General features: G+C 47.8%; 1 protein-coding gene across 1 annotated transcript; it reads right to left on the reverse strand.

Annotated features, from left to right (window-relative positions):
* Positions 1 to 15,182: 15,182 nt before the first annotated feature.
* On the reverse strand, positions 15,183 to 80,365 carry CHRD (chordin). Its single transcript, XM_063131432.1, has 22 exons — positions 80,270 to 80,365; positions 74,659 to 74,785; positions 63,706 to 63,852; positions 62,340 to 62,457; positions 53,583 to 53,679; positions 52,471 to 52,612; positions 50,190 to 50,330; positions 48,093 to 48,175; positions 47,834 to 47,981; positions 46,761 to 46,867; positions 45,719 to 45,835; positions 44,834 to 44,990; positions 42,980 to 43,224; positions 41,090 to 41,203; positions 33,096 to 33,302; positions 29,459 to 29,552; positions 28,130 to 28,180; positions 25,929 to 26,032; positions 24,707 to 24,809; positions 19,244 to 19,398; positions 15,976 to 16,072; positions 15,183 to 15,291 (listed from the first exon to the last, which is right to left on the reverse strand). The coding sequence occupies exons 1-22, from the start codon at positions 80,297 to 80,299 to the stop codon at positions 15,227 to 15,229; spliced, it is 2,649 nt and encodes an 882-aa protein (XP_062987502.1). The 5' UTR covers positions 80,300 to 80,365; the 3' UTR covers positions 15,183 to 15,226.
* Positions 80,366 to 123,657: the final 43,292 nt, after the last annotated feature.

Raw genomic sequence — 123,657 nt, forward strand, 5'->3', positions numbered from 1 at the left:
TCAGTTTTTTTCCATTGATATACAAACATTTGAATTTCATGTGCAAAGTTGCAAAACATGAAAAATTCAAAAAGTGCCCACAATTTTGGCCGCCACTGTATACTAGAGTGACCAGATACAAAAGAGGGCAGGGCTCCTCCAGTTGAACTGTTGGGATGAAGAGGGAATTTCACCAGGTGCTGCATGCCTACAAGTGACACCTGCTGAAATTCCCTTTTCTATACAACTGTTAAAGACACAGGAGCCCTGTCCTCCTTTCCATCTGGTCACCCTATTTAGAGGCTCAGGAGCAGGGCAAGTAAAAAAAGAAGTTGGCAACTTCGCCTTTCACCTCTTTGTTCACTTGTCCAATCAGCCACCCTTGTTCCCGATTTGCTGTGCCAAGCCGGTCTTCACCTTTGCCCATAGCAGGCAGGGACGGCTGTGGACACCTGCACCTGCCTTGAAGCTTTTCAGTCAGGGATGGACTGCCACGGTTCATGGGCCACAGAGCAGTGGAGGCTGGTGGCTCCCATGTCAGTGCGGAGATGAATCTGCTCTGGGTTTCAGTCACCAGGCTTCCCACTTTTGGGAGCTCCTTTAGAGTTCTGACTGGTTCTGATTGAAACCCGGAGCGGATTTACGACCCCACCAACCTCGGAGCCACCAGCCTCCACTGTCACAAAGGCTACCTTTGGGGCCCACCATGGGTGCACTGCTTTCCCGGAGGTGTCCTGGCACCCCAATTCCTCCCCTACACATGCTGTCACTCCGCTATGCAGGTTGCATGAAGAGGAGAGTCTTCTCTACGTTAGGGTGACCATATGAAAAGGAGGACAGGGCTCCTGTATCTTTAATAGTTGTATAGGAAAGAGAATTTAGTTAAAGCTGCAGGAGCCCTGCCCTGAGGGACCAGACACAAAAGAGGGCAGGGCTCCTGCAGCTTTAATTGTTGCGATGGAGGGAATTTCACCAGGTCCTGCATGCATATACCTGCTGAAATTCCCTTTTCTGTGCAACTGTTAAAGATACAGGAGCCCTGTCTACCCTTCTGTATGGTCACCCTACTTTGCGTAGCCCCAAAACTGGTCTCCTGCCAGCCTGCCAATCAACTCTTTGGTGGGCTGGCAGGGCCCTGATCCTGTTAGGAAAGGGGTACACAAGGAGGGCTCTCCTCCCACACCTGTTTCCCAGCAGAATCACCCCACCACCACCTGCCAAAGAGCTGCTTGTGGGGCTGATTCAGCTAGGAAACAGGTGTGCAAGGAGAGTCATCTAAGTGATAGGTGGTCTGGCACCACTAGCAGGCAGGAAGCCAGTTAGCCAAGCTGGGATCCTTCTTTCCTGCCTCCCACCAGCTTGCTCTCAAATCCTGCCTCCTTAGCTAGTTCCGTGAAGCACTGTTCTGTGCCCCCAAGGTCTCTCCACAACCTCTACTTGTCCGCCGGCTCGATCCAGCCCTGGGAGGCTCAGTGTTTGGACTTCGCAGTGTAAATTTACCCTGCTATAAAAAGGAGTCATTAATGATCGCGATAAGGATTATTACTTGGCCTGTCAACCACCCAGTTGGGCTCCCCTGCAGAGAAACAGAAGGGCCGGAGTAGGTCAGAGGAGGCGTCCCCTGGCAGAACGTAACCAGCCATTGCTCCGGATAAGTTAGGGTGACCAGATGGAAAGGAGGACACGGCTCCTGTATCTTGCTATCCACATTGGAACGGGTGTTATATCGGAGTAATGCGAGTGGATAAATACATTTTATTTTTATTTATTTATTTATTGCATTTATATCCCGCCTTTTTTCCTCCAAGGAACCCAAGGTGGCGTACATAAACCTCCTCCTCTCCATTTTATCCTCACAACAACAACCCTGTGAGGTGGGTTGGGCTGACAGTCTGTGACTGGCCCAAAGTCACCCAGTGGGTTTCCATGGCTGAGTGGGGACTAGAACCCAGATCTCCCAACTCCCAGTCCAACACTTTAGCCGCTACACCACACTGGCTCTTTGTGGTGGATATATCGTCTGCTTTCCTTGAAACCTATGCATAACTCCCCCCCCCTTTTTTTAAATGAACAGTAAATGATATTCCTATATATGGATTTTTTTCCACATTTTTTGTTCTATTTTGTTAATATTCACAATAAAGAGAGGGGGGCTTCTGTATCTTTAACAGTTGTATAGAAAAGGGAATTTCAGCCGGTGTCATTTGTAGGCATGCATAAGGTGACCATATAAAAAGGAGGACAGGTCCTGTATTTTTAACAGCTAGGCAGTCTTTTAGCATTCAAGAACTGAGAGTCAAGACTGATCTCTTCCGGCAGACCTATCCAGTAGAATTTTAGGATGCTTTTAGGATGTTTTTAACATGCTATGTTTTTAATCAATATTTTATGTATTTTATACTTGCTGTTGTTCCCCATCTTAGTCCAATCAGAGAGGCAGATAAGAAATAAATTATTATTATTATTATTATTATTATTATTATTATTATTATTATTATTAATTATTATTATTATTATGGAATTTCAGCAGGTGTCATTTGTATGCAGGCAGCACTTGGTGAATCCCCTCTTCATCACAACAGTTCAAGCTGCAGGAGCTATACTAGAGTGACTAGATACAAAAGAGGGCAAGGCTCCTGCGGCTTGAACTGTTGTGATGAAGAGGGGATTTCTCCAGGTACTGCATTCCTACATGTGACACCTTCCAAAATTCCCATTTCTGTCCAACTGCTAAGGATACAGGAGCTCCGTCCTCCTTTCCGTAGGGCCATCCATAAGGGGCACTATCAATACAGACCTTCAAAGTCCAACCTGTCTTGCGTGGCACATTAAGGATTAATGGATTTATTGTGGCAGAAGCATTCATAGACTAGAGCCCACTTCATCAGAGGCATGGAGTGTTATTCCTCAGTTGGCAGGTATACATGGGCAGAAAGTGAAGGGAAAAAATTAAATGGGACAGGGGGCAAAAGGCCCTGAAGTGCAACAGGTACTGTGGGTCCATGGCATTTCTATACACATTTCTAATGTACACAAGATAAGCAGGGTGACTATTCAGAGCGGTAGTGACTGGTGATAACGCAATCTTCCCACCTTTGAAATATTAACACATGTAGTGGAAGACAAATCCCCGATCTCCATTAAGACCAATATAGAATCAATTTTGCTGACAAATTCTAGTTGGGCAATTTCACACCGGCGTCTCTCCTTTCAGGGTTTTGTTGCTGCAGCGGAAGAATGGTGGCTTTTCAGATCAGGAGCTGTCCGAGAAAAGTGTCCTGGCCTGAGACGACAGATCCGAGGAAATCTGCACTGTAGCTGAACAACAACCTTCCTTCCCCTGCTCTTTTTAAGCTTTAAAAACAAAAAGGGAGAGGGCCTTTTCAGTGGTGGCCCCCCAATTATGGAATGATCTCCCCGATGAGACTCGCCTGGTGCCAACATTGTTATCTTTTCGGCGCCACGTCAAGACTTCTCTCCCAGGCATTTAACAGCATTTAACAACACTAAGTTTTTTTTTTTTTAACGGACTCCAGAACTGTTGGTTTTAAATGGATACGATTGTTTTTATACTGTTTTTTTTTTTAATGTTTTTGATGGTTTAAAATTTTGTATGCTTTTTTTAACGTTCACTGTTTTTAACTTTTGTAAACCGCCCAGAGATTTTCGGCTATGGGACGGTATATAAATTTAATAAATAAATAAATAAATAAATATTTTTTAAAAAAGACATCAGGAGACATCTCCCATGCATAGCTGGGCTCTCAGACTGCTGTTAAGGGCATAGGAGCAGGGCCAGCTTTTAAAGGTGGTAACCCTATCAGAGGAATAGCAGGAAGATACTCCTCGTCTGGTAGAAGAAGAAACAGTCTTTTCCAGCATCTACTGGGTGTTCCTTCCTCTAGTGCTGGGAAAGAAGCAACTCATGAAGTCATTGCAAAGACTACCAAAGGTACCCCCCCCCACACACACACAACCTGCTTCTTATTACACCTTTCCCGATGAAGAGACCTGCAGTTCTTGAAAGCTTGCACAACCTTTGCCCACTTCTGGTTCCCAGCAATCTTAAGGGCAGTTGCAGGTCCAACCAGTAACCATCACATGACCTGCAGAACCTAAATTGTATGTCTGCAGACACCCCCACTTCATTTTGGGACTCTGAATGTGCAGATATTGTGATTTCACCATCAAGTCTGAGCCTCCCACACTCATCCCAAACCTGCTTTCTGTAACACCTTGCCTGAAGAAGAGATCTGTAGATTTTGAAAGCTTGCACATTTTTTGCGACCTTTTCGTTGACCTAAGAAAGGTAGCATACTGATGAAGTAGCTGGGTGGGGTGGGCGGGATTGTGGAGCAGTCAAAAGGGCCTTCTAGATTGGCCCAGGACCTGAAAGAAGAGGAAGCCCTGTTTGGATGATTTTACCAATGCTTCATCTAAACTCTTTGCATGCCTAATTTCCTGCTTTGTGTTGGGCAACCCAGATAATGTTCCCCATTCATCGGAAGCTTCCTCTTCCAGTCCAGACAGACTCACGGGGTGGTAGATTTGCCAAAGCATGCAGCTGTAGTCTTAGCGTCGGACTGTGCCAGTGACAGAGACGGCCACAGAGATGAGGCTGGAGCTATGGAATTTTTCAGCTGTGAGTTTTATGCATCCTCTGGGCACGAATTGGTTACCTGTTTGGTACAGCACCTAACAGGGTTAGCACGGTTAATGGTTAATAGAGTTGACAACCTCTGTGTGTGTGTGTGTGTGTGTGTACGTGTGTGTGCGCGCACGTGTGTTTTCTAGGCACGGCCTCCAGTGTCTTTAACCCTTGTGTATCTGGAAGACATTGAGCAGACACACTTTTCAAATCAACCCGGGGGTGGGGAAGGCCCGAAGAGGGAGCAAATACTCTTCAAGTACTTGAAAGGTTGTCACACAGAGGAGGGCCAGGACCTGCAAAATGCAGGACACAGAATAATGGGCTCAAGTGACAGGAAGCCAGATTCTGGCAGAACATCAGGAAATATTCCTAACAGTTAGAGCAGTACAACAATGGAACCAATTGCCTAGGGAGGTTGTGGGCTCTCCCACACTAGAAGCCTTCAAGAGGCAGCTGGACAAGCATCTGTCAGGGATGCTTTAGGGTGGATTCCTGCAATGAGCAGGGGGTTGGACTCGATGGCCTTGTAGGCCCCTTCCAACTCTACTATTCTATGATTCCAACTCCACTATTGTATGTTTCTATGAAATGTCTTTGATTGGCTCGCTGCTCTGACCATGTTACTCCGCTTCTGAAATCTCTTCATTGGCTTCCAATTCACTTCAGAATCCAATATAAACTTCTCCTGTTAACCTTCAAAGCTTTTCACGGTCTAGCTCCTTCCTATCTCTCCTCTCTCATCTCACACTATTGCCCCGCTCGTGCTCTTCGCTCCTCTGATGCCATGTTTCTCGCCTGCCCAAGGGCCTCTACTTCCCTTGCTCAGCTCCATCCATTTTCTTCTGCTGCCCCTTATGCCTGGAACGCTCTTCCAGAACATTTGAGAACTACAAGTTCAATCGCAGCTTTTAAAGCTCAACTAAAAACTTTTCTTTTTCCTAAAGCTTTTAAAACTTGATGTTGTGCAGACTTTATACTGTTAGTTTTACCCTACCCTGTGCCTGCTTACCCTACCCTGTGCCTGTTTGCATTCTCTTCCCCTCCTTATTGTTTTACTATGATTTTATTAGATTGTAAGCCTATGCAGCAGAGTCTTGCTATTTACTGTTTTACTCTGTACAGCACCATGTACATTGATGGTGCTATATAAATAAATAATAATAATAATAATAATAATAATAATAATAATAATAATAATTGTGCAAGGTTGAATTATGCCCAGGAAAATGCTGGTGGTGGTAAGGGTTGCTGAACATATGAAGAGCACTGCTCAGTCATACTAAGGTCCACCTAGCCCAGCTTTCTGTTTCCAACAGAGGACACCCAGGTGAGGAGTTGCCTTACACAAAGCCAGACCATTGTTCTATTTTTCTCCACCAACTTTTCCCAACTTGGCCTCCTGCAGAAGTGTTGGACTCCAGTTCCCAGCATCCCCAGGGTCTTTAGGTTCAAAAGGATGAAGAAGCGTAACTTCGGGAGTTACATGGGGTCTACCATGAAAACATTCCTGACAGTAATCAGCAACCATGTTCCAAAATTCCTGCACTGTTGAACATTCCCACCAAAGATGGGAATGTTCAATCTGACCACATCTCTTCTAACAATATTGACTGTAATGTTGATGTATTGGGTTGAGGATTAAAAATGTCTTACACCTAGAAAACGAGATACCTGAGAGAAAAGTTAGGGGCTGAGAAAACTTCTTTTGACCAGGTCAGACTCTTTGTCTATTTAGCGCAGTAACAGTCTGTTCTAACTAGCATCATTTCTCTAGGGTTTCCTTTTAAACAGCGGTGCCAGGTTTTGAACCTGGGACCTTCTGCATGTGAAACAGGCGCTCTCCCATTGAGCTGAAGTCTCCTACAGAACTTCAGAGGAACCCTTTCTCTAACATGCCAGTTTTCTCTGGCAAGGCTTGTGATGTCTTAAAATCGTAGAATCATAGAAGGGGCATTTAAGGCCATCAAGTCCAACCCCCTGCTCAATGTAGGAATTCACCTTAAAGCATCCCTGACAGATGGCTGTCCAGCTGCCTCTTGAAGGCCTCTAGTGCGGGAGAGCCCACCACCTCCGTAGGTCATTAGTTCCATTGTAATACTGCTCAAACCGTCAGGTATTTTTTCCTGATGTCCAGCCGGAATCTGGCTTCCTGTAATCTGAGCCCATTTTTCCGTGTCCTGCACTCTGGGATGAGCGAGAAGAGATCCTGGCTCTCCTCAGTATGACAACCTTTTAAGTATTTGAAGAGTGCTATCATGTCTCCCCTCAGTCTTCTCTTCTCCAGGCTAAACATGCCCAGTTCTTTCAGCCTCTCCTCATAGGGCTTTGTTTCCAGACTTCCCACAACTTGGCATTCGCCCATGCTATGTCCCTCACCCACGCAAGCAAAAGCAGCACAGTCCACAGGAACGAGCCGTTCGTCCAAAGAGGATCTCAGTTATTCAGAAAACATCTGGAAGTGTTCGGACGCAGCGGCTTTTATACTTTTCAACTAGCAAGCGGACCTGGATTCACACAGATCGGAACAGCCCTCAGTCTGTCTTAGTGACACCTTCAAGCAAACTTATGCAGCTGTCAAAGTCGGAATGAAGGCACGTCCGGTGCACTCCTGCAGCCCCTTATGGGAGAAGCTGTCCACTCCCTTCCCCTGAAGAGGGAAGCCCCACAGCAGTGGGGAGGGATCAGGCATACATACCCCCATGTCGCCAAACTGGACTGGAACACTATGTGCTGGTTAGGGAAGTCTGCCTCCCAGTGGCTGAAGAAGTTATCACAAGCTTCAACCACACGGGTAAGTTTAAATACATTAAAATGTATGCATGCCTTTTAAAAGCAAAAGCACTCAAGGTGCAGACCCCTATGGTCCCCACAGTGTGCATGCCAAATTTCAGGTGTCTACGTTTCACGGTCTTGCACTATGGGGTTGACGGACGAAGACACCCACGTCCTCGGTTATTACTTTAGAAAAAAAAGGTCTGTACGGCCGCAGCCATTTTTCCGAAATGAATTGGATTATCTATTTTTGTGTCTCCAAACCGGGGGACTTGTCACATGGTTGCTCTGGAAATGAAGGCTCTTGCTGGATAAAAGATCATGATCTCCTTGACTGATGCTGCGCCTTTTATACTAACACGGCAACAATCTTCCGGCCTGCTACGGTAGATGACATGTACGGCTGGACATCAGGAAAAACTTCCTGACTGTTAGAGCAGTGCGACGGTGGAATCAGCTACCTAGGGAGGTTGTGGGCTCTCCCACACTAGAGGCATTCAAGAGGCAGCTGGACAACCATCTGTCAGGGATGCTTTAGGGTGGATTCCTGCATTGAGCAGGGGGTTGGACTCGATGGCCTTGTAGGCCCCTTCCAACTCTGCTATTCTATGATTCTATGATTCTATGATGATTTTTGCCATTGATGCAGGAAGTTCGCAGCAAGAGGAGAAAATGCAAACACAATGGGAATCACATCTAACCTGTATGGATGCTATCCTGCAGCCAGACATTGGGGTGGGGGAATTGATGCAAAACAGGCAGAATTTAAACAAATACGTTTCATGCTATTTAGCGGCATCAAACATCCATAAAGTTTATTTTTTATAAATCTAAAAAAAAGTGCCTAGTGCAGCCTCCCATAAGAACATAAAGAGAGCCCTGCTTGACATCAAGAAAAACTTCCTGACTGTTACAGCAGGATGGCAATGAAACCAATTCCTTAGGGAGGTTGTGGGCTCTCCCACACTAGAGGCATTCAAGAGGCAGCTGGGCAGCCATCTATCAGGGATGTATCAATGTGGATTCCTGCACTGAGTAGGGGGTTGGACTCGATGGCCTTATAGGCCCCTTCCAACTCTACTGTTCTATGATTCTATGGATCAGACCACAGGTCCATCTAGTCCAGCACTCTGTTCACACAGGGGCCAACCAGCTGTCCCTGGGAAGCCCACAAGGAGGACATGAGTGCAACAACACCTTCCCACCCATGTTCCCCAGCAACTGGTGTACATAGGCCTACAGCCTCTGATACTGGAGATAAAACTGAGCCACCAGGACTAGTAATCCTTGTTAGCTTTCTCCTCCAGGAATATGTCTAACCTCCTTTTAAAGCCAAATTGGTGGCCATCACTATGACGTGTGGTAGCGAATTCCGTAAGAACATAAGACGTGCCCTGCTGGATCAGACCAAGGGTCCATCTAGTCCAGCACTCTGCTCACACAGTGGCCAACCAGCCATCTGAACTATGCTCTGTGTGAAGAAGTCCTTCTTTTTATCTGTCTTGAATTTCCCAGCAATTCAGCTGGGAATCTCCCAGCAATCAGCTTCATGGGATGACCCCACTGGGTTCTAGCATTAAGAAAGCGGAAGAAAAATGTCTTCTCCAACCTTGTGCTTTCCAGTTGGGCTCAACTACCACTCTCAGTAAAACCCCAGCCCAGTCAGTAGGTAGGAGGCAGGCCTAGTTCTTGCCAGTTACCCAAGCCAAAAGCTGATGATTGAGCAGAAGACTGGAAGGACGGAGCAGATCTGTTGAGAAACTGCCTTGCATGCTTTTTCTTTCCCCAAGTAAAGGGCCTACACACACCCAGGCCCCGTTCAGAAGACACTTTAAACCATGGCTTTAATTCACGGTGAATGAGGCCTTATTCACCATGGTTAAAGCCGTGGTTTAAGGTGTCTTCTGAACAGGCACACACACACATTTTGTTTTGTTGTTTATTCGTTCAGTCGCTTCCAACTCTTCATGACTTCATGGACCAGCCCACACCAGAGCTTTCTGTCGGCCGTTGCCACCCCAACTCCCCCAAGGTTGAGTCCGTCACCTCCAGAATATCATCCATCCATCCATCTTGCCCTTGGTCGGCCCCTCTTCCTTTTGCCTTCCACTTTCCCTAGCATCAGCCTCTTCTCCAGGGTATCCTGTCTTCTCATTATGTGGCCAAAGTACTTCAGTTTTGCCTTTAATACCATTCCCTCAAGTGAGCGGTCTGGCTTTATTTCCTGGAGTATGGACTGGTTTGATCTTCTTGCAGTCCACAGCACTCTCAGGATTTTCCTCCAACACCACAGTTCAAAAGCATCTATCTTCCTTCGCTCAGCTTTCCTTATGGTCCAGCTCTCGCAGCCATAGGTTACTACGGGGAATACCATTGCTTTAACTATGCGTTGAATGAAACCTGGGATGTCCCTATGGCTGTGACCCTGCCTGTACACTTGCAGGAGAGAAAGCATTTGTCCACAATAATAAAAGAAGGTGCGCTAAAACTAGTTCAGAAGTGGTATCTTGACACCCGTGAAGTTGGCAAAAAATGAATAAGGATCTATTGAGAGGATGTGAAACTAATGGAACCCAAATTCATATGTGGTGGGAATGTAGGAAGTTTTGGGATAAGATTTTTCAAGAAACAGGAAAAATTAATGATCAAAGATTAGCAAAACACCAGAGTTAGCTTTATTGAATATGTTTGTTAAAGTAAATAGAGTGTTAAAAGAAAAGATATTAGTTGGATTTTTGTTGACAGCCACGAGGCAATTAACAACAAGTAACTGGAAGACAGCCTGGATGTTGACAGAATGTGGAAAAAGAAAATCTGGGACATAGCAATAAACCAAAAACTCACGCAGAAGTTAAGCGTACATAGAGGAATAAAGAAAAGAGATACTTTTAAGAAGGACTGGCAAAAATACATAGACTACGTGAAAAAAAGAATCGAACAGAATAACTTTGGCAGAAGCTTATAGAAATTTGCGGGACTCATGAAAAGAAGATTATATATAAATAAATGAAATAGAAAATATTAATAATATACCACCCTCGAATAGAAAAAGAAAATGAAAGATGGAAGATTTTTATGTGTGAAATTGACCAAGTTTGGTGAGGAAATGGGGAGGGATTCTGAATTAGTATTAATGTGTTTTGTTTTTGCTTTCATTGTATTTTTTTTTAAACTCAATGAAACATTATTAAAGAAGAATCAAGCTAGCATTGGTCTCTTCAGACACAAGCACCGAAGATAACATGACAGTAGTTGTGAATGTGAATTATTCTGTGCAAGAAGATCCTGAAACAAAATATTGCATTGTGGGGTGCTTCTGTTCAAGGTCCCAGTCCGCCCGCCAGCCACACCCTGTTTAGGTTCACTCCCTTCTGTGCTCCCTTCCCCCCCGTTTTCATGCCTCCAACAGCCCATTGGGCTGTAAAGATGTTTTGTGCTTCCACAAACTTTGCAGTTCCTGCCGACACCTCCCTCGTGTGGATGGGTGTTGCTGTTTCGGCTTCTCTTCTCGATCCAGGATCTCTTCTCGATCCTCCCAGAGTGCAGGACACGGAATAATGGGCTCAAGTTAAAGGAAGCCAGATTCCAGCTGGACATCAGGAAAAACTTCCTGACTGTTAGAGCAGTGCGACAGTGGAATTAGTTACCTAGGGTGGTTGTGGGCTCTCCCACACTAGAGGCATTCAAGAGGCAGCTGGACAACCATCTGTCAGGGATGCTTTAGGGTGGATTCCTGCATTGAGCAGGGGGTTGGACTCGATGGCCTTGTAGGCCCCTTCCAACTCTGCTATTTTATGATTCTATGATTCTACCCTCTGAGAGCAGGGCTCACTACAGAGCTCACTCCTTATCTACTGTGTTTTGCAAGTTAATCTCCAGTTTGGCTCTTATAAAAAGGGGTCGTTGCCTCCCGCTGTGAGCTGCCTGCCTCTTAGGTCGGCCACCCCCAACCTGGTGCCTGCAGACGTCTTTGGACTGCAACTCCCATCATCCACAGAGTTGTAGTCTTAAGTGCACTAGAGTGCACCAGGTTGGGCAAGGGTGCTCTAGGGTTTGTCTCCAATCCCAATGGAATGGCAGCCTGCAATTACAAGGTAGTTCATTGCCATTGCAGAACTGCTGGGACATGCAATGGGTGTGAGGACATTGGGGGCGGGGGGAGCGCCAATCAACCGTGTCTGAATTTCATACATCAAAAATATCTTGGCAGGCCATGTCTCCAGACTCTGTGCAGGCAGCTCATTCGTTAGGCTTGCTTTCTTATCATTCTTGTTCATGGAATGCTGAACAAATGCACCGTTGCCCCTCCAGCCCTAAAATGTTGCAGGGGAGAAGTAGAGAAACTGGAGTAGATAAATCTGAAGTTTCTGCTTGCCACCAGGGGGTGCATCGATTCCATTGTTATCGGAGTCACAGAAAACCTGCAAAAGCAAGTAATGGTGCTGCCAGCCACAGATGTTGGGGTACAAGCGCAGGGCCCCACTCACCAGAATGAGCAGGAGGGTCCCCAAACACAGCAGGGTTGCCTTGCCACACTCAGAAGCATGTGTCATAATGCACATGACCTTCTAAAGGAGTCCCCCTTTATAGGGTGGTCATATAGAAAGGAGGATGGGTCTCCTGTATCTTTAACAGTTGTATAGAAAAGAGAATTTTAGTAGGTGTTGTTTGTATGCATGCACCACCTGGGGAACGTCCTGCTTTGTTACCACAGTTCAAGCTGCAGGAGCCCTGCCCTCTTTTGTATCTGGTCACTCCAGATACAAAAGAGGTCGTTTGGGGGAGTAAAGGAGCTTGAGGTAGGGTGACCATATGGAAAGGAGGACAGGGCTCCTGTATCTTTAACAGTTGCATAGAAAAGGGAATTTCAGCAGGTGTCATTGGTATGCATGCAGCCCTGTCCTCCTTTATATCTGGACACTCAAGTCTAGCTCCTGCAGCTTGAACTGTTGTGATGAAGAGGGAATTTCACCAGGTGATGCAGGCATACAAATGACACCTGCTGAAATTCCCTTTTCTACACAACTGTTAAATATGCAGGAGCCCTGTCCTCCTTTCCATATAGTCATCCTAAGTGAGTGGGAAATCATAGCAGAATAGAAGTACCAAGTACCTTTGTAGCCGCCAATGTGGTGTAGTTGTTAGAAGGTTGGACTGGAACCAGGGAGTCTGAAACTCTACTCGAGCTGTAAAGCTCAAAGGATGATTTTGACCTACCCTATTTCTTTGATTCTAAGACACACTTTTTTCCCCATATAAACATCTCTAAAAATGAGGTGCATCTTAGAATCGCGGGTGTGTCTTAGGTTTCCCCCCCCCTGTTGGTGGTACTGAAATTAGTGTGCGTCTTACAATTGATGGCGTCTTACAATCGAAGAAATACGGTAATTGCTTTCTCTCTGCCTAAGCTAGGGTGACCATATGGAAAGGAGGACAGGGCTCCAGTATCTTTAACAGTTGTATAGAAAAGGGGATTTCAGCAGGTGTCATTTGTATGCATGCAGCACCTGATGAAATTCCCTCTTCATCACAGGGGCTATGCTAGAGTGACCAGATACAAGAGAGGGCAGGGCTCCTGCAGCTTTAACTGTTGTGTTGAAGTGGGAATTTCACCAGGTGCTGCCTGCATACAAATGACACCTGCTGAAGTTCCCTTTTCTATACAACTGTTAAGGACACAGGAGCCCTGTCCTCCTTTCCATAGGGTCACCCTCAGTTATATCACTGTACCTAATGGTAGAACTAGCCCTGTCATTCAACCAACAGAACACAGCAGGATTCAAGTTGGCACCAGCTACCTGAAAGGGCGTCTCCCCCAATATAGATCCAATAGATCACTACGATCTTCAGGGGAAGCGTTGGAACATTCTGCAGAGCCCCAGCTAGCATCAACACAGCAAAGTGCCTTCTCTGTGTTGGCCCCCTCCCTCTGGAATGACCTCCTCCCCGAGACACGTCGGGCACTGGCGACCACGTGCTTCCAACAATGATTAAAATGTTCACACTGGCTTTTCCCAGCCATTGTTTTCTCTAAACACGGTTATGCTTTTATGACATACTGTTTTACCATATGCTGTAAACCGCTTCGGGATTTTCAAAGCAGGAAGGGGTATATAAATATTCTAAAATAAGTAAATAAATAAAATCATGCAACAAAAAGTTAAAGTGTGACACAAAGCTTGGATTTCTGGTACTGAACTGCAAGCTAACCACTGGACAGGTTGCTCTATGGCTGCAGATCAGTAGCACTTTATCCCTTTCTGCCCCCAAAGTGGTGCGGGGGGGGGGGGAGGGCTCTCAATGACTTGGGGCCAGGTTATCTGAAGGAACACCTCCTCCCATATGTACCTGCACAGACCCTAAGATCATCCTCAGGGGTCCTTCTCCGTGAGCCCCTGCCAAAGGAAGTGAGGCAGGTGGCTACCAGGAGGAGGGCCTTTTCTGCTGTGGCACCCTGGCTGTGGAATGAGCTCCCTAGAGAGGGCCACCTGTCACCGGCCACCTACCTTGTACTCCTTTTGGCGACCTTTTTATGTTCCCAGTATTTTGGCATTTTAGCATCCTAGTCTTTTAGCTCTGCTGTTTTAAATCTGTATTTTAAATCTCTGCAGTGCCGCTTGGTTTTATTCTGGGGCACTTCTACACGTCGTACTGAGGCTGCTTCCATGCGGCCCCAGTGCACCTCGTCTCTTTTGCAGGCGAGTTACACGATCGTTTTCGGGGTGCACTGGGGCCGCATGGAAGCAGCCTCAGTACGACGTGTGGAAGTGCCCCTGGTTGTACTTTTATATTGTTTTTTTTTAAGCTTCCATATTTTATATCTTAAGCTGCACCTTATGGTTTTAATTTCTGTGAACCACCCAGCGAGCTTCAGCTATTGAGCTATACAGAAATGAAATAAATAATACGTATTGGGCTGTTTGGGCAAACTGAACAGCATGTTCAAGAGCAAACGCCCCACTGGGATGGAGCTCTTGGGAGGAGGCGGGAGGAATGGCAGGAACCACAAAACATTGGCCAAAGTCTGCAAGCCTTTTCTCCATCGATTTTCTTTTTAATAAATACATAATCTCCAACATCAGTCCTTCAACGTTGAGAGGAGCAGGGAAGAGGTCCGTGCCCACGGCAACCATAAATTACACAACCACAAAGAACAACCCCTGTCCTCCGAACTAAAAAAAACCCCAAACAGACCAAGAGATGCAGTGAAGGAAGACCATTTTACACTATATACAAGCTAGTCTGGTGGCGAAGGCACTTCCCAGTTTTGGGGTGTGTGTGAGTGTGCGGGTGTGCGCATATGCGCCGTGTAGGTCTCCCTTGAAGAGGTGAAGCTGTCTGAGCCCCGGCTGCATCGCAGGTTGAGTTCCTCGTACCGTGCAAGCTTTCCTACGAGGTAGGCAGGCAGTGCCAGGATTCTGCCCCTTGAAGGACTTCATTGCTCTGGCTGGCACCCTCCACGGCGCCACGCAGACCTCACAGGCGATGACAGCTTTGCTTGGCATCCAGTCGCCGTTCCTCATCCCTCATCCCCCCCCCACCCCGCTTGGAGTCCTGGGCCTCCGAATCCTTCCACGCTGGCAGCACAGAAGGCATCAGACAGCCAGGTTGCTGCAACTGAGCAGAGGGCCAAGAGAGCATCAGGCGTGCAACGGAGGGGCAAGATCAGAACCCCACCCCGCTTATTTGAAAAAAAGCCAACAAAACGTGAAGGTTCAGGGAGGCCTCGCAAAGCACCAGTTGCAAATTGCCCTGCCTTCGGCTCCACCGGCCGTTCGGCAACACCCGTCGTGGCATCCGGGCTTCCTGGCTCCAGCTGGCCGGCTAGTGTGCCCAGGAATGCTTGGTGTCCTCTTGGAGCGTCTTTTGAGCTTCTTCCGGAAGGAGATCTGGGGCTGCAGGACAACAGAGAGGAAGCGGAAGCGGTAAAGGAGAGAGCAGGGGGTTGGACTCGATGGCCTTATAGGCCCCTTCCAACTCTACTATTCTAGGATTCTATGAGCAGGAGCCGAGGGAAGGCGGCTTGACCCTAAAGATGCCCGCGCTACGTTTTCTACTTTTTGCAATGGACTCTGCTTCTCGCGTAGGGTTAGCCTTGATGAAAAGGCAGGCTAATCAGACCCGGGGTGGGGTGGGGGAACTGGGCACATCATTTCGGAGATATCCACATTGTTTAACTGGAGCTGGAGTTCACTATGGGCATCTCTACATTAAGGAAAAAACCCACAGCCTTATCAGTCTTTTTTTTTCTTGGGTTTTTTTCTGCATTCACTACAGGCTCCTTTAGATAGTGACCAGGTGATTTGTAATTGAAAACTTCCCATCTGGGTAATGCTCCATAAAGTACGATGAAACATCACCATCTAGTGGCAAAATTAATCCCACAAATCACTCACGAAGAGACGCTTTGGTGTTTTCAATACCAGATTCAGACAATAATGCATGAAAATCACGAAACTGTTGATCTGGAAGGGGAAGACCTTCCAAATTCATCTCTGGCTTTCAGTGGCTACTAGTCATAATGGCTCATATACCCCTTGCACAGTCCTGCACCCAGAAACACGCTCACTCACCTTCGCATTGGGAGCAGCAGCCGTCCTCCTTCTCCTTCTCCTCTTTGGAGCAAGAGGCAGTAGAGCATTCTTGGCGCCGGCAGTGGGTCTCCCCAGACTGAAAAGGGGGGCGGGGAGAGGCAGTTACACAAGAGCCAAAACTTTGTGCTGATGAGACTCTACAGAAAGGTTTTGGCAACCAGTGGTGGTTCCAATGTTAGTGGGACGGTGATCCAAGGTTGTGACTGGTTCTGGCAGAAGCACCTTGGAGAGCTCCTTTAGAATTCTGACTGGTTCTGACGGAAACCCGCAGTGAATTTATCGCCCCTCTGGTATTAGAGCTACCAGCCTCCACTGGTGGCAAATATCTCTGCAGGGCTAAAATCCCATGCCTGACCCAATAAGTCCTTCTATATAGCGAGAGGGCCTTTTCAGTGGTGGCTCCCCAATTATGGAACCATTTCCCCGATGAGGCTTGTCTGGTGAAAAAAATATTATCTTTTTGGCGGCAGGTCAAGACTTTTTTCTTCTCCCAGGCTTTTAACTGCATATGTTGAGTTTTTAATTGACCCCGATAGATCTTGTATGCAATCTGTTTTTATGCTTTTAAATTTTGAATATTTGTTTTTAATGTTCCCTATTTTAGTCTTTGTAAACCATCCAGAGAGCTTCGGCTATGGGGTGGTATATAAATGGTATTATTAATTATTATTATTATTAATTATTATTATTATTATTATTACATAGGTCTGGTGTGGGGAATGTGAACATTCTGTTACTGTTACTTTCTACTGTTAGTTTTTCCCTACCTTGTGCCTGCTTACCCTACCCTGTACCTGTTTGCATTCTCTTCCCCTCCTTATTGTTTTACTATGATTTTATTAGATTGTAAGCCTATGCGGCAGGGTCTTGCTATTTACTGTTTTACTCTGTACAGCACCATGTACATTGATGGTGCTATATAAATTAATAATAATAATAATAATAATAATAATAATAATAATAATAACAACAAGGAGACATTTTTCTTCCTCTCCCATAATACAAGAACCTGGGGTCACACCATGAAGCTGGTTGATGGGAGATTCAGGACAGATCAAAGGAAGGACTTCTTCACACAGCGCATAGTTATACTATGGAATTCTCCACCACAAGATGCGGTGATGTTCGCCAATTTGGATGGCTTTAAAGGGGGGTTGGATGAATTCCTGGAAGAGAAGGTTATCCGTGGCTTCTAGCGCTGGTGGCTCTGTGCTACCTCCAGTATCAGAGGCGGTAAGCCTATATACACCAGTTGCTGGGGAACATGGGCAGGAGGGTGATGTCGCGCTCATGTCCTGCTTGTGGATTCCCATCAACAGCTGGTCAGCCACTGTGGGAACAGAATGCTGGACGAGACGGACCCTTGGTCTGATCCAGCAGGGCTCTTCCCCTGTTCTTCTGTGTGGCTGCCTTTGAAGATGTTACAGCAGCTTCAGTGAGTGTAAAATATGGCTGCTAGAATGTGGGTCATATTATGCCAGCACTGTTCCATCTTCACTGGCTTCCAGTTCATTTTCTGGCCTGATTCAAGCTGCTGACGTTAACCTAAAAAGGCCCACACAGTTTGGGTAAATAGTACCTGAAAAAGCACCTCTCCCCCACATATTTCTACTAGAGCCCAGCGATCGTCATGAGACACACTGCTCTACGTGCCTTCACCTACTGAGATAAGGCTTGTGTGTGGCGTGGGGGTAGGATGGAGGCCTTTTCAATAGTAGCCCGATAGTTATGGAACGCCCTCTCCAGAGAAGCCTTCCTGGTGTCCACCTTGTTATCCTTTGGGGCATCACGTGAACGCCATTTTAATCCTCTACATAAGCTGTGTTTTGAATGGGGTTCTTCTATTGTTCATTTTATCCTCTGCTGTTTTTAACTGATGGTTCATTTTAATTGGAGGCCTTTTTATGCTGATAAGTTGGCCAGGCTTGTCTGTTGTCAGGCTTGTTATAACCTGGCCCAAAGCTAAACCCCAAGACCTGATGTGTGCATGGTGTTCTCCTCAGTAAAAAAAAAAAAAAAAACCATCCAGGCCTCCAAAACGTCATCATCATCTTGTGTAGACTTCATCTTCATCCTTCTCCAGCTTCATTGGCTGCCAGTCCAGGTCCGGGCCCGATCCAAAGTGTTGGTATTAACATTTAAAGCCCTAAACGGCTTGGGGCCAGGCTATCTGAAGAAACGCCTCCTCCCATATGTACCTGCCCGGACCCTAAGGTCATCTTCAGGGGTCCTTCTCCGTGAGCCCCTGCCAAAGGAAGTGAGGCAGGTGGCTACCAGGAGGAGGGCCTTCTCTGCTGTGGCACCCCGGCTGTGGAATGAGCTCCCTAAGGAGGTTTGCTTGGCACCTACATTATATGCTTTTAGATGTCAGGTGAAGACCTTTTTATTCTCCCAGTATTTTAACAGTCTATAAATAAATTTTAACTTGGTGTTTTAAATTTGTAATTTTGCATTGCTGCTGTTTTGATCTGGTTGAGCTTTTATATTGTATTTTGTACTATGGTTTTATACTGTTGTTTTATACTTCGAATGTTTTTAATTTTTGTGAACCGCCCAGAGAGCTCTGGCTATTGGGCAGTATAGAAATGTAATAAAATAAATAAATAAATAAATAAATAAATAAATAAATAAATAAATAAATCTAGAGTCCTCGTCTCACACATTCCCCTCTCCTGGAGCTCTACTCAGGGCCAACCCAATTAGGGTGACCATATGGAAAGGAGGACCGGGCTCCTGTGTATCTTTAAGACTTGCACAGAAAAGGGAACTTCAGCAGGTCTAATTTGTAGGCATGTAGCACCTGGTGAAATCCCCTCTTCATCACAACAGTGAAAGCTGCAGGAGCCCTGCCCTCTTTTGTATCTGGTCACTCTAGTATAGCTCCTGCAGCTTGAACTGTTGTGATGAAGAGGGAATTTCATCGGGTGCTGCATGTGTACGAATGACACCTGCTGAAATTCCCTTTTCAATGCAACTGTAAAAGACACAGGTGCCCTGTCCTCCTTTCCATATGGTCACCCTAAACCCAATCATACAAGCATCCCCAACCTACTGCAGAATGATCCAGTTCTAGGGTAGAGGAGAGGCACAGCCGATATGATTCCCTTGGTCCAATGGGCTACATGTGGCTCAGGACCCAGAGAACCTGGCCCAACTCAAAATTTCAGCCAGACCCCCAAGGTTTGTCTTGATCTCAGGTTCTCACCCTCCCACTGCCTCCTCCCCACAGGGACACTTGCCCACTCACCAGACACCAGCACGTGATGCACTTCATCTCCCCGAAGGGAGGTACCGTAGGGTGCCAGCTCTCATTGTGCATGTACCACTGTCGCCCAAATTTGCAGGCCCTCGGACCATCTGCCTGCATCATGTCTGAAAGCGCAGAGGAGTTCATATCAGAGGCTGCAAAAAGAAGTGGGAATATGGGTGTGTGTGAACGGGCAGGAGCAATCAGGCCCACCTTTGCCAACCGTCCCAAATGCCTGCACCATGAAGTCACGGAGAACGACACACAAAATCCAAAGGAGCTTTTCCAAAGGCGTGTACAGAGGTGTGTTTGGAAACCAGGTCCTATAAGGAACAGTTGGAAGAGGTGGGGATATTTCGCCTGGAGCCATAGGCGTGTGCAGCATATTTCATGCAGGTGTGTGCATCCAGGGATGTTTTCTTTTAAGGTGAACATTTATTGAATCCTCAATCGTAAACGATATCATTTTTATTCATTTATCTTTTAAACGCTGTATACTTTGATGCCCTACTCTGCGTTTGGCTTGCCTGACCGCAGGCAAACCCTTGCAGGTGAGTGGGGGCGGGGGGGGAATGAGGAGACACTCCTCAAGTCCCAGCAATTATTTTATTTGTATTTATTTATTATTGCATTTGTATCTCGCCTTTTTTCCTCCAAGGAACCCAAGGTGCCGTACATCCTCCTCCTCCGCATTGTATCCTCACAACAACAACCCTGTGAGGTAGGCTGGGCTGAGAGTCCGTGACTGGCCCAAAGTCACCCAGTGGGTTTCCATGGCCGAGTGGGGACTAGAACCCGGATCTCCCGATTCCCAGTCCAACATCTTAGCAACTACTTAGCACTGGCTCTCAGTGGGTGGGGCTTTCTGGTGATACTGGCTGGAGGAGGGGCTTACGAGGTGATATTAGCCTTCTGGGCCCTCCTCCTGTCCTCTTTGAAGTGTGGCTCCTAGCAGGGAAACTGAGCCTCATGTAGTGCAGAGCGGTAAAGCAGCAGTTTCTGCAGCTGAAACTCTCCCCACGGCCTGAGTTCGATCCCAGCAGAAGCTGGTTTCAGGCAGCCGGCTTGGGTTGACTCAGCCTTCCATCCTCCCGAGGTCAGTAAAATGAGTACCCAGGTAGCTGGGGGAAAGATAATAATGGCCAGGGAAGGCAACGGCAAACCACCCCGCTATAAGGCCTGCCAAGAAAACGTCAGCGAAAGCTGCCGTCCCTCCAAGAGTCAGTAATGACTCAGTGCTTGCACGAGAGGTTCCTTTCCTTTCCTTCCTAGCAGAGAGGCTCCCACCAGAATGATTCCTTTTCGTTCCTGCTGCAGGGAGCAACGGCACACTGTTGGGGGCAATGGCAGTGGAACAGCTGGATGGCAGCTGAAGGACCATTCCCACTGCATCTGGATTCTCCTCTGGATTCCTACTCAATGGCCCCCTCAATTCAGCGCTGATTGTTGAGACATTAGGGTGTGCCTGGACACTTAGCACACCCCTTGCGCATGCCTATGCCTGGAGTAGAGAAGATGAAGGGTGACATAACAGAGGTCTTCAAAGATCTGAAGAATCAGGTCATGCAGAAGGTGGAGCAAACCTGTTGCTCACTCCAGAGGGCAGGACTAGAACTAGGGGGCAGAACTTACAGGGAAGTGGAATTCAGCTCAACGTTAGAAGAAATGTCCTAATAGTAGGAGCTGTTTGACAGAGGAACAGGCTTGCCTGTGGAAATGGCGGACTCTCCTTTGCTGGAGGGATTTAAGTGGAGGCTCAACAGCCATCTTGCAGGGATGCTGGAGTTCCATCCTGCATTATAGATTCTACACTAAGATGGGGATGGACTAGATGGCCTCCAAGGCTCCTCCCAGCTCTATAATTCAATATTCCTATGACAACTCACTGTGCATAACAAACACTCTCTTCCAACAACCTAAAAGACGGCTTTATACATGGACTTCACCAGATGGCCGACACCGAAATCAGATTGACTACATCCTTTGCAGCCAAAGGTGGCGGACATCTATACAGACAGTAAAAACAAGACCTGGAGCTGACTGTAGTTCAGATCACGAACTTCTTATTGCACAATTTAGAATCAAACTAAAGAGAATAGGGAAGACCCACAGATCAGTTAGATATGAGCTCACTAATATTCCTAATGAATATGCAGTGGAAGTGAAGAACAGATTTAAGGGTCTAGATTTAGTAGATAGGGTCCCGGAAGAACTATGGACAGAAGTTCGCAACATTGTCCAAGAGGTGGCAACAAAAAAAGTCCCAAAGAAAAAGAAAACCAAGAAGGCAAGATGGCTGTCTGCTGAGACACTGGAAGTAGCCCAAGAAAGAAGGAAAGCAAAAGGCAACAGTGATAGGGGGTGATGCATGCCATATGCCAGCAAATTTGGAAAACACAAGAATGGCCATCAGACTGGAAAAAATCAACTTATATCCCCATACCAAAAAAGGGAAACACTAAAGAATGTTCCAACTATCGGACAGTGGCACTTATTTCACATGCCAGCAAGGTAATGCTCAAGATCCTGCAAGGTAGACTCCAGCAATTCATGGAGCGAGAATTGCCAGATGTACAAGCTGGGTTTAGAAAAGGCAGAGGAACTAGGGACCAAATTGCCAATATCCGATGGATAATGGAGAAAGCCAGGGAGTTCCAGAAAAACATCTATTTCTGTTTTATTGACTATTCTAAAGCCTTTGACTGTGTGGATCATAACAAACTGTGGCAAGTTCTTGGTGGTATGGGGATACCAAGTCATCTTGTCTGCCTCCTGAGGAATCTGTATAACGAACAAGTAGCAACGGTAAGAACAGACCACGGAACAACGGACTGGTTTAAGATTGGGAAAGGAGTACGGCAGGGTTGCATACTCTCACCTTACCTATTCAACTTGTATGCAGAACACATCATGCGACGTGCTGGGCTTGACGAATCCAAGGCTGGAGTTAAAATCGCAGGAAGAAACATTAACAATCTCAGATATGCAGATGACACCACTTTGATGGCTGAAAGCGAGGAGGAGCTGAGGAGCCTCATGACAAAGGTGAAAGAAGAAAGTGCAAAAGCTGGGTTGCAGTTAAACCTCAAAAAAACCAAGATTATGGCAACCAGCTGGATTGATAACTGGCAAATAGAGGGAGAAAACGTGGAGGCAGTGACAGACTTTGTATTTCTGGACGCAAAGATTACTGCAGACGCTGACTGCAGCCAGGAAATCAGAAGACGTTTACTTCTTGGGAGGAGAGCAATGACAAATCTCGATAAAATAGTTAAGAGCAGAGACACCACACTGACAACGAAGGTCCGCATAGTTAAAGCAATGGTATTCCCCGTAGTAACCTATGGCTGCGAGAGCTGGACCATAAGGAAAGCTGAGCGAAGGAAGATAGATGCTTTTGAACTGTGGTGTTGGAGGAAAATTCTGAGAGTGCCTTGGACTGCAAGAAGATCAAAGCAGTCCATACTCCAGGAAATAAAGCCAGACTGCTCACTTGAGGGAATGGTATTAAAGGCAAAACTGAAGTACTTTGGCCACATAATGAGAAGACAGGATACCCTGGAGAAGAGGCTGATGCTAGGGAAAGTGGAAGGCAAAAGGAAGAGGGACCGACCAAGGGCAAGATGGATGGACGATATTCTGGAGGTGACAGACTTGACCTTGGGGGAGCTGGGGGTGGCGACAGCCGACAGAAAGCTCTGACGTGGGCTGGTCCATGAAGTCACGAAGAGTCGGAAATGACTGAACGAATAAACAACAACAACAAATGATTCTAGGGGCACCTCTATATGGCAGGGTCCTAGTGCTATGGATCAAAGGGTCTTGTGCCACTATTTAATCTTTTCTTTCTTAACAGGTTTTCCTCAAAAAGAAAAAAAGATGGGGGAAGAAATGGGAAAACAAGGGAGGGTTACCAGTGGAAGACAGCAACATCCGGACCTCTTGTAAAACTCTGGGAATGTGGGCATTTCTACATGAAGCTTTCATCCCACACTTTTTGCTGAGGCTTCTGCTTCCAGATTCTTTGGGAAGTAAGATTGGCAACCTTACACATGATTTTCCTCTTTCTTTCTTTTCTTTCTTTCCTTCCTTCCTTCCTTCCTTCCTTCCTTCCTTCCTTCCTTCCTTCTTTCTTTCTTTCTTTCTTTCTTTCTTTCTTTCTTTCTTTCTTTCTTTCTTGCCTTCCTATGTTTCATTATACAACCACTAGATGGCACTGTCAAATTGCCCAATTACACGAGACTCTCATTCTGCCATTTCTAAATAATACCAGATTTCCCTCATTAGGAAAAAACAAACAAATATGATAACACTTGCAAAGCATGGGAGAGGCCCTAGAGAGTGATATCATTTTAAAGGACCCTCAAACTACGGTGAGCGAGCAATCTTGAAAGCCACCAACATTTCATTGGAGATCCTGCTTTGGAAGTATTCTCACCATGCATTCAACCTTGTCACCTAGATTGGGCTTGAGTGGAACCTGTTTTCTTTTTTGGAGGGACAGAAGTGCTGCTTGGCTGGTCCTTGTGTTAATCTCAACATTAGCACGGCCACCCCTTTCAGAGCACAGTAGTGCACAGTACTGAGTGGCTGACCCTCGTGTCAGTCACAAAGCTACCTCCTCCATTGCAGAGCAGGGCCGTGCAGAGCATTGATTGGCTGACCCTCATGTCAGTCACAAAGTTACCTCCTCCATTGCAGAGCAGGGCTGTGCAGAGCATTGATTGGCTGACCCTCGTGTCAGTCACAAAGCTACCTCCTCCATTCCAGAGCAGGGCTGTGCAGAGCATTGATTGGCTGACCCTCGTGTCAGTCACAAAGCTACCTCCTCCACTGCAGAGCAGGGCCGTGCAGAGCATTGATTGGCTGACCCTCGTGTCAGTCACAAAGCTACCTCCTCCATTCCAGAGCAGGGCTGTGCAGAGCATTGATTGGCTGACCCTCGTGTCAGTCACAAAGCTACCTCCTCCATTCCAGAGCAGGGCTGTGCAGAGCATTGATTGGCTGACCCTCGTGTCAGTCACAAAGCTACCTCCTCCATTCCAGAGCAGGGCTGTGCAGAGCATTGATTGGCTGACCCTCGTGTCAGTCACAAAAGCGGACTGTCTGCGCTCCCCAAATGATTTGAAAGTGCTTAAGAACAGTGCAAAAGGCATGTTTTTAAAATGCGATTGGATGAATACACCAGGCATTTTAAGGGCGGGGGATCAAAGTAGACAGTTCACCCACACACCTGTTGTGTGCATGTGTGTGTTTGGAATGTGCTTTTAAATGACATAAAGCCTTTCAACAGAGAGGTTACTCAGAAGGCAGTCCAATATTTTTTTGCCACAACTTCCCTGCTGGGGGAATCACAAGAGCGATCCACAATCACACCTCACTCCAGGCACATGCCAGACTTGTGGCAGTGCAAGGCCTTGCAGGCGCATCCTGCCTGGTGCTGGCCTGGCGCCCTGAGCTCACCTGGGCATTGCTTGCAGCAGTCTGACGGGTTGACGCGGACGGGGTTGCTGCAGGTCAGGTGTGGGCACTGCACCTTCTCACAGTGAACTTCCCCCGTGGCGCCCTGTGTGGAGGGCAAGAACAGAGGGTGAACATGAGCACCGAAAGGGCCAGAGCACCAGACACAGCAGCTAAGGTGCAAGCACACACACACGTGTATGTGTGCTTCTGCATGCACCGATGGGTTTCATGGCAGTTCCAAACAGCTCACACACAGTACAGCAGGGTGAGAGAGCCAGAATGGGCCTTGGGGCCCCCAGATTTCTCCCCCAGGGGTCGAGTGATGACAGGGGGCAGGGCCCTGCCAGGGCTGGAGCCCTTCCAATTGGCACTTTGACCACGGCATCAGCTACGTTCATCTTTCCTCCTCCTCACAAGCAAACACACCGCCCCACTGACATGGGAGCCACCATCCTCTACTGCCCCTTGTTATTTCCAATCACAGTTCAGAGATAACAAGGGGATTCCTCTCCTCAACTCCTACCCAATCCCCTGGTAGCCTCCAGGCCAGCTGTAGCAGCTCCATCCCCACGCACCGCCGCTCAGGACTCCAAAGAGACGTGAGAGATTTTCACTTCATCTTTATTTGGGCATCTGAAAGGCTAATCCCAATTTCTGGGCAGGGCCACTGCAATGCTAGTCAGAGGACTTCCCACACAGTGCAGAGGTGAACATGTAGCAAATCTCATTGCAGTGGCTCCAAACAGACATTTAATTCTGGTCAAGGAGAGAGTGAAAGGAGCACTTGGTTGCCTAGCAACAAACCAAGAGGCAAACTCTGCAGTTTAGGCCTAATCTCACTGTGGCGTTTAAACTTGTGTTTGGGTTGAAGCACGTCAGCACTGGGGGCTCACCTCAATGAATGACCCGCCATACATTCCCTGCAACAGAAAACTAACAGGTCAGGGAGAAGGTTCAGTTAGTAGCCTTCTCCTTGAAAAGCTAGATTTCTATGTGAAGGGATTTACTTATTTTTTTGTATTGAGGTGCAGCCAATGACAGAAACTTCCACATGGGAGTCTCAGGCAGTGCAGCTAAGTCCTCAGTTTACTGCCCCAGTGACGAAAAATCCACTGAGGAGCAATAAAGCACAGGCAGAGAGAGAGAGGGTGGTGGTGGGATGTTGGTCACGGTCCTTTCCTGGGCCCAACATGTCTCTCCGTGGCCTGGTGGATGACCTCACCTTGCAGGTGCAAATGGCGCATTTAATGAGGCCGAAGGGAGGGACCACGGGGTGCCAACGGGTGCCAGCTCCTCGCCACGTCTTGTCGCCATCGAAGTAACAACCTAATACAGACGAAGGAAAGACGGAAGCCTCACCTGAGTCTCGAATGTAGCTTGGAGCCGAGGTGCACATCCCTAAATGGCTTGGGGCCCAAATACCTGAAGGAGTGCCTGTGCATGAAGATATTCTCCAAACATCGCCAGTGGGAGAAATACATTAGGCCAGAGGTAGTGAGCCCTAGCCCCTGGGCCAAATCAGGGACACCTGGAGATCCCATCTGGCCTTCCAGAGTGCTCCAGCTGGTTGTGCCCCCTGCCCTGGAACATGCCCCCCTTCTCCCAAATGCCTATCATTTGGTGATTTTCCAGCTTTTCCCTTTTCCTCCCATTTCTAAAAGCTTGAAATGCCCCCTCTAAGGCTTAGTTCCTGGCTGTAAGACCTTTACGTTAAAATATGCTGGTATCTTAGGTATTTTGGGTAGTCTGGCCTCTGCGCCTTTTGCCTTTGGTTCAATACCCCTGCATTTGTGGTTAACAAAAGACAGGGACTGGGTTCAGACAACACAATTACCAATGGTGGTTTAAATAGTCAACGGTTGGTTATTTAACCCACCGTGGGTTATCGTGTTGTGTGGAGGGAGTTTTTTAATCAACTGTTGGTTATTTAACCCACCGTGGGTTATCGTGTTGTGTGGAGGCAGTTTTTTAATCAACGGTTGGTTATTTGGCCGAAATAACCAACGCAAATAATCAACGGTGTGCAAAGTTGGCGATTTCAACCACCATTGGTTATCGTGTTGTGTGGAGGGCACCGTTGGTGATTTCCTCAGCTGCCGTTGGTTATCGCGTCAGCCACAGAGTTGCAAGGCAAGAGCGGTCAAAGCAGCGGCTGCCACTCTAGTCCAACTGGCAGGATAGATTTTCTGCAGCAATGGCTGATGGGATACTAGCAGGAGGACTGAAAGTGGGGAGGACGAGGGATGAGTGAGTCAACTCAGCGTGGACTAATAGTCAACTCAACGCTGATCCTAATTCACACCATGGTTGATTATTATCATGTTTTGTGGGGAGCACCCCCTAGATAAACAATTGTCGAGTTGATTATTACCCCACCATTGACTATGGTGTTGTCTGAACACAGACAGGGCCGTCTCTCTAGTGGCACTCTGACATTGGAATGCTCTCCCAAAGGTGATATGATTGGTATTGATTTTGGGTGGTTGGGCTTTTTGGGGTACCAAATCAAAATGTTATTTTTTTGCCCTTACGGTTTAAATTTTAAATTTTTTTTTAATTGACTGATTCATTTGTTTGTTTGCTGGCTGAATAGATCTCACACCTCTCATTTTGTAATTTTATTGTTATTCTATCGCAATTGTCTTTTTATAGTGTTATGTACTATAACACTATAAAGGGCACTTTATCAAATTTTATAGGGTACCTTATCAAATTAAAGCTAAATGAATAAATACATCATGTTTAGAAGAGATAGCCTAAGAGGGTAGTTGTTTGAGAAAGCCAATACTTTTAACTATAAATGCAGACTTTTAAAATTATTTTTACCCTGCCGTTCAGTCCAAAGGCCCTCAAAAGGCATCCCACAATATAAGCTAAAACAATCTATGATGTGCGTCCAATGATAAAAGAAATAAAATGAGAAAAGAGGCAAAACTCACAAAATACAGCAGAGAGAAAAATGGTGGAGAAGAATGTAAGCGAAGGTGCAATGGAACAAAAAGGATTTTAAAGGTCTGTGTAAATATGCCGATAATCAGGAGATGAATCAGATGAGGAGTTCTGCAACCTGGGTGCCACTACGGAGAAGGCCTTGCTGAGTCCCCAGCCAGCCGGAGCTCTGATGGAAATGTGACACAAAGCGTGGTCTCCCGCAATGAATGCAGTGGGTATGCCAGTCCATTTCGGGGGAGGCTTCTCCAACCTAACATGGTGCTCTCCAGACGTGTTGGACTACAGCTCCCATCACGCTGACTGGGAATGATGGGAGTTGTAGTCCAAGGCACCTGGAAGGCGCCGGGTTAGGGACAGATGGCACGTGCAAATGTGTCCTTTGAATCCTTGATTCTCAGTGAAAATTCTGGAGCTTGAAGAGAATTTGCAAGCATACTCAGCCAGAGAGTCAGAGATACCCGATCCCCTTACCTTCGCTGCTGTCCCGGGCCTTCTCAGCTCTCTGTCCTTCTTCTTTTTTCTCTGTGAAAGATGAGATGATGAGGGGACACATATCGATCACAGAGGGGAAACTGCAAGGCCTTCTGGGAGTCCTACGTCCCTCTACAAGTACCTCTACCCCTTCCCTTCACTTCCTAGGGTGGCCGACCCCAACTGGGGGCATTCCAGATGCATTGGGATCTTGAGGCATGGCCATGCATCCTAGAGATGATGGGAATTGCACTCCAATACATCTGCAGTGTGCCAGGCTAGGGAAGGCTGAGCACACCTTTGGGACCTTAGTCTCCATTGCTGCTTCACTACCTCATTCACATCTCAGGTCCAGAACCACCTCCCGCCCTACACAATCCAAACTGGGTGTGCTAATCTGCATAGACAGGATTAATGTGTGAAACATCCTGCCTTTCAAAGTAGATAGTGGGGATGTTGGCTCCTTTGCTTCTTCCCAGGTTATAATTACATAAATCCCCCCCCTTCCCGTTCCAAAATCCAGGTTTTTCTGATCTTCCTCTCCATCACCCTCCCAAGTTCTGAATCCCTCTCTGAGATCTGGTTTGTGTGTCACAACAACCCAGAGTAAGGGTTAAATATGGGTTGTTGAATCGTGGGTTGTCGTTATGTCTGAACCCTGCAGGAACCACCCTGAATTGCCAACCGAACAACAAACCAGGGATTCTCATTCTGGATTGTTCATGGCTAACAACCTATAGTTAAACCATAGTGCAGGGTTTGTACAGAACAACAAGCCACGATTCAACAAGAGAGACTGAAAGAACTGGGCATGTTTAGCCTGGAGAAGAGAAGATTGAGGGGAGAGATGACAGCACTCTTCAAATACTTGAAAGGTTGCTACACAGAGGAGGGCCAGGATCTCTTCTCGATCCTCCCAGAGTACAGGACACGGAATAACAGGCTGAAGTTACAGGAAGCCAGATTCCAGCTGGACATCAGGAAAAACTTCCTGACTGTTAGAGCAGTACGACAATGGAACCAGTTACCTAGGGAGGTTGTGGGCTCTCCCACACTAGAGGCCTTCAAGAGGCGGCTGGACAACCATCTGTCAGGGATGCTTTAGGGTGGATTCCTGCATTGAGCAGGGGGTTGGACTCGATGGCCTTATAGGCCCCTTCCAACTCTACTATTCTATGATTCTATGATTCCAAGAACCTATACTCTGGGTTGTCATTACGTGCGAACCAAGCCTGAATGTGCTAAGGTTATCAAATGGAGAATCCCACCCATCTCTCTCTCTCTCTCTTTCTGCAACTCTAAACCCATCCTGCTCTGCACCCCCGTTACCTTCACACACAGGACAGCACTGATCCCTCGGGTGCACCAGTTGGGAGCAGTTGAGGGGCTGGCACAGGACAGGGTCGCAGATCACAGTGCGCTTCTGTGGAGTGGGAAAAGGAGACAAGAGAAGAATAACTCCTTAGGAGCTTGGCTTGAAGGCAGAGAGCACTCGAAAAGAGGTGCAAAAACTCACTCATCCAACACTTCTGCTCCTGGTGAGCTAGTTTGCTTCCAATCCAGGTTCTGACCCAGCATGGCCATTCTTACAAGCTTATAAATTCATGCCCAACAACCTTGCAAGGTGGGCTGCCTGCCCTGATTCTTCTTTCTTAAGCAACTGCCACCACCCTTCTTGGGCACATCTTGCATACATAACTCTTGCTTATGTGTGTCTCACAATGAGCACAAACTGTGATTTTGCACATCCTGGGAAACTATCCTAACACTGTACCCATCCCTGCTGACTCAGAAGAAATCCCTCGGTGTTCAATGGGCAGAATCCTGGGTTCCAAAGCTGCAGACTGCGTTCATGATGGCTGTTTTGAGGCCTGGCTGAAAACTGGCAATCTTCATGTTGCCATGAGCAGGGGCGGGGGGGAGGTATTATAAAATATCCCTGTTCATAAGGCAGTAGGGGGCAGTCTCCTAACCCCAGACACATCCTGATGCAGTGAAAGATAATTGCAACACTTGCAGGCAATACCAAATCTCAGGGTCTGGTGAATCTCTACAGCAGCCTTCCCCAGACTGGTGCCTTCCAGATGTGTTGGACCACAACTCCCAGAATTCTGAGATTTGTAGTCCAACACATCCAGAGAGTTCCAAGTAAAAGAAAGCTGCTCCAGAGGAAGAGTTTCACAGGCACAGGGTAGGCGTCCACACTAGTTTCCGTGTGGCCCAAATCTGGCAAAACAAATAAAAATAAATCCCAAGGGGACATCCTCAGTCACTGTTAGAGACTGCAACAGGACACCGGGTGAAGAAGGTCCCTTGGGGCTCTTTCAAACATGATGCAGCAGCAAAATTAAGTGTGAGACTGAGGCCGTGTCTACACCAGCCAGATAGCCTGGGCTGGTCACGGCTGAGTCCCTGTGCGTCCATATGATGCACAGGGACTCCCGTGTTCAGGGGGACGGGGGACAGGCACGGGTTTTCCCAGGGATAAAGAAACCCTGGGAAAACCTGATTCTTCTAGCGGTCTCAGGACTGTCCCAAGACCGTGGGAGGTGTGGGTGCCCGACCTGCCTGGTGCCGCGCTTACTCATCAGTAAGCACAGCACCAGAAATGGGCACGGAGCCATACTGCACGGCTCCGTGCCCATCAGGGGAGGGGGTGGCAGCAATTTTGCCACCCCTGGGATGGCAGGGAGGGGGGTTGGGGGCGGTTTTGTGTTTGTTTGTTTTAAAAACTACTCACATTTTTGATGGAGCAGGGCCTCGCTCCTGTGTGACCGGACCCACTGCTTAAAAGAAAATATGGTGCCCGCGCCGTCCCTGAACGTGGCGAACATGTGTGGACCCAGAGGGAGGATCTTGGAACCAGGAAATCCTGAGATCCTCCCCCTCCCTCCTGGAAGGCCGGGAGGTGTAGAAAGGGCCTGAGTGAACCCTGGACAAGGAAGCTGTGGCCAATTATTATTATTATTATTATTATTATTATTATTATTATTATTATTATTATTAATTATTTATTTATATAGCACCATCAATGTACATGGTGCTGTACAGAGTAAAACAGTAAATAGCAAGACCCTGCCGCATAGGCTTACAATCTAATAAAATCATAGTAGAACAATAAGGAGGGGAAGAGAATGCAAACAGGCACAGGGTAGGGTAAAACTAACAGTATCACAGTTGACTGTCAGTGGACCTGTACAAACCCTGTGTTTCTAAAGATTTCGTTGCCCTTACTGTTGGGATTTGCTGGGGGTGGGTGGGTAGGGAACATACCTAAAGCAGGTGCCAAGTAATGTTCAAAGCAGTCCTGAATATGCTAGGGCCAAACAAGATGGTTCTTGCCTGGATTGGCTAGAAAATTTGGGGGTCATTGGGGTCAAGTTTGGCTGGAGGGGTTTCCACCTGCCTGCTGTCACCCCATCATGACTTCACTGATTCTTTTGGTTTTTGCACTTCACTTCTCAAGCCGTGCGCCTCTCTTTTCTAATGTTCCGTCTCCGTAACAGCGGGCATCTTTAAATACACGTGCATTTCACACGGATCTACTTTTGCATTTCACACGGATCTACTTTTGCAAAGTGATTTGGGGAAGGGTGTCATAAGTTACTATGAGGTTCAGTCCCTGGCATCACCAGTTAGAGGATCTCAGCCAGGAGGGATGGGAAAGGGGCGTCCGTCTGAGTCCAAGCGGTTCCCCATCAGACAATACAAGCAGATTGGGGCAATTGGGGGCAGAGGCCCATGGCCCATGGCCCATGGAGTCCCCCCAAAGTAGCAGGGCTGGCGTGTCACACTTTGAAGTCCGGGATCTAAAATTCCCTATCTGCACCATTGAATATTGGGCTGGATGGAGTTGGTATAAAGCACCTACATATACCTAACAATTCCTTTGCAAATGCTCAAATGTTTCTGTATTCCTTCATGGACATTTTTTTTATTGGTAAACTGGCTTGCAGATGTTGTTAATAACAAGGGCAGCCTCTCCCTGCCTCTCTTCCCAAAGGAGCAGGCCCAGTTTGCATGGAATTGCACAAAACCAACTCAGCCCGCTGGTGCCTCTTCCACACGGCTCTGGAAATCCAGATATCCTGCTGTGGGATCTAGGGCAGCACAGATGCTTTGATGGATCTATGCCACACCTGCATCCTAGCTAGGCCCTTGTTCATACAAGGTCGCAGTGGCACCTCGTTATCCAAATTCCCGCAATTGCGCCCCTCCAGGGTAATACCCATGGATTACCCAGCGCAAGTATGGGTGTTGGAGGTTGACGGGCTGCTCCTGCCCCCAGTGCCCTGTTCCTGCACACACACCCCAATATTGTTTCCCTTCTCCTTCTCCCAGCATCTGAAAACAAAGGAGTCCTGGAGGGAGAAGTCACCTCCTCGCCCTGTTTTTCTTTTTACCCCTTTCTTTTTAATTTTTTTTTTAGTTCTCTAATTGTGCAATTGCACACTTCTAGAGAGGCGTGGAGATGAACCACCACCTCTGCACTGTCCCAGTGAGCCCGTGGCCCTTATTATTAGTATTTTTTAAAATGTACAGCTGTTTATTATTATTTTTAAAAATAATGCAATTCAATTCATTACTAAGCTCCATGGAGGCGATCCAGAGGCCATTCGGCCCGCTGGCCCGCCCCATGTCCCCGTCCAACCAATGCAACCAATCAGGGGTCGGCATCAACTGGGGCAGTCCCCCTGATGCAGCTATGACTCAAAGGGACAGACGGCAGATGCCAGCGTCACCTCGCCCCAAGCCGGAAAAGTCACGGTAATTCTATGACTTTTTTTAAAGTGGAGCTTCAGGGGTTTGCCCCTAGATGGCTTCGGGAAGACAGATGCGTCACTCGCCCGAAATGTGCATTTAATGTGGGGCAAACAAGCTGTCTAGAGGTACCCTAGGTGTCTGGGAAGCTTCTAGTCCTCCAAGATGCAAAGAGGGCCTATTGCCTCGCCTTCTTCCCACTTACCCGGCAGCTACATATGGAACATTTCTTGTCATAGTCCGGGGCCCAGCGGGAGCCATGAGGTCGGTGCTGTCCTTCAAAAAAGCAGGAGTTGGGGTCCTTCTTCAGTTCTTCAGGGTCTTGGGGGTCTGGATCCCTCAGAAGCTTGTCCGTTGGATCCTCAGGGGCGAGTTGGATGCCACCTGCCTCGCAGTGGTTGGGAATGTGCACCTAAAAGAACAGCGGCTGTTAGGCAAGTGGAATGGGATGGGACCACTCATCCATCAGAAGCTGCCTTATTCTGAGTCAGACCACGGGTCCATCTAGCTCAGTGTTGTTGACACTGACTGGCAGCAGCGGCTCTCTAGGGTTTTAAAATCATTACCCTGGCTGCCAATTAGTTTCCGGGCGAAGTATAAAATGTTGGTCGTTACCTTTAAAGCCCTGCATGGTTTGGGTCCTGGTTACCTGCGGGATCGCCTGCTCCCATACAATCCACCCCGCACACTCAGGTCATCTGGGTAGAATTTACTTTAGTCAGTGAAAATTAGGCTGACGACCGTTACCCAGAACACCTTCTCTTCTGTCGCTCCCAGACTGTGGAACGGCCTGCTGGGAAAGATTCGCCAGCTTGATAGTCTTTCTGAATTTAAAAAGGTTATAAAGACGGATCTCTTCCGGCAGGCCTACCCAGTCGAATTTTAAGATGTCTGGCTGCTACTGCTGCTGCTGCTGCTGTTGTTGTTATTATTATTATGACATCAGACTTTCCTCACCCTACCTGGAGAAGCCAGGAATCGAACTTGGGACTCCTGCGTGCAAAGTAGGTGCTCTACCACTGAGCTATGGCCCCTCCCTTGGTGGCAATGGAAACTTTGGTTGCATGGCCTAAACCGCACACACAAATGGGGCCCGTCAGAATGCAAGTGGGGTATCAAAGTATGGAACGAAAGCTTTCGCCAACAGGGAGCCATCCCAAAGCACAGACCCAAGTGAGAGGGAGAGGAGGAGCATCCTGTCTTATCCCAGGGCCAGCGGGGAATTCTTTTCTGCCCCACGGTCCTGGGAATTGATCAACGTGGTCTGCAAGTCAGGGAGCCGCCACATGCGTGACTGCAATACTGCTGGAGTGGCCTGGCTGTCCCTCCCCCAGGACTCCATCTCACCATGATGCAAGTAAAGTCGGAATGGAATCCATGACCTAGGGTGGGCTCTCCCACATGAGAGGCCATCAAGAGGCAGCTGGAAAGCCGTCTGTCGGTGGATTCGATGGCCTTAGAGGCCCCTTCCAGCTCAACTATTCTATGATTCTGTGAGCTGGAAGAACCACACTGATACTGAGCCACGTTCCCCACCCACACCTCTGATGCCATACCAATGGAGCATCTCTCCCACACGAGAGGCCTTCAAGAGGCAGCTGGACAGCCGTCTGTCGGTGGATTCGATGGCCTTAGAGGCCCCTTCCAGCTCAACTATTCTACGATTCTGTGAGCTGGAAGAACCACACTGATACCGAGCCACGTTCCCCACCCACACCTCCGATGCCATGCCAATGGAGCATCTCTCCAAGGCAACTTCTGTGTGGCCTCTGCAAATGCCATGTTGCTGCCCTTGAAGCAAGGCCAACCCACCTGTCCGGCACCCACTCGTGCCGAACGCCCCGCAAACTTTCCCGGGACAGGTGGCATTCCGTGACTTCCCTGCCCCAAGGACAAGCCCCAACGTGGGTCAGGAGCAGCTGGAGGGAGGCCCACGTGCCGAGCTTCCAGCCAAGGCAGCTGGCGGTCTCCCAGCCGGACGCAGCTTCTGAGAAGCCGTCGGCAATGTTGGCCTCGGGCCCGGATGAGGCACGAGGCGGACGAGAGTCAGCCTTTTGCAAATATCCCTGCAATGACTTTTTCTCGTTGCCGGCGTCAAGGGAGTTAGCAGTGAGAATTGCCTGGCAAAGGGGATGGCAGCCTGGTTTGGCCAAGGCCTGCCTTATATCCTGAGGAAAGAGAAGGGCAAACTCTTCCTGGGAACAGAGCTGACCTTATGGCAAGGCTCTTGGCAAATACAAACCGGGCTGAGACCTGTTTTCATCCATGACACGGGGATTCATTTCCTTTTCCAGGGAGGCCTGGGAACAGTGGCTTTGTGAAGGACAGGGAAGTGGGAGGGAAGTGGGGATCCTTAAGCGTGGAATTCTCAGCTCCCTCACTCGGAAGTACAGTTCCCTCGATTCCCTGAGGGGTTCTCTGAGAGCCAGTGTGGTGTAGTGGCTAGAGTGTTAGACTTGGAGTCTGGAGATCCAGGTTCTAGTCCCCACTCGGCCATGGAAGCTCACTGGGTGACTTTGGGCCAGTCTATGGCCTGGTTCAGACAACACGCTAAACCATGCTGCTTAACCACAAAATGGTTAATTGAATGCATTAAGGACGACGTATTCCGTTAACCATTTTGTGGTTAAGCAGCATGGTTTAGCGTGTTGTCTGAACGGGGCCATAAACTCTCAGCCCAGCCTACCTCACAGGGTCGTTGTTGTGAGGATAAAATGGAGAGGAGGATTATGTACCCTAGAGTGATAAAATCTCCGCGACAAAGGATTGTTGATTTGGGAAAGCACAGAGAGTCTGGAATGGTGCAACTCAAGAGCCAGATGTACCACCCCAGGGAGAACTAGGCCTCTGTTTCTTGGAAGGAATATGACACAATTAAACTGGTCTAAACCAAACATAGGCACAACCTCTATGATGACAGATGGTTGACTAGGAAGGCAAGTTAGGGTTGGAAGCCTCTTTGCTCCAGCAGATGCAGAAACTTCCCTTATCCTGCTCAGTCGCAGTCCCCGCCCCAGTTTTCTCCCCCAGAAGGAAGTTTCTGTTCCTTTCAAACAGGAGCAGACAATTTTAGGAGGTCTGGGGAGGCATTTTTACCCTCCCGACCTTGCTACGTGGGCTGTACTCTGGAGAGTGCCCCCCAAAGCAAAATCATCATCATCATTGAAAATTTAGTGTCTTCACAGGCGCGCTTGGTGGGAACATGGGAGAGGGCCTTCTCAGTGGCTGCTCCAGTGCTCTGGAACTCTCTTCCCGGGGAAGCTAGGCTGGCTCCCTCCTTGATGGGCTTTCAGAAGCAGGCTAAAACTTTTTTGTTCCAGCAGGCCTTTGGAGAATAATCTGGCCCTCCATCTATGTTAATGTCTTATAATTTTGTTGTGTATTTTAAACGTTTATGGTTTTGTCCCCCCACCTCATGTATGTTTTAAACTTTGTAAGGCCGCCTTGAGGCCCAGCATTGGGCAAAAAGCGAGATACTACTACTACTACTACTACTACTACTACTAGTAATAATCAGGGAGCAGCAGTGTGTGTGTGTTACCTGCCCCTGTGTGTTACCAAGAAAGCAGGACATGGTGCAGCAGCACCCTCAGACCCATGTTCCCCAGCAACTGATGCAAACAGGCTTACTGCCTCGGATACTGGAGGTTTCCCCATCATTTTGCCTCCACACCAAGAAAAGCTTCACCCACTGAATTTCTGCCTGCTGTGTCACGGTTAAAAGCAGTGGGCCTCTCTTGGGGAAGAAAGGAGAGCAACCCTGTTCCTAGCAGTTGTTAAGAACGCAAAACCCTTACATTGTGCAGCATTCAAGTTCTTGGCAAGCTGCAGTGGTATCTGGCAGCTAGCCATGGTGCTAAATTCCCCCACTTGCTAAGGAGGACAGAATAATTTTGGAAGCGCTCTCCCTCGGTGACCTCAGTCACTGTCAATTTAGAAGGCCTTTTACAGCTTCAGATTTTCAAACAGTGGCCAAAACGGCCTTGGGATGGAGATATTCCAGAATCTATCTGGGCCGGGACTATCCAAAAATCTCAGCTCCGCCTCAGCGGGCCAGCTCAAGTACAAGATCTTCTATTTCATTTATTGCATTCCAGTTTCAACGTTTAGATAAGAAAGGAACCGACGGCGCCATTTTTTGACAGCCTCAGTCAACCCCACCCCAGCCCGCCTTTACAAAATGCAAGCTCGAGAAAGCAGGGAACACTCAATTGCTTCTGCTCAACCTCGACGGTTAGAGACACAGCCGGCTGCTCAATTTGGCCCAAAGTGAAACCGGGGAGCCAATTTGTCCAGACAAAAACAACCGAGGCCTGTGAATTTTACCTCAGGCAAAAAAATGTGAGGAGAATTTAGAAGTCCCTGCTGGGGGCAAAACCCCTGAAGGGTTTTTGTGGAAGGCTAAAAGAGTAGCAAAATGTCTTGAAAGTTGTGGAGCAGTTTTGCACTTCCCTAAGCAATGGCATTTGAGAGCAGTGTAACAGGGCAACGTTCAACTCTTCACATAACTGACTTAGAATCATAGAATCATAGAATAGCAAAGTTGGAAGGGGCCTACAAGGCCATCGAGTCCAACCCCCTGCTCAATGCAGGAATCCACCCTAAAGCATCCCTGACAAGATGGTTGTCCAGCTGCTTCTTGAAGGCCTCTAGTGTGGGAGAGCCCACAACCTCACCAGGCAACTGATTCTATTGTTGTACTGCTCTAACAGTCAGGAAGTTTTTCCTAATGTCCAGCTGGAATCTGGCTTCCTTTAACTTGAGCCCATTGTTCCGTGTCCTGCACTCTGGGAGGATCGAGAAGAGATCCTGGCCCTCCTCTGTGTGACAACCTTTCAAGTATTTGAAGAGTGCTATCATGTCTCCCCTCAATCTTCTCTTCTCCAGGCTAAACATGCCCAGTTCTTTCAGTCTCTCTTCATAGGGCTTTGTTTCCCGACCGCCAGACTTATTTACATACTAGCAGAGGTAGTCAGGCTCTGGCATTTACAGCAAACGTGGAAGGAGTCTGAACTCTCTTCTCTCTCCGCTGTTTTACCTCCCTAGGCTCATTGCTTCATTGCATTTTCCTCCCAGCTCTGGTCTTCAGGTTTTCTCTGACTCTGGCAGGGAGCCAGGCTGAAGCGGAAAAGCGCCTGAAGCAACATACTGCAAAGAGGGAAAGTGGGGGACGGAAGGGTTCCTCGTCCATGCGCAGCTTTCGTCAAAACCTGACCTCCACCACCGTTTTATACACAAATGAAGTAGAATAAACAAACATGGCTGCACATGTTTGCCCTGTGCTTATGCAAAGATGGCTCAGATTTGCTAATACTGGGCAGACGCCCCATTGGTATAGATTTTAAATATTCTTTATGTAATTGAATGTTTGTTATGTCATAGGGATTGGAATAAGAAAAGAGAATGCGTTCTCAAAGGTGACAATGAAAAATGTCTTATTACGTATGTTATTGAATCCAACGGGTTTCAGAACAGGGAGCTCCATCATCAGGGGCAATCCTACAATCCAAGGATCTAGGCCAGGGATGGGTGACTTGTGGTCCTCCAGATGTTTTGGCCTACAACTCCCAGCTGCCTCACCTTTCCCTATCTGACTAGGGCTCATGGGACCTGTAGGCCAAAGCATCCAGAGGGCCACAACTCACCCAGCCCTGTTCTAGGCAAAGGCTAAATCAGCATCCAAAGATTCTCTCTCTCTCTCTCTCTCTCTCTTACACCAGCTTCCAAAGCTGGTGGCTCTCTCTCTTGGTGTAAGAGAAGCTGCCACCTTCTTTAGAAGCTAGTTTACCCTGTTCCTACAATTTGGAATTGTAATATTGTCCCTGACGAAGGAATTCTTCTTTCTGAAATGCGTTGGATGCCCTATTGTTATTTTTCATTGGCACCTTTGAGAACATTTTCATCCTATTTTGGTCCTTCCCTTCTAGTTTCTGCGTAGTCATGGATCTCACATTTTGAATGAGTTTTGTAGGCAGCCTTCTCTTGTAACTAATGCGGCACATTTTTCGTAATCACTGTTCCACAGAGCCAAGTATGTCCCTCTTGAGGTTGTTACTTGGCCAAGGGGCATCACAGAGAACAAAAAATAGATACAACGTGTGTGTGCATATGTGGAGTCAGCCTTCACATTGGCCATGCTGACTGAGGAAGATGGGAGTTGTATTCAAACACATCCAGAGGGCACCAGGTTGAGGAAAGTTGTGCGATAACCCTGATGCTCCTTCCCAGTAGTGCAAGACACCGTGAAAGAGGCATTCTTTGCCTCCCTGGATTGCAGGTTTTAAAAAATTGTTACTCCTGCAGTAGAGTAAACTGGAAGGTTTCTTTGCTAGAGGCGCTAGAATTAAATGTCTGGTCTCCACTAAGGACCGTATTTATGGGCTTTATGGTATTTATGTCCAACGTTTGATGAGCCAGTGTGGTGTAGTGGCTAAAGTGATGGACTGGGAGTCGGGAGATCCGGGTTCTAGTCCCCACTCGGTCACGGAAACCGACTGTGTGACTTCGGGCCAGTCACAGACTCTCAGCCCAACCTACCTCACAGGGTTGTTGTTTTGAGGATAAAATGGAGAGGAGGAGGATTATGTACCTTGGGTTTCTCAGAGGAAAAAAGGCGCGATATAAATGCAACAAATAAATAAATAAATAAATAAATGAATCCTGACAATCCCAGAAGAATTTTATGGCTGTTCGGAATTACAAATACATCCCCACAACTTGTCACACATAACAAATGTGAACACTGGTCATCTCTAGGTGATGGGCAGCATTCACCGGTGTGCCGCTGACTTCAGATATTTACGAAACTTTCCAGTGCCACCATGGTTAGCAACTCCTCCCCACTGAAACTGTATGAACTGTTTTGTCCCTGAAATGGTGCCTTGCTTTTGAGGGGCAAATACGTTAGCACATGGAGAAAGACCAGCACACTATGTTCTCCCAGCATTTGTACTGTGCGTTTTAAGCATTCAAATCCTCATCACAGCCCTGTACGGCAGGTCAGTGATATGGACCCTGTCCAGACGACATGCTAAACCATGGTGGTTAAGCATTTTGAGCAAAACATTATGGCTCTGCATGTCGTCTGCACCATTCCTAACCATAGTGGCAACACAATCATGCTTTAAATACATTTGCTAGGGGTGTGCACGGACCCCCTGCTCCGCCCCGTGGGCCGATCCGAAAATTTCGGATCGGCCCGCTCTGCACCGCTCCGCCCATACTCCGCTCCTCTTCGCCGCGGAGCTCCGGCTCTGAATCGGAGCTCCGCAGTGGAGGGGAGTGGTGCCAGGTAAGGCTGGGAGAGGAGGGCGGGGGGGGGGGGTTTACCGGGCCCTGCTGGGCGGCGACGGCAGCAGAGCCCGGTAAGGGACCAAGGGGGAGGGGGGCCTTACCTGCCTCCGTCCGCAGTCCGTCGGCTTCTTCAATTGAGCCCGCGGTTCAGCCAGGAAGTCTGGGCCGCGGCCTAGACTTCCTGGTTGAACCGCGGGCTCAATTGAAGAAGCCGAGGGACCGCGGACGGAGGCAGGTAAGGGAAAGGAGGGGGGGTTTACCGGGCTCTGCCGCTGTCGCTGCATGGGCGACAGCGACAGCGGCAGGGCCCGGTAAACCCCACTTACCTTTCCGGCGGAGCTCCGGATCAAGGCGAAGGATCCGCCTTCACCTCGATCCTCTTCGCCACGCTCCGCCGGCGCCCCAATCCTCTTCGCCTCCGCCTTAAGGGGAGGCGAAGCACCCCGCTCCGCTTCTAATTCGCCGGTCCGATTAGAAGCGGAGCACATCCCTAACATTTGCTAACATTTTGCTGCACAAGGGTTTGCGGCCAAACCTGGGCTTAGCAGGTCGTCTGAACAGGGCCATTATCTCCATATGGCTGAACGGTGACACGACAGACTTCCTCATGAGCTCATATACTTTTATCTACTTGCGGTGGTTAATTCCTAACTGGTGCTGGGGTTCCCTTGAAGGGATGTCATTTGATCTGAACACCTTCTTCCCCAATGCTAAATGTTCTGAAGGGCTGCTTGTGGTTGCAGCCCCGTAGAGAAGAAAAAGCTCTCTTCACATGCTCAAAGGCCTGCAAGAACCTAAAAAGAGAAGAACCTATACACTCTGGGCACCTTCAAGGTCAAATCAGAAGTCCCCTTGCTGTTCCAAGGATAAATAAAGGGATGGGAGAGAGAAGGAACCACCACATACCTTGCCCCGCATCTCTCCTTGAGAGTTCGCTTTGGTACTGACTTGCAGGAAGGCGGTGCCCTGGGACAGATGGCGAAGCAGCTCTCCGTCAAGGTCTTTCACTACCCCTTGGGCCTGCACGGGGAGGAAAAGTGTCTGTGAAGCACATGACAATACCAGTGGAGGCTCCAGTGTCAGCAGGGCGACAAATCCGCTCTGGGTTTCCATCAGAACTCTAAAGGAACAACCTGCACTTTGGATAGGTCCTTTAGAGTTCTGATTGGTTTCTAATGAAACCCGGAGCGGATTCACTGCCCCACTGACATCGGAGCCAGCAGGCTCCACTGGACATGACACACAACAACCCATGGCTAGTGAGTTGCTTTCAGCATAGTGGGTCACGAGTTGTGTGGGCCTCTCTCAGAAGTCCTTCCTGGGTATTAGCCCAAGGGCAGAATGTCTGCTGTGAAGAGGGAATCTGACCGCTTCAAGAGGTACTAGAATGCTTGGAAACATGGCCAGCTCTCTCTCTCTCTCCTATCTGAGGCTTAATGAGCATCGGCTATTGGGCGGTATAAAAATGCAATAAATAAATAAATAAATAAATTCACAGTGGGGTTTGCTCTTGGGTTATGGATGCAGGGAAACAGAAGGTCAGCGTCTGCCTTCCCTCTAAAGTCCCATTACTGAACATCCATCCCAGTCTTTTCACCGCCCTGAGCAGTAAAAGCCCATTCTAGCGGGCAATGGCAGCCTATAAAGTCAGTGAAGCTGAAGAACCCAGAGAAACTCAGGAGTCAGCCCAACGAAGACTTCAAAAGAATGAACTGGCTGGTTAGGACTAACTTCCAGCGTTCTGATCCTGACAGCGGCTAGCCAGATACGCCTAGAGCAGCCTTCCTCAACCTGGGGCGCTCCAGATGTGTTGGACTACAACTCCCAGAATGCCCCAGCCAGCTCAACAAACGGGGTTTGTTGAGAGATACACTGCCTCTGGAACTGGAGGTTCTTTTTGCTTATCGTGGGAAATATTGGATTCAATAGCCCTATTCCCCCATGATTTATCCAATCCCTTTTAAAAAAAACAACCCTTCTAGGGCAGAGGTATGGAACTTCTGGCCTGGGATCTTAATCCGGTCCTCCACGGTTTCCCACGTGCCCATGCCTCCTTCACCTGGCTCCAGCCCATTTCCCCCCAAACACAGATTGCTGGCCGGTTTTGCTGTTTTGATGCCACCTGCCCTGCCTCCACAACGGTGGAGGCTAGTAGCTTTGATGTCAGTGGAGGCAGTGAATCCGCTCCAGGTTTCAGTCAGAACCAGTCATCTGACAGGGACGTGGAATCAGTATCCTGCACGTAGGACCTGCGCTGAGCAGCGGGGATAGACTAGGTGACCTCCAAGCTCCCTTCCAGTCCTGTGGGTCTAGTTGGTGCCTCATCTCAGCCACAAACTCACTCGTTGTCTTTAGTTCGCAGAGGAGGCTGGTGGCTCCGATGTCGGTGGGGCTGTGAATCCACTCTGGGTTTCAGTCAGAAGTCTGGAAGCACCTTAGAGCGCTCCTTTAGAATTCTGACTAGTTCTGACTGAAACCCAGAGCGGATTCACCACCCTGCTGACATTGGAGCCACCAGCCTCCACTGCCCCCCCACAGCAAGAAGAGCTTCAACCTAAAATAGCATTTTTTGTTTTGCATTTTTGGCCCCACCCCTTTTCACCTTCAGCCACACCCCTTGGCCTTTGGCCCCGCCCACTCATGGGATGCGGCTCTCGAGCGCTTCTCCGAAACCAGATTTGGCCCTCAGGCTGAAAGAGGTCCTCTCACCCCATTTGTGGCAGCGCATCCCTTAATCTGAGCTGGGGGGGGGGGAGAAGGGGTTCGGGGCACCGCGCCCTCCGCAAAACACCTCACCTCTGTGCCATAGAAGCCCCTCAGCAGCCGCTTGTGCTCCCGGTGGCTGCTCTCCCGGAGCTCTCCCAGCTCAGCAAAGCCGTGCAGGTGAGCGCTGACCGTGCCGTCGTCTGCCCTGCCTAGGCCTCCTACCACGATCTCGTAGTGCAGGTGGCAGTGGTCGTCCAGGGACACCCAGGCGTGCCCAGCGGAGCCGGTGCGCACAGGGGGGGACACGAACTGGCCGGCCAGGGGGACAGGAAGCTCTGCGGCACAAAGGTCAGAAGTCACATACCCAGGGGCCAGGCTACTGCCTTTGGCCTGTGTTCAGCGGAGCCCGGCTACGACTGCAGGACAAAGCTCTACTGTGTTAGCTAGGGTGACCATATGGAAAGGAGGACAGGGCTCCTGTATCTTTAACAGTTGCATGGGAAAGGGAATTTCAGCAGGCGTCATTTTTATGCAGGCAGCCCCTGGTGAAATTCCCTCTTCATCACAACAGTGAAAGCTGCAGGAGCCCTGCCCTCTTGATCAGATACAGAAGAGGGCAGGGCTCCTGCAGCTTTCACTGTTGTAACGAAGAGGGAACTTCACCAGGGGCTGCCTGCATAAAAATGACGCCTGCTGAAATTCCCTTTCTCGTGCAACTGTTAAACATACAGGAGCCCTGTCCTCCTTTTCATATGGTCACCCTGCATTAGCCAAGCCCACTACCTGGGCCTCAAGGGGCAAGCTAGGCCAGAGCCAAAAACCACTAGGTCAGGGAAATGCAATTCACGGCATTTGCAATTCATTTAATTAATCTCGTATCCCTATTACATTCTCTTTCCCTGTAATCACTCCTATAACCGCCATGCTACTTTTAAATTTTTTTTTTTTGTAATTTTCCTCAATAAAACATTACATGAATTTCAACGTCCAGGTTCGCCTGTGTTGATGTTTGCTGTTTGGACCTAGCTTGGTTACTCCACGGGGTGTTTAGAACCCCTTTGTTGTAGGTTCTGAAGGTAAACAGTCGGCATTAACAGGCAGAAGACAGAACCAGATCTCCTGGTGGATCTCTGGGGGAACGGCAGTAGATCGGGCGAAGATTTCTGAGTCCCAGTTATTTAATAATAGCAGCAACAAAACCTGCCCTTCCACCCAATGTTGTATTCCACTGGCCTCCTGTTTGATTCCGAGACCAATTCAAGGCCTTACTCAGCTCGGGACCAAAATACCTGATGGAGTGTCTCTCCTGGAGTGAACCTACCTATACACTATGGTCAACATCTTACGCCCTCCTCCTTCAGGAGATGTCAGCAAGGGCCTTCTTGGTGGTGGCTCCCCGAGAGTGGAACCACAGGGGCATAAACTCTTGATCCTGACAGTCCTGCTTTACCTTTCTACAACTGGCTGGAAGGGGAATTCTTCCAACTGTGGCTATCCTGGCAACTCGGAAGGAGGCAATAAGGCCAAGAAATAGGGGTGTTGGAGAAGGAAGAAGAGCTGTAGTCACATACTGATTTAAACTTAACACCAATTTTTTTGGGCGGGCAGCTTCAGGACAACCTTTTCTTCCCCTCTAAAGTGAATTTTCAGAATCTGAAAATGTAGGCATTTTTTTCTAATCCCAAATTTCAGAAGTAGGCTGAATTTCAATTCTGTGTGGAATTTTAAATTCTGCAGGGGCCAGATTTCCCCTGCCTTTCTCTGCTTGTCCCGCCCTTGCAGTCCCTGGCACGCACGATCCCTTGCCTGCACTTGGCCTGACCGCAGCTGTCTGTCTGACCCCACAACTACATGTACTAGGCCGAGGCCCTCTCATTCGGGCTCAGCCACCTGGTGGACTCCTGCTTGGTGGCTCAGCTTTTTGTCTGCTCTCTGTAATGGTACCTTGGTATCGTGCCAGGAGTCCGCTGTACAGCAGGGAGTTGATCTGCCCACGCAGCTCCCCCTCTTCAAAATCCTCAGTAGCCACATTTAGGAAGAGTTCGTTCTGCAGCAACATGTGGGCATCGCGCCCATTCACTTGTCCCCAGATCCCGCTGGCCTGGAAAAATGGGGATAGTCTGAGAGGGAATACACACACACACACACACACACACACACACAGCTCGCTTATCTGTAAACTGAAACCAAGCTCATCCAGAGAACTCTGACATTTGCATGTCCCCCCACCAATTCAAAAAGAATGAAATGCCTCTCCTAAATCTTACAGCGTCTCTACATTAAGGGGAAATCGCATTGCTTACCTGAGGTTTTTGTGCTTCCTGCTTTTTGGCATGATTGTTATGGGCTGCATTACACGGGCAGAGAGGAATGACCACGTGGTTTGAATTGAATTGAATACTTCCCCTCCATTCACTTCGCTGAGAGAGTGTCATCTAGTGGTGGAAGTTCCTGCTTTCCCCACCCCACCCCAGGATGTTACCACTTTAAAAGAGGTTCCTTTCACGGCGGAATTTCTAGGGGATACCACGGGAGACGTCCTGATCATTGCTGACGTCATTTAAAAGACCCGCAAACTTTCATGAGTGGCCAATCACAACCATGAAATAGATTGCTCGTTTAAAGGAACCCTTAGTTGCTGGGTGTAAGAGCTTTAAGTTAAAGTATGCTGGTCTTTTGGTCCTACCCTTTTGCCTTTGGTTCCGCTTGCCGCTGGAGTGCCACCCCTGAGAGCTTCTGTGAAACTGAATTCAGTCCGTGGGCTGAAAGAAGTTGGACACCCCGATCCAGGGCCTCCTGCCCCTCTCCCATATTCACTGCAACGCTCACCATGCCATCCCTGTAGCTGTGCGTCATGTCGTATAAAGTGTTGCGCTTATTTCGTCTGCGGGGTTTGGTCTCCAACGTGACGCCAATCACCTCGCTTCCTGCTCCTGCCACCTGGACCTGTGGGAAGAGAGCAGAGCCCCCAAAGGAGTGAGTACCTGAGCCACAAAAGGAAGAAATCTTTATGGGAGCCTTGGGATGACACAGCCCGAGAGGATCCCATAACCGCCTGGTAGTGACAGAGGCACAGAGGTTAAAGACTTCACAGAGACTTGTATTTCTAGGCTTGGAAGACTGAGGCCTTAGCTAGACCTAAGGTTTATCCCGGGATCATCCTGGGGTCATCCCTGCCTGCTCCTAGGATATCCTGTGTGTCATTTACATGAACAGGGATGACCCCGGGATGATTCCGGGATAAACCTTAGGTCTAGCTAAGGCCTGAGTCTGAAGGGGCTTACAATGCTTGCTTCAAAGATGGGGCAAGCGTTACGGTCCTCAGATTCTTCTATGGCTTGGATTTCCCCTCCGACTCCTTTTCTATCAAGGCAGCCTGAAACCCATTCCTTCCCCTCATCCTCCACTCTATTCCTAACTCCTTCCCTTCTCCCTTCCTACACCACTCACCCATCAGGTGGTTTGTGGGAAGTGGCAGCAAACCACAGCAAGCAGGGAGAGAGTTTTCTCTTCCTCCTCCCTTCTCCTGGGCAATAATGAGCCGTTAGGAAATGTGATTTTCCCAAGAGCGGTTCAGGGTCGGTGCAAAATTGACTTATATGTGCATTATCACCACTGCCAATGTACAGTTCATTTTCCCCCCTTTATAAAGCTCTGGAATAAGCTACAGCAGTGTTCCCCAACTTGGTGACCACCAGATGGGCTGGACTACAACCCCCCAGCATCCCTAGTCAGCAAGACTGGGGATAATGGGAGATGTAGTCCAACAAATCTGATCTAGAGGACTCTGCAAGCTCAGAGAGCGTTTATTACCCTGACAATCCCAGGCCCCGCATCAAATAAAAACCAAGATGGCGGCATGGCTTCCTACCTGATACTCTAAAGTCCCGTTCTCATGCAGCATGAACTTGGCAGAACCCACAGCCCCTGTCTGGGTGGGCGTCAGGGCATCTCCTCCGCACAGCACGCTCTGTATGGCTAGGAGCAAGAGAGACGAGGCTGTGTTTATGGCAATCAGGTTGGCAGAACAGATGCGACCCAAATCGATACAGGGAAGTCATCAACCATCTGTCAGGGATGCTTTAGGGTGGATTCCTGCATTGAGCAGGGGGTTGGACTCGATGGCCTTGTAGGCCCCTTCCAACTCTGCTATTCTATGATTCTATGATTCTATGAACTACTCAGGAGGCGGCCTATTCAACCTGCATGGGCTGCAGGAGTTCAACAGGTAAAGTTTCCATGTGTTTTTAAGATTGTTGGTTGTTTTTTATGCTTTTCATGATTTTAATTTTTGTGAACCGCCCACAGAGCTTCGGCTATTGGGCGGTATAAAAATGTAATAATTAAATAAAAATAAATAAATAGCTTTGCTGAATCAGGCCTGCGGTCCATCTAATCCATGACTATATTTCTCTGAGGAGCCCTACAGATGCCCATGGAAAGTTCACAAGCAGGGCATATTGGCAGCGGACTTCCCTGGTTGCTTTTCCCCAGCACCTGCTAGACTGCCTCTGAACATGGAGGTTTCATTTGGGTATCATGGCTAATAGCCGATGAGAGAGACCCATCTAAGCCCAATCATGACACATCTTGTGGTCGATAAATCCCGTAAACTAATTGCATGTTGAATGGAGGAGAGCTTCCTTTTGTTCATCCTGGAACCTAATGTCAACTTTCTTGGATGACCCTCAACTCACTGGGGTGGGTGGGTTGGACCTCAGACCTGGGGTTACCAATCCAGCCATACTGGGGTTCCCAGATGGTCCTGGGCTCTTCCCCTGGCCAACCCTTTTCCCCAACCACAAATACTAGAGTCTAGTATAATGAGAGATGGAGGAAAATGTGTTCTCTCTCTAGACAAAGGAGATCCCTGGCAGAAAAACGAACAGGGGAAACCATTCCTCCATGTCTCGGGATACCAGACCTTGGGGAGATTCCACTCACTGTCACAGCTTCTCCTGGTCGTGATGCGGCCAGCAATCTGTCGCCGGGATCCAGCCTCCACCTCTGCAGTCATCCTCAGCTGTCCCTGTGCCAGCCACAGCATCTCCTGGCTCCCCAGACCCGTCAGCACCTCGGCAAAGTCCGGGGCCTGAGGTGGCAAAAGGAGCGAAAGAGCCACAGAAGTATTCAGTCGGCCGAAGAGGAGCAAGGAGAGAAAGCTGCAAGCAGCTTGGAGCACGGTTAAAAGACGGCAGCTTACCTGTAAGGTGACATTGGCCAGCACTTCCCTCAGGACCCTGTCCTCGTGCAGGATTTGCACCCTCAGGGGCAGCCAGGAGGATTCTGGGAAGGATGGAAAAAAATAACACGACGCATGAAGTGCCGACTCCTTGAGCTCCTGCAGCGAAATCGGCAGGCGCCCAATGAAACCAATCCATTCCGCAACCAGCTCATTGCCACGGATGTCCGATGGGTTGCGTACCAGTGGAACCCGCCCACCTTGTTTCCTTCCCCACTAGGTCAGTTTTCCCCAACCAGGTGCCCTCCAGGAGGGAATCTACACGTCGTACTGAAGGCGCCTGTGTGCGCCTCCAGTGCGCCCTCAAAACGATGGTGTAGACGGAGAAAGAAGAGACGGAGGAAGAGGCAGAGGAGGCGGCGGCTGAGGAACCGTCTGCGTCCTTGCCGCTGCCGCCTCCCCGCTGGCCTCCTGCTGCCGTGGTAAGAGCCACCCGGGTCAGAGAGCTCGGCTTCTGCTTCAGCTGAGCTCTCCGATCTGGGTGGCTCTTACCCCGGTAGCAGGAGGCCGGCGGGGAGGCACACAGGCGCCTTCAGTACGACGTGTAGATTCCCTTTGGACCGTAACTCCCAGCACTCCTGACCACTGGCCATGCTAGGGCTGATGAAAGTTGAAGACCAAAAGATCTGGAGGGTACCCGATTGGGGAAGGCTGCACTAGGTTAAGTAATAATGCTTTTAAGTGAGCAATGTGCTTGACAATGAGGGGATAAGATATATAATTAGAGGAGTTGCTTTATCCCGAATAATAATAATAATAATAATAATAATAATAATAATATATTTATTTATTACCCACCTCTCCCTTTGGTCCACCTAGCTCAATCTTGGGGACGGGTGGGTATCTTGATGGAGTTGCACTGCCACTCCTTCCTTCAAAACCCCGCAGCATCGCAGCTGCGAGGCGGGAGTGGTAAACTCCCACGACAGGAGGGAGCACGGGCTTCCCGGGCAGCACCGGTGGCCATTCAGCGCATCGAGCCTGCCCTCCGCCCAGCCTTCCTGCGCATCCCTCCGACCTTGATGCGAAGTGAGGTCACCATCAACAGATGACGGTGGCCTCGATGTAAATGAAGAAGTCGATGTAAGTCAGCAACTTTTTAAGTGTGCAATTTGGGGGCAAAGCCGACCTCCAGTTGCATCTGTTGTAAACCACCCTATCCAGATCTTGTAACTTCATGTCCATGTCTTCCTTTATGGAGTCAATTTATCTCCTGTCCGGTCTTCCTGTTTTCCTTCTACCTTCTGCTTTTCCTTACATTATGTTTTTCCTAATGAATCATTTCTTCTTATTATATGTCCAAAGTAGGCTAATCGCAGTTTCAGCATTTTCGCTTCTATTGAGAGTTCTGGCTTAATTTGTTCTAAGAACTTTAGAAGGGCCCTGCTGGATCAGAACAAGGGTCCATCTGGTTCAGCACTCTGTTCACACAGTGGTCAACCAGCCATCAGGCAGGGATGAACAAGCAGGACATGGTGCAACAGCACCCTCCTGCCCATGTTCCCCAGCAACTGGTGCACACAGGCTTACTGCCTCGAATACTGGAGATGGCACACAACCATCAGGGCTAGTAGCCATGGATAGCCTTCGCCTCCAGGAATTTATCAAACCCACCCACCCCGGAATCCACTTGTCTTTTTTCGCAGCCTTGGGGACCCTCAAAACTTGGAACCGGCCCTGATCCTCACAGCAAGCTCCACAAGACGGAGGCCTTGGGTTTGTGATACCCGAAAGGGGAGATAATCCGAGTGACTCGAATGCAGCCTTTCTCAACCTGATCCCTCGAGATGTGTTGGACTGCAATGCCCATAATTCCCAGCAAGTTGGCTGGGAATTATGGGAGTTGCAATCCAACACCTCTGGAGGGAACTAGGTTGTGGAAGGCTGCTAATGAATCCTTGGCTGGCGTGGGAGTTGGACTCCGGTTCCCCTGGTTCACACCCAACATTTATCTGGCAGGCCCAAGCGGCTGTGAATCTTAATCCTGGCTTGCTCAAGGACGTGCTTAGCTGCCTGGCTGCATGCTCGCCACGATCTTCCCCTCGGCAGCCTGCTCACTTTTTTCCGCAGACTCCAGCAGCCCCTTGGTCAGCAGGACAAAATGCAGGTTGTTCTCTGTGTCACTCAGGGTGAGCATAGCGATGCCTCCCATGCCGAGGTGGGTCGGGTCCACGGACGTCAGGATGGCACTGAAAGTTTCTAAAATAGAGAGGAGAGCAAGAGCACACTGTGATGGCGCTGGTGGCAGGCTTGTACAATCTAGGGCGACCATATGGAAAGGAGGACAGGCCTCCTGTATCTTTAACAGTTGTATTGAAAAAAGAATTTCAGCAGGAAGCATTTCTATGCATGCAGCACCTGGTGAAATTCCCTCTTCATCCCAACAGTTAAAGCTGAAGGATCCCTGCCCTCTTGACCAGATACAAAAGGGGGAGGGCTCCTGCAGCTTTAATTGTTGTGAGGAAGAGGGAAACCCACCAGCTTCTGCATGCATACAAATGACACCTGCTGAAATCCCCTTTTTGATACAACTATTAATGATACATGAGCCCTGTCCTCCTTTCCATATGGTCACCCTAGCTTAGCCTGAGAGAAAGCAATTAGGTCAAAATCATCCTGTGAGCTTCACAGCTCGAGTAGAGTTTCAAACTCCCTAGTTCCAGTCCAACCTTCTAACAAGTGATCTTGATAGGCTGGAGTGCTGGGCTGAAAACAACAGAATGAAATTTAATAGGGATAAATGCCAAGTTCTACATCTAGGAAATAGAAACCAAATACACAGTTACAAGATGGGGGATACTTGGCTCAGCAATACTACAAACGAGAAGGATCTTGGAATGGTTGTAGATCACAAGCTGAATATGAGCCAACAGTGCGATATGGCTGCAAAAAAAGCAAATGCTATATTGGGCTGCATTAATAGATGTATAGCTTCCAAATCACATTCCTCTCTAGCCAGCCCTGGTTAGGCCCCATCTAGAGTATTGCATCCAGTTCTGGGCAGCACACTTCAAGAAGGACGTAGACAAACTGGAGCATGTTCAGAGGAGGGCAACCAGGATGATCAGGGGTCTGGAAACAAAGCCCTATGAGGAGAGACTGAAACAACTGGGCATGTTTAGCCTAGAGAAGAGAAGATGGAGGGGAGACCTGATAGCACTCTTCAAATACTTAAAAGGTTGTCACACAGAGGAGGGCCAGGATCTCTTCTCAATCATCCCAGAATGTAGGACACAGAATAATGGGCTGAAGTTACAGGAAGCCAGATTCCGGCTGGACATCAGGAAAAACTTCCTGACTGTTAGAGCAGTACAACAATGGAACCAGTTCCCTAGGGAGGTCATGGTCTCTCCCACACTAGAGGCCTTCAAGAGGCAGCTGGACAAGCATCTGTCAGGGATGCTTTAGGGTGGATTCCTGCACAGAGCAGGGGGTTGGACTCGATGGCCTTGTAGGCCCCTTCCAACTCTACTATTCTATGATTCTATGATTCTAACTACACCACATTGGTGGCTACAAATGTGCTTGGTACTTCTGTTCTGCTATGATTTCCCATTCACTTAGGATGCCTCATTACGAAATGCCTGGCTCTGCGCCTGAGGGCTACTTGGTGGGAAGCTCTCGAAGGCAAGGCATGAGCCCAGACAGATCATGTCCAAGACAATCCCCTTTTAGGTTTGACCCAACGGATGGTCTCAACTCTTCCAGTATTCTAGATCTAGAATGCAGTAACTTACATCATGAGAAACATCATTTGGCCTTTGCTAGAAGAGGAGTTATCCTGGGCTGATACCCAAGATCGCCCCTGTGCGTCCAGATGATGCACAGGGGATCCCGGGCTTAGGCAGGGATCAACCCTCCCTGGCCCCGGGATAAAGCCTACTCCTTTGGGACCGCTTTTTCTCGCAGTCTAGGGCTGAGCCCGAGACCGGAAGCGTGTGGCCCGTTTTCACGGCTTTTCCCGGCTCCGTGCAATTACTCGTGAGGAGCTGGGAGCTGCGCCCATCGGGGACAGGGGGGGCAGGGGGGAAAGCCATTTTTTTAAAAAAAAACCCCTTACCTTAGCGCACAAGCATTTGTGCGCTTTGTTCCTTAAAAAAAAAGGTGGACGTGACGGCTCTCTACTTGAGTTGCTTCGCATTACGTGTAGACAAGGGCGGGGTCTCGTGTTACTGACAACAAGCTCACCCCTCCTCCATCCTGGGATATCCGTTAGGTCTAGCAAAGGCCTTAGAATCAGGGCTCTGGGTATATTAGTGAGATTGGCAATGATAAGAAAGGATCCACTGTTGAGAAAGGATTCAGGGGGTAGTTCCTGGCTCCTCAGGTTACGGATTACCTGCAAAGAGGGCCCGGTGTTTGATGATCTTGCCTCGGATCTCGCCGGCAGGGTGAGACCTAGTGACTAGGGCGATGCGCAGCTGATCCAACTTCAACAGCCGGATGGAGGGCTTTTGCAGGTTCCGCCACATGCCACAGATCTACAGAAACGGCAGTCGGAGAGAGGGGCACGAAAGAACAGGGCTGTTTATCCAGACGTGTGTACAACCGTGCAAATCCACAGAACTGGTTGCGTAGTCAGAGTCCAACGGATTTGCCCGTGCACTTTAAGCAGGGTTGGACGCCAAGCAAGATTCCATGCGACAGGATGTTCTGCCATGCAGCCACCTCCCACAACACCACCAAGAATACAGATGGGGCATTTATTTCATTGATTCAAAGATTAAAACAGCATTAAAATTATACTTTTTAAAAAACAGAATGCCAATAAAAACTACGGTTGTCAGTCAAGGAATGCTTCCTGGAATAGAGTTGTTTTCAGGAAGTGCAGGAAGCAGCAGTGTTGGTGCCTGCCTGACCTCCAGGGGCAGGGAGTTCCAAAGAAAGGGGGCCACCACACTGAAGGCTCTTCTCCTGGTGGACTCCAGTTGGGCCATAGGTCTATGTGGAACCACCAGGAGCATGACCTCTAATGGCCTCAGCGACTGGGCAGGTTGGTAAGGGAGAAGACGCTCTGTCAGGTAACCTGGTCTCAAGTTGTTTAGGGCTTTGTACACTAGTACCAAAATCTTAAACCTGGCCCAGTAGTGAATAGGCAGCCAGTGCAGTTCCCTCAGCAAAGGAGTTGCATGCAGTGTTCTGTACTAGCTCCAGCTTCTGGAGGGCAGCCCCACCTGGATCACATTGCAGTAATCCAGCCTTGAGGCTACTAATGTTATCCCTGTCCAAAAGAGGCCATATTTGATGAGCCAACTGAAGATGGTAAAAGGCACTCCGAACCACCATGGCCACTTGGGCCACCGGCAAAAGTAGGATCTAGGAGTATCCCCAAACTACGGACCACCATGATGTTTCTCCCATGGCTTCCTGCCATGCTGCTCCAGTAGCGTAGGAATTCCAAAATCACATTGGAGGGATACGAAGGTGACAACTTCCTCGGTGTCCACTCACCATGTTGTCTTGGGGAGAGGTGCCCTTTTGCACGGGGTGTTCAAAAAGGATGGTCCCATCAGGCTCCGTGAAACGGACACGGCTCGGCTGGCTCAGTCTACTTGAAAAGAAGCAGAGGGTGTGAGTTGGGTCTAGCAAGCAGCGGGTGGAGACGTGGGTTCTTACCTGGAACTCTGGGTAGCATCAAGAACATGCTTTGAATTCCCAAAAGTGCAGGGAACACTTACCAGGAAAAGATTAGGCAGACACCACCAAGTAATCTTAGCTTCTGAATGCCCCACCAGCTTCCTGGGCTAGGCTTTGAGGAGCCAATAGGCTCTGGAGTCCGACAATAGGTTCTGGAGTTTCATCAACAGCTCAGTTCAGACAACACGTTTCTCAGCAGTTGTTATAGAACTCCACGGTGGAGTTTTTACACCACCGTTGAGAAATGTGTTGTCTGGACACCTGGACAACCATCTGTCAGGGATGCTTTAGGGTGGATTCTTGCATTGAGCAGGGGGTTGGACTTGATGGCCTTGTAGGCCCCTTCCAACTCTGCTATTCTACGATTCTATGGTGGGAAAACTCCACCCCACGATGGAGGTGGGGGGGGGGGTTTGGAAAACACTCCACGCTGAATATCCATGCTGTGCAGAGGAAAGCTCCTGCACAAACGTTGTGTTGTGTAGGGTGACCATATGAAAAGGAGGACAGGGCTCCTGTATCTTTAACAGTTGCATAGAAAAGGGAATTTCAGCAGGTGTCGTTTGTATATATGGAGAACCTGGTGAAATTCCCTTTTCATCACAACAGTTAAAGCTGCAGGAGCTATACCAGAGTGACTAGATTTAAAAGAGAGCAGGGCACCTGCAGCTTTAACTGTTGCGATGAAGAGGGAATTTCACCAGGTTCCCCATATCTACAAACGACACCTGCTGGAATTCCCTTTTCTATGCAAGTGTTAAAGATTCAGGAGTCCTGTCCTCCTTTTCATAGGGTCACCCTAGTGTTGTGTGCTGCATGGAGGGCTCTGTAGAGTTTTTCGTTGCGTTGACTTTTCCCACTGGCTATAGAGTTCCCTGGCAAGAGTGGAGAAAGGAGCAAGTGCCGTTCTAAGAGAGCCGCCGGGATTGTTTTTTATAGCAATGGCTGATGGGATACCATCGGGAGGACTGGGGGAGGAGAGAGGGTGGAGGAACTAGGGTGACCATATGAAAAGGAGGACAGGGCTCCTGTATCTTTAAAGTTGAATAGAAAAGGGAATTTCAGGAAGTGTCATTTGAATGCATGTACCACCTGGTGAAATTTTGTCTTCATCATAACAATTAAAGCTGCAGAAGTCCTGCCCTCTTGACCAGATACAAAAGAGAGGAGGGCACCTGCAGCTTTAACTATTGTGATGAAGAGGGAATTTCACCAGATGCTGTATGCATATAAATGACACCTACTGAAAATCCCTTTTCTCTACAACTGTTAAAGATACAGGAGCCCTGTCCTCCTTTTCATATGGTCACCCTAGGAGGAACTGTCAATCAAATGTCACAATGGATTTTACTCAACTCCATGGTAGCCCACTCACACAACAGTGGAGTTAGAACATGTTGTATGGGGAGTACCTCCTAAAAACTCAACCGTTGAATGGAGTTTTCACACTGTGTTGTTTGAAGTCCAAACTGCTATTTTTGTCAACCTGGCTCAGCAGTGCTGGAATGGCATCCTGTCCACAAGTATTCAGTCTGGGTTGTCCTGCAGATGATTTGGCATTATCTTATTTTATTACGGTGACCATATGAAAAGGAGGACAGGGCTCCTGTATCTTTAACAGTTGCATAGAAAAGGGAATTTCAACAGGTGTCATTTGTATATATGGAGAACCTGCTGAAATTTCCACTTCATCACAATAGTTAAAGCTGCAGGAGCCCTGTCCTCTTTTGTATCTGGTCACTTGGGCAGGGCTCCTGCAGCTTTCATTGTTGTGATGAAAAGGAAATTTCACCAGCTGCTGCATGCATACCAATGATACCTGCTGAAATTCCCTTTTCTATGCAACTGTTAAAGATACAGGAGCCCTGTCCTCCTTTCCATATGGACACCCTAATTTTATGCTTCTCCAGGCATATTGGAAGTTTCAGAGACAGCTTAACTAGGAGTACCTAAATGGCTTGGGGCCAGGTTATCTGAAGGAACGCCTCCTCCCATATGTACCAGCCCCGACCCTAAGGTCATCCTCAGGGGTCCTTCTCTGTGAGCCTCTGCCAAAGGAAGTGAGGCAGGTGGCTACCAGGAGGAGGGCCTTCTCTGCTGTGGCACCCCGGCTGTGGAATGAGCTCCCTAAGGAGGTTCGCTTGGCACCTACATTATATGCTTTTAGACGCCAGGTGAAGACCTTTTTATTCTCCCAGCATTTTAACAGTCTATAAATACATTTTAACTTGGTGTTTTAAATTTGTAATTTTGCATTGCTGCTATTTTTATCTGGTTGAGCTTTTATATTGTATTTTATACTACGGTTTTATACTGTTGTTTTATACTTTGAATGTTTTTAATTTTTGTGAACCGCCCAGAGAGCTCCGGCTATTGGGCGGCATAGAAATGTAATAAATAAATAAATAAATAGCTCAGGCTCTGATCTTATGCACGCTTACCTGGAAGTAAGCCCCATGGAACTCAATGGGGCTTGCTTTTGAGTAGACATGTATAAGATTGCACTAGGCCTTTCCTTCTAATGGAAGAGTACTGGCGCTTTAAGGTGCTTTAGCAATGTCTGTTTATTTGCCAGCCTTCAGGTCAAACAGGAAGGGACCAAGCGGGTATGTCAGCCAGCACGGCTAATCTTAAAGCGGCACTGGCCCCCCCTTCCCCAACCTGTGGCCTTCCAGATGTTTTAGCCTACAACTCCTATCAGCCCAAGTCAGAGTAGGGAGGATGGCACTTGAAGGCTATGGGTGGGCAGGAAGCAGCTCTCCAGATGTTTTGGACCTCAGCTCCCAGCATCCCTGGCCATTGGCCATGCCGTTAGGGACTTGGAGTACCAAACATCTGGCGATCTACCTTCTCCCTATCCTTGTTGCAAACATCTGGAGAGCCACAGGTTGCCCAGCCATGTCCTAAATCAACAGCACACTTTTTGTGTTCTGAATTAATGATTCGTTCTTTAACGGTTCGTTCTGAAAGCTCTTCAACCCAGATGAGGAATGTGATTTTCTGAATTGTAAAGAAATGTGCTTTCTTACCTGCAATGCTGTCGTGATACAGGTATGGGGAGATTCCTCAGCACAGGAATGCATCCCAGTATAACATGATTCAACGAGAGTTCTTGCTTTAAGAATGCAAGCCTATGTTACTTGGCACTTCGGTGTTATAAATGCTAACCAGGTTTTGCTGCTCACCTAGCCACATAACCAACTTCAAGCCCTCCTTTCAATCCTGCTTAGCATTGTATTACTTCTTCAGACAGCGCGTAGTTAAAATGTGGAACTCACTACCACAAGATGCGGTGACGGCCACCAATTTGGATGGCTTTAAAAGGGGGTTGGATAAATTCCTGGAAGAGAAGGCTATCCATGGCTACTAGTCCTGACAGCTATGTACTACCTCTAGGATCAGAGACAGTAAGCAAGTTGCTGGGGAACATGGTGGGTGGGTGGTCCCCTGGTCGACAGCTGGTTGGCCACTGTGTGAACAGAATGCTGGATTAGGTAGACCCTTCCTGTGATCCAGCAGAGCTCTTCTTATGTTCTGATTCGTTTCCTCTTGTGAGGAAGCGAGACCTAAATCCACTCCCTGGAGTGTTTTCATTCCAGGAGAAGCATCTCTGCCTTAAATCACGTGAAAGTGATTTTCTTTTCATTGTGATTGAAACTGTGGACAGAATGTTTATCACAGCCCTTCCCCAACCGGGTGCCCCCTAGACGTGTTGGATTACAACTCCCATTGTGCCCAGCCGTGCCCATGCTGGCATGGGGGTTGATGGGAAACATAATCCAACACATGTAAGGGAAACCAGATCGGGGAAATCTGGGGTAACCCATCTCAAGTTAAGTTTGGTTGGGCTTCTGAAGGCCAGTTACCATGCATTTGTGGAACTGCTTTGGATTGGGTCTATATAACTCAGTATTGCCCGTATGGCTAGTAACAGCTCTCCGGGGCCAGAGCTATTTGAGAGCCTTTAATTGGAGATGCCAAGGACCAGTGGACGCTGGTGTCTCCGATGTCAGTGAGGCAGTGAATCCACTCAGGGTTTCAGTCAGAACCAGTCAGAAATCAGGGGTCCCCAACCCCCGGGCTACGGACCGGTACCGGTCCGTGGCCTGTTAGGAACCGGGCCGTGCAGGTGAGCTGCTTTCACCCCCCACCCCAGTGTACCTGGGCACGGGGCACCATCTCGCTGCCCAGCTGAAGCGAAGACGGGATGCTGGAGTTGGGGGGCGGGGCTTCCCAAAGCCATCCCCTCAACCGCCCCTCCCCACCCCTGGTCCGTGGAAAAATGGTGTTCCATGAAACCGGTCCCTGGTGCCCGAAACCAGTCCCTGGTGCCAAAAAGGTTGGGGACCGCTGCTCTAAATGAGCTCTCCAAGGTGCGAAGCAGAGTTCTGACTGGTTCTGACTGAAACCCGGAGTGGATTCGCTGCCCCACTGACTTGGGATGTCGCAAAGGAGAGAAACACCTTCTCGGGAATTCGCTCCTTTGTGACCTGCTCTGGATGCTCCTCTCCTTCGGTTTCCCCCCACTGGCATCAGGGCCACCCATTCCAGGGACTGAACCTGCGGACTTTCTGCATGCACCACGCACATTCCGTGGCTGAGCAACGGAGAGGTCCCTAGCATCGTGTGAGGGCACTCAGGGGCAGACGGTTTCTAGAAAAAGATCTACATTCGCCATGGGCAAACTGGCAGCTGCGCTCGTGGGCTTCCGGGCTCCCCCAAATTCAACCCCCGCCGGCATCTGCCTTCGGGACATGGGATGTTGCCCTGCCGGAGGCATGGTTTAGCATCTCTCCCTTACCCACCTCGAACGATGCAATGTTGCTCGGCCTCGCTAGAAATAATAACCGCCTTTGAGGGCCGCTTTTTGGATGCGCACATGCATTTTGAAATTAGTCACCGCTCGGCTATGCAAAGGCCTGGAAAAAGAGGAGGGCCGGCCGCACTGGAGAGGCTGGGCGCCACTCTCTCCCGGAGCAGGCAGAAGGCAGCTTTAACAATCAGAGGGGGGAATGATTGATTGCAGCTCCCCAGAGCCAAGCGAAGGCAGAAGGACCCCCACCGACACCCGCCTGGAGCAAGCCAGGGAGAGGCAGCTGGGCTCTGGGAACAAGCAGATGCTGAAATTGTTGGTTGGACTCCTTCGCATTTCCCCCTCCCCACTCCCAAATTTGATTTTAATAAATAATAATAATTTATTTATTTATTTATTACATTTTTATACCGCCCAATAGCCAAAGCTCTCTGACAGGAGGAGCTTTTTTTCCTGCCTGGGATGCACACGGGAAGATTCAAAGCTGGGATTCTCCAGCATCTGTTCAGCTGTTATGTAATGATACCAGAGGAATACCAGCTGCCTCTCAGCATGTTGAGCCATGAAGCCCAGAGGACTGGGGGAGGGGAGTGAGGAGCAGCAGGAGAAGAAGATCCTGGAACCTCGTAAGAACACAAGAAGAGCTGTTCTGGATCTGTTCTGAACGTAAGAATATAAGAAGTTCCCTGCTGGATCAGACCGAGGGTCCATCTAGTCCAGCACTCTGTTCACACAGTGGCCAACCAGCCATCGGCCAGGGATGAACAAGCAGGACATGGTGCAACAGCACCCGCCCACCCATGTTCCCCAGCAACTGGTGCACACAGGCTTACTGCCTCGAATACTGGAGAGAGCACCCAACCATCAGGGCTAGTAGCCATGGATAGCCTTCACCTCCAGGAATTTATCCAACCCCCTTTGAAGCCATCCAGATTGGTGGCCATCACTACATCTTGTGGTAGTGAGTCCTAGTTTAACTATGTGCTGTGTGACGTACTTCCTTTTATGTATCCTGAATCTCCCACCAATCAGCTTCATGGGATGATGCCGCTGGGTACTACTATTATGGGAGAGAAAGAGAAATATCTCCCTGTCCACATTCTCCATACCTTGCATGATTTTGTACCCCTCCATCATGTCTCCCCTTAGCCTCTTTTTTCCCCAAGCTAAACAATCCCAGCTGTTGGAACCCATAGGGGAGATGCTCCAGCCCCAACATAACAATGCAAGAACATAAGAATAGAATCATCGAATAGAAGAGTTGGAAGGGGCCTACAAGGCCATCGAGTCCAACCCCCTGCTCAATGCAGGAATCCACCCTAAAGCATCCCTGACAGATGGTTGTCCAGCTGCCTCTTGAAAGCCTCTAGTGTGGGAGAGCCCACCACCTCCCTAGGTAACTGGTTCCATTGTCGTACTGTTCTAACAGTCAGGAAGTTTTTCCTGATGTCCAGCTGGAATCTGGCTTCCTTTAACTTGAGCCCGTTATTCCGTGTCCTGCACTCTGGGAGGATCGAGAAGAGATTCTGGCCCTCCTCTGTGTGACAACCTTTTAAGTATTTGAAGAGTGCTATCATGTCTCCCCTCAGCCTTCTCTTCTTCAGGCTAAACATGCCCAGTTCTTTCAGTCTCTCTTCATAGGGCTTTGTTTCCAGATCCCTGATCATCCTGGTTGCCCTCCTCTGAACACGCTCCAGCTTGTCTGCATCCTTCTTGAATTGTGGAGCCCAGAACTGGACACAATACTCTAGATGAGGCCTAACCAGGCCTAACCAGGGCCACCTCAAGGCCCTTCTGGTTCCCACAATGGCCAGCCTGGTGCCTGTGGGAAGCCTTCAAGCAGGGCATGAGGGCAACAGCACCCCCCAAAAGGACTTGACATTCACACATTTCTCTTTCAGGCGCCATGACTGCTCCACTGTCATCTCACAAGGGCATTATGATAATGGTGCGTGTGTATGTGTGTGCAAGGATAGAGTTAGCATGTCAAGCACCTGGCAGGCCGGAATGCCGGACCAGTAGGCTCGGCTCAATTTGTCCTTTACTCAAGCATCTTTGATAGGTTACATCAGCCTTCCTCAACCTAGTGCTCTCAAGACTGCAACTCCCATAATGTTAGAAAGCACTATATAAATTATTGTTATTATTGTTTATGAAAAATTATGGGATTTGCAGTCCAATGCATCTAGAGGACACAAGGTTGTGGTAGGCTAGATGACAGATTGTTTGGTACTGGCATAAGAACCTCAGAAGAGCCCTGCTGGATCAGACCAAGGGTCCATCTAGTCCAGCACTCTGTTCACACAGTGGCCAACCAGCTGCCCACAGAAACCCACAAAGTGCATTGAGTGTATCAGCAGCCATCCACCCATGTTCCCCATCAACTGGTGTACATAGCAGGCCTGCTGCCTTGGATACTGGAGGTAACACAAAGCCATCAAAACTAATACCTGACGGAACGCCTCTCCCGACGTGAATATACCCGGTCACTACGTTCAACATTTAAGGTCCTCCTCCGGGTGCCTACTCCGAGAGAGGCTCAGAGTGTGGCAACAAGGGATAGGGCCTTTTCGGTGGTGGCCCCCAGACTGTGGAATGATCTCCCTGATGAGGCTCGCCTGGCACCAACGTTGCTATCTTTCCGGTGCCAGGTTAAGACTTTCCTCTTTGCCCAGGCATATGGCGGCACATCCTAATTACCCACATGTTTAGTTTTTAATCGGTTTTTAATGCTTTATGTGTGTATGTTCTGTGTTTTAGAGTTTTAAATTTTGTATACTTGTTTTTACCTCAATTTTAGAATTTCTGTAAACCGCCCAGAGAGCCCTAGCTATGGGAGCGGTATATAAGTGTAACAAATAAATAAATAAAATAAATAATAAGCATTGATACCTTTATCCCCCATGAATTTATCCAGCCCCTTTTAAAGCCATCCAAAATGTTGGCACAACTTTCCCTTCCTTCCTTCCTTCCTTCCTTCCTTTCTCCACAATAAAAGATCAATGACACATATAAGATAAAAAGATTATTTCTGACCAGCATGTTACATGTTACAAATTTTAATAATGTCCACCCAACCTCTTCAAGGCCGTCTTACAAAATGGTAGCGTTATTTATCTTTACATGGGTGTATCCAAATTCATATATGCATGCTTGCCTATCTCAAAAATAAATAAATAAGAAAAAGAACACTAAAAGGGGTGAGGAATGGAACAGCAGATTGATCCTGAAGGTAAAAAATTACTCAGTGCTTCGTAAGAAGAGCCCTGCTTGACCAGACCCAAGGCCTGCTTAGTCTAGAATCCAATTTCCCTCAACGGCCAATAAAAATGGACATATTTATCTTTAACCCAAACTTGGACTGTGCAAGCTTTGGAATAGAGGACACCTTCAAATAAAGGACTGGCTTCTGTAAAGTAGGATGCATGGGCACCTTACATCTAACTTCAGCACAAGGTGAAGAATCTTTTAGTGGGAGTGCTCTGCTGACTGATTGTGCGCTGTACTAAGAAAAGTACAGGAAACGGTACGTGCCAGTGAAATTTCTGTAAATAGCCTTTTTGCAGACTTTTCCAAAGGGGTTGGGTGGGAATCTGAATCCATCCATAGAGAAATATGCCTGACAATCCGTGAAACACAGACAGAACAGATCAAACAAAATGTATACATCCTTAGCTAGAACGCATGGTTTTTTGCCGAAGCAACACACCGGCTCTATGAAGGCCTGCCTGTGTGTGCTAAGAATGGGACTCACCCACCTCTCATAGTTGATGGAGAACATCAAGTGAGAGCGTACAAGTGTGAACCTGGCTTTTGCTACCGCGCTGGTCGCAGGCACCCACGGCTCCAAGCCACCCATCAACAAGGCCACAAAATCTAGGGAGCAAAAACATAGTTTCAGTGATCCCACTTAAGGAGCAAGCAATTCAGGAACCCTGAGAACTAGCCACGTTGGTTTATTCTCTGCCACTTCCACATCAAAGGTTTAAGGCAGAATTAGGCAACCAGGTGCCTTCCAGATGTTTCAGACTACAGCTCCCATAATCTTTGACCACTGACCTGCTGGCTGGAGCTGATGAGAGTTGTAGTTCCAAATATTTGGAGGGCACCAAGTTGCCTTCCCCTCATTTAAGGTCTTGAGAATAAAACAATGTCATAATATTTCAACAGTAGTGTTCATATTTCTGGATTTCCTTATTACCCACAGTCTCCACTCAAGACAGCGAATTCCTGCCCCCCCCAAACACATACCCTGAAGTACAAACATCTAACAACCCCACCACCACCACCCTACAATGACCCAGTTTCCATGATTAACATGCTTCCACAAATATCCACGCTACTCAAGAAGGAAAGGAACAGCAGCAACGACAGGAAACAAGGTAAATGTTGTGTTTCAATATCTTTCAGTAGTTTGGCACTTCCAAACTCACACCAGCTCAAGGGTTTCCCAAAGAGTTTCTTTGCCCAACGCCAAGAAGGAACTCTTTATCTCAAAGTCCACAAACCAGTTTTAGTAGGTGTAAAGCTCATGGGTCTTAACTGCCCATTCAAGGCCAAGCATCACCAAAATGCTTTGCAGCTTTCTGTTGGCTGCCGCCACCCCTAGCTCCCCCAAGGTCGAGTCTGTCACCTCCAGAATATCATCCATCCATCTTGCCCTTGGTCGGCCCCTCTTCCCTTTGCCTTCCACTTTCCCTAGCATCAGCATCTTCTCCAGGGTATCCTGTCTTCTCATTATGTGGCCAAAGTACTTCGGTTTTGCCTTTAATACCATTCCCTCAAGTGAGCAGTCTGACTTTATTTCCTGGTGTATGGACTGGTTTGATCTTCTTGCAGTCCAAGGCACTCTCAGAATTTTCCTCCAACAGATATAGCTCATAACAATATATTGCTACTGAGAAAATATATTCACTCCTCCCCAGCTACTTAAGGACTGCAGCTAAGCTCAGAGGGACCAGCGAGGGCTGAGCAGGGTGGCAGGTGACACTGTTGTCCCTGCTAACCAAAACGTCATGATGCTTCCATCCTGTGAGTCCTAGCTACACTGCAACACTGCTGCTGCACTGCCCACCGCCACACCACACCAGTGGAATGAAGACCTATGCGAAGCCTTGCCCATACCTATGTGGCTGTCATCTCGAACCAAGTCCTCAGAGCTGAGATAGGCGCGGTCGTTGTAGTTCCTATGCAAGTCGCCTGCCTTATCCTGGAAATACTCGACGTTGTCAAACAGCAGCTCGCGTCTCTTCTCTAGAATGCTGGGAGTGGCTGCATGACGAGACAAGAGGAAGTAAATTTTTCTTTTATTTTCTTTTTGGCATGACGGAATCAAGAATAATACAAGAACAGCTCTCGAATTCTCCACCATCACCCTCCCCATTTCTGGCTCCAGATATGAAATCACAAAACAGGGGAGAATAAGGGAATTAGATACATGCCACGCCAATGCCATTTTCAAATGCCCTCTCCCCAACCTTTTCGGGCTGGTGGTAGTGGGCACATTCAATATTTTTGAGAAAATGTCTTGGGTGCTATCACAAAATAATGTCGTGTGTCCATTCACAAAATGGCTGCCAGTAGCAAAACACTCATTTCACATCCTCCAGGCCCATGTGGACCCAAAGGCATTCTGGGTAAAGAAAATGAAGGTGGCTGGAAGGCAGGTCCTTCACTTTGCAGCCGCCTCAAGCCCGAACTTAAACAAATTGGGAGAAGCAGGGGGCCTTGGCGGGCACCAAGGGAGATGTCTGTGGGTGTATAGGTGTTCATCGCCACCACAATGGAATCTCCAGAGATCATTTCCATGTAGGAGAGATTTCATGTGTTAAGGGCCACCCAATTGCAGGACTATATTAAGCCATTTTGGCCTATGAGGGAAACAAATCAAATCGGCACTGCCTCTATACACTGTGGTAAAATGTATTTCGATTTATTTATTTATTGCATTTTTATACCGCCCAATAGCCAAAGCTCTTTAAATGTAATAAAAACACATGAAATAATTGGACATTAGCCACCTATAATGGAATCCAAAACCTGCCACCTCAGGCAGTTTTTATTGTATTTCTCTTTATTTATTTCTAAAATGCATACCCCACTTTTCAACCTAGCCAAGTTTCCAAAATCTCAAAAATTAAAACTACAACAAATAGCTTCGGCTATTGGGTGGTATAAAAATGTAATAAATAAATAAATAAACATCCTACAACAATCTAAATCCCAAACACACAACACAGAAACAACACAGCAAGCCATAAAACATGCATAAAATCATAAAAACCACTAAAACAGTTTTCCCCCCCAAGCCCACAAACCAAACCATTCACAATTACTGCTTATGTAACACTTCCTCCTCTGACGTAAAAGACTGCCAAAAACACCCTTCACTTGTAAGCAATAATAAAAGACGGAGGTGCCCAGACTGTTCTGTTCCACCACCAAGAAGGCTCTGGGGCCTGATTGACTTAATTTATTTATTTCATTAATTAATTGCATTTCTATACCGCCCAATAGCTGAAGCTCTCTGGGTGGTTCACTGGAAAGGACAGCAGCCCTGACTCAAGGATCAGATTAGAATTGATGGAGGCAGCCGTGTTGCTCTTTCATGTGTCTGTTCCCTCAGGCCTAGCCCTATCACGTAACAAGGAGAAGCTGGCTACCTCAGGCGGCAGGACTGAGGGGGGTGGCAAGAACTCATATTTTTTAATTGTGCAGCAAGACTTCTAAGTGCCAGCTCCAGGTTACGGAGGGTCCTTGGGCAAGGCCCCTTCAATGGTCCCCTTCCCTCAGGGAGTCTACGGTCTCACTGTCATTGCCACCAGCCGCTCTTGTTTCTCGCCCTCTTTCTCGACATTGCTTCCACTTGCTTGCTTGATAGGTTGTGAAGTGAAGAGGAAGACCCACTTCAGGGTAGCTGCTGTTAGTAGGCCCCCTCTAACCAGGCCTACCCTTGACGCAGCCCTGGTTGGCGCTAATAGGAAGTGAGATGCCATTTTTTGCCTGCTTTAGACCACAACATTTCTTGTGCTGGCACTGTGCCCTGTTCATGTCTACAATGGGGTGCGTGTTTTATTTTAACATTAAAAGAGGTGAGGAGTTGAGGGGAATTAAACTCTCTCCTCTTTACCTCCCCACACACTCTGAGCGTCATCAGACAGGGGGACATTGCGTTTCCGTACTGTGGCTTTTCTGTCCCACAATAGGGACGACCAGCTTCCTCTTTCTTCACATGGGGAAGACAAGAGGAAGCAAGCAACGACCACGTGACCCATTCAGTGGGCGTTTTTTTTAATCGCGCTGCTTTTCGTGCACACAGCAGGAAATGGTGGCAAGTTTTGCTTCAATAAAAAAAATTGGATTTACCGGGGGCTCATCTACACCAAGCAGGATATTCCACTATGAAAGTGGTATGAAAGCGGTATATAAAAGGCAGGCGCCACACTGAGCAGGATATAGCACTATGAAAACGGTATATGGAATGTATCAATGGGCCCCAACAGTTGCCAGTGCACTTCAATACTGCTATAAAGCAGTAGTGTGGCTCCTGTCTCTTATATACTGCTTTCAGAGCGTGTTCAGAGGAGGGCAACCAGGATGATTTCTCCTCTGGAAACAAAGCCCTATGAAGAGACACTGAGAGAACTGGGCATGTTTCGCCTGGAGAAGAGAAGATGGAGGGGAGACATGATAGCACTCTTCAAATACTTAAAAGGTTGTCACACAGAGGAGGGCCAGGATCTCTTCTCGATCCTCCCAGAGTGCAGGACACAGAATAACGGGCTCAAGTTAAAGGAAGCCAGATTCCAGCTGGACATCAGGAAAAACTTCCTGACTGTTAGAGCAGTACGACAATGGAATCAGTTCCCTAGGGAGGTTGTGGGCTCTCCCACACTAGAGGCCTTCAAGAGGCAGCTGGACAAGGATCTGTCAGGGATGCTTTAGGGTGGATTCCTGCATTGAGCAGGGGGTTGGACTCGATGGCCTTGTAGGCCCCTTCCAACTCTGCTATTCTATGATTCTATGATCATTGCAGGTTACTTTTCTCCTAGTTCTGGCTCAGATAGAAAAAGAGCTTTATCACACCAGCGTTATACTGTTTGCAATCACTGCGAATTGCGTGCAAAGGACTCCAAAGTTTCCCAGCTTATAATCTGCTTTTATTGTGAAGTACTCTGAAGTTTTCCAGTTTATTATCTGCTTTGACTGTGAAGTACTCCCATGCATCCTGCTTTAATTGTGCTATAAAGGGAAAAGAATCGAGGTATTTAGCTACTAGATTGCAAGCGAATCATTTGTTGTTTTCCGAGTGGCCACTGGGGGTGCAGGAGCAGGATTTAAAGAAAAATTAGACAAATGCTTACATCTGCGTAAGCTTTAAAGATAAAGACATCAAAATTGGCACAGTAATAGATATTAAGGAGAGCTTTAAGCATACCAAATTTGAATTGGATTGGGTCATCTGTTGATTTTTTTAATGATTTTTTTTTTTACTTTCCCCCTCTTAAACCCTTTGCGAAAGATCTTAGGAGCACTGCCACCTGGGGTTTGATTTAGCAACAACAATAACAACAATGCCAGTTTAGCGCTGCAGGGGATAATTCGAGGGAAACAGGTACGTGGGATGAAGGTAGAAGTGGGCCAGGTTGGGAAGAAAAGCGCTTGAAAGCAATGCAGCAAAGCGAGATGGAGTAGGGAAAGAGATAACAGAATCCAAGTTTTTCTCCCACACTCCCCCTTCCAGGTCCAAATAAGACCCCCCCCTCCCTGCGCCCCATTTTAAACGTGAGCAGGACAGACATGTGAATGATCAGCAGTGTCTGTCTCGACACATCAATTGTGGCTTTGAATATGTAACGAATATTGGAGCGGACTTGTTAAATGTCCCTGGCACAACATGTGGAAAATGGATCGCCTAACTGCAAGCGTACGTGGAAATTAGCTCATGCTGAACACAGCAGCACTGGGTTGGGAGTGAAATGTGTCAGAACTGCTAGAATTTATGACATCCACATGTGATCATTAACGCTGCCCAAACGTGCTTTTATTTATAATATCCAAATGTATATTTGGGTGGTATTTCATAAACTGTTTGGTGAGGGAGGCCACAGGGGATCACGCGGCCTCCAGAACACCAAGAACGCCTTGTGCAATTAACCTTCTCGGGACAAAGTCTCGCTTTCACCGTGATTCCCTCGAGCACAGAAAAAACAAAATATTCACCATGTGAAACTGGCATTTTAAGCCCAACTTGAATTAACTTTACTGTGTCAAATATGTAATGCAGCATCAAGCCAAAAGATCATCTCTGCTGCCCATCCCAATGTTGTTCCACATCATAGAGTTTGCTTTTGATTCCTTCCCCAGCCACCCCGCATCTGAGTCCAGACTGATTTCTACTAGAAGTAGGGCCTTCTCTGTGGAGACACCTTCCTTATGGAACACTCTTCAAAGAGAAGCCTGCCAGCCTCATTCCACTGGTCAGGAAAGCTGAAAAAATGAGCTTTTATTGCCGGACTTTGAAGGGGTTACTAATTAGAGCAGCCTTCCTCAACCTGGGGCGCCCCAGATGTGTTGGACTGCACCTCCCAGAATGCCTGGCTGGGGCATTCTGGGAGTTGTAGTCCAACACATCTGGAGCGCTCCAGGTTGAGGAAGGCTGAATTAGAGCATGCCATGTTCCTGATAGTTTAGCTACATTCATTTTTATTCAGCTGAGCCAAACATGATAAAACTAAAAAAAAAAAAATAGCATAGAAGGGGAGATTCTTGAGAGTCAAAAGATTTCACAAACATCTACCTATACCTTGTTCACTCTTTCATTTGTTTATATGATTTTGTTATATGATTTTGTCATGAAGCCAAAACAGAGTGAGGGCAATGTTTCTTGCCTCCACTCTGAATTGGCTTTGTGATGTTACTGCGTAGCCAAATCTGATTCATTATGTGCTATTGTCATGAAGTCAAATCAGAGTGAGGGCAGTGTTTTCTGCCCTCATTCTGATATTATGTCATGCAGCTGATGGGGGGTGGGGATGGTTCCAGATAGTAATAAGAAGCATTGTTAGCACTGCTGCCATTGGAAAGATGGGAAAACACTTCACTCCTGTTCACAGAGCCTCAGAAGAATCACCAAAAGGAGGCCCTTCTTCACTATATAGCGGGTGTGTGAGGCAGGACAACTTGGAAGAGTTTTCTAAACCTCAGGTACTTATGAAGTTCACTGGGTGACTTAGGGCCAATCACTGACTCTCAACCTAACCTACCTCACAGGGTTGTTGTGAGAATAAAAACAGAGAGGAAGAAGGCTCTGTTGGGTTCCTTGCAAGAGAAAAAAGGTGGAATATAAATGCAGAATCATAGAACCATAGAATAGTAGAGTTGGAAGGGGCCTATAAGGCCATCGAGTCCAACCCCCTGCTCAATGCAGGAATCCACCCTAAAGCATCCCTGACAGATCCTTGTCCAGCTGCCTCTTGAAGGCCTCTAGTGTGGGAGAGCCCACCACCTCCCTAGGTCATTGGTTCCATTGTCATACTGCTCTAACAGTCAGGAAGCTTTTTCTGATGTCCAGCCGGAATCTGGCTTCCTTTAACTTGAGCCCGTTATTCCGTGTCCTGCACTCTGGGAGGATCGAGAAGAGATCCTGGGTACTATTTTGGCTTAGCTGATTGTACTTACAATATATTTGATATATATTTTTATTCTGAGCAGCCAGGAAGGCTCTTTTAGTCAAATTGGTGCAATCTAAATATGATTGTACAAGACTGCACAAGGCCAGTATCCTACATGAAAATCTCACTCGTGTGTAAATAAATGCATGAATCCTGCCCTGTGGTTTGTCTTGCCAGGAGTGGCAGCTTCCCATGTGCCTGTGCTAAAACAGACATGCATGCATTGTTCATGCATGGCAAAGTATAGGACAGACTCATGCAACCGTCTACACAGAGCCCATGTGTAGAAAATGCCATCATACCCCAATGGAATGTTGTAGGGCTGCAAAATTCTCTGCTCTACTCCTTTCTAGTAAACTGAAAGTCAATTTTCTCCTTACAATGCACTGTTTCTAATACTGACTGACAGCCACGTGGTTACACAACTAGAAAAGGGCCTGGACCAATTTCCCAAGCGACAAGTGGGTCTCCCAAGGTCAGATCCCCCCCCACTCCCTTCTTCCGTTTACAACCTGACCTACAAAACGGCTAATCCGAAAAAATTCTTTGATTCGAGCCAGAGTAGTCCCATTGAAATCAATGGACAGCCCTTGGCGTGAATCCAAGCATTCCACCTTAGCGTGTCTGAGGATCAGCCAGCCCAGCTGGAGGCAGCTTTTGGCAGGGAACATGTCTGCAAGCTACTTGGGAAGGGCTCCATACAAAAGCTGTTATTATGTAATCCTTATTGGGACAGAGTTAAATGTGTTTGTGCAAATCACATAGGAACGAAGCAACAACAGGATGACTCCCATCACAGCGGGAAGCTAGGCAGCCGGCTGGGGGAACTGACACAATTCTCTCCTGCTCACGGCTGCTTCCGGGATGCCCAGCGCTCCGTGCACACTGATCGAGCATCTATGCAACTTAGCCGGGGATTTGGGGGACACCATTTGCAGGATGTACCCACGCCCTGCCTCATTTAGGACGGCCAAACTCCCCACATTCAGCTGGCTCTGAATAGCAACCAATATTTCTGCCCCTCCTTCATACTAACCCACACGCAAAGAAGTCATGGTCCCAAGTCATCTTCTGGACCCACAATATTGAGTCTTGTTGGTACTGCCAGCACTTTTAGCAGAAAACTTAAAGGTATGAAAATTCCAGCTGGAACAAAGCAAAGTTCTGCCTATCCAGCATTTGATTTAGGCAAATGCCTCTGGGAAGCAGACAAAAAAGGCACAAGAGCAGCAGCCCTCCCCAGTCATGGAATGGCCCTTTCATATTTCTAGGCTTGGAAAAATGGCCCTCTCATATTTCTAGGCTTGGAAAAATGAGTGGGCTCTTAACTTCAAACATAAGGTGAGCACCATGACTCCTCCCCCCGCCCCTTTCTTTTCCAGACATGAAGGGTGTCCCTACACGAGCGATTTAGTGCACGGTCTTGATTGGTCACTACAGAAGTTTGTGGGTCCTTTGCATGACATCGTCATCCTCCAGGATGTCTCCCGCACATTTCTCCCTTTATCCCGCTTTCAGAAAGATCAGAGGTAAACTAGTAATAAAAGTTAATAGTGCCATATCAGCAGTGTATAATGCTGGCATAGCAATATGAACTTGCTGAGGGAGGCCTTTCCTTGACTGAAACTATGTTTAAACCATGGTTATGTCACCACCACGGCTAGGAATGGTTCACAAGACACACTAAGCCGTGGTTCATGTGACACGCTAAGCCATAATGTTTAGCTCAAAATGCTTACACACCATGGCTTAGCATGTCATCTAAACAGGATCTATCTTTCTCTGCTGTGGCACCCGGGCTGCGGAATGAGCTCCCCAGGGAGGTTCGCCTGGCACCTACACTGTACTCCTTTCATCGCCAGCTGAAGACCTTTTTATTTCCCCAGTATTTTAACACCTAATTTAACTTAAATTTAAACTTTGCTGTCTTAATTCCGTGTTTTAACCTGTCTTCAATTTCTGCTGTGTGGTTTTAACCCTGGTTGTGCTTTTCATATTATATTTTGTATTTGTATTTTTAGATTGTAGGTTGTTTTATTATGCTCTTCATGGTTTTAATTTTTGTGAACCGCCCAGAGAGCTTCTGAGATTGGGCGGTATAGAAATGTAATAAATAAATAAATAAATCTTTTTCAAGCCAGTGGGAATCCCCATCCCTAGCTGTGTGGGCTTGCCTGGGATTTGAGCCCCAGGTCTCTCGCACCCAAAGCAAGAATCATGCTCCTACACCAACATGCCTCTCGTGAAACGTGCAGCCCCTGGCATTTCCAGGCAACCTCCCATCCAAACGCTGCTAACTCTGCTTAGGTGCTGGCATCAGACAAGAACAGGTGTGTTCAGGGTGGTACAACCACAGGCAAACTCTGTTCTTCACAGTTATCACAACAGACCCAAACAAATGGGGAGATAGACTATACAGGGGAAGCAGACACTGTTCAATGCACAAAATCAACACCCCGAATAAACAAGAGAGCAACATATGGCCGTTCCTTCGGGTAGCTTTCCCTTCTGTCTGCCATCTGAGAGGTGTGTAAAATAGAGCTTAATGAAGTGACTGAGCTATTGTAGGATTCCGGAGGGACGTGTTAACCACGGCAACAAGCCACCCTCAGCAGGTTTTCACGAGATGGCAAGCCCGCTCACAAGGGTAACAAAGCAAATCCCTCCGGCACACAACCAGCACACGTGGCGGGGGGAAATAAGCCTCCATGGCGTATTTCCCCCTTCGTGATCATGCAAACAGGTAGCTCTCAAAGGGAAATAAGCGGCAACAGACATAACTGTGGGTTGGCAAACTTCTGCCAATGCATGTTGGGAAGGAGGCAGACTGAGAGGCTGTTCTGGAAAAGCATTCCATACACATACCTTCTAGGGTGACCACATGGAAAGGAGGACAAGGCTCCCGTATCTTTAAGACTTGCACAGAAAAGGGAACTTCAGCAGGTGTTTTTTGTATGCCTGCAGCACCTGGTGAAATTCCCTCTTCATCACAACAGTTAAAGCTGCAGGAGCCCTGCCCTCTTTTGTATCTGGTCACTCTAGCATAGCTCCTGCAACTTCAACTATGGTCACCCTAAGCTTCCCACATTCCAGTATAGAACGAGGATGCCTAGAATTATGAGAAACCTGCCTCTTCCTTTTCCCTCACAAAAAAATAAGTTCCTAGTCCTCATGGGTCACAATACACACACATGCACATACACTGACTAAATCTTTGCATACACACACACACACACACACACACACAACACATTTAGAATGATGTCAATCTAGTATAATTGCTACAACTTGAAAAGACCTGGGAATTAGATTAATGGATTTATTAAATGTTTTTCCAATCAGCTCAGGGGGTGCCATACATGACCCTCTCCCCAGTTGTATGAGGAAGGTTAGGTTGAGAGATAGTAATTGGTCACCTGGTAAGCTTTATGGCCAAGGTGGGGGCTCAGTTCACTTCACAAAATAGCAGCATGAAAGATCAAGAAAGAACTTTTACAACTTCATTGGCTGCCACTCCAGGTCTGGGCCCGATTCAAAGTGCTGGTATTGACATTTAAAGCCCTAAACGGTTTGGGGCCAGGTTATTTGAAGGAACGCCTCCTCCCATATGTACCTGCCCGGACCTTAAGATCATCTACAGGGGCCCTTCTCCGTGAGCCCCTGCCAAAGGAAGTGAGGCAGGTGGCTACTAGGAGGAGGGCTTTCTCCGCTGTGGCACCCCGGTTGTGGAATGAGCTCCCCAGAGAGGTCCGCCTGGCGCCTACACTGTACTCCTTTCGTCGCCAGCTGAAGACCTCTTTATTCTCTCAGTATTTTAACACTTAATTTTAACTTAAATTTAAATTTTACTGTTCTAACTTTGTATTTTAATCTTATATCAATTTTGCTGTGTGGTTTTATCCTGGTTGTGCTTTTTATACTGGTTTTTTTGTATTTGTGTTTTTAACCTGTTGGTTGTTTTATTATGGTTTTAATTTTTGTGAACCGCCCAGAGAGCTTCGGCTATTGGGCGGTATAAAAATGTAATAAAATCAATCAATAAATAAACAAACAAGATAATGGTTTGGATCCAGGCTTAGTCATACTTACAGTAGAGCCACTGAATTCAAACTGAAGTCAGATACGAATCACAGAAGTCCCATTGAATTAAATGGGCCTGCTTTAGATCCAACTCAATAATCTTGATCTAACAAACGATGGTTTATTTATTTACATTTGTATGCCACTCTATATCTAGCCAGATTCCAGAACAGTGAACAACCAGAGATACAAAATAAGATTAAAAATAAAATAAAACCATGTTAAAATATTACTATTTTACTAAATAAAATAAAACCATGTTAAAATAATTACTATTTTGAAAAGGAAAGAGAATTCTGATAAAAACATATATATTTCAAGGAAGGCTTCTTGAAATATATATGTTTTCAGGAGGCGCTGGAAATAGCACAATGTTGACCCCTGCCTGACCTCCAAAGGCAGGGAGTTCCACAGGAAGGGGGCCACCACCGTAAAGACTCTTCTTCGGGCAGATTCCAATTGGGCCATGGGTCCATGTGGAACCACCAGGAACACACCCTGTGACAACCTCGGAGACTGGGCAGGTTGGTACTCTTAGACTGAGAAAGAGTGTTGGGCCCATGCATTCCCTCCTCCCACTTTTAAAAGGGAGGGCCATTCAGTCTTGGGAGCCCCACCTGCAGCCAGAAACGGTGGAGCTCAAACTGAGGAAGAACGAGGCCAGTGAGTCCTGTGTGAAAACATCCACATTCTTGGCATAGGTGTGCGCAAGGGGTGTGCCGGGTGTGCCCAGGAACACCCTAAAGTCTCAAGCAATAAGCGCTGAATTGAAGGGGCCATTGAGTGGGGATCCAGATGCAGTGGGAATGGTCCTCCAGCTGCCCTACTGCCGCCCCTGCCCCCAACAGCACGCCATTACTCCCAGAAGCCGGAGCAAAAAGGAATCACTCTGCTGGGATTTGCATGTCAAAGAGGCCAGGTGGAGGGCCCCAGTGGGCTAATATCACCTTGTGAGACTTTCCTCTGCCCAGTGTCACCACAAACCCCCAATGCTGAGGAACGAGGAGCGTCTCTACATCCCCCCCCCACCTGCAATGGCCCTTCCGTGGTCAGACAAGCTGAACGTGGAGTGTGGCATCCGTGTCTACAGTGTTTAATAAATAAATGGTTAAAAAATGTCCTTTATGATTGAGCCTTCAATAAATGTTCACCTTTTAAAAAAACAATAGTCCCTGGGTGCACACCCTAATGAAATGTGCTGTGCACACCTATGACTCTCGGGGAGTGCCAGAGGGCTGCACACGTCTCTAGGAAGACCTGGTTGACATCTGGAGAGCCGGAGCCCTCGGCGAAGGCAGGACTCGCCGGCACCGCCAGCCCTTACCCTTGGGACAGGTTCTGCAACAGCGTCCTGGCAACAGAATGGCATCGCTGCACGGTGGGGTGGGGCAGTTGTGCTTCACGTTCTTGCAGCTCACTTTGCCCATCGGTTTCCCACGGCGATTCTTCTGCTGGGGAGGAAAGAAAGACAATCCTTACAAGGGGAAAGGCCCACAGCCCAGAGACTCCCTGGGTCACTGGGGAGAATGATGCATCCCCTCACATTGCCATGGGTCGTGGGCTGCGCAAAGGTCAGTGCTTTGGGATTCACAGAATCATAGAATAGTAGAGTTGGAAGGGACCTACAAGGTCATCGAGTCCAACCCCCTGCTGCAATTAATCTCTCACTGTCAGTTCCAGAGAATCTTTCCTCTTTCGTTGAAGTTTCAGGTCCTCCGTTACGATCACTGGGACAGTGGCAATTTTCTAAGTGCATGCGCTCCTCATGAGAATCACCGCAGCCACACTCCCGAGGAGAGCCCCAAACTACAGGCAGCTGCATTGATCCATAACAACACACCGGCTCTAGGAATTTTCACAGCAGGGACTGTGTCTCTACGGCGCCACTTTGCCTCCCCGTTCCTCCAAAGCCCTGCAGCATCACTGCGCAGCGACAGAGTTACACAGCAGGAAGCTGGAGCCTCATCTTTCCCCACCCCCCAGCAGTGGGGGAGAGATTCAGATTTAGCAAAGGGGTTTCAGTGCAGGGGCAGCAAAGATGTTCCTGAAACCTTTCCCCCCAGTTTGAACTGACAGCAGAAGCACGCTGTGACTTCGAGGATGTGTTGGCACTTGCCAGGGGCCCGGAAGAAGCACAGTTCTGAGGGGGGAAGCCTGATGTGGCTGCATCATTTAAACAACGCAGCGCCACTGCACAGTCACGATGGGGTATACAGGGCATACAGACAAGCCCTGGGTCTTGATTCTCCTTTCAAAACAAAGCCCTCCAAATACTTCACATTACAACAAGGAAGAATATGTCATTGCTGGGAAAATCGCTCCCTCCCACAGCTACGCTCAGAGGAAAGAGGGAATTATCCCTGCTTAATAATAGACATCCCTGTGAGCTCGGGGTCCACTATAGCACTAGTCACGATGCGGAGAAAAGTTTGGAACATGGCATGTCGTGTCTGCTGAACGCTACTGCCATTAACCATCTGAATCTGGCCCATGGAGCTGAGGGTTCTTCCAGGAGGTGGAGCTTGACCACCAAGCTCCGCCCCCTGAAGGAAGTACAGCTGTTGTCTCAGTGGGAACATAGATTGCCAGCAACTCAGCCGGCACTGGGAAGTTTGGTTTTGGCCACCGACACCACAGAGAGCCTCGTAGGAGGGAAATCTGGACTGCCGCCCATATGTTGTTCTGCACTGCATTGTAGCACAGTGCTTTCTGATTTATGGGTGCTTTCCTATTTCCTACCAGGGATTGGGAGTAGTTTACTGTGATGGAAGTATCACGGTGACGTGGTTCTTGAAGGGGTGTGCTCACACTGTTAAGGGTCAACTGGAAGCTCAAGGGCAGAAGGGTGAAAGAGGGAGAAACCCCAATGGAGAGAGGGAAATAATGTCACAAAACATGGAAATACGCCAAAATTTTGAATAGGGAAATTCAAAATGCTCATTCTGAAAGTGAAATTTGGCATCACAGTTACACTTGGCTTCTTGGCTTTCTTTAGGGTGACCATATGAAAAGGAGGACGGGGCTCCTGTATCTTTAACGGTTGTATAGAAAAGGGAATTTCAGCAGGTGTTATTTGTATGCCTGCAGCACCTGGTGAAATCCCCTCTTCATCACAACAGTTAAAGCTGCAAGAGCCCTGCCCTCTTTTGTATCTGGTCACTCTAGTATAGCTCCTGCAGCTTGAACTGTTGTGATGAAGAAGGAATTTCAGGAGGTGCTGCATGCATACAAATGACACCTGACGAAATTCCCTTTTCTAGGCAACTGTTAAAGATACAGGAGCCCTGTCCTCCTTTCCATATGGTCACCCTACTTTCCTTGACTACTTTGACTTTGGCAGGTGTCAGATATGAAAGGTCAAGCACTGCCAGTGATCAACTACTAAATATTGCTGCACATCCCCGACCAAATACAGTTAAATACTCATCATTGTTACATTGTGATAATACAACATACCATTAAATGTCAAACATGTTTAAAGGTAAAATGCTGATCTATGGGAACTATATGGTACCGTCAAATGCTAACTCTATGTCAACTATCAAATACTAAAAAACCCCGAAACCATTGCATGCTGGATACCATTTATCATTATATATCCACTTAGATGCCAAATGTTGAGATCAAATATCCAGCGAGTATCTAGTGAATAGTCCAAGACTGTGCTGTGATTATTCATCATTATTGATTCATTATTATTTGGTGCAGTCTCATTCATGACTAGTTCCGATTTCTCTGGACGCTGGGGAAAGGCAGCTCGGATACCCTATCACAGCCTTCTCCAACCTGGTACCCTCAAGATCTGTGGGGCTTCAACTCCCAATATCCCCCAGCCAGTTAGATTGGGGGAGTCTACTCTATCGGCATGCAATGACTCATACAATGGAACTGGACTGCCTCCTTCCAGTATAAGAAAATAAGAAATGCCCTGCTGGCTCAGACCAAGGGTCCATCTAGTCCAGCACTCTGTTCGCACAGTGGCCAACCAGCCATCGGCCAGGGATGAACAAGCAGGACATGGTGCAACAGCACCCTTCTGCCCATGTTCCCCAGCAACTGGTGCACACAGGCTTATTGCCTCAAATACTGGTGATAGCACACAACCATCAGGGCTGGTAGCCATTGATAGCCTTTGCCTCCAATGGAATTTATCCAACCCCCTTTTAAAGCCATCCAGATTGGCAGCTATCACTACATCTTGTGGTCGTGAGTTCCATAATTTAACTATGCGCTGTGTGAAGAAGTCCTTCCTTTTATTTGTCCTGTGTCTCCCACCAATCAGCTTCATTGGATGACCCCAGGTTCTAATATTTTGAGAGCGGGAGAAAAATGTCTCCCTATCCACATTTTCCATACCATGCATAATTTTGTTCACCTCTATCATATCTCCCCTTAGCCTCCTTTTTTCACAGGCTAAACAATCTCAGTTGAAGTAACCTTCCCTCGTAGGGGAGATGCTCCAGTCCCTTAAACATTTAGTTGCCCTTTTCTGCACTTTTTCCAGCTCTATAATATCCTTTTTTAGGAGTGGTGACCAGAACTTTACACAGTATTCGAAGTGTGGTCGCACCATAGATTTGTGTAACGGCAGTATGATACTGGCTGTATCTGGTCCCTTCTCTTGACCCAATTCAGCCCTGGTTAGGCCTCATCTAGAGTATTGCGTCCAGTTCTGGGCTCCACAATTCAAGAAGGACATATACAAGCTGGAGAGGGTTCAGAGGAGGGCAACCAGGATGATCAGGGGTCTGGAAACAAAGCCCTATGAAGAGAGCCTGAAAGAACTGGGCATGTTTAGCCTGGAGAAGAGAAGATTGAGGGGAGACATGATAGCACTCTTCAAATACTTGAAAGGTTGTCCCACAGAGGAGGGCAAGGATCTCTTCTCGATCCTCCCGGAGTGCAGGACATGGAATAACGGGCTCAAGTTAAAGGAAGCCAGATTCCAGCTGGACATCATGAAAAACTTCCTGACTATTTGAGCATTACAACAATGGAACCAGTTACCTAGGGAGGTTGTGGGCTCTCCCACACTAGAGGCCTTCAAGAGGCAGCTGGACAAGCATCTGTCAGGGCTGCTTTAGGGTGGATTCCTGCATTGAGCAGGGGGTTGGACTCGATGGCCTTGTAGGCCCCTTCCAACTCTGCTATTCTATGATTCTATGATTCCCCATCCCAGTCCTGAGCAAAAGCCCTGCAATGCCCTCTTCCTGCAAGGAGGACCAACATCTATAGCAGATTTACTACAGGGAATTGCTTTGGGAGTATATCATGCAGCAAAGTACGTGCCAGAGTATTTTAAACCACTGCAGATGGGAAACATGTAAACAAGTTCAAGGCGCAGACAGTTCCCCCAATAAATTGCAATTGCAAATGCAGAATTTATTAGATTTGTGTTCAACAATCTCCTTATTTATGTGCTTGTTTATACCCTGTTATCTTAATTATTTTTTTACAATGGTACAAAAGGCAGCTTATGCAAAATATAAGAACGAAACGACAACATAACGGGTTCAATCCAGGCCTAGGGCTCAGTCCTATGTATGTTTAGACTGAAAAAAGTCCTATAACTCACAGCATTCCTCAGCCAGCTATGGGGAATGCTGGTTGGACAATACTGGAAGTTGTAGGATTTTTTTTTCTGTCCAAACATGCATAAGAGTGAGCCCTTAGTCATACTTAGAGAGTTTACTCTTCCCAGTAGACCCATTGAATTCATATTGAAGTTAGACATATTGTAAGTCCCATTGATTTCAATGGTTCTTCTCTGGATCCAACTCAATAAAAAACACACAACCTAAATATAAAAACGAACAAATTAACAGAGACACTAACAGATAAAATGGGTTGATGGGAGTGAATTAGGGTCACCTAATTATATTAATTTCCTACCTTGCTAATGGTGGAGTCAGACATGGGCTGGGTTCACACAACCTGACAAGCCAAAGAGGGTAGAACCATGTTGCTGAACCATGGGTGGTTGTTGAATTGTGGGTTGCTGTATTTTATCATCTGTATTCTATTGTTTGGTATTGTATGATTTGGATTGGGAACCGGACAGAGAGCTTCAGGTATAGAGTGGTATAAAAATGAAATTAATAATAATAATAATTAATTAAATAAATAAAATGGGGCGGGGGGAATCTTCCGTTGACACCAATGGACACTTAGGGTTCTGGGGAATAGTTCTGGGACTATTCCGCAGAATATGAGCCAACAGTGTGATGTGACTGCAAAAAAAGCAAATGGTATTTTGGGCTGCATTAATAGAAATATAGCTTCCAAATCGTGCGAGGTACTGGCTCCCCTCTATTCAGCCCTAGTTAGGCCTCATCTTGAGTATTGCATCCAGTTCTGGGCACCACACTTCAAGAAGGATGCTGACAAGCTGGAGGGGGTTCAGAGGAGGGCAATGAGGATGATCAGGGTTCTGGAAACAAAGCCCTATGAGGAGAGACTGAAAGAACTGGGCAGGTTTAGCCTGGAGAAGAGAAGATTGAGGGGAGACATGATAGCACTCTTCAGATACTTAAAAGGTTGTCCCAGAGAGGAGGGCCAGGATCTCTTCTCGATCCTCCCAGAGTGCAGGACACGGAATAATGGGCTCAAGTTACAGGAAGCCAGATTCCGGCTGGACATCAGGAAAAACTTCCTGACCGTTAGAGCAGTACGACAATGGAACCAGTTACCTAGGGAGGTTGTGGGCTCTCCCTCACTAGAGGCCTTCAAGAGGCAGCTGGACAACCATCTGTCAGGGATGCTTTAAGGTGGATTCCTGCATTGAGCAGGGGTTGAACTCAATGGCCTTATAGGCCCCTTCCAACTCTACTATTCTATGATTCAATGACCAGAGCTTTATGGGCTCAGGTCTAACAACACCTGGTTCTCTTCCCATACCTGGAAAAAAAGGTAAAGAAACTCAGAATTATACTTACTGGTTCGCAGGAGCACACCACACAATGCATGATGCCAAAGGGCTCCCCCAGGTCAGGATGCCAAGTGTCCTCCAGAGCGTAGAATCTGCCACCGAAAGAGCAGCCTGCAAGGGGGGGGGGGAGAGTCTTGAGTGCTCCTGAAAATCCCAATTGAAGCTGAGTCCATCCAGCCCAATACTGACTGGCAGTGTCCCCCAAGGGGCAAAGGACTTTCTCAAATCTGCTGTGTGAGGTCCTCTGTCCTGGAGATGCTGGGGCTTGAACCTGGAAGCATGTGCTTGCAAAGCAGGTATGCTGGTCCCTCAAGGCCCATGTGCCCCAGTCATACTTCTCTGTGCCATGCCAATATGTAGGGATACAGGGCACTGCCTTCAGCATTTTCTACTCTGACTGGCAGCATCCCTCCAGCATCTAAAGCAGAGCACATTCTTTCTCTATCACCTGCTACCTCATCTTTTAATTAAAACAAGAAGGGGAGGGGCTTAACCATGCAGTGGAAGCTGGTGACTCCGATGTCAGTGGGGCGGTGAATCTGCTCCGGGTTTCATTCAGAGAGCCAGTGTGGTGTTGGGACTAGAGTGTTGGACTGGGAGTCAGGAGGCACGGGTTGAATCCCCACTTGGCCAGCGAAGTTCCCTGGGTGACTTTGGGCCAGTCACAGACTCTCAGCCCAACCTACCTCACAGGGTTGTTGTTGTTGTGAGGATAAAAATGGAGAGGTAGAAGGTCATGAACGTCGCGTTGTGCTCCTCGGAGGGAAAAAGGTGGGATGGAAGTCCAATAAACAAATAAAGGAGCTGTCGATCAAGCAGATAGCTCCTTTAGAGTTATCTGTACAGCACCATGTACACTGATGGTGCTATATAAATAAATAAATAAATAAATAATAATAATAATAATAATAATGACTGAAACCTGGAGTGATTTCACCGCCTTGCTGACATCGGAGCCACCAGCCTCCACTGATTCTACCCCTGCCTGTGTAGCCCCCCTCCCTTCCTCTTACCTTATTTCATAGAATCATAGAATAGCAGAGTTGGAAGGGGCCTACAAGGCCATCGAGTCCAACCCCCTGCTCAATGCAGGAATCCACCCTAAAGCATCCCTGACAGATGCTTGTCCAGCTGCCTCTTGAAGGCCTCTAGTGTGGGAGAGCCCACCACCTCCCTAGGTAACTGATTCCATTGTCGTACTGCTCTAACAGTCAGGAAGTTTTTCCTGATGTCCAGCTGGAATCTGGCTTCCTTTAACTTGAGCCCGTTATTCCGTGTCCTGCACTCTGGGAGGATCTAGAAGAGATCCTGGCCCTCCTCTGTGTGACAACCTTTTAAATATTTGAAGAGTGCTATCATGTCTCCCCTCAATCTTCTCTTCTTCAGCTGAGAGATTTCTTGATCTCTCAGCTCCACACAAGATTTGATCACCTCGTTGTTCTCCAATTCACTTCCCTGTTTTGGATAGCTGCTATAGAGCTACCTTGGATAGCTCATTTAGAGTTCTGACAGGTTCTGACTGAAACCCGGAGTGGATTCACTGCCCTACTTGACTTCAGAGCCACCAGCCTCCACTGTCTCCATATAAGCCAATCCCTTTCCCTTGCAAGTTGTGGGGAGTGCAGATTTTTCATGACTCCACCCCACTACAGCTGCCAGCAAACTCCCCTCTAAAGCCATGGGGGTCCCTCTGACCCTGCAAAGTTTCATCCTGATTCCTGTAGGGTGACGATTTGAAGAGGAGGGCAGGGCTCCTGCATCTTTAACAGTTTCACAGCAAAGGAAATTTCAGCAGGTGTCGTTTGTAGGCATGCAGCACCTGGTGAAATTCTTTCTTCATCACAACAGTTAAAGCTGCAGGAGCCCTGCCCTCTCTGGCTAGAGTAACCAGATACAAAAGAGGGCAGGGCTCCTGAAGCTTTAACTGTTGTGATGAAGAGGGAATTTCACCAGGTGCTGCCTGCAAACAAATGACACCTGCTGAAATTCCTTTTTCAGTACAACAGTAAAAGATGCAGGAGCCCTGTCCTCCTTTCCATGTGGTCACCCTAGATTCCTGCAGCCCTCCACATCCTCCCCACTGCTTTCTATGTATGTACGTTTTACAAGGCTTCATTTGAACTGAGACACACCCAAGAGCTTACCCTTCGAACCTGTTTCCATTGTGGAGGCCACTGTATTGTTCAAAGAGTGCCTTTGGCCACGCACAGAGTGCATATTCCCTAAAAGTGATGAAATACAGTGCGTGCACATGCACCCCCACATCTGGAATCAGTAGTCAGAGGGACTACTTGCATAGAGTGTGTCATATAGTCAGCTGATTTTCAATTGGCATGTTTAGTCAGAAGTAAGCCCTACAGTGTTTAATCTGATTTACTCCCAGGTAAGTGTGCATAGGAGTGCTGTCTCAGGTTCCAGCACCTCTCCTTTTCAAAATGACACATTACAGTTCCCCAACACGGCACTGTCCAGATGCATTGGCCCACAACTCCCATAATCCCCAGGCAGCATGGACAGTGGGTAGATATGATAGGTGTTCTAGTCCGACTCATCTAGAGGATGGGAGATTCGGAAAGGCTGTACTACATGCTCTATCTTGCGTTTGTGACTCGCTCTATGCAACCTATGTCAACGTGTTGCCATGATTGCAGTGATTCATCTCTCCAGGGCCTTCGACCACCCCTGAACATGGATCTTTTAGAGAGGATGAACAAGAAGACAGGTCCCTGCCCCACAGAGCTTCCACATCTAACATTCCAAGGCAGTTTTGGTGGGGCATGGCATGGCGTGACAGGGCGGCGGGGGAAGCAACAGAAGAAGGGGGACAAATGGTGAAAATAAACTGGCCACAAACGTACATTCAGTCAACTTACACGAACTTAAGCCATTTCAGTAGCTCAGTTGGGGTGTCCTCCCTTTCCTCCAAATCCCTCCCCACCCTTCAATTTCTAAAAACGACTCTGGAGTTAACATCGCATCAGAAGTCCCCCCTTTCTGTTCCTGGAACTGCAGATCCGTCAGAACTGGTGGGGGAGCTGAGTCCCTGTCACTGAATAACTATTGAAAGTAAAAAAAGAAAAAAACCCCAAACTTCAATATTTTGTTGCTGTTTCATTTTTAAATTGGATTTAAAATTAATATAGGATTTTATAAACTTTTACACTGAAATAGAAGTGCAGAGCTTGTGTTGTCAGCCACCTGGGGAAAGCTACAGTCTGGAAAGGGGGCTAAGAAACACATAAAATTAAATAAAATTGAAAGTGGCGGGGGTGAGTGAGTGGGGGATGAGTGGATAGATGTATGAGTGAGTGGATGGGTGAGTTGTTAGTTGGCTGAGTGGATGGTTGATTGGTTGGCTGAGTGGATAGGTGAGTGGATGGTTGATGGGCTGGCTGAGTGGATAGGTGAGTGGATGGTTGATGGGTTGGCTGAGTGGATAGGTGAGTGGATGGTTGTTGGATTGGCTGAGTGGATAGGTGAGTGGATGGTTGTTGGATTGGCTGAGTGGATAGGTGAGTGGATGGTTGTTGGATTGGCTGAGTGGATAGGTGAGTGGATGGTTGTTGGATTGGCTGAGTGGATAGGTGAGTGGATGGTTGTTGGATTGGCTGAGTGGATAGGTGAGTGGATGGTTGTTGGATTGGCTGAGTGGATAGGTGAGTGGATGGTTGTTGGATTGGCTGAGTGGGTAGGTGAGTGGATGGTTGATGGGTTGGCTGAGTGGATAGGTGAGTGGATGGTTGTTGGATTGGCTGAGTGGATAGGTGAGTGGATGGTTGTTGGATTGGCTGAGTGGATAGGTGAGTGGATGGTTGATTGTTTGGCTGAGTGGATAGGTGAGTGGATGGTTGATGGGCTGGCTGAGTGGATGGATGAATGGGTGGATGAGTAAGTGGGTGGATGGAAGGGCGTTAGCAGTTTCAGCCCAACTCGTTCACTCAACTCCCGCATCACCCAGAGAACACTTCTAGCAACAAGTCTGGGTGGGGGCATCCAGGGACTCGGAGGAGCCAGATGGCAGCTGCAAGCAAGTTATAGGCTGCGGCGAGGAACTTTTCTTTTCACGCCAATTTCGTCTCCGCTGCTGCTGTTGCCGCTTCCAATGCCAGCTGCCTCCTGTTGCACGTTGACACCGCTCAACCCCCCCCCCCGTCTCGCTCACGCCCAGCAACGGGCATTCCTCCACCGCCTGTCCCCCCAGGCCGGCAGACCTTCCTAGCGGTGCCAGCGGTGGCGGCGGGGAGCAGCAGAGCGATTTCCTCGAGCGCCCGTCTCCTCCCCGGCGCGGCTGACGCGCGGCCAAGCGGAGCGCACGGGATCTCCGTCTGTCAATGGGAACCAGATGGAGGCGCCGCTGCTCGGGCAGCCGTGCCAAGGGAGGGGCCGGGAGGTCCGCCTTCCCGGGAGATCTTCTTCTCCTTATCCTTCTCCTCCTCCTCCTCCTTCTCCTTCTTCTTCATGGGTCCCCCCCTTCCCCTCGGGTTGCTGCTGCTGGAAAGAAGAAGCCCCCAGGCGCTCGCCCGCCCGCCCGTCCGCCGGCGTCCCTTCCTACCTGGCGCCCCCTTGGAGGGCAGAGGCTCCGCCGATTCGGGCTGGATGGGCAAGAGGGGCTTGGGAACGCGGGCTGCGCCCTGGCCCAGCCACACGAGGGCGAGGGGCGGCAGGAGCAGCAGCGCCGCGCCCAGCAGGGTCATCGCGGCGGCGGCGGCGGCGGCAGCGAGACGATCGAGGCTCCCGGAGCGAGTCACCGTCCCCTCTGGCCGAGCCCTGCGCCCCGGCGGGTTTTATAGGCGCCGGCATGGGCCAAACGCGGCGGAGGGGGCATCTCCGGGAGCAAACAAAAGGCGGCCGCGCAGGACAGCCCCAGCGGGGGGGGGGGCGCGCTCAGCACCCCCGCTGGGGGGGGGAGGGCGTCGTCGATGGATTGGGCCCCCTCTGCGCCTCGCCTCCTCCTCGCCCGCCGGCTCAGCCCTGGACGGGCGTTGGGACGCGTGGAAGGGGAGGTCGCCTGCCTCGCCCGCTCCACTCCTCGCCGCACAGCCGCCGCCGCCGGGGGGAGCGAGGCAGCGAACCGGACGAGGCGAGACGACGCGCGCGCGCGGGGGACGGGCCAGGCCCGGGGCAAGGCGCCCGACGGCGCGGGGGAAAGCTCCGCCCGCGGCGCTGGCTGGCCTCTGGGCGGGGGCGGAGAAGGACCCACGCGCGACGCGCCGGACACGCGGCCCCCTGGGTCTGGCCCCGGGCTGCTGGGTGGCTTCTTTCTCGCTCGGCAAGTGCAGCCTCCCACCGCGAAGGCCGCAAATTTCCCCTAGGACCCCCATATCGCCCCACTCCGCCTCGATCCAAAGGAAGAGGCGGGTAAGAAATACATCATCATCATCATCATCATCATCATTATTTCCATCCCACAGTACGCCCCATTCTGCCCCCAAATGTGTACACCCACCGACCCACCCGTGCGTCTGTTACACTGTCGCCTCTCTCCCTCGCAGGCTGCGCGCCGACATCGGGTCACGCGCACACGCACCTACCCAGCGCCGCAGAGGGTTAAATCCAGCACAAGTCCTGTTTACACACTACCTACTGAAATTAGTCACGACTAACTTTCATTTCGATGGGACTCCTCTAAACTGGATTTATGTTGGATTTTCCCCAGGGTGACCAGTGTGGATCACCCAAAAAGGAGGAAATGCATCACCCAAAGAGAGGACCGAAGATGATGGCGATTTGCATGAAATTTGCATACACACATTTATTATGCATAGATGCAAATTTAGAAATCCTTATCATTTCAACAGAAATATAGCACATCTCACCATAGCATGGAGGACTTTGGCTCCCGGTGTTCTGCTGCTCAGCTGTGAACCAGTGATGGACAATGGTACTGCTTATGGTTCTTTATCTTGAAACTGGAATTGGGAGACCATCCTCTGTTTCAGCCTTTCCCAGCCTGGCGACCTCCAAATATGTTGCACTACAACTCCCAGCATCCACCAGCCAACTGGGAATGTTTGGGGTTGTAGTCCGACACATCGGGAGGAGGCTGAAATAGACGGTTTCTAAATGAAATCGAATCTGGTCCTTTGGCAATTCTTCAAATAGAGGATTGTCCTCTGTAAAAGAAGATACATGGCCACCCATGTATCCACCGCTTTAGGATGGATTCCTGCATTGAGCAGGGGGTTGGACTCGATGGCCTTGTAGGCCCCTTCCAACTCTGCGATTCCATGATTCTATGATTCTCTGACTCCACTTCCCACAATGCCTATTAGAGGACACACCCACAACTACCACCACGGATCACTGTGCCAAAATTTGTCCTTGGCCTCTGCCTGTCTCCAAATCTGTACTTCATGCCAAAGACATCTCCTAATGCCCCCCCACCCCCGCTCCATCCCACCGCAGGCTCTCTTCGTGGGATCTACTTCTCTACAGTCTCCCGAAGGGGCTTTAGCTCAGTGGTACAGCCCTCGCTTTGCATGCAGAGGGGTCCCAGCTTCAATCTCCCACATCTCCAAAGCAGGACAGGCAAAACGCCTGCCTGAAACACTGCAGAGCTGTTGCCAGTCAGTGTCGACACTACTGGCCTAGATGGACCCACGGTGTGACTCAGTCGAAGGCAGCGTCCTTTGTTCCTATGAGATTCTCTTCATAAGGGCCAAAGACCACCCCACACCACCAACCTGCCAGCATCCCATAATAGGGCATGACAGTATACAGTACACCCGTAACACTCAAGAGTTGGATTTTTCCTCCTATTGGACATCAACTCCCCCACCCATTATGGATTTGGCCCTTTAAACCTTCCGCACCCAGTGCCCCCCACTTCATATAGAAACCTGCCTCCTCCTCCTCCTCCTCCCCCCCCCCCCCACTATGATCTGTGCCCTGTACTATTGCTTTCTATGAAAGGTCTGGACCAGAAGTCATCACAAGACCTACACATAGATACTTTGTCTAGGAACAACCAGCCCTGTGCCAAAAGTCTTACCCAACCCAGCACTTTCCAGATATGTGGGACTACAACTCCCACCGCCCAGCATGGTGGCCATGCTGGATGGGGATAATGGGAGTTGTAGTCCAAACCATAAACTAGTAGTAGCGTTGGAAGGGTCTTATAAGGCCATCGTGTCCACATGAAGAACATTTGGAAGGTTGGGGGAAGGCACAGCTTCCAATGCCCATTACCGGAGCTAAGCATGGGGCGCAGTACTCCTCAGGTGCACCACTCTTCCATCGGGGGTAGGATGGGGGGAGCGGGGAAAGTAATTTTTTTTTAAAAAAAAACAACGTACCTTTTGCACATGAGCGTTCGTGCGCTGCTGGTCCTTTAAAAAATTAAAAATGGCGGGCACGACGCCTCTCCTTCTGAGGTTGTTGCATGTAAACAGAGGAGGGACCTCGCATTAAACACAACATGAGATCTTCCCTCCTCCGTCGCGGGATAACAGGTAGGTCTAGCTAAGGCCTTAGAATTGCCCTGGGTCCACCAAAAGCCTTTCAGACCCTATCTGCTGCCAGTCAAACCCCTACCATCAATGATGACTCCCTGCACATAACTCTCGTGATTCCATTTTCCTTCTGAAACCTTCAGGCTGGGTTTCATCCAGATCTGGATCTACAGGTAGATCCCTGCATGACTCACAAGAGATCTGCAAGGGTTTCTGAAGCCCCATTGTTTAACAAGAGCAGCAACGAAATCACTTCCACCGCTTCCCAAAACCATACCACTGAAAAAGGAATGGAGTTTGGCATAACCAAGAATGGACACTTGCCCAGAAGGATAGAGAGTTCTATTTAGTTCTGGCACACAAGACAAATTCCTGGGCTCAGCATTCTTGAGTTGTAAGTGCCTGTCTTTTGCACCAAGCTGTATTTGGTAGATCTGGGTTCTTGTTAATCAAAGAAACTGGATCCAGCAAGCCCAGTTTGCCCATCGTTGGGATAGAGCAGAAGCATAGATCACAAACTGGGAGTTTGGATGGATCACACACTGGAACGGAGTGCTGCCAGGAAGGGCCTACCTCCTTACGGAGTCAAGCCCATCAGCAGAAACTGGAGAGGAACTGTCCTCCAGCAGGGGGCGTGTGTGGAGCTCCTGGTGACTTCAAACACCTGTGAAGGCAAGGTTTGGGTGGATGAAGAGGTCCACCAGGTACTAAAAATAAAGTAACTTTGACCTGTAAATGGACAGCAGGCAAACAGCTTAAGTCAAGAAGATGAGGAAAGGGAAGGCCAATTAATGCGTTTGGGGGCTTTGAGATTGGGGTGGGGGAGAAGACAAATAAGGGAAGAACAGGGCCATCGATCATGAACTTCCCACCATCCCTGCCATTGGCCAACCTGGCTGGGGCTGATGGGATTTGGAGTCTAACAACATCTGGAGCGCCACATGTTCTCCACTGCTTGTTTTAAAGGTTTGGTCAAATTTACGGAGGAGGAAAGGGTCTTGTTATCAGCCACTGTGACTATGTAATGCTGGAGACAGAGGACAGGGGTGAGCCAAGGCCTCTGGGCTCTGCTGGTAAGCTTTCCAGAAGCCTCATCTGGAATACTGGACTAGATGGACTTTGGTCTGATCCCACTTGCATTATTATAGGGTGACCATATGAAAAGGAGGACAGGGCTCTTGTATCTATAACAGTTGTATAGAAAAGGGAATTTCAGCTGGTGTCATTTGTATGCATGCAGCACCTGGTGAAATTCCCTCTTCATCACAACAGTTAAAGCTGCAGGAGCCTTGCCCGCTTTTGTATCTGGTCACTCTAGTATAGCTCCTGCAGCTTTAACTGCTATGATGAAGAGGGGATTTCAGCATACAAATGACACCTGCTGAAATTCCCTTTCGATACAACTGTTATAGATACAGGAGCCCTGTCCTCCTTTCCATATGGTCACCCTACATTGTTACGTCCTTAACGACTTCTAAATCTGCCCATACTATCATAGGCTCTGGATTTAATGTTAAAGAATTGCTAAATCATTAATCTGAAGCCAATATGAAATCATTCTAAAACAACCAAGTTGATAATTCTGCATTTCCCCAACCTGGTGCTTGCCAGATGTGTTGGAATATAACTCCCATCATCCCCAGGTAATGTGTCCATTGGCTTGGGGGGATGGCAATTCTTGTCTGACACATCTGGAGACCGCTGGATTGGGGAAAGCCCTTAAAGGCAAATCGAGGGATTGTGGCACTGGGTTTCATAGGCAACAGCCTACTGCATCAGATGTTCCTTAGGCATGGGAAGGTATTTTCTGGACTGGGGTGGGGTGGGGTAAAGACCCACAAGGAGAGTTCCAGCGATCTGGTTGCGAAAAAACAAGATACTCTGAACCTCTGAAACCGAGCAAGTGCTTTAAGCAGCGATGAGTCAGCAAAGGGGGGGAAATGAAGACATCTTTCTCTCCTTCAAATCCCCGTGGCAAGGATCCAAGTCCTGTTCCCTGGAAATAAGGAACTGGGTTGCACATTGGCGGCTCCTGCTGGCTGAGGCCTGCTCCCCTGAGAGATGCTTTCTGCAAAATTGAGAGAAACAGAGAGAGGCGGGGGGAGAAAGAGAGGTAATAATTCACCTGAGGCCTGGGAATTCTGGATTTGGGGGCAGTATTTGCACATCCCACATCTGAAGCCCAGTCGCAAGGTAGCAGAGGTGAGGCGGGAGGGAAGGGGGAAGAGGACTGGGGTTGGCTCCGGGGCTGCTGCAGGAGGGGACCAGCTGTGTTTTGTCTGCAACACATGGACTTTATTATTTTCCTCATATTCAGCATGAAGCTGCTCCGGCGTGATTGAGCTGTGCCCTGGGATTGCCTGTAGAAACTTCCTGTGAAGTAACATGCAGCGATGGGGTGGGGGGCGGGCAGAGAGGGAGGGCTCCGAAGGGGGAGGCATTCGCCAGGTGTTCTGAAGCCAAAGACCTCGGGAAGAGGCTTCCTTACTGGGTTCATTTCTTCGGGACTATTTCTTAACGTGAACCTCGACTCCGAAGTTAATTTTTTTTAAAGTGTTAATTTTATTTTATTTTAATTATACATATTTTTTTATGAATTTAAGGGGGGGGGAACATGCCATGAAAAAGCTCCTGCTGATTTTCAGCCTGGATGAAAAGATCCTGCATCACTTCGGGGAAGATACACAGGACTTGGATCCTGGAGTGTCATTTCAGCATTTTGCACGCAGTCGAATTCCTAAAAGTTAAGTTGGAGTAGACGAATCGTGAGAAGGCGCTTTCAACGTATGAGGCAGCCATGGGGACTTCCTATGTATAGGTCAGAGGTGCAGAACCTTATTCCCAGGGGCAGATATGGCACTCTAGGGTTCCCCTATGGCCCCGCCCCTTCCCACAGCCCCGCCCCTTCCCACCAACCACTGTTTTTGTGGATTCCCAGCTTTTGTACGTCTTTCCCACCCCGTTCTAGAATGTTGAAATTCCTGTCCTGAGGCTTAGCTAATGACGGGAAGTGCTTCAAGCTAAAATAGGCTGGCATATTTTGGGTTGATTTTGGCCCTGCCTCTTTTGCATTCAGCCCCACCCACCCGTGGCACATGGGGTGTGTGTGTGTGCAAGAGCTTCTAAGCTGAAAGAGCTTCAGCACTTCTGATCTAAAGGCCCCCACTGTTTGAATGTGCCTTTGCGGTTGCCAGCTTGGTACTGAACCCGATCCTGTGACCTTAGCGGTAGCATGACATAAGAACATCAGAAGAGCCCCTCTGGATCAGACCAAAGGCCCATCTAGTCATAGAATCATAGAATCATAGAATAGCAGAGTTGGAAGGGGCTTACAAGGCCATCGAGTCCAGCCCCCTGCTCAATGCAGGAATCCACCCTAAAGCATCCCTGACAGATGCTTGTCCAGCTGCCTCTTGAAGGCCTCTAGTGTGGGAGAGCCCACCACCTCCCTAGGTAACTGATTCCAGCAGAGTCCAGCACTCTGCTCACACAATGGCCAACCAGCTGTCAAACAGGAATCCACAAGCAGGACATGGTGCAATAGCACCCTGCCACCCATGTTCCCCAGCAACTGGCGTACATAGGCCTACAGCCTCTGCTACTGGAGGTAGCATGTAGTCATCAGGGCTAGTAGCCACTGATAGCCTTCTCCCCCAGGAATTCGTCTGATCCCCTTTTAAAGCCATCCCAATTGGTGGCCATCACTACATCTTGTGGTAGCGAATTCCATAGTTTAACTATGTGCCGTGTGAAGAAGTCCTTCTTTTGATCTCTCCTGAATCTCCCACAGATCAGCTCCATGGGATGAGCCCTTAAGAGTTCTAGCATTATGAGAGAGGAAGAAAAACATCCCTCTATATCCGCATTCTCCACACCATGCATAAAGTTGAAATAGAGCAGGTGTATCAGTTGCCATCAGTTTACACCAGGAAAAGTCTTTGCCTATTTATTTAATTTATTACATTTCTATACCGCTCCATAGCCAGAGCCCGCTGGGCGGTTCATGTTTGCTTCATTTTCGCATTTCACACACATATCCTTGCATAACACATGCTTTCAACCATTCTCGCACATCACACATTCGTACACACACACAGAGAGAGAGAGAGAGAGAGAGAGAGAGAGAGAGAGAGTTCTTCTCACTGCAATCAGGCTTCAGGAAAGTCTTCCACTGCCTCCAATGGAAGGCTCCCGCCTCCCCAGTCTAAATGCTGCTTGTGCAGAGGGGGAATTTCTCTCTGTGTGTGTTTTTGTGGTGTCAAGATGCCTGGACAGTGAAATGTCAACCTTTCCCTCCCCATCTGGGTCTCCCTCAAAATCCTGCCCCTGCTGCAATTATGGTTGGGGGGAAAAAAGCCTTCCATTGGAGCAAATTGGAATGATTGCTTCACAAGAGGTGGGGTGGTGGTGGTGACGGTGGTGGTGGTGGTGGCGGAAGAGGGAGGCTGTGGGCTGGTTGGGAGGCCCCACGGGCCGCATCCAGACTGTGGCCTAGAGGTTCCCAACCCCTGCAATAGGCAGTGACAGATAAATACAGAACAATGTGGACTGGATTAGGAGTAAAATAAGTTCTACTTCGAATATACCCATTGAAATGAATGGAAGAGTGTCTCCCTATGAAGAGAGACTGAAAGAACAGGCATATTTAGCCTGGAGAAGAGAAGATTGAGGGGAGACATGAGAGCACTCTTCAAATACTTGAAAGGTCGTTACATAGAGGAGGGCCAGGATCTCTTCTCGATCCTCCCAGAGTGCAGGACACGGAATGACAGGCTCAAGTTAAAGGAAGCCAGATTCTAGCTGGACATCAGGAAAAACTTCCTGACTGTTAGATCAGTACAACAATGGAATCAGTTGCCTGGTGAGGTTGTGGGCTCTCCCACACTAGAGGCCTTCAAGAGGCAACTGGACAAGCATCTGTTGGGGATGCTTTAGGGTGGATTCCTGCATTGAGCAGGGGGTTGGACTCAATGGCCTTGTAGGCCCCTTCCAACTCTGCTATTCTATGATTCTATGAATTTAATTTAGTCATGACTAATTTAAGTCCCATTCATTTCAGTAAGTCTACTCTAATTAGGATTTACATTGGATTTTACCCTACGCATCCCACACTTCTGATCAAAGGAATGTTTTTTTAATTACTATTTTTTATTATTATTGTGCTGGATTCAAACACTCCATCCTATGTAAAAAGAGACACATCTCTTTTCCCAATCACCTCCCAGAAGACGTCCTTCTTGCAAACGTGCGCTCTTATCCTCACCTTATTTACCCCAATCTGGGCTCAGGGACAGCTCTGCAATGCTTCTGGGATTGTTCTCCAGCGGGTGGCTACCAGTTGGGCTACAGCTGGTAGGCACCGGTAGCCCTGAGCGACACTAGGTCAGGGGTATTATCTAGGTCAGCGTACCAACTTGGTGCCCTCTAGATAAGTTGGAGAGCAACACCCATCATCCCCAGACAACATGACCGAGCAGTGGAGGTTGGTGGCTCCAAAGTCAGTGGGGTAGTAAATCCGTGGGGCTTTGCACCTAGGAGAGCTCCTTCAGTGTTCTGGCTAATTCTGACTGAAACCCAGAGCGAATTCACCACCCCATTGATATTGGAGCTACCAGACCCCACTGGAGAGGAAGGGCTACAAGTGAGTGTCCTGTCCCAATTCAGCCTTGCTTGAGCAACAAGGAGACCAAATGCATGGAGAATCCAAGGGGAATGTTTGGGTCAGCCCCATAACCTAGCTACTCCCATGCAGGCTGGTCTTGGGTGACATGGGATTGGGATTAGGGTGACCAACTGTCAGGATTTTCCCGGATTTGTCCTGGTTTTTGTTCTTTCCATGGTGTCAGGGGGGATTTTCTATAATTTTCAATAATGTCCTGGAATGACACACCTTCCCCTTTAAGGCTGCCATTAGCATGGCAGGAGGGAATGACATGCTTTCTTGAGGCACATCATTCCCCCACCCCGAGCTCCAATTGAGGTCTTAAAGGGGAAAGTGGGTCATTCGTGGACATTATAGAAAAGGCCCCAATTGGAGTGGATGGTGGTGGTGCAGAATGAAATCCTTTCCCCTCTTCCACTCCAATCAGGTTCTTTAAGGTGGCGGGGGAATAACGTACTTTCTGCAGGACTCAGAAAGCTGCTTCCCCACACACACACTAGGTGTCCTCTTTTTTGGTTTCCCAAATATGGTCACCCTAATTGGGATCAGTCTCAAGCGTTCCAGAGTTTCTGGAAACTGTACATGCATAGAAGCAGCCTACTTCTGACTGATGCAAATCATGCATCAGCCGGGGTGTATATATTGACAAGGAAATAGAATGAGCTCTACTCGTTCTTGTTAGTCATAGGAACATAAGAAGAACCATTCTGGATCAGATGCAGGTTCATGCATAAGAAGAGCCCTGCTGGATCAGAAGACCCAAGTGTCCATCTATTCCAGCATTCTGGTCACACAGTGGTCAACCCACAAACAGGACACGAGTCCAGCAGCACCCTCCCGCTCATGTTCCCCAGCAACTGGTATACATAGTCATCCTTCCTCTGATATTGGAGGTAGCACATCGCCCTCAGGTCTAGTAGCCATGGAGAGCCTTCGCCTCCAGGAATTTATCCAACCCTCTTTGAAAGCCATCCAAATTGGTGGCCATCATTTTGTGGCAGCGAATTCCATAGTTGAACTATGCGCTGCCCCTTCATGTGTTCGGAACTGAACACCTGAACAGGGCTAAGGTCTTCCTAGCTCCTGGGACGCAATACTTTAGGCCTCATCTAGAGTATTGCGTCCAGTTCTGGACTCCACAATTCAAGAAGGACGCAGACAAGCTGGAGCATGTTCAGAGGAGGGCAACCAGGATGATCAGAGGTCTAGAAACAAAGCCCTATGAAGAGAGACTGAAACAACTGGGCAGGTTTAGCCTGAAGAAGAGAAGATTGAGGGGAGACATGATAGCACTCTTCAAATACTTAAAAAGTTGTCACACAGAGGAGGGCCAGGATCTCTTCTCGATCCTCCCAGAGTGCAGGACACAGAATAAGGGGCTCAAGTTACAGGAAGCCGGATTCCAGCTGGACATCAGGAAAAACTTCCTGACTTTTAGAGCAGTACGACAATGGAATCAGTTACCTAGGGAGGTTGTGGGCTCTCCCACACTAGAGGCCTTCAAGAGGCAGCTGGACAAGTATCTGTCAGGGATGCTTTAGGGTGGATTCCAGCATTGAGCAGGGGGTTGGACTCGATGGCCTTGTAGGCCCCTTCCAACTCTGCTATTCTATGATTCTATGATTCTCGGTTTGCCCTTTGCTCCTGACTTCCTTGCTCCTGCCTTCTGGTTTATCCTTTGGTTCTGGCTTACTTCAGCCTCGACTACTGGTTTCTCTCCTGGCTCCTCAAAGGCTGCTGCCCATGGCCTCACTCTGGTGCACTTTCAATACAAGTGTGTGCATATTTACTCAGAAGCAAGCCCCACGGCTTTAAAAGATTGTGGTTTCCCCCAAAGAATCCTGGGAACTAGTTTGTTTAGGTGCGGAGAATGAGAAACCCTAATCTAGCACTTGGAGAACCATCTACCATTCCCAGGGTCCCCATGGAAGAGAAACTGACCATTGAACCCGTTCAAGTGGGTGATTTGCTGTACGGCAGCCACCCACAAACTGGTTCAATCCCGATGTATTAGACTATTTATTTATTTATTTATTTATTACATTTCTATACCGCCCAATAGCCGGAGCTCTCTGGGCGGTTCACAAAAATTAAAAACATTCAAAGTATAAAACAACAGTATAAAACTGTAATATAAAATACCATATAAAAGCTCAACCAGATAAAAACAGCACCAATGCAAAATTACGAATTTAAAACACCAAGTTAAAATTTATTTATAGACTGTTAAAATGCTGGGAGAATAAAAAGGTCTTCACCTGGTGTCTAAAAGCATATAATGTAGGTGCCAAGCGAACCTCCTTAGGGAGCTCATTCCACAGCCGGGGTGCCACAGCAGAGAAGGCCCTCCTCCTGGTAGCCACCTGCCTCACTTCCTTTGGCAGGGGCTCACGGAGAAGGACCCCTGAGGATGACCTTAGGGTCCGGGCTGGTACATATGGGAGGAGGCGTTCCTTCATATAGCCTGGCTCCAAGCTGTTTAGGGCTTTAAATGTTAATACCAGCACTTTGAATCAGCCCAGACCTGGACTGGCAGCCAGTGAAGCTGGAAAAGGACTGGCGTGATGTGGTCTCGTCGGCCAGTCCCTGTTAGTAATCGTGCTGCCCTGTTTTGTACCAGTTGAAGTTTCCGGACCGTTTTCAAAGGCAGCCCCACGTATAATGCATTGCAGTAATCCATTGCAGTAAACTACAACTCCTTGCCCCAGCTGGTGGGAGGGGAGCACCAAGTTGAAGAAGGTTACTCAACAGATCCAGAAACAACATTCAACCAGCTCAGGACAGCTGTTTTTAGCAACCTGGAGTAGCGTGATGCAAGGGGGAAGGAATTTTAAGTGACCCCGCTGGCTCTGCTGACATCATTCTGTTCCCCTTTGTGAATACATCATCTGCAAAAAGGAGCGTTCCCAGCGTTTATTTGTTGAATCAGAAGTTTTGATTCCGTCTACTTATTCTGAGGTGCAAACTCCTCTGCTTAGGAACAGAAAGGTTGATACATGTTTTTGGCTGTGACTCTGTTCATACTTACCCAGGAGTAAGGCCTATTGAACACAATGGCGTTTACTTCCCGGGGGATGTGCATAAAGTTGCCTGGTTCAAAGGTCACTTCAGCTGTTCTAAAAATCCTACAAAAGCACATCTGTAGGGGAATAAGCGTGTAAAGGACTGTGGGTTGATCTTCATGCCTGAGGATTGTGGACATGAACTGTAGATGTCATTTTGTGTTGGGTGACCCTATGGAAAGGAGGTATAGGTAAGGACCTATGGAGTAGAGTTCAAAATCCCTAAAATGCTAAAAACGCAAATTATCTTATGAGATGTTTTTATAGATTCAATTATGTATATTTAGCAAATGTGAATTTTTAACAGTTGTGTAGAAAAGGGAATTTCAGCAGGTGTCATTTGTAGGCATGCAGCACCTGGTGAAATTCCCTCTTGACCACAACAGTTCAAGCTGCAGGAGCTATACTAGAGTGACCAGATACAGAAGAGGGCAGGTCTCCTGCAGCTTGAACTTTTGTGATGAAGAGGGGATTTCCACAGGGGCTGCATGTATACAAATGACACCTGCTGAAATTCCCTTTTCTGTACAACTGTTAAAGATGCAGGAGCCCTGTCCTCCTTTCCATATGGTCACCCTACAGACAACCTCAAAAAATCATTTTCTGGTCATTACTATGAACAGAGCTCCCAAAATATAAACACTCCATCAAAATTTTGAAGACGTGTCGGCAACCTTACTCTAGAGCAATCTCCCCCAATCTGGCACCCTCCTGATGGGTTGGCCTACAATTCCCATTTTCCCCAGCCAGGGAGGATGGAAATTGTAGTCCAACTGATTGGGAGGACACCAGGTTGGGGAAGACTGCTCTAGACCACAGCTTGCCTTTTCTTTTGGCCTGGTTCTGACTTACATGCGGACTTTGGGTCAACGCAAATAGCCTGGCGTTACTACTTCTGCAATCGAGTCTGCAGGATTTGGTTTGGCTCGGTATAGAGACGAGGCCGGGGATTATTCATTTCTACCAGGGGATGGTTACAAATAGCCACCAGGGCAGGCGTGGGATGGACACACACACGCGCGCACACACACACGCGCACACACACACACACACGTCCTTTGTCAATTTGCCTCTTCCCAATCTCCCACTCTAGGCCCTGATTTGCTAACTTTTAGCTCAGTCTGCAAGATCAGAAGAGATCAAAGGGGACCAGCTGTTCCCCTTTTCCTGTGTGTCTTTGCAATTGCCCACGGGGTTCCCTGGTCCCTGTGTCAGTAACCAGGGAGGGGCGGAGGGGGCTTGTTTGGCATGGGGATTATTGGATGCATCAGAAAGGAAAGATTTAATGACACCGGTTATGCCCGGGGAATCGGTGTTTGCCAGGCGATGGGTTCCCAGCCCCACCTCCCCGGGAGGGAGTCTTGCCACACAAGGAGGCCTAGGAGATGGATGGAGGTAAATATTTGTGCCCGGGTTTCACAGGAGAGTGAGAAGGAATTCAATTTCTGTGCCCGGCTCCTCCCCGCCCCTGTACACCCTCCACCCCACCCCCCAAAAGAATTAACCATATGCTCCAACTGTTTCCAGTTAAAAGGGACAGTTCCTATTTTCTAGTCCCTGCCCCTGTGAAGTCCCTATTTTTACCTTTTGGTGATGGTAAAGCCCCCAAAGACTAATGGATTCTCTAGGGGCCACACGACGTAGTGATGGCCACCAATTTGGATGGCTTTAAAAGCGGGTTGGAAAAATTCCTGGAGGAGAAGGCTATCCATGGCTATTAGCCCTGATGGCTGTGTGCTACCTCCAGTATCTGAGGCAGTAAGCCTGTGTCCACCAGTTGCTGGGGAACATGGGGGGGAGGGTGCTGTTGTTCCATATCCTGCTTGTGGGTCCCTGGTTGACAGCTGGTTGGCCATTGTGTGAACAGAGTGTTGGACTAGATGGACCTTTGGTCTGATCCAGCATGGTTCTTCTGATGTTCTTATGAGTTGGGTGGCTTTTGGATGGATCCAGATGGCTTTCTGACAGATCATGGGGATGTTCCTGCCACTTCGACAGGCGATTCCATTGAAACCCTGGACAATCTCTGGAATGGAGAAATGGTCCGGGTGGTTGACACAACGGCTTTTCAGCATCCTCTCTCATGGAGTGGAGCAAAATGAGCTCCCTGGTTTCACAGGGTGCCGTGGGTGGTGAAATGAGTGGGACGGTGACTAGGGCCATAGCTAGACCTAAGGTTTATCCCTGGATCGTCCAGGGGTCAAACCTGTTCATCTAGGTAACACACAGGGGATCCAGTGCTCAGGCAGGGGCGAACCCTGGATGATCCCAGGATAAACCTTAGGTCTAGCTGTGGCCTAGAACAACATTGGCAGTAAACTTGGAACCCGGGGTAGAGCTCATTGGAAAGCCGACGCCATGGCAATCGGGGTGGCAAAGAAATGGTACTTCCCTGCCAGTGTGGCTTCTGCTCAGAGTTCCCCAGCTTGGGTGGTCAGAGGTTCTGGCTCACATGAAGACCACTCGATAGCCCACTGTGACCAATTTGCATAAAATCAGTCGTATCTATGCTGATCTGGATGCTGTACTCGATATAGGTGGATGTCACTTTGGCTCCTGTTTGTCCAGTTACAATGGATACTTTTCCATTTGTATAGCCTGAGGATGTGGACATGATCTGGAGAGGGGAGACCTACCACATGTGTGTTGGGCCCTTGCCCCGCCTGGCTTATAAAAGCAGCCAAGGGGAATGGCTGAGAGGTTAAATGCAATGGTGCAGCAGGCCTCTTTATGGCAAGATGTGATGCTATCTTGTGCCTAAGAAGTTGGCTGTAAGACCTTCAAGAAAAGCCTCCCTGGACCCACTGTTGGATAATTTCTGGCTGGATCCCAATATTCTATTCCTGGCAAGATGCTAGAGTACGTAGTGGTGATTTCTCAGCTCCAGGGCTCTCTCTCTCTCGAGGAGACGGATTATCTACATTCATTTCAATCTGGCTTCAGGCCGGGTTATTAATATGGGACAGAGACTGCTTTGGTCATGTTGGTGGTTGAGCTACACTGGGAACTGGACCGGGGAGTGTGTCCTTGTTAGTTTTGCTGGACCATTTAGTGGCTTTGGTACCATTTGGTATCCTTCTGGGGTGACTGTCCGAGATGGGACAGAGAGTCACTGTTATACGGTGGCTCTGAGCCTTCTTGGAGGGGCGATCTCTGGTGGTGGTGCTGGGGGATTCCCGTTCAACACTGCGGCTGTTGGCCTGCAGTGTCCCTCAGGGTTCCATCTTATCCACCATTCTATTTAACACAGCCTTCCTCAACCTGGGGCGCTCCAGATGTGTTGGACTACAACTCCCAGAATGCCCCAGCCAGCTCTGGCTGGGGCATTCTGGGAGTTGTAGTCCAACACATCTGGAGTGCCCCAGGTTGAGGAAGGCTGAACATGAAACCTCTGGGAGAGATTGTCTGGAGTTTTTGGGTTCGGTGCTACCAGTATACTGATGACACCCAACTTTATCTCACCTTTCCATTTTATTTATTGATTTATTGCATTTATAACCCATCTTTTTTCTTCCAAGGAACTCAAGGTGGCATACATAATCTTCCTCTTGTCCATGTTATCCTCACAACAACAACAACCCTGTGAGGTAGGTTGAGCTGAGAGTCTGTGACTGGGGCCAAAGTCACTCAGTGAGTTTCCATGGCTGAGTGGGGTCTAGAACCCAGATCTCCCAACTCCCAGTCCAACACTCTAGCCACTGTACCACACTGGCTCTCTAAAAACGAAGGAAGCTGTTCTGGTTCTAAATTGCATCATCATTATTATTATTATTATTATTTATTTATATAGCACCATCAATGTACATGGTGCTGTACAGAGTAAAACAGTAAATAGCAAGACCCTGCCGCATAGGCTTACAATCTAATAAAATCATAGTAAAACAATAAGGAGGGGAAGAGAATGCAAACAGGTACAGGGTAGGGTAAGCAGGCACAGGGTAGGGAAAAACTAACAGTAGAAAGTAACAGTAGAAGTCTGCACAACATCAAGTTTTAAAAGCTTTAGGAAAAAGAAAAGTTTTTAGTTGAGCTTTAAAAGCTGTGGTTGAACTTGTAGTTCTCAAATGTTCTGGAAGAGCGTTCCAGGCGTAAGGGGCAGCAGACGAAAATGGACGAAGCCGAGCAAGGGAAGTAGAGGCCCTTGGGCAGGCGAGAAACATGGCATCAGAGGAGCGAAGAGCACGAGCGGGGCAATAGTGTGAGATGAGAGAGGAGAGATAGGAAGGAGCTAGACCGTGAAAAGCTTTGAAGGTCAACAGGAGAAGTTTATATTGGATTCTGAAGTGAATTGGAAGCCAATGAAGAGATTTCAGAAGCGGAGTAACATGGTCGGAGCGGCGAGCCAAGAAGATGATCTTTGCGGCAGAGTGGTGAACAGAAACCAACGGACTGATGTGAGAAGAAGGAAGGCCAGAGAGAAGAAGGTTGCAGTAGTCCAACCGTGAAATAACCAGTGCATGAACAAGCGTCTTGGCAGAAGAGACAGACAAAAATGATCGAATCCTGGCAATATTATACAGGAAAAATCGACAAGATTTAGCTACTGCCTCAATATGAGGAATAAAGGAGAGCGAGGAGTCGAAGATAAAGCCAAGGCTACGAGCTTCCTTGACCGGAGTAAGCGTAACATCATTGACAGTAAGAGAGAATGAGAGATGAGGAGAAGGTTTAGGAGGAAAAACAAGCAATTCAGTCTTTGCCATGTTAAGCTTCAAGCGACGATGAAGCAGCCAAGCTGAGATATCTGAAAGACATGCCGAGATACGATCGTGAACATCAGGAGAAAGTTCCGGAGATGACAGATATAGTTGTGTATCATCGGCGTACAGATGATATTGGAGGCCATGTTGGTGATGGACTAGATGAGGCAAACAAAACGTTTAATCCGGACAAGACAAGAGGTGCTCCTGGTCAGTCGAACAGGCAGATCAGGAATCTGTGCTGGATGAGGTTGCAGCCCCGTGAAGAATCAGGCTCACAGTTTGGTTGTACTCAGCCCTGAACCTGGATGCCCGGGTCTAATGGGGGTCAGGAGTGTGTTTGCACAGCTGAGACTAAGATGCACCCATTCCTATAGGGATATCTGATCTGGCCACGGTCACTCATGCCTTAGTTACATCCCGCTTGGATTACTGTAGCACACTCCATGTGAAGCTGCCTCTGAAAACTATTTAGAAACTTCAGCTGGTCCAGAACGCTCCGGCCAGACTCTTGACCATAACTGTTTACATCAGCTTCACTGACTCTATTTTTGAGCAGAATTCAAAGTGCTGGTTACAACCTAAAAAAAACCCTATACAGCTTGGGACCAGGGTCCCTCAAAGACCTACTTTCTCCCACATGTGCCTACCTGGTCCTTAAGATCTTCTGGAGAGGCCCTTCTTCCAAGACCACCATTGTCAGAGGTGTATTTAGTGGAAATGCAAGAGAGCGCTTTTTCGTTGGCCATTCCCAGCCTGTGGAACTCCCTCCCACGAGATGCTAGGTTTTCCCCCTTTTTGATGTCCTTCTGTCAGCAGGCAAAAGACTGCTTTAGCCAAGAAGGCCTTTGGCCTGTAGGTGGGGATCTGTGAGTTGGGTGCTATTTTTTTTTCCTTTAGTGTGTTTTTATTGTACTTTAATGTCTTTTATTGCTTTAATCTATTTTAAACTGTTTTTGTAAGCCACCTTGGTGCCATTTTTGGGGGGGCAGAAAGGCAGAGTATTAATCAAATAATAAATAAACACATTTCCTATTTGGTGAGATCATCATAACAAGCAAACAGATTCCCCTGGTGGGTTTGCAGAGTCAGGGCCTACAGCATACATAACTTCTGAGCTGTTAAGAGGGTGTAAAAGACCCTCCATTTTCACCTTTCTCCAAGCCTAAGCAACACCATTATCTGGCTTTCTGCTCACCTCCTGCCTCTCACCTGTACAGGTTTGTTCGACTGGATCTCACACCTTTGCCAGGGTAAAAGTTGAAATTGTGGATCATTCAAGCTGCAATCCTAGATACGCATTTACCTGGGAATAAGCCCCAGTGAACTCAATGGGGTTTGTTCCTGAGCAGTTATATCTCAGGACTGCAACTATTAAGGTGCCGGGACAAAGAGTTTCACGATGCTCTAAATCTGCACCTAAAATGTGCATAAAGTGGTTTTCATTTAAGGCAGTGGTTCTCAACCTTTTTTGCTCCATTCCCCCCTTTCACCATTGTTCAGAATATAATTCCCCCCCTTCCCAAGATAGTCTAACTCAAAAGGTGCATTCCAAAATAATATGTATATAATATTGAAAATCTTTTATTTTTTTCTATATTAGTACATATACATTTATTTGGATTATTTTTATAGTAGAGTTTTACTATAAAACTATTCATAGTAAATAAATTTACTATTTAGCTTCCCTGCTTTGCGTTGCCCCTTTAAATGGGAAGTTTGAAACTTCTAGGATTGTGAGGGAGGGAGGGAAAAGAGAGCAAACGCCTGGCTTTTGCAGACAACATGACACTTTTCTGAGACGTTTTTAATAACATGTGTAGGAAGACATAATCTACAGGACATCATACTTTGCTGAATAGTGGTCCCAAATTCCCCCCTGGAACCCTAAAATCCCCTCCTGGGGGAGAATTCCCCCCTTGTTGAGGACCCATGATTTAAGGGGACGTGCCTGCCTTTAGAAATCGTTGATTTTTCCAAAATGCTTTTGACAAGCACACTCCTGCCCCTAGCTGAACATGGGCATGGTGGACAGCCCACTCCTATGCATGCTTACTCAGGCCATAGCTAGACCTAAGGTTTATCCCTGGATCATCCAGGGGTCAAACCTGTTCATCTAGGTGACACACAGGGGATCCAGTGCTCAGGTAGGGGCGAACCGTGGATGATCTCAGGATAAACCTTAGGTCTAGCTACGGCTTATGTCCCGATGTATTCAGTTGGGTTTAACCCCGAGTAAGTCTGCTTAGAATTGCGACATTAATCATTCGACTTGCTCGCTATTCTGTGCAAAGATTTTTTTTATTTTTTTTTAAAAAATGCAGGCAGGCAAACTAAATTTTCTGCAATTCGTCTCCTCTCTGCAATTGGCATAGAAGCATGTAATTTCTCTCATTTTTCACAGCTCCGTTGTTCTGGTCCAAGGGAAAAGCCAATTGCTCTGTGGGTCACCCAACCACTGGCCATTTCATTCAGCCACAACCGGGCAGTAAAAAGTCATTTTAGATTCATAAGAACATAAGAAGAGCCCTGCTGGATCCAATTAAGAGTCTATCTAGTCTAGCATTGACTTCACACGGCAGCCAAGCAGATGCCTGTGGGAAACGCACAAGGAGGACGTGAGTGCAATTCGCTCTGGACGTAATGTTATTGCAAGAAGGAGGAGAGCCAGTGTGGTGTAGTGGCTCGAGAGCTGGACTGGGAGTCGAGAGATCCGGGTTCTAGTCCCCACTCGGCCGTGGAAACCCACTGGGTGACTTTGGGCCAGTCACAGACTCTCAGCCCAACCCACCTCACAGGGTTGTTGTTGTGAGGATAACATGGAGAGGAGGAGGAGGATTATGTACGCCGCCTTGGGTTCCTTGGAGGAAAAAAGGTGGGATATAAATGTAATAAATACCGTATTTCTTCGATTGTAAGACGCCATCGATTGTAAGACGCACACTAATTTCAGCACCACCAACAGAAAAAAAGCTTTGATTCTAACAATAATAATCGCACCTGCGATTCTAAGACGCACCCCGTTTTTAGAGATGTTTATATGGGGGGAAGAGTGTGTCTTAGAATCGAAGAAATACGGTAAATAAATAAGAGGGAGGTGTACTTAGATGGTACTACTTCACTTCACTTCAAAATGTGATAAACTAACCCTGCTGCTGCAGTTGGAGGGTCCTCTTAGGCCTCAGCTATACCTACCTGTTATTGCGCGACGGAGGGGTGAAGATCTCGCGATATATTTATCATGAGATCTCCCCCTCTGTTTACACGCGGCGCGCGACAACCTCAGAGGGAGAGGACGTCGCATTTTGTGGTTTTATTTTTTAAGAGGAAGGAGCGCACGAGTGCTTGTGCGCAAAAGGTGTTTTTTAATTTTTTTAAAAAATTACCCACTCCCCCTGCCCTACCCTCGATGGGAGCAGAGCTCCTGAGGAACTGCGCCCTGTGCACGGGTCCCAGCTCCTCACGAATAACCGCAAGGAGCCGGGACAAACCGTGATGGTGGGCCACACTTTCCGCGGTCTCGGGATCATCCCAAGACTGCAGAAAAAGCGGGCCTAAAGTGTAGGGCCATATCCCCGGGCAAGGGAGGGATGATCCCTCGCTGATCCCAGGATCCCCTGTGCATCACGTGAACACACAGGGACGATCCAGGGGATTGCCCCGGAATAAAGCCCCATGGCCTTATTCAATCCGTGGGCTGCGGCCATGGACATCTGTCCCTGAGTCCTGCCCTATGGTACCACTGCAACCATAAGGACTAGAAAGTTTAAAAGAAAAATCAAAAGTTGAATTTATCACCCAATATCACATTCCCTCCCCTTCCACCGCCCATCACTATGCATTTCCCTATACATACAGCTCTGAGTGATCAGACAGAAAGCAAGTAAAGAATCCTGTCTGGAGCTTGGAACTTTGTGACTTCATGCCCAGACATCTGGGCTCGATAATGGGCTCAAGTTAAAGGAAGCCAGATTCCAGCTGGACATCAGGAAAAACTTCCTGACTGTTAGAGCAGTACGACGGTGGAATCAGTTACCTAGGGAGGTTGTGGGCTCTCCCACACTAAAGGCCTTCAAGAGGCAGCTGGACAAGCATCTGTTGGGGATGCTTTAGGGTGGATTCCTGCATTGAGCAGGGGGTTGGATTCGATGGCCTTGTAGGCCCCTTCCAACTCTACTATTCTATGATTCTATGATTCTATGATCTCTCTCTCTCTCTCTCTCTCTCTCTCCCTCCCCATTTTCCTTAACATCCTTTCTAAAGAAGCCTTCTGGAATCTGGAAACTTTCTCCTGATTCTGCGTCATTTTATCCTGAGAAAGAACCTATCTAGGGTGACCCTATGGGAAGGAGGACGGGGCTCCTGTTTCTTTAACAGTTGCATAGAAAAGGGAATGTCAGCAGGTGTCATTTTTAGGCATGCGGCACCTGGTGAAATCCCCTCTTCATCACAACAGTTAAAGCTGCAGGAGCTAGACTTGAGTGTCCAGATATAAAGGAGGGCAGGGCTGCATTCATACCAATGACACCCGCTGAAATTCCCTTTTCTATGCAACTGTTAAAGATACAGGAGCCCTGTCCTCCTTTCCATATGGTCACCCTAACTCCCTCAAGCCCCTTTACTCCCCCAAACGACCTCTCCTGCAAGTATGCCGGTTTGCTTGGCTGAAAGATTAAGCCTCCTGAGCCCTCGTTTGTTTACCCTGACTTTGTCCGGCTTTAGACATGTGAAAGGGGTTCAAAAGGCCTCCCCCCACCCCCATGCTCTGTTCCATCATGCCATCCCCCCCTGTAGTCAGTGCTAACAGGATGAGAACCCAACTTCCTTGCAGGAAAGGAGTGTGTGTATGTTTGTGTGTTTGTGTTTGCAGTCCACCCAGAGAACACTGGCTATATTGGGCAGATTAAAAATATAATAAATTAATCTGTTCATTCTTGGGCCATTCAGGTTCTGCTTGGATGTGGATCTGAAGAAGATTTTGCAATAATTCCCTCTCTCCCTAAACGCCCTGGGTTAAACCCAGAGTTAGTCCTATGCAGAGCAGACACATTGAAAAGCTAACCCTGGTTTATTCTAGGCAATTAAATCCAACGTTATTCCTACGTAGAGTAGACCCATTGAAATGAATGGGACGAGTCTGCACCTAAAATGGGTCTACTCTACATAGGGATAACATTGGATTTAACCGACTGGAATAAACTTGAGTTAGCTTGTTTGGTGGAGCTGCACACAGAACTGGTCTTGTGGATGATTCGTTCTATAGCCAGACCTCAAATCAGTTCAATCCAGGGCCCAAGTTGTTGTTGTTTTGGAATCATACTATGCTCAACATTTGAATCAAAGCCAACTCATGTTTCGGGGTAAACATAAATTAAAACATTTTTTTTACACGAGCATGTTTAAAAAAAGATTGTACACACAAGCCCATCGCCAAGGACAGGGGATGCAGTTTTTATTTCTCTCATTTCGTTTTCTCTCTCTCATGCACTTTAAAAGCTGGGTGCATCCAGCCTCTTCTGCAAAGATGCCAAAAATCACCACGATTGCATCCTGTTCTTTTTTTCTTTCTTTCTTTTCATGCCCCTTGAAATATTGCTGCTCGCTCGGGTTGTTTGTGCAATGGAGTCAGCCCTGCATGGAGACTCCTCCGTGTCAAAGACTCCCTGCCTATAGAAAGCTAACTTGTCAGGGGAAGGGTACAAGCCTATCGTAGAAGGGTCCATGGAGGGCATCTAATTTAACCCACGATCAATGAAGAATGAAACTACAGCATCCCTGACAGATGTCCACGTAGACTCTTCTGAAGTCTCTCCAGCGACGGAGAGCTGCCCACCCCTCCTTTCCCTCCTTGACATGGTGATGAAATGTGTCCACTCAGTATTTCCCTGCTGCCTGTCACCTTCCTTTCTCCTTCTCCAGCAACACCACCTTTGGCCATGACTCTGCCCTTTCTCTTTGTTGTCCCATCTGCTGGCCCTGGCCACACCCACTGGCACCTTTGGACACGCCCACCACTGGCATCTGGACCTCCGGAGCAAAATGGTCACCCAGCACTGAACTCTCTAGTGAAATAGAATAGTAGAGTTGGAAGGGGCCTATAAGGCCATCGAGTCCAACCCCCTGCTGAATGCAGGAATCCACCTTAAAGCATACGTCCGGGATGCTTTAAGGTGGATTCCTTCATTGAGCAGGGGGTCAGACTTGATGGCCTTATAGGACCCTTCCAACTCTACTATTCTATGATTCTGCGATTCTATGAAATGATGCCTATATTTGAGTAAACCAGGTTGCCCCAATATGGCACCGTCCAGATGTATGGGACTACAACTTCCACTAACACCCCAAGGATGGTGGGTTTTGTAGTCCAAAACATATGGAATGCAAGAGGCGGGTGGTGGTGGTTTAAAAGCAAATTCTTCTTCTGTTTACATTTGATGACTTCTTTGTCACACCCCGTGAGTGACTTGATGGCAGTGGAGGCTGGTGACTCATAGAATCATAGAATACTAGAGTAGGAAGGGGCCTATAAGGCCATCGAATCCAACCCCCTGCTCAGTGCAGGAATTCAATGTGAGTGGGGTGGAGCCTTTGCTCTGAGTTTCAGCCAGAACCAATCAGAACTCTAAAGGAGCTATCCAAGGTGCTCCTTTACAGTTCTGACTGAAACCTGGAGCAGATGCCCCATCGACATCGGAGTCACCAGCCTCCACTGGATGTAGGATAAAACAGGGTTCTTCTCCTGCTCTTCCTCTTCCTCCTTCTCCTTGTCTCACTCCCATCTCGCCCACTTTGCACCTGGCAGGATCCATTACCCCCTGCAAACGGAGTGCAAACTGCTCCCAGGCAAGAGCATAACAATCCCACCACAACCATTACCAGGAAGCTGACCTAAACAGAGGGAATTGCATCACCTAATGAGAGAGCGAGAATGAGAGCACAAAAGAGACAGAGATCTGCATAAAATTTGTACATGCTAATTTATGGACACGGGGGAACACACACACACACACACACACACAGAGAGAGAGAGAGAGAGAGAGAGAGAGAGAGATGGCTTTAAAAGGGGGTTGGATAAATTCCTGGAGGAGAAGGCTATCAATGGCTACTAGCCCTGATGATGATTATTTATTGCATTTGTATACCACCCCATAGCCAAAGCTCTCTGGGCGGTTTAGATAAGATACATAAACTGATGGTTATGTGCTACCTCCAGTATCCAAGGCAGTAAGCCTGTGTGCACCAGTTGCTGGGGAACATGGGTGGGAGGGTGCTGTTGCACCATGTCCTACTTGTGGGTCCCTGGTTGACAGCTGGTTGGCCACTGTGTGAACAGAGTGCTGGACTAGATGGACCCTTGGTCTGATCCAGCAGGGCTCTTCTGATGTTCTTCGAAATAATTGTGATAATTTCAATGTAGCCACCTGGCGCCTACACTGTACTGCTTTCGTCGCCAGCTGAAGACCTTTTTATTCTCTCAATATTTTAACACTTAATTTTAACTTAAATTTAAATCTTACTGTTTTAACTCTGTATTTTAATCTTATATCAATTTTGCTGTGTGGTTTTATGCTGGTTGTGCTTTTTATACTGTATTTTGTAATTGTGCTTTTTAATTTTTGTGAACCGCCCAGAGAGCTTCAGCTATTGGGTGGTATAAAAATGAAATAAATAAATAAATAAATAAATAAATAAATAAATAAATAAATAAATAGTAACACAAGACATCTTACCTTAGTGGGAAAGACTCTGATGAGGAGACCTGTGGGTCCTGTTCCATTCTACAATACAGGTTGTTAAGTGTTGATGAGCAACTTCAAGTCCCCGGCTTGGCTCTCTGTGATGTTGTTTCTTCATCCTTCAACCGCACCTGGACTGGGCAGGCCTTCAAATCAAGGGGAAAGCAACCTGCTGCCTTCTACATGTTTGGACTACAGCTCCCATCAACCCCAGACAGCATGGCCAATGGTAAGGGATTTAAAGAGTTGGAGTACAAAATGTCTGGAGGACACCAGGTTACCTACCCTTGAAACAGAAGTTTCCTTCAAATAGGGTGACCATATGGAAAGGAGGACAGGGCTCCTGGGTCTTTAACAGTTCTATTGAAAAGGGAATTTCAGCAGGTGTCATTTGTATACATGGAGAACCTGGTGAAATTCCCTCTTCATCCCAACAGTTAAAGCTGCAGAAGCTAGAGTGACCAGATACAAAAGATGGCAGGGCTCCTGCAGCTTTAACAGTTGGGATGAAGAGGGAATTTCACCAGGTGCTGCATGCCTACAAATGACACCTGCTGAAATTCCCTTTTCTATTCAACTGTTAAAGTTATACAAACCCTGTCCTCCTTTCCATATGGTCACCCTACTTCAAATAATAATAAAAAAACCTGTCCTCAGTAAAGTGGCCAACTTCGCATGGTATCTCACCCTGCCGGTGGAGCATGGGCTAGGATATTATTGATGATGCCGCAATCTCTCCCTTTTGTATCCGAGGAGGAAAGTGTGGCAGGTGATTGGGAGCCATTGGCTGAGTTCCAAGAACACAAAGAAGGACGGTGAGGAAACTTTAGGGCCAAATCCTGCCAGATGGTCGGAGTTTTCATAGAATTGTAGAGTTGGAAGGGACCATGGAGACCATTGTTCCAAAGTCAAGGTGCATATAGTACCCAAAAGCCAGCAAAGTTTTTTTTGTATCTGGATACCCCAAATCTATTGCTTGAGGTGACTGCCTCACTCTGCCTCATGGTAGGGCTGGCTAAATCTGCACAAAAAGGCTCAGTGCCAAGGCCTAGGGAGGGCCAGGGCCAACTCCAGAAAAGATGGGGGGCTGGGGCTTACTTTGGAGTGGGTGGCGGGCAGTGGCAACACTCTAAGAGCATTTGGGAGCGGCCATGTTTATTTCCCACAACGCCCCAGATGTAGTGCTACTGCAGGGCATTGTGGGAAATCACTTGGGAGGAGTCAGTGCTGGAGCCCTCTGCTGAGGTAATGGTGCCTAGGGTGGACATGTGCCCACTTTTAAAGAATGCAGTCCTCTCCAGTTCGAAGATGAAGAAGAATTGTTATCCACCAGTAATTCTGGGCAGGGGGCTGTGTAGCACAGTGGTATTGCCCCTGCTTTGCACGCAGAAGGTTCAAAGTTTAGTCTTCAGCATCTCCACGCAGAGCATGAAAAAGGTTCTTACTATTTCATCTGATTCACTAAGGTTAAAAGGTCTGAGCACTTCTGGCGTTGCTATGCTGGATGATCGTCAAGGATTCCATCCCCACTTGGTCCCTCTCACTGACGTTGTGACTACCAGCTTCTGCAAAAAAAACAAAAAAAAATAGCAGGGGAGCTCTAGTGTCTAGTGTTTAATGCAGATGGATCAACATTCCTGCCAGCTAATCATTAGCTGCTAATTTCTGCTGGAAGCCAAGCTGCCATTAAAGCCAGCGTGGTGTAATGGCTAGAGCAGTGGTTCCCAAACTTTTTCAGGTCACCGCCCCCTTGGTTCCACAAACTCACGCCCAGCGCCCCCTACCCTACACTATAAAAATCATTATTCAGATTAGAGGTTTTCATTGACCCACTAAGGAAGATAATAACAATAAAATTCAAAACAGTAACAATTAGTTGAATATTTATTCAAAATCCAAAGCACCCGCCGCAGGCTTGCCAAGGGAGGGAGGGAAAAGAGAGTGAATGCCTCTGTTTTGCAGCCGGCGTGGCGGGGCACACCAGGCAGGGTATGTCTCTTCATTAGCGTTTTGGTGCTTTTGAAACATTACAATTCACCATTAAAAGGAACCTTCTTAAACTGTATTAATACATGTGTGGATTCTTCCCCTATATGGCTTGGGACTAAACTACCTTCTCCCATAAAAATGTCCCTGGGTTTTTAGACTTTCTGGAGAGGCACTTCTCAGAAAAGACCACCTCAAATGCCCCCCTGCCGCCCCTTTGCCTCTTAGCGCCCCCCCCCCACTGCCCCCTTGCCTCTTAATGCCCCCCTATGCAATCCCACTGCCCCCAAGGGGGCAGTACCGCCCACTTTGGGAACCACTGGGCTAGAGTGTTGGACTGGGAGCCAGGAGATCCGGGTTCTAGTCCCCACCTGGCCATGGAAACCCACTGGGTGACTTTGGACCAGTCACAAACTCTCAGCCCAGATAACCTCACAAGGTTGTTGTTTTGAGGATAAAATGGAGACGAGGAGAATTATGTTTGCTGCCTTGAGTTCCTTGGAGGAAAAAAGGCAGGATATAAATGCAATAAATAAAGCATAGGGTTAGGAACTAGTTGAAAAGTTGGCCGTCCCGCTACTTAAATGAATATAAACTCATGGTGTAAGACAAGATAGCACTAGGCCAATTAATTGCCCAATTTTAGGGTGGTTATACAGAAAGGAGGACAGGGCTCCTGGATCTCTAACAATTGTATAGAAAAGGGATTTCAGCAGCTGTCATTTTTATGCATACAGCACCTGGTGAAACATCCTCTGCATTACAACAGTTTAATATGCAGGAGCCCTGCCCAGTGACCAGACACAAAAGAAGGCAGGGCTCCTGCAGCTTTAACTGTTGTAATGAAGAGGGAATTTCACGAGGTGTTACATGCATACAAATGACAACTGCTGAAGTTTCTTTTTCTATAGAACTGTTAAAGATACAGGAGCCCCGTCTTCCTTTCCATATGGTCACCCTAATGGAGGAGAAGGCTGTCAATGGCTACTCTTGAAGGAGAAGGCGATCAATGGCTGCTAGGCCTGGTGGTTATGTGCTACCTCCAGTATCTGAGGCAGTAAGCCTGTGTGCACCAGTTGCTGGGGAACATGGGCGGGAGGGTGCTGTTGCACCATGTCCTGCCTTGTTGGTCCCTGGCTAATGGCTGGTTGGCCACTGTGTGATCAGAGTGCTGGACTAGATGGACCCTTGGTCTGATCCAGCAGGGCTCTTCTGATGTTCTTACATTGTCAACTTCAGTTAGAGAGCTGGAGTGTTGTAGTGGGCAGAATGTTGGACTGGGAATCATGAGATCCACGTTCTAGTCCTCACTCAGCCATGGAGGGTCAACTGGGTGACGTTGGGCCTGTCCCAAACTCTCAGCTTGACCTACCTCACAGTTTTGTTGTTGTGAGGATTATGAGTTCCTTGGAAGAAAAAAAGGATATAAATGAAATAAATAAATTTGTAAGCCTCATTCAATCTGACAGAAAAGAAATTGCTTTCGAAAAGAAATTCAAAGGGAAAGAAATTTCGGAGAAACCTTCATGGGTTGGATCTTGGTTGGGTTTTTTTTTTGCCCTTGCCATACATAGGAGGTAGCCCAGCAACGCGCTCAAATGTCCTGCCTTTCATTGTACAGTCCTCTCTCTGACAGCCTGTAGCCCTCTTGGGTGCTTTGCACTTCCCACCCAGGGAAGTGCAAAGTCCTGCAAAAGTCCGTGAATGATGCAGGATAACGCCATGAAAGAAGCCTCACTTGGAAACCCCAGAAAATCCGTTCTGGAGGGGGGGAAATGGAAAAGTCTCTTGACTGATAGCGCTCGGAGTGGAGCGTAGACTGCAGGTGTTCGGCCGTCCAAGGTCTGCACTGAAGTACCTATCACATGCTTGTCGCTGAATAAATGTGAAAGGGTGGGAGCAAATCAATGCAAATCGTTTCAATGTGTATTCACTTTGTCCCTTTGCAGCATAGATTTGGACATGGGGGGGAAGAAACACCCCCCTCCCAACCCGGCCTGGTTTTGGCAGCTCCAATTAAATTGAGTATATCTCGCAAATCACACTCAGATCATTAACACATGTCTTTGTCTTTCTCACCAGAGACGCAGGCTCAAATTAGTACCCAATTGGGTTGCCAACTTCTCGAGGGGCTGCTGTGGCGGTCACTTAATAGTGGTGTGATATGCCAAGCATTTAGCAAGTGATAAGGGTTATCTCCTTGTAGAGAATGTAAACTTCTTCAAATTTGTTTCTTTACCTGCGGGGAAGAAGTGGAGATTTTGGCAGAAATGGAACTATAAACTATAGTTACTTTCTTATCGATGCTTTTACTGTTTTAACAACAGAAAATGCCCCATTTGTAACTTCATTCAAGGGTATGGAGGCGTTGGGGTCTACTATGTTTTTTTTTTACTAGAACCATGCAAATGATAAACAAATAAATAATGATAAACAAATGATAAACAAATGGTCAAAGAACACCTAATTTCCTTGAATGAGTTCAAATCTCCAGGGCCCGATGAACTGCATCCTAGAGTAATGAAGGAGCTAGCGGAAGAACTCTCAGAACCGTTGTCTATTATCTTTGCAAAATCATGGAAGACGGGTGAGGTGCCGGACGACTGGAGGAGGGCTAACGTTGTCCCTATCTTCAAAAAGGGCAAAAAGGAGGAACCTGGGAACTACAGACCAGTCAGTCTGACATCCATCCCTGGGAAAATTCTGGAGCAGATTATAAAGAAGTCAATCTGTAAACACCTTGAAATCAATGCGGTGATCACTAGAAGCCAACATGGATTTGTCAGGAACAAATCCTGTCAGACTAATTTGATCTCATTTTTTGATAAGGTAACCTCCCTTGTAGACTGTGGGAATGCTGTGGACGTCATATATCTTGACTTCAGCAAAGCTTTTGACAAAGTGCCCCATGATATTCTGATTAACTAACTAGCTAAAAGTGGGCTAGATGGAACAACTATTAGGTGGATTCACAGTTCGCTACAGAATCGGACTCAAAGAGTACTTATCAATGGAACCTTCTCAAACTGGGGAGAGGCAACGAGTGGGGTGCCGCAGGGCTCAGTCCTGGGCCCAGTGCTCTTCAACATTTTTATTAATGATTTGGATGAGGAGGTGCAGGGAATGCTGATCAAATTTGCAGATGACACCAAATTGGGTGGGATAGCTAATACCCTGGAAGACAGAAACAAACTTCAAAGTGATCTTGATAGGCTGGAGTGCTGGGCTGAAAACAACAGAATGAAATTTAATAGGGATAAATGCCAAGTTCTACATTTAGGAAATAGAAACCAAAGGCAGTTACAAGATGGGGGATACTTGGCTCAGCAATACTACAAATGAGAAGGATCTTGGAATTGTTGTAGATCGCAACCTGAATATGAGCCAACAGTGCGATATGGCTGCAAGAAAGGCAAATGCTATTCTGGGCTGCATTAATAGAAGTATAGCTTCCAAATCACGTGAGGTACTGGTTCCTCTCTATTTAGCCCTGGTTAGGCCTCATCTTGAGTATTGCATCCAGTTCTGGGCTCCACAATTCAAGAAGGACGCAGACAAGCTGGAGCGTGTTCAGAGGAGGGCAACCAGGATGATCAGAGGTCTAGAAACAAAGCCCTATGAAGAGAGACTGAAAGAACTGGGCATGTTTAGCCTGGAGAAGAGAAGATTGAGGGGAGACCTGATAGCACTCTTCAAATCCTTAAAAGGTTGTCACACAGAGGAGGGCCAGGATCTCTTCTGGATCCTCCCAGAGTGCAGGACACGGAATAACGGGCTCAAGTTAAAGGAAGCCAGATTCCGGCTGGACATCAGGAAAAACTTCCTGACTGTTAGAGCAGTACGACAATGGAATCAGTTCCCTAGGGAGGTTGTGGGCTCTCCCACACTAGAGGCCTTCAAGAGGCAGCTGGACAAGCATCTGTCAGGGATGCTTTAGGGTGGATTCCTGCCTTGAGCAGGGGGTTGGACTCGATGGCCTTGTAGGCCGCTTCCAACTCTGCTATTCTATGATTCTATGATTCATGCATAGTCTGGTGCAAAAGACGTACGTTTTAAATTAGTGTTGTGCTGAAAATTTATCCCATGACAATTTCTACCATTCTCATTCAATCTGATAGAAAAGAAATTGCTTTCGAAAAGAAATTCAAAGGGAAAGAAATTACGGAAAACCTTCATGGGTTGGATCTTGGGTTTTTTTTGTTTTTTTTGCCCTTGCCATACATAGGGGGTAGCCCAGCAACGTGCTCAAATGTCCTGCCTTTCATTGTACAGCCCTCTCTCTGACAGCCTGTAGCCCTCTTGGGTGCTTTGCACTTCCCACCCAGGGGAAGACGTCATGGATTCCTTCCTTCCATAGGGCCTTTTCAGCTCTACTTAAAATTAAAGAATTCTGACCCTAGGAATTTGTTCTGAGGATCAGAAATGAATACAGTTCACTGTCCTGCACAAAACCCCATTCCTGGTAACCCCCAAGCTTTCTTCATTTCAGCATTATCATTTGGGTGGGTGGGTTGGGAGTCATTGGTCTGGTTCAGACAACACGCTAAACCATGCTGCTTAACCACAAAATGGTTAAGGGAATGCATTCGCATTCCCTTAACCATTTTGCGGTTAAGCAGCATGGTTTAGCGTGTTGTCTGAACCAGGGCATTCTGATTCTGCTACTGTTATGCAATTGGCAGCCAGAAATTCTTGCCCATCTCATGCAAATCGCCAGAAATTTACCAGGACACCCAGCCCTACCTGACTTTGCATGTAAATTTGCACCATTTAGCTTGTTTATGAAACTTACAAAGCAACCCTGGCAGATTTACTCATAAGGAAGACCCACTCTGTTTAGTGGTGCTTACTCCCAGGTAAGTGCATATAGGATTACAGCTCCAGAAGTATAAATACCTTCATTTTGTACAAGCAAAATTGTGAATATACCCAATGAGAGAGATGTATAAACTTGCTGGGACATGTATCTTGTTTTTTTTACCATCTGAGAAGTAGTAAAAAAAAATAAAAGCTGAGAATACAAACCACAAACTATCTCTTTATGCTTTCCCTGAGGTATGTCCCAGCCAGTATAGTTGTAGTTTTATTGTTGAGACCTGATAATTTTATTGTGTTTTACTATCATAGTGTCATTATGTGAACTGCTTTGATGGTTTTATTGTAAGGTGGAATGCAAATTTGGATAATAAATAAATAAGCAGCAAATGTGGATTAGCGAGTTAAACTTTATAACAACAATGAAAACACGGAAGTCTTCAATAGTGTATCACCATGCACCCGTTATAGCATACTGTGGACCCAATGAGTCACACTTAGAATCCAATCCTATACATGTCTGCTCAGAAGCAATCCCCAACGGAACTCCCAGGAAAGTGTGTATAGCCTTAAACAATAAACGTAAGAACATCAGAAGAGCCCTGCTGAATTAGACTGAGGGTCCAGCACTCTGTTCACACGGTGGCCAACCCATTGGCCAGGGACCAACAAGGCAGGACATGGTGCAACAGCACCCTCCCACCCATGTTCCCCAGCAACTGGTGCATTTAGGCAGACTGCCTCTGATGCTGCAGGTATCCTGACTAGTAGCCCTTGATGGCCTTCTCCTCCAGGACTTTATCCCACCTACTTTTAAAACCATCCAAATTGGCACCCATCACTACATCTGGTGGTAGTGCTGAGTGAAGAAGTCCTTCCTTTTTTTCTGTCCCGAATCACCCACCAATTAGCTTCATGGGATGACCCTGTTCTAGTATTATGGGAGAAGGAGAAAAAGGAGACAGAGGCAGTGCTGTACAGACGACCAAGTTGCAAAAGGGATACCCTGGCTGCACACCTGGACCAAAGCCATGGTCCAGGACCTTTCCCACATCAAGGCCCAAGTCTGCTGCTTGTTCACTAACCCAGTCAAACACAGGAGCAATACTAGGGTGACCATACGAAAAGGAGGACAGAGCTCCTGTACCTTTAACAGTCGTATTGAAAAGGGAATTTCAGCAGGTGTCATTTGTATATATGGGGAACCTGGTGAAATTCCCTCTTCATCGCAACCGTTAAAGCTGCAGGAGCCCTGCCCTCTTTTGGATCTGGTCATGCTGGGCACATTGGCCGGAGGGGAAGTTTTCAATTACAAATAGAGTGACCATATGAAAAGGAGGACAGGGCTCCTGGACCTTTAACAGTTGTATTGAAAAGGGAATTTCAGCAGGTGTCATTTGTATATATGAAGAACCTGGTGAAATTCCCTCTCCATCACAATGCTTAAAGCTGCAGGAGCCCTGCCCTCTTTTAAATCTGGTCACTCTAGTATAGCTCCTGCAGCTTTAACTGGTGTGATGAAGAGGGAATTTCACCAGGTTCTCCATATATACAAACAACACCTGCTGAAATCCCCTTTTCTATGCAACTGTCAAAGATACAGGAGCCCTGTCCTCTTTTTCATATGGTCACCCTAAGCAATACTGCCTTTCCCCTTGGAGCGAAAGGAGTTGCAGCAGTCTGAGTTGGCTGGCACCCAGGGGCGCTGCTAGGCACGTAAAAGATTCGAGGCCCAAGCCCGTAGGACACAAACCTGCATAAAATTGGCACATGTTAACGGTTATCCAGACATGCAAATTTAGAAACCATTGCAAGGATTTCTTTGATTTTCACACAAGGCAACGCCAGCCGATTCACTTCTCATCCAAATCGGCTCAAATAAATTAAATTCTTCAGTTAATTTGCAACATGCCCAGATCACTCCCAGCCAACAGAAAACGTTCTTCTTGTGATTTAAATTGCCATGCAGGGGGGAGATTTATGTGTGTGTGTGGGGGGGAGGTTTGCATCATGTGGGGAGGAGAGAGTTAACCCTTCCTTTTCCCAGCTGCAATTTGGCAATCAGTGGATACTCCGGAACCCTGTGAAATAGATTCAGAGCCAGGACTCCATCCGTCAACATCTAGCAATGCCTCTGCTGTCAACAAAATCTTCCCAGTTGAGGCTGATGGCTCTGATGTCGGAGGGGCGGTGAATCTGCTCCGGGTTTCCGTCAGAACTCAAAAGCAGCTCCTTTAGAGCGGGGCTGTTGATTTTTAGTGTGCAGTTGGACACAAAATGTGCAGCTGGGGAAAAAAATGTGCAGTTGGAAATCTGATAATGTGCAGTTGAAAAAAAAGTGGTGGGGAAAAAGGCACGTGTGTGTATGTGTTTATTAAGAATTTAACAATAGACAAAATCAGGGATGGTACGTAACACAAATTATATAAGGATGCAGGTGAAAGAGCCCTTGATGGTGTGACTGATGTCGTTGGGTCCTGTGACGGTGTTGCCTGAATAGATGTGGGGACAGAGTTGGCTCTTGGGTCTATGGCAGCCTTCCTCGACCTGGGGCGCTCCAGATGTGTTGGACTACAACTCCCAGAATGCCCCAGCCGGCTGGGGCATTCTGGGAGGTGCAGTCCAACACATCTGGAGCACCCCATGTCGAGGAAGGCTGGTCTATGGCATGGTCTTGTCCACCTGTCTGTGTCTCTGTCCTTTGTACTGTTGTTGGTTAGCATCTGCTTCAGGTTGGGAGGTTGTCTGGAGACCAGGACTGTCCTGCCTCCCAAAGCTTGTGAGAAGAAGTGTCTGTGCTGATGATGGGTTAGAGTTCACTGGTGATCCGTTGCAGTGGTTTCAATTGGGGGCTGTAGGTGACAACCAGGGGTGTACTCCTTTTGGTCTGTCGTCCTTCCTGGATATCCGTATTATTATTATTATTATTATTATTATTATTATTATTATTATTATTATTATTATTGTTATTATTAATTTATATAGCACCATCAATGTACATGGTGCTGTACAGAGTAAAACAGTAAATAGCAAGACCCTGCCGCATAGGTGCTACTAATGTTGATGATAATCTGTCCTGTTGTGAAAGAGCAATAATGTGAGGGGTGGTGAGGGGTGAGGTGTTTGAATGTAGTTGGAAAATTTGCTTTTAAAAAACCCTGCTTTAGTTGAGTGACCACATGAAAAGGAGGACAGGGCTCCTGTATCTTTAACAGTTGCATAGAAAAGGGAAGTTCAGCAGGTGTTATTTGTATATATGGAGAACCTGATGAAATTCCCTCTTCATCACAACAGTTAAAGCTGTTCCCTCTTTTAAATCTGGTCACAGTACAGCTGCACTATAGCTCCTGCAGCTTTAACTGTTGTGATGAAGAGGGAATTCCACCAGGTGCTGCTTGCATACAAATGACACCTGCTGAAATTCCCTTTTCTATGCAACTGTTAAAGATACAGGAGCCCTGTCCTCCTTTTCATAGGGTCACCCTAGCTTCAGAGTTCTGACTGGTTCTAACAGAGTGGATTCACCGCCCCACTGACATCTGAGCCACCAGCCTCCACAGAATTCTCCCCTTTTTCTTTCACCTTTTCTCCCCCACACCCCTACTTTTAAGTGGAGATACGCTTAGTTGCCAAGCAGGATTGATGCCATCTGGGCAATTCCACGTGCCAACAGCCTGCCGTCTCATTCAGATACTGCAATTGTTAAAGAAACCTCTGCTTTTTTGCAGCTAAGCCCCGAAAATGATGACTTCACCCAGAATGGTGTTCCTTACACCTCTGACTTCTTCAAGAACTTCAGCTATAACTGTTTCTTTAATAGCTTGTTTGTTTGTTTACTAAATTTCCGAATGAGATTACGGCACACACACACACACACACGGAGTGTTTCCCAAGTTTTTCAGTGTCGCCGTTTTATTTTTTACTATTCTTTTCTTCTTAAAGGCTGCAGCTACAATATGAGCAGGCTCGACAGATTTTTACAACTACTTTGGTTCATCTGTAGATCTTTTCCAGTGTGTCCAGACTTCATGAAATCATTAAGAACCAGGATAAAGCAGTGAAATGTGGGTATATAACTTACCTATTATAATGTTCCATGTGGCTTTCATATTACTTGTGTCGTCAGTCAGAAAAGCAAACAGGTTACCACTCCCAATCTTTTCCAGGGCTCTGCATATTTTATTACTGATACACTCAGCGGTGTGTCTGTTCTCCTCTTTGAATAGACACATTTTTGTGACACACCGGCTTTCCCAAAATTTATGATTTCTTTTTCCTTGTACATTATCCACCCATCTGCAAATGCTTCATTGTTATTTTTCTTGCACAGAATTGCATTGCAGCATTCCTATTCAGACGCTAGAACAAGTTTGCTCAAGGAATATCTGCTGGAAAAATCATAGAATCATAGTAGAGTTGGAAGGGGCCTATAAGGCCATCGAGTCCAACCCCCTGCTCAATGCAGGAATCCACCCTAAAGCATCCCTGACAGATGGTTGTCCAGCTGCCTCTTGAAGGCCTCTAGTGTGGGAGAGCCCACAACCTCACTAGGTAACTGGTTCCATTGTTGTACTGCTCTAACAGTCAGGAAGTTTTTCCTGTTGTCCAGCAAGAATCTGGCTTCCTTTAACTTGAGCCTGTTATTCCATGTCCTGCACTCTGGGAGGATCGAGAAGAGAGCCTGGCCCTCCTCTGTGTGACAACCTTTTAAGTATTTGAAGAGTGCTATCATGTCTCCCCTCAATCTTCTCTTCTCCACGCTAAACATGCCCAGTTGTTTCAGTCTCTCCTCATAGGGCTTTGTTTCCAGACCCCTGATCATCCTCACTGCCCTCCTCTGAACACGCTCCAGCTTGTCAGTGTCCTTCTTGAAGTGTGGTGCTCAGAACTGGACATAATAGTACGAATGTCTCCACAATCTGCGAATGGTGTATTTTTCTCCAGTTACGTATAATGGTATCTGAGAGGCATATATTGTTCTTGCAAGAGTTTGGTCCACTTCATGTGCCAATTTATCTACAGATGAGTTACTCTTCATTCTCATATGTATGTGTGTATTTATTTATTTAGAAACATTGAATATATAGAAGGGTTTTTAAATACATAGGAAGAATCAACTGAATTATGGGGTGGAATAAAAAGTGGGGGGAAGGGAAAGAGTGGGGTAAGAGTCACCATGCATTGGATTTTCATATGTCAGTTCCCCTCACCCCTAATGAAAGCTTAACTCGCCCTTAACTCGCCCTTAACGTCTAGTATCCAAACGTCCAAATCCCTTCCAACTCATTTGGTTCCGTCGGTCCTTGCCATGACTTCAGAAGTAGCTATTTGCTGCCATCTGGTGGTCATGCCATGGCATTGCTGGGCAGAGTAACCATTATTTTTGCTACACTTTAATGAGCGATGAAAGATCATATTACAGCTCTGTGTGAGGGTTCTAACATGTGTAAGCCAGTGATGTGCAGAGAGACGGCAGATTTACAGGATCTGCTGCATCTGTCTGTTTTTATTATATCAATTTTGTTCCTTTTTTGGGTGTGTGTGTAATTTTATTGTATTTCATCATTGGCTTGAATGATTTGCCATCTGTACATAAGCACCAGAAGGACGGGGGTATATATTTTCATAGAAAGAACCAAATTCTTTAGTGTGTGTCTTTACTAGGACCCTGAGATGTAAAGTGAGCATACACTAAGGATGAATGAACAAGGTCCCCTTAGTCCAGCCCAGGGAATTTGGGAACAGTACCAGAACTAGGATACTGAATCCTTTCGCACAAAAATCCACTCCTGGTTCTTCTGCCCAGCATTTCCCCCCAGCATCCTAATCAGCGGTGAAGTGGAGGCAGGGACTCCCCGGGGATGTACTGCCGGCACTGTTGCTGTCATCACTGTTGCTGGACATCAGGAAAAACTTCTTGACTGTTAGAGCAGTATGACAATGGAATCAGTTACCTAGGGAGGTTGTGGGCTCTCCCACACTAGAGGCCTTCAAGAGGCAGCTGGACAACCATCTGTCAGGGATGCTTTAAGGTGGATTCCTACGTTGAGCAGGGGGTTGGACTCGATGGCCTTGTAGGCCCCTTCCAACTCTGCTATTTTATGATTCTATGATTCTATGATGCAGTGGAGGCTGGTGGGTCCAATGTCAGTGGGGCAGTGAATCCACTCTGGGGTTCAGTCAGAACCAGTCAGAACTCAGCGACCTGCTCGGATGACACGCTAAGCCATGGTGGTTAAGCATTGAGTTAGTGTGTCATGTCAACCATTACTAGCCATTGTGGCTACATAACCACGGTTTAAACATGCTCACTAACCATTTGCTGCAAAAGGGTTAGCGGGCTAACCATGGCCGAGCGTGTTATCTGAACAAGCCCTAAAGGAGCTATCCAAGGTGTGTCCACACCTTGGCTAATTCCTTTAGAGTCCTGACTGGTTCTGACTGAAACCCAGAGCGGATTCACCGCCCCACTGACATTGGAGCCACCAGCCCCTGCTGTTACAAAATTCCCTGTTCCTCTGAGTTTAGCCTAATCCTTGCAGTGGCTGGGGGTGAGGTGAAGATTAATTTCCCCAAGGACAATGTATCGTTCCTTCTTGTAATATCAAGCATTTCAGGGGGGCTTGGTCTTCTCGAATGAGCATTTAAGACCATTCGCATTACAAAAAGTCCCGCTCCTAGCTGTTGAACACTTTTAGAACTGCTTCCTTGATTTGGGTCCACACTGCGGCCCGGATCTTTGTACTCTCCTTGGCGCAACGCTACGTGGGATGTCATGGCCAGCGCCTGCACTTCCGAATGGACCGTGAGACGGCTGCATCTAAATTTTGCGTGCATGTGTGGAACCTTTTTAGTTGCTGCTGTTCTCAAACAACTGGGAGCCCCAAACCTTTGCTGATCTTCCACAAACCAGCCAGCATTTTACTAGCCAATCCCAAACTACCTTCTGCCCACCCCAGGCTGTGGGCTGCAAGAATGTCAAGGGGTGAGAGGAGAGATCAGGATTCCCTAACTCCAGTCATGCCTGAGTTCCACACGTTCGAGGGTCCTGTCTGCATTTTTTTGTGCCTACATTTAACACATATAGGGCTTGAATATGAATCATAGAATCATAGAATAGCAGAGTTGGAAGGGGCCTACAAGGCCATCGAGTCCAACCCCCTGCTCAATGCAGGAATCCACCCTAAAGCATCCCTGACAGATGGTTGTCCAGCTGCCTCTTGAATGACTCTAGTGTGGGAGAGCCCACAACCTCCCTAGGTAACTGATTCCATTGTCGTACTTCTCTAACAGTCAGGAAGTTTTTCCTGTTGTCCAGCCGGAATCTGGCTTCCTTTAACTTGAGTCCGTTATTCCGTGTCCTGCCCTCTGGGAGGATCGAGAAGAGATCCTGGCCCTCCTCTGTGTGACAACCTTTTAAGTATTTGAAGAGTGCTCTCATGTCTCCCCTCAATCTTCTCTTCTCCAGGCTAAACATGCCCAGTTCTTTCAGTCTCTGGTTATCAGCTGGGACTCCACAGTGGAAGGGGGCTACTGCCTTCTTGCAGTGGCAATAATAATAACAACAACAACAACAACAACAACAGCAGCAGCAGCAGTAACAAAATAATAATAACAATAATAATTCTGGGGAGGTCCAGAAGAGAAAAGTCAGGATACAAAATATAATAATAATAATAATAATAATAATAATAATAATAATAATAACAACAACAACAACAACAACTCCAGTTATCGGATGCAGTCTGCCAATGTAGCCCGGTTGCTAGGAAGATGAGCTGGCAGGTGCTTTTGTATTCATATCCTGTCTGTGAGCTCGCCACCTACTGGGCCAAGTTTAAGGTTCTTGTACTTGTGTACAAAGCCTTAAACAACTTGGGACCAGGATACCTGAGAGAGCGCCTTCTCCCCTACCAACCTGCCCGGTCACTGAGGTCATCCGAAGGCCTGCTCCTGGTGGTTCCACCTAGACCCATCCTCTAA

This window comes from Elgaria multicarinata, chromosome 8 (assembly GCF_023053635.1).
Source record: "Elgaria multicarinata webbii isolate HBS135686 ecotype San Diego chromosome 8, rElgMul1.1.pri, whole genome shotgun sequence".
Lineage (NCBI taxonomy): Eukaryota > Metazoa > Chordata > Lepidosauria > Squamata > Anguidae > Elgaria > Elgaria multicarinata.

Bases quoted from the DNA above. Each gene is read 5' to 3' on its own strand.
- CHRD (XM_063131432.1), bottom strand. From the start codon at position 80,299: ATGCATTGTGTGGTGTGCTCCTGCGAACCA. The intron at 52,613-53,582 runs GTGAGTGGACAC...CCGTTTCTGTAG, and splicing joins CCTCTCCCCAAGACAACATG to ATCTGTGGCATGTGGCGGAA. The intron at 15,292-15,975 runs GTGAGTGAGCGT...CTGCAGCCCCAG, and splicing joins CTGCTGCTCCCAATGCGAAG to ATCTCCTTCCGGAAGAAGCT.